The sequence below is a fragment of the Oculina patagonica genome, chromosome 1, assembly GCF_052425735.1.
Source record: "Oculina patagonica isolate OP01 chromosome 1, crgOcupat, whole genome shotgun sequence".
NCBI lineage: Eukaryota > Metazoa > Cnidaria > Anthozoa > Scleractinia > Oculinidae > Oculina > Oculina patagonica.
In genome coordinates, this window is record NC_135758.1 from 21,192,303 (window position 1) to 21,298,987 (window position 106,685).

The 106,685-nt window shown below is 38.6% G+C and overlaps 3 protein-coding genes across 3 annotated transcripts; 1 reads left to right on the forward strand and 2 right to left on the reverse strand.

The window, feature by feature from the left end:
• Nucleotides 1–716: 716 nt before the first annotated feature.
• Nucleotides 717–67,738, reverse strand: LOC144645519 (uncharacterized). Its single transcript, XM_078505101.1, is given in 63 exon segments — nt 717–1,063; nt 1,992–2,171; nt 2,451–2,643; nt 2,979–3,042; nt 3,384–3,555; nt 4,440–4,642; nt 5,986–7,037; nt 7,247–7,318; nt 8,109–8,180; nt 8,324–8,395; nt 8,837–8,908; nt 9,010–9,081; nt 9,207–9,278; nt 9,671–9,742; nt 10,066–10,137; nt 10,487–10,604; nt 11,629–11,667; nt 12,259–12,603; nt 12,749–12,857; nt 13,455–13,717; nt 13,944–14,177; nt 14,637–14,788; nt 15,254–15,488; nt 15,822–15,977; nt 16,623–16,699; nt 16,701–16,759; nt 17,020–17,333; nt 19,106–19,244; nt 20,308–20,642; nt 23,047–23,200; nt 23,438–23,766; nt 24,596–24,737; nt 25,213–25,535; nt 26,030–26,129; nt 26,534–26,808; nt 26,896–26,991; nt 27,365–27,464; nt 27,733–27,983; nt 28,516–28,653; nt 29,229–29,309; nt 29,771–29,884; nt 30,011–30,232; nt 30,981–31,089; nt 31,512–31,768; nt 32,497–32,607; nt 37,811–37,883; nt 38,276–38,451; nt 38,799–38,879; nt 39,658–39,830; nt 40,300–40,469; nt 40,937–41,130; nt 41,567–41,855; nt 42,145–42,254; nt 42,551–42,943; nt 44,051–44,677; nt 45,087–45,515; nt 45,788–46,177; nt 49,330–49,420; nt 50,020–50,279; nt 52,140–52,271; nt 56,998–57,108; nt 59,974–60,055; nt 67,525–67,738. Coding segments are annotated over 61 exon segments (11,616 nt in total). The 5' UTR covers nt 57,086–57,108; nt 59,974–60,055; nt 67,525–67,738; the 3' UTR covers nt 717–940.
• Nucleotides 67,739–71,237: 3,499 nt separating this feature from the next.
• Nucleotides 71,238–72,577, forward strand: LOC144641601 (uncharacterized). The gene is made up of 2 exons (XM_078500650.1): nt 71,238–72,249; nt 72,280–72,577. The coding sequence occupies exon 1, from the start codon at nt 71,430–71,432 to the stop codon at nt 71,988–71,990; it is 561 nt and encodes a 186-aa protein (XP_078356776.1). The 5' UTR covers nt 71,238–71,429; the 3' UTR covers nt 71,991–72,249; nt 72,280–72,577.
• A 3,230-nt stretch (nt 72,578–75,807) lies between these two features.
• On the reverse strand, nt 75,808–102,967 carry LOC144645537 (uncharacterized). The gene is made up of 25 exons (XM_078505120.1): nt 102,808–102,967; nt 102,660–102,711; nt 100,498–100,658; nt 99,876–99,933; nt 99,270–99,378; nt 98,831–98,958; nt 97,734–97,869; nt 95,111–95,185; nt 93,917–94,083; nt 93,208–93,283; nt 92,443–92,796; nt 90,892–91,986; nt 90,028–90,759; nt 88,795–89,795; nt 85,955–86,561; nt 83,985–85,535; nt 83,336–83,401; nt 82,546–82,941; nt 81,713–81,817; nt 81,341–81,403; nt 79,294–79,653; nt 79,087–79,145; nt 78,530–78,863; nt 76,959–77,021; nt 75,808–76,648 (listed from the first exon to the last, which is right to left on the reverse strand). The coding sequence occupies exons 1-25, from the start codon at nt 102,840–102,842 to the stop codon at nt 76,347–76,349; spliced, it is 8,085 nt and encodes a 2,694-aa protein (XP_078361246.1). The 5' UTR covers nt 102,843–102,967; the 3' UTR covers nt 75,808–76,346.
• Between the last annotated feature and the right edge of the window lie 3,718 nt (nt 102,968–106,685).

Here is a 106,685-nt window from a genome sequence, read left to right on the forward strand (position 1 = left end):
GGATACCTTGTTTTGACAGCTGTCAATTGACCATAAAATGGATGTCCAATATCAAAGATCTTAGTCGTTTACCTCAGTCACTTCTGGTTAACCAAGGAGGCAGAAGATTGTCACTCCCCCGCTTGGGTTGCCTTGGGACTCCCCTCCCCCTCCCTGAGAGTCTGTACGCGAGTCGGCGCGCGTACGCACCAAATTTTTTCGGCTTCCTAGGTTTACAAAAATTCTCACGTATCCGCATTACCCATGGTGCTCCGCTGCGCGCGCTGGCGCGCGCTGCGAGCTCCGCTATAAATAACTGTGTAAAATGCAACGGTAAAACAATAAAGTGAGAGGAAAGCAGCTCATTGTATATTAGAATCATTGGGTAAAAGGGGGAAGAAACATTCCGCGTGAGTAAAATGCCAAAGGGTTTGCGACTACAGTTACTGTTCTAAAACAAAGAACGCCAAAATGAAATGTTTTCATTGGATACCGAAATAAATGTTATTGCCCAAACTTGAATGGTTTTAAGCTATCCATTACTATCTGGCTAAATGCAGCGTAATAAGCACCGATAAGGCACAGAACGGAGGAAGACAGGGCAAAACATTGCCCAGGGGAGAGTACTCCTTATAATGGACTATACGGGGATGTTCATTATTTTCAATTTGATTAATTCATTAATTAGTTTATTGCCTTTCAAAGCAATAGTTTAATACATAGTACTTCAAGGCATTGCAATAAAAATCTATATTTTCAGTATAACTTGCTATAAACAAAAAGGGATAAAGTTACAATCAATTAACGGTATCGTAGACAATAGTACAAAATCTATCTTGAGATGCATTTCTTGTAGGAAGGAAAAGGAAAAGAAGAAAAGAGAGTGAACCTTTCTTGATGCACGTAATAGTTACACTAACATTGAGTAATTAAAAAGTGACCGATAGGTCGGAAGTTTTCTTCAAAGGCATGTATCCCAGACTCCCTCGATGCACCAGGCTTCTTCCAGTAGTTCCCGGATGTAGGACGCCTTGGGTCTGTTCTCGTCCATCTCCTCAAAGCACAGGTTCATAATTTCGTGCAGCTAAAGAAAAACGATTTAAAGTGAGTAACTTATAAAATGATGAAATTTGTATTCTTGTTTTGTAAATACCATAAGTTCTGTCATACATGTCATACATTTTGGCGCTCACAGATTTAACGTAAAATTCGTGAGCCCCAAAATTAAACATTACTCTTTTACACAGGATCTTAGTCATATCCTGCGCGTATTTCTAGTGGGTGTTTTGTTGTTCATACCCTTATGGGAACGTGATTTGTCCTACATTAGATAGGTACAAAATAAGTTTCCAATGTAATCTTGTTCAAACTCCCTGACGAAGTCTTTAGTTATCAGACGAAACCGGTAGGAGAATAAAACTTCAGTCAACAATATTTCTTCGTTACTTGTGCTGCTCACTAGTATTTAAAAAAAAAAAAAAAAAAAAATGTTACTGCTCCATTGCTAATACATCCTTTTACCTGCTGAAGTTTTCATTTTAAATATGCAAAAAGGCAGGCTAAATCAGTGCATTTGTGCTCAGATAAGTGAAAAATCAAAAGCTACATTTGTTATTTATTTATGACAGGTATTTGTTATTCCTGAGTTAAACTTGTTCTGTAAAACTGAAATAACTTTATTAAATTTCCTTTTTTTCTTACTGAAAAACAAGTTTTATTTTTATCTTTCCTAAGACATCCCTGACGTCAAATATTCATATCACTAACGTGTGTTTTCCAAAGAGAAAATTTGTCGTAAACTTCGAAATCGCTGAAGTTAACGTTGTCAAAATTAATTATTGAAGTTGATGGTTACGAAAAACGAAAAGAAAATCGTGAATGGACGTTGACTGCGGTATATTTCAAACACGGTTCTAAAGTGTATAGTGATTGATTATGTTATGATGCAAAATGTGACCAAATGCACAGTCATACATTCCTTTGTACTAAAACTACAACTACATTAATTTTACCTTGATGTATTCACAGGAGCCATGACAATTTCCTAATAAGGTAGCTAGCAACTTTCCAAACTGTTGAATGTCGTTGCCACAGTTCCTCCGTCCATCAACCTCCACGTTTTTTAAGGCATTAGAATCATTCAACTTATACGCATGAGAAAATCCACCCAATACTGCTCTTATAGGGGGAAGCTATAGAAAAGGTTGATTAATAAAAAAGCTTAGGTTGAATGAGATACAGACCTATGAAAGGCAAAAATGAAATTACTAAAAAGAGTGTTTATTAATTCTTACTAGCATGATGTCACTTTAAATTATTCTGTATAATCATAGCTTACATTTACTAAAAAAATAACAAAAATAAGAGCACTTTCCACGTACCATGTTTGTGTTTGGTTTTAACTAACAATTAATTAGAACGTCTCTCCTATTCAATGAGGGTTACTCAGCGTAAAGTCGGGTTTCACTTACTCTTGGGCATTGACCAATCAAAATGTTGTTTGTCGTGATGTTGTTATGGAGTATTCCATGATCCTGAAGTCGTTCTATAGCGCTGATGACGTCACAGGCAATGGCGCACACTGCGTCGAAGTTAAGAACAGTTCCATTCTCGCAAAGGAAATCTTCCAAGGTTGAACTCGACACAAAATCATAACAAATCACGCTTCAGAAAAGAAAAGAATCAATTAATTAATAATAATATGATGTTCTTTTTTTCTGTCTATAAAGGCTGGGCAAACGAGAACGAGAGCAGACGAGGGGCGCTTTTCATTTGACCAAAAATCGCAAGAACTGTTGAATTTTTACATGTTAACTGGTCAACCGAAAATTTTGGGAGTAAAACCAATTGAACGGGGAATTTCCGGAAGGAAATTTCCTCAAATTTAAGTCTTCCTCAAGAGGTTGTCCTCTTTCTCGGACATTTCACCCACCACCGACTGAAGACGATTTTAATTTGTCAATTCAACTTTTTGGTAACCTAATGAGATGCCAACTTACAGACTGTTTGAGTCAGTTAAATCACGAATCTTCGCATTTCCATGTTCGATGCATTGGTCACGAGCTGAAAAATAAAGACAAATATTGCAAATAAATACAGGCATATACTCAACCGTATAGGGCAAACATTCCTCCAAATTAGTTTTCAATAATATACATTGCATACACCCTCCCACACCACCCCTGTGCCTCCGAGAATAGCTATCAGTGAGTTCATTATAGATAAGGTTTGCATAGAACTTTAACGAAAAAAAAAAAAAAATAAACCACTGAATGCAATGGTCAAAGATAGGTACTAAGTGAGAAAAAAAAAGTACTATTAGTTGAAAATTGCGCGAAGAACAGGTTCTTACACCTGTTTTCACGCATTGTATCAAATAAACCGTAAATAAGTGAGCTTCTTGCCTTTGGAGTGCCAGCGATAATAAAGTAGATTGGCGTGCAGATCTTCACCACAAGACAGGCCCTGTATTATATCTGCTTCTCGATCCCAGTCCTCTTTCAATTCTTTTCCAAAATATTTCAGTAACGCCATACTTGCAATATTTCCTTCCTCGCACCAAGCTGTAGCATAGCCCTTAAAAGATACCAATTCATCAGAGAAGGCGAAAACTAACACAGCTTCGCTACACTTTAAGACGGATTCCACTGAAAGCTCTAGCAATGAGTGCAACAATGAAGTACCAAAAACCTACTCATCGTAGGGTAACATTTTATATACTATTTGAAACTTCTTACTGAAATTCATTTGTCTTAGTGACACGTGATTAAACTCTTGAGCATTCTCGAGAAAATTAAAGTCAAACCTCTTAAAAATGTTTAAAACGCACACCGTTTTGTTTTTAACTGGCGTGAAACGTCCGTTTTAACTGAAATGTAGATAATTTCAAATTCATTTTTCTCACGTGGGGTCAGCTTGGGGTCAGTTTAGATATGTTTTTGTTAGCTGTACTCAAAACTGTCTCAAACTGCTACCATGCTATGACATCTCTGTGGTAACTTTATTTTTGCCGGTATTGCTCGAATGTTCGGCGGAAACCATCTTAATATTTTATCGGGTTCGCACGTACTGTTTTAGTGAAACACATCCCCACATTCTTGATTGAAACTATGGTGTGACATTAGAAAGAAGGGCGTAGTGGCAATTGACATGACGTATTTACTTTGAGGGCTTGAGTGCGAAACACGCCTACACGCACGATCATTACTGTCGGTTGTTTTTTTCACCTAGCACTGAGGAGCTTGGTCTTCTTTTTCCGGAATCCAACAACACCGCCTTACACGCGCCTTTTAGAATAAACGAATCACGTTTATACTAGCACTGAGACATACCACATGGGATAGTTTGAATTATGTTGGAAATAAATATATTTTTACCATGTTTTGGCTGTAAAGCGTATGTTGTTGTTGTTGCTTATGATGATATTTCGTGCACTGCCTTTTGTTATTTCATTAACTTACTGTTGAACGCTTTCCTTTAGTGTCGTCCTGCAGAATGTTCACTTGTTCAATTAGCCTTAGTTTAACATGTGCTTTTTTAATCTCTGGTTCTGTTATTTCCGATGTTGGCGATAACAACACAGGACTGGAACCAGCGTTGACACTGGAAACTATAGTGTTGTCACCAGATGCTTCTCCCCAATGAAGTCGTTGACGTTTTGTATCTGAAAATTGATAAGAAAAGATAAAGAGTCCAAAAACCTCCCCAAATGGCATACGTTTGGTAAAGTAGAAATGTATAGTCATCTTGTCATTAAAGATGTGAATATTGTTCATCGTGGTGCAAGATAGGTGATGAACGTTTATTCGTTTGTCTCACGATAGAATCGCTTTGAGATGTTGATCGCGACGTTTCGACTGCAATGCTGCTAGTCTTCATCAGGCGATGAGGTCGATTGTTTACGCGTCGCTATTTATGCACGTTGGTTCGCTGTGATTGGTGCATTTCGATCCTCATTATTATTCCGACTTGATTCCATAAATGAATATGCCCCGTTTCGTTTGCGTGCTCCGAAACTGCGGAGGTTTGTGTATGAGCAAGCCTTATGTCTCTGTCGTGTTCTTTTATCCTGTCTTGCATCGCTCTCCCTGTTTCCCCTATTTATACTTTGCCGCATTCACATGGAATTTGTATACGACACCATCTTGTTTGCCTGGTTCTAGGGCGTCTTTCGGTCGTACTAAGTAAGACCGAAGAGTTGTGTCATATTTAAAAGATAAAAGAACACGACAGAGACATAAGGCTTGCCATACACAAACCTCCGCAGTTTCGGAGCACGCAAACGAAACGGGGCATATTCCTTTATGGAATCAAGTCAAGTTTATCGATCGTGACCCTCACCGATACACACGCAGGGTCAAAGAGGCTATCCAAATAAGACTTCATTCTAATAACATCAATAGAGATAGCGGAATTGAAATTCCTGAAGCATGGATATCTACGATCAGAAAGCATAACAGCCGTTCAACTACAAAGCGGACCTATGAGGGAACATCATCTGTTAGTCGGAATAATAATGAGGATCGAAATGCACCAATCACAGCGAACCAACGTGCATGAATAGCGACGCGTAAACAATCGACCTCATCGCCTGATGAAGACTAGCAGTATTGCAGTCGAAACGTCGCGATCAACATCTCAAAGCGAGACAAACGAATAAATGTTCATCACCTATAGTCATCTTGTTATAAGGATCGAAGTGTCAGTAGCTTTTATGCTCAAAAGTTCGTTGTTTGATAGACATTTAATTTTGATGTTCTACAGAGTTACCTGTTTACAATTATAAGTGCTCATCGAGTGTTTTTCAACTCTACCGCGAAAAAATCAGTGTTGCAAAAATGTTTCACAGTGAGACCCGATTACTGTATGTCCAGCAAGAAAACTAACACTTCATCGTCTTCTCAGTTGAAAAGACCGAAATTTAAAGATTTCTTTATTGAATCGCTATCCTTTGCAGTGATAATTAAAAACCATTAAAAGTAGATCGATCTGCATGATTTTACTCACCTGACCCAGAGATTTTCATCGTCTGCATAACCAATCCAGTAGCCTTTTTCCTCTTCCGTGTTAAGCTTCGTTTAGTTCTCTTGGTGGAAAAGGTGTACAAGATTGGATTGAGGGACGAATTGAGCGGAAGAACAAACACTGCTGTCCACACGTAAGCAATCTTGTTCGGATCCTCAAAATTTCCAGTCAAAGACAAAATGTTGATGATAATTATGGGCATCCAACAGCAGAAGTCTGTCATCACAATGAAGACAAGACGCTTGGCCATAGCGGATTCTTTGTTTAGCTTTGTCGATCTTACCGCGCGGGAAACGCGCTTTACCGTCCAGAACATTGCAATGTAAGCGACCAGAATGAACGTGAAAGAAATAAAGTTCAAACCAACGAAAAAAGCGACAGAATATTCCCAACCAGCCGGTGTCCCTTCGGACAGTTGAAGCGGAAGGCAAACAGCGGAGCGGCTGTAGAAACCGAAGTTACCGGCGCTCTCATCGCCGTAGAAGTAGCTTATCCCAGTGATGGGAATCACTGATATGGCTACACCAAATATCCATACTACAGTGCATGCGAAAACGGCGGCTTTGTAAGTGAGGCGTTTGAACTTAAAAGGGAAGACAATAGAGATTAGTCTATCTAAAGTGATGATAGTTAGGATCAGCACGGATGCTTCACTGGAGAGCATCGAAAGAGCTCCAGCAATTTGACAACCCATGCCAGACCTCCACCCGATGTCATGTTTAAAATATTCTCCTTGCCACCTCAAGTCCATGATTGCGATTGTCAACATGTAGACCCCCATAAACATATCGGCCACAGCCAAATTTGTCAGTAAGAAGGAATGAACTCTGTTTTCTTCCTTATCAAAGATCCGCCATATTATTACGAGAAGGTTCTCAGCGAAGGCAAGAATTCCAAGAATCCAAATACAGATCTGAAGAGTTTTGTTCTTCATGAGGTCGTCACAGCTTGAGAATTCATCGACTGGGGATTCACATTGGACTCCAACAATTGTTTTCTTTGCGTAGCAGCAGAGGATGAAGCGGTCAAGTTTCCTGTGCAAATATTTCAAGAAAGATGAATTCAGTTGTTTCCTTTTGGTAATCTGAAAGAGTTAAGTGCCTACACAAACGACCTTTTCCAGGATGCGAGCTCTGACCTCATGGTAAGAGATTTAGCCCACCAAGTAACTTAAAGGCCGCTATGAATTCTATAATGTTCAACTTCAATGTTCAATGGAATGAATTTAATGAAAATCACTCACAGATATTTGAGGCTGGTCAGTTCACTAAATGCATCTGAAGGTATCTTATATAGTTTATTTCTGTCCAGGTACCTGCGTTGAAAAACGACGGTAGAGTTTAAACATTAGGCGATAAAGGCAATATAGTGTTTTCTGTTTGGTGCCGAGTGTTATGCGTTTGGAAGTAGCACTGTCTTAATGCCATTAGAGATTTCGGTTTTGGTACTTCTTAGTCCTATTAAGTTCAGATTCCTCAGGGGCCTTTAAAGACGCTTACATTGAATTTCATTCTGTGCATTGAAATGCTGTCGATTGCATCTACCTGTGAACGCACGCGCTGAAAACATGTTTTCAAATGACGTCAAACGGCAGCGTTTCAGGTGTCAAACTGTGAAGTTTAGCCGACCGAAACGCGAACTTTTGCACTCAAAATACTCACCATAAACACTGAGTACGGGCGAAACTTTACACTTGAAATGATTCAAGTGAACCTGTGTATGCATATCGACACAGATTAGCATCAGTTTCTCAGAAGAAGTTTCTATATCTAATCTTTCCGCCATTTCGAAACCGGAATGTGTTGAATTTTCGGCGCGAAAGTTGCTGTTACGAAACTGCTAAACTTCAAAGTTTGACACCTGAAACGCTGACGTTTGACATTATTTGAAAACATGTTTTTGGCGCGTGCGTTCACAGGTAGATGCAATCGACAGTAGCGGTGTAAAGCAAAGTCCTTCCTTCCATTCCATTCCCCTTTTTAAGAGCAATGTAATCCGACACATTTAACAGATAGGCGTTCCATCCCGCTATCATTTAACTTTATAAGCAGTATGTCACAACTTCAATTGCGGTAGCGGTTTTTGTCACTTCATTACGTACTTACATGTATTCTAATGACTTCAATCCTTGAAACGTTCCCTTTGTAACTGTTCTCAGTTCGTTACTGCTTAAATTCCTGGCGAAACGACAAAATCAAACAAGACAAAAGTAGGAAGTATTTTTCAATTCACTGTAACGAAACGTTTCCCTTGAGAGCGTGCTGAAAAATAAGCTTTAGTAGTCGTCGGTTTACATGGTTTTACATAAACATGTACTTACAATAATTTTAACTGTGAAAGAGCTCCAAACAGGCCATCTGGTAATGTCGTGAGCTTGTTATCCTGAAGGTATCTAAGTAGCAATAAAAAAATAGTTGACAGTCCGGTAGGGTGAAACGCATGCATATATTAGAGGCACTTCGGTGTACAATGACGTTTCCGTATTAACATTTCTAGAGAAAATAAACGGAAAACTTAACTTCAAGATTTTCTTCTTATACACTTGTAAAAGGTGACAACTCTAGCTTTTGTTTAAATTTTCTTCCAAGGGTACGTTAAGTATGTTGGATATGATTTCATGATTTTGATGCCCTTGCAAACTGCTAGCCATCTTTCATTTTTTTTATTGCAACAATGTGTCCCAAATTGGCGCAATGTTTTTACAGCGAGCTAAATCATTTTAGACACATAAAAAAGTCCTCATCAGCATTATTGTTATAATCAGAGTTGAACAACTTCGTCTCTGAATTAAATAGTTAAACAAATAGAAAGCAAAGGATGTATTTGTACTCACAGATATGTCATATTGCTTTGGTTGTCAAAAATACCATGTTCCAACTCCGTCAGTTGGTTTGAACGCATGCTTCTAAATACAAAACCACAAAATCCAAGTTAAAACTTATATCGTAAACCTCATCGAAATAAAAACTGTTTACAGTAACATTGGCATTTAAACTTAGCACTTACAAAACTTCCAAATTTAATAGTCCATCAAACACTCCACTGACTGCTTTGCGAATAAGATTCCTTCCCAAATCTCTGAAAAAAGAAAAAAAAATCAAAATCTCCATTTAATCTCGAATAATATAGGTAGCTATTCGCTTACATACAAAAATATTTGTACATTGCTATTGATTAAAAATACAACTTATGATACTACTTACAGTACGCGTAAATCAGTTAGTCCGGTTAGTGCTCCAACTGGGAGAGTGCGAAGAAAGTTGGAGTTTAGTCTCCTGGAACGAACAAGAAAGAAACGAATCAAAACATGACAATTACGTAAAACGAAACTCATTCTTGTTGTTTGACTTCCGCACGTAACTGACATATCTTTCAATGAGGTGTGTTAGGCTTTACTGTTGATCTTTGCTTTCAAGGATGTTCAACGTACCCCTAAGTTCTGTCACGTCTAAGTTGACGTCTTGTTGTTTCTTCTAATAAGTTCCCTCTTGTCTTGTCAATTGAGTTTTGCCATCAGTGTGAACCGTTTGGAGCATGATTCACAGTCAGGAAAAAATGAAAGTCATTCTGAATCGTCGGATTAGATGGTGATTAATTTTCTCACAACACAATTTTCAGATTACAATAATATTTTATCATTAAATTACCTTCGTTTGTCACTACTTACAGTGTTTTGACAGCAGAAACATTTTGGAAACAGTCTCCATCAAGGTGAAAAAGAATATTGAAACTCATGTCGCTTGAGACAACGAGGAAGAAGAGAAATACAATCACAGTTAATGAGTAATGTTGTGTGTATGTCCGACAATGACCTAACCATAACAGACCAGTGAAATCTCTGTTTCTTATGTTGCAAAGTAATCTGATAATCGAGAGTTTCGAAAAGGAATTCTGGACAACTTACTCAATATGCCGTTTTACTCTAGTGAAGTGAACACGACTTGTACAGAAGTTAAATAAACATGCGCCCTCTCCCCACTCAACCTACACAATGCCAAATCTAAAATAAACTACATATTACAATTCAAAGAAAATGAAATTTAAAAGTGAAATCTTGCTTACATGTATTCCAGTTTTGTGAGATTTGCAAAATCCTTTTCTCGCAAATGGGATATCCGGTTTTGCTGGAAAAATCTGAACAATATCAACATTTTAGATAAACATGCAGGAAATCTTCGGAAACTACACGTATATATGTACATTAAACAATCGTTCTTCGCTTGGAGATAAATTATCGCTGAGATAATAAATTATAAACGCAATATGCAAACAACGTAACCCATTACGATAGCCTTTGGTTATTAATGTTCTTATAAACACAAAGTCAATTTTCAAACCAAGTCGTATTTTACTCAGTGTATTCCATACATAGTTTTTTTTTTATTTTTCGTTAATCGCTCGTTAAAAAGTGCACAAGGCAAAACACAAACAAGGCTTGAAGGTAGCAGGTTTCTATTTGCTATTTTACTGTTTGCTAACATACACTGCTCCAGTGTTTGAAGGAAGGTTGCTCGGCACAGTCAGCAAGTCTTCTCCTGTCACCACAATCTTCTGGTCTGGATCTTCGCCAAACACTTCACACTTGCAACTTGATGGACATCCTTAAAATACATTTCCTCGTTTAGCAAGACGTCCTTACAAATAACCCATTAATCATTAATATTTAATCGAAAACAGAATCTGATTCCAGTGCTGCCTTCTTTCATTACTGCCAAACCCGTTAAAGGAGAAGTTCACTCCAGAATGGCCATTAATTTTCTTTGCGCCAATAAAAGGTTTACACAAAGATATGTTATTCACCAAAATTTCAGCCTCCAACTTTAGCTATAACCCTACGAAATCTTATCCAAAACTCAACAACTGAACGCCGCCATCTTGGAGCTGGTAATGTATGCGTGACGTCAAAGAGCTCAGCCTGAAGTTTGACGGGGAAATTTTAATAGTCGAAACTCCTTGTTTTTTGTATTTCTTGGAGCTCTGTTTGAGCAAAATGGAGCTGCACAAACAGGCATTTTGTCAAACAAAAGCCACTTCGAAGAAACAAGGAGTTTCGAGTATTTTAATTATCCCGCCAAACTTCAGGCTGAGCTCATTGACGTCACGCATACATTACCAGTTCCAAGATGGCGGCGTCTAGTTATCGAGTTTTGGATAAGATTTCGTAGGGTTATAGCGCACGTTGGGGGCTAAAATTTTGGTGAATAACATATCTTTGTATAAACTTTTTACTGGCGTAAAGAAAATAAATGGCAATTCTGAAGTGAACTTCTCCTTTAAGCACTGTACGCTCTTTTCGGAAGAGAAGCCCGTATGGTTAGAAACTGGATGCATATGGTGCACTTAAAATTTCGGTCGACGAGATAACATGAAAAATAGCCCCTGATAATTGATAAACCGTTTCTTTAAAATAACCAAAATTAGCCGTAAGACAAACAAGAAGTATTTAGATGTTGCAGAGCTCTCTATTCAAGACAGTTGTAAACAGTGTTGTCACATTTATGGTAGTAAACTGTAGCCTCTCTAAAACGGATTTTGACATCTTGATTTATATAATTAAACTATCACAACGAAAATTTTGAAACAATTATTATGTTGATTTTTAATTGAGAAAGCGTTTTTGTTTACCTTCTTGATGTGAACAAGACAACCCAGTATCGTCATCAGCTGAAAAATAGGCGAAAGCTTTAACTCAACATCTCAATAAGATTAAGTGAAGGCCATTTTCAAAGTTATCAGAGACAGTTGTACAAATCCTTCATTGCAGGCGTTTGAACGTTTGGAAATTTAAGCGTGTATATATGTAAAATGAACAGGTTATTTTCGAGTTGTCACACTTTTGTCTACGGTTGGAAAATAAAGTCTAGAACAAAATCTATGTCTTATCGTGTCATTAAAACTAATCTCCTGATGGCAGGTTTGCTCCAGGCTCAGGTTTTACACATTTTCAGATCTTCCGACGGACGTCTTGGTGTAAAATAGTTCATACTAAATTATTCCAGTGTTGATTGTAAGCAATTTTACTTGTATAGCTACTATTCTTATCTTTATCTCGAAGTCAAGATCCCCTTATCGTGCGGTTTTTGTTGTTTTTTGGTGTTCTTGATAGTAAAGCCTTCCAGTTTAGGCAAGTATTCAACTTATTTTTTGGTCACGGTGTCTTATCCAGCTCCTTCTATTTTATATTCCTATTACTGTATCTATTTTTCCAGTCGAGATAACGTTAAAGTTAATAGTAAATAAGAAAAAAAGAGATACCTGCAATAGAGTGATAAAAGGCCTTGAATCTTGTTCCATGCAATTTTCCATGACAATAAAGAACAATAGTTAAATGATTTGATGAAGAGATAAAAACTGTAGGATACGTATAACCGCAGTATTTGCCTATCGCGGGCGCAGTCCTATCACGTCCATCGAAAATCTGAAGAAAACAGTCCTCACACGTGGGGTGGTCCTTGAGTCGGAATTCTTGCAACTTCAGGTGAATGGTGTAACGAGATGGGACGGTGATGTGCCACGTGCAGAACATGTCATCAAGATAGTACCCGGGAAATGACGGAGAGAAGAAATATCCTGACGTGTTAAATAAGTTCTCGCTGCAAGCTGGAAACAAAAGCCAAATGCAAATGGATGGTCATGACGAAATTAACTTTTCTTACAGATATCAGCATACCAATTTTCTATTCTGGCTTACATATTGTCAGAATAAGAGGGATGTATTTGGCTATTACCCTCCTTGCAGTTTTACCTTGTTTGACCATCAGCGGCTCGTGTTTGCAATTTTTCTCTTCGTCAATGTACAGTCCCGTCAATGCTATCAAGTCTTCTTTATTCTCTGTTTCACCTTTTATCAATACCTGTTGTGTCAGTGAAATACGTTCGTCGTTAGAAAAAACTCTTTGTTATTGTTTCTTTTTCATGTATTAAGTGTAGCCCATAAATGTTTCCTTGGGGGCGGGTTAAAACCATAAGGAATCACTAAAGACGCAGGGGATCATTTAGCGAAGCTTAATGAGAGCTACTGTTTGTACTGAGGAAGCACATTGGCCAGGTGCCCATTTTTAGTACCTTGGACTCACTGTTTTCTCTCTCACTGTTCCATCCTCTAGATCTCACTTCAGTCAACATTATTTCGACTTACCCGGGGTGTTTAATTGCGCACTAAAGAAGTTTTGGAGGTGACTTAGAATTAAATGCCATTCGATCCAATAGTAAAGGAGAAACGATACTTGTCTAGTTTTTCTAATAAAAAGAAACCCGAGTTAAGATTCTCAATCGTGAGCAACTTAAAATTGGTGAAGGCTTTACCTTTTACTGTCTGTAAAAGGTGGATTGTTGGAGTATATAAGTACGTTGCTCGTTTAAAATACCAGGGAAGGGATTATTCATCGGGAGGCACCATCTACTGGGGTAGGAAAGAAGTGTTAAAGTATATTTCATAAAACAGTGATTACTTGAAACTCCAAAACAGAACTCAGTGGAACTTGTCCGTAACTCCAAGTTGCGCCAGTGTTGCTTCTTGAGATCCAGATAGGTATCTCTCGATAGCTGTTTGTTTTTTGGTAAACTGTAAGTCTTTTCTCCCCTGGCCCTCTCAACATGAAACGAAACCTTAAGCACCTGCTGTGCCAGTCACGTGATCTGTTGTATGGTCGGCTTGCAAGAACAGCGGTTTGGTAAAATTGAATATCGTTGGTATCTACAACGAGCCGGTCGCCTATTAAAAAAATAATGATAACGTTTATGTTTAGGGAATAACTTGAGCATGTATAATTATAAAATGATATATTCTTAGCATGCTCGACAAATATAATTTAATGTAATATAATAATGTTAGTTCGTCCGCCGAAGCTATAAAATGTTATTGTATAGATTTATTTAAAAACAGTCGCTTCAACATAGGCTTACTGAGCATTGATATTACATTTTTCGTGAAGACTTGCCTTTTCTATCATTGCAAGTTCGAAACCATTTCACTGCCACTTCTTTTTGCAACCATTTTCTTACTGTTTCCCAGGCCTTCGCGTCTCCTGCTTCAGTACCACATCCATGTGACATGCGCTGTATTTCCTCCGCTGAGAGTACGTGACTCCATACATTAAAACCACTCAATTTACCAAGAACAACTGAGGCGTTTTTGCTCGGTGTTCTAAAACCAATCGTCATGATTCTACTTCCTTATGAGACACATAATGCTCAAGGTTAGTTAATTGACGTTGAATAAAATTTGCAGCAATTCATTTATAACAGCAATAATAATAACAACAACAGACAACAGTCACTCAAACCATGGTGGTCTACTTATGTCGGACTGTTTTTCTATCCTAAGACCTCTAATTCCACAAAGCTAGCTATCCAAGCCAAAAGGTTACAAGTGTCCCCACATAAAGCCTATCAACTCGTTGGGCTTTTCGAATGTTAAAATGTGTCTGCCTTTACTTGGTGACTTTTTCTAACATAATCACTTGCCAATTTAAATTTCGTTTGTAAAATGAATTTGCAAACTAGCTATTTCTCACGGCGAAAGCAATGTTACTCAAACTCGAGATTGCAAAAGGCAAAGAGCAGTGGCTTCACTTATCCGCAATACATTTAACATTTATAAATGACTTTAAGATCTAAATTGCAATAGTTACCTTCAATCCCCTGATTTCGTGAACTTGACCAATATCCATATGACTCTGATTTTCTTTTCTCATCTTTGAATACCGACAGCAACCCGCTGTCAGCTTCCCACGATAAGCACACGTGGTGCCATGTGTCATCAGCAACACCCATCGCGACTTCACTGCGAATCAATGCAATTGTTTTAATCAATTAAAGCGTCAAGGATTAAATTGATTAATTTATGATAACGCAAGTGTTTAACAATGACTATACTGACATCGCTTGCTAAAATCTGAAGAAGTTTTTTTTACGTTTTGCAATTGTAGGTAGATTAAAATGAGACTACTTGCGGACACTTTATTGGTTTAACTTCGACAACTTATCCCGCATGGCTTTGATGACATAATATACCGAAATAAACAGAAAGATAGTATTTTAATACAAAAGTAAAACGTAGACGTCGTTGTCAATTTAATAATCGGAAAGTCAGCTCGTATTTAAATAAATGTGCAAATGTGCGCATACATATAAGACGGAAACAAAAGAGTAATATAGAGAAAGCGACTAGAAAAAAAACAGCAAGAACTTCGATAACTTTTCATTTTATTTTAAGAACAACAAGAAGAAGAACAAAACTACTTTGTACCTTTTTTGGTTTCCGAGCTGAGTTCTAAAAATGTTGTTATGACAATAAACTCCCAGCAGCAGCGTTTCATTCTGTTTTGTCACAAGTTTGTATTCAACAAAGAAGCCACTGTACGCGGTCTTCAGCCAGAAACACATAGTAAAACCCAGATGAAGGGGTGAAATATCAGAAAATTTCACGTAGCCAAGATCAATGTCGGGAAGGTGGATCTCGTAGTCTCCTGGGTCAAAAAATCCTAAAATGAACAAGCATCAAACATTTTAACATATGTAGTACCAATTGCAATTGTTCTAATGAACTTTAATGGCCTTTTGCGATCTTTAATGATTCTGCAAGGAGTAGGAAGGAATTATTTTCAGGATAAATGCCAGAACGTGTCCTCTTTATTAACTAATTAACTTGTAAAAATTAAAATTTGGTTATGAAAGAAGAGAAAACGTTTTGTTTTCGTATTTTTTGGGAAAAGATTATTGTGAACATAAATATGTTTTTAATTCTTTTTAATTCTTCCCACCCGGACAACTCAGTTCACCATGCTGAATTTATCAGAAGCCACTTGCTTGCTTACCTTGATCATCAGAGCCATCACCACTATCTTTTTCATCTTCTTCGTTGTCACCATTCTCTTGATAGCCCTGGCCAAGCTCTTTGTATTTTATTTGTTTCCAACCATGCATGCTTTCCCATCCACACCAGTCTACTGATATGTCGCAGGGACGGTCATCTACATCGGATTTAATAATTACGCTTCTTACACGGCATTTGGTTTTGTATATGTTTGCGCTAAAAGAACGGTTTCGTGACTAACGTGTGACACTTTGTGTTGTTTTAACGGGGTGTTGATATTTGATTTCTAAGGGTCACAAAAAATGTACATGTGTAGTTATCAGTTTATCCTGTACGTCTTTAGTGTAGATGCCTTACAAGTCCAGGCTCCCTAAATTCGATTAATAAGAAAACTTAATAGCTTAACAATTAAGGTAATGTTATTTTTGACAAAGATGAAATCTTCATTTGTCACTAAGCAACGAGAGACTGTTGGTGAGCTAGGCCAATTACTAGGTTCATAGGTTTTTTGTGAGACAAACTCCCTTTTTTAAAATGAGATCCTTTATGGAGTAGTGCTGATTCTTGTCTTTTGATTTACTTTTTATATTTCATTTGTGTCTGCTACACGAAGGAGATAATTTCCTGAGAATTATTCCTATTTTTTGTCATAATTATTGTGATAACCAATTGTAATTGGTCACCTTTAAAATTCCTTGAAGTATTAGACAAAAAGAATAGTAGTTATGTTGCATTTTTGTATAGCTAAACTCAGAAGGGCCCTGACTGCCTGTAAGGATAAAAACTCCTATTACAATAGTACCTTGGTAACCATACAGTTCCACCCTCATTGATATGTGGTTATGCCAAGCCTTAGGTCGAAAACGGATGTAACGTGCTAATTGGTGGGATTAATTCATGATAAACAACAGTGTTGTTGTCTGTGTTTCCAACAAAATCCTAAATCAGAAAGATGGCAAATTGTTAACATTTCGTTAAAGCGGTATATTTCTTTATTTGTTTTTTTTCTTAAACTCTCAATTGTTACCTCTCTAGCGTCACTTCATCTAGTTCACGAAAATGAAGTACACGAATACATTACAAATTATTATAGCGATAAGAAGTTAAAAAAATGACTGGAAAATAAAAGTGATAATATTACGAACGGACAGAATTCATTCACGAAGATTGAAACGTTTGCTTGGATTAAATAGCTTTACCTTATCCTCAGTTTGCCCTTGTTCCCTGTAGTACTGGAAGTTCACTGCATCGTTACTGTACTGTAGTTTGTACTTGGTTACCCACAGGGCGGCATCACTTCTTCCCTGCGTTGCTACACGTGTTACTTTTGTGTACTGACTACCCAGGTCAACCTGGAGCCATTGATTTACATCATTGCTGCTTGCAGACCAAGATCCTGCTCCACAGTGTAGTCTGCCTTGGACGGCAGAATGATTGGCATCCAGTTGGGAAGAAACACTGATTTGACCATCAGATATTGCGCCATTTTCCATCCCGAGAGCTTCTTGACATTCTATTAAGGTTTGATGAAATCGATAGATAGGTAAAGTCTTTATTTAACGAGGGTAGCACTAAAATAGCATAAAAACGCTAACAAACCAGTGGCCCTCAATAATTACTTACAATAAAATATAAAAATACTCAGAACAATACGAATATTAAAACTATGGATAAACTAAAACTATGAAATATTACGAATAAAAATACAAGAAATACGAGATAAAATATTAAAAAGGTAAAAAGAGTAAAAGTGTAACTAAATTACAGAATAAAATGATTTAAAAACTGCTGTTCTTTAAAAATTCTCTTCCAAAAAGAGTTCCTAAAAGCTTTAATTGTTGACAATTTTCGCATAGATAGGGGTAGGCTGTTCCATTCTTTACAAGCAGTCACGGTAAAAGTTCTGCCACCTTCAGTTAATCGTTTTATAACTGGATGAACAATATTAAAATTGGCATATCTTGTATTTCGTGAATGAGTCTCGCTAGTAAGCTTAAGTAAGCTTTTCAGATAGGTGGGTACATGCCCCTGTAAACGCTTGTATATAATGCAGCACTTACTTAGTTTAGCCTGTTCGGTAAATGGTATCCAGTTAAGTCTATTAAACAGTTTGACAGAGTTCGCTTGGCGATCGGCATCTAGAATTACTCTTGCAGCCCTCTTCTGCAGTTATGCAGCCCTCTTCTGCAGATATTGATAACGTTGTGAAATGTACCTTTAATTCGATAGGCACACATTCTTTGTGATGACCAAATGTTTGGGAAAACGTGATTCCGTTAGTCACGAAGGTGACCAATTTTAAAGGGGTTTTTATAAAGTGCCTACAAAACGGTTTTAATTGGGACAATTTCTTAGCCTTTAAAATTCGAAGCTTTAACCCTATTCAGACCGGGGGGGGGGGGGGGGGGGGGGCTTTTGAGGCCCGCGCTGACTTTGAACTTTTATAACTTTTTTAAGATTTAACTAAACGCTGCCAAACTTTCTAAGTTTTCCTAAAATTTATCTGGCAACAACTCGGTAGGGTTGGATGATGTATCAGGAACTTGACATCACCATGGCAACGACATTTTGACAGGCATATTTTCCCAAATTTGTAATTTTGCGTGTTTCTGTTAATAAAAAACAACTTAAATGGAATTATTTTTACATTTTTACGGGTTTAAAAAACGTTTTTATTTATTTTGAGTACTTTTCAGTGATTTTGGGTGGTTTTCTGGCATTTTTGAAAAAATTTTGAAATCCAAGATGGCGGATCCAAGATGGCGGCTGTTTTGACATCATGATGTAGTTGTCACGTGATGTGACGTCACCATTCCACGTGACGTATATCAAAAGAAAGAGTTTCGGACATACAATACATCCTATAAGTTTCAGGGTGATTGCTTAAATATTCTGGAAGTTACATAGTAGTGCTTCCGAAGCCCCCCCCCCCCCCCCCCCCCGTCTGAGAAGGTCCAAAAAAGCCCGGTCTGAATAGGGTTAACTGATCGCCAAGTCTATGCCACGTTATGCGGTCTACTCTTTACAAGAGCTAAAAATATATGTCAAAAATTTGCATATGATAATGATGGTTAACATGACATGACATGACATGGCATAACCGGCATTAACCTTATAATTATGATACTGCAAATTTCTTTGTCAACAAATCATCCTATTTTTTTACAAAAAATATCTAAGCTAAAGGGTAACATATTTTTTCATGCCTATATAAACAGAACGTCACACTTCAGATACAGAAGATTACGAATGATTTTTGTTGCAAATGTAAAACTTCCCACTAACCTCGGCAACCGTAGAGCTCCACTCTCATCGATATCCAGCGAAACCAAGCTATTGGTCGAAAACGAATGTATCGTGCTCTGATTGGTGGGTTTAGCTCGTGAAAGACAACGGTATCTCGGTCGGTGTTTCCAGCAAACACCTATGTCAGAATGATAGGATACTGTGAGAGATCTATCATTGCTCCACATTTACATTCATTATCTCCTTAAAAAGACGACACTCGCAAGGCCTACTCGCTAGGGGCGGAAAAATTGATTATCATCCCTATTGAACAGATTTTCCTGAACAAACAGTTGGCTTTATTATCGACAAAAATATCATGATTGCAAAAATAGACTATGTAGCACCCTTTTATTACCACTGAAGACAGCATTAACGCATCGGCCGTTTTCACGCACATCGTTTTTTCCCAACAACACGGCCTATCTCATAATTATACTAGTCACTCTCGGCAGCCACTGGAGCCCAAAGGACACTACATGTACAGACTAAAAATAATAAAAACTACTTCCCCAGCAAGAAAAAAAAAACAGTTTATCTCTAAAAGGTAAGAGCATTACATTACTACGGCAAGGAAACATTGGTTGTCATTTTAATGACAATAATAATAATGATAATGTATTTATATAGCGCATTTTTCATATGTATATGTTCAAATGTGCTTTGCACGTACTGTAATTTTTACTAAGGCCAGACCACAACACCGGGAGCTTCGTGTCCTACTCTTTGCGAATAGTGTGTGGGTTCTTTAACGTCCCCTGTTATAAGACTGAAGATACAGGAGATGGGACCTACGGTTTATCGTCCTTTTCCGAGAAGACTAGAATGTCTAACCATTTGCAGATGAAATTACAAAGGCAGCAAATTCTCCTCAGTTATTTTAAGACCCTGAGTGTTGGTCCGGTCTGGGGTTCGAACCCATGACCTCCCGCACAGCAGCCCGGCGCTCTACCAACTGAGCTAACCAGGCGGCGGTTCCCAAGGAAGGTGAATACTGCTGTCAGATAGGATGAGTGCTCGGATGAGCGAACGAGAAAAAGGCAACTGTTGGTCTTTGAAGAAAACATAAAGTTACTTTTAAAGATAAAGCTGCTGCTAAAGATGAATTATCTTTAAAGCTGCTATCCATTACAAGACTATCTAAAACTGAAGAAAGGTAAGACCAAGTCAATCATCATTTCAGTTGTTAGAGTTTGTTTTACCTTATCTGCAGTCTGTCCGTGTTCTCGGTAATACTGAAACTTCACTTCATCGTTACTGAACTGCAGTTTGTATCTGGTTACCCATTCGTACCAGCTGTACGAATTTCGCCCTTGTGTAGCTACACGCGTCACTTTAGTGTACTGGGTACCCAGATCAATTTGGAGCCATGGGCGGGGATCATTTCTAGCAGGTGTCCAAGATCCTGGTTTCCATGGATTGGCTTTGCAGTGCAGTCTGCCCTGGGTGGCAGCATGGCTGGTATCCCATTGCGTAGAACCTCTAATTTGGGCGTCAGAGATTGCACCATTTTGCATACCAAGAGCATCTTCGCACTCTGTTGAATGTAAAAGTGATGATTTGTGACCCTCCACGGGAAAACAGGGAAAAAGGTGAACGCACGGGCACGCCAAAATTGCACGCTAAACAATAGGTAGTGTGCAAAATGACACGCCGGCTTCTGAGCAGCGTGTCAAAAGGCACGCCTAATTAAAAATTTTCTTTTGTTAGTAGCACACGATAAAAACAAAGGCGCGTGTCTTATAAAACAATGATGCGTGTCGAGCACTGTACTGTGCGAAATGGCATGCCAGCGTGTCAAATAGCACGCAATTTAAGTGTGCAAAATGACACGCTAGCCGTGTCTAAGAGAAACGCTCAACTTACCGTTCTCTAGTCTTGTAAAAATGTCACACGTATAAGCTTTGCCCGGTCGGCGCTCAGTAAGCTTAATTGTAGCGGCAGCCTTATAAGCCGACTTTCAAAACAAACAAACGAACATTGAAACAACGAACCGAGCCTTTTAGTTGAGTATCAATTTCAAAGTACGACAGTAAATTTTTCCAGCTACATTCGACGTTCTTTAAAGCGCTAAACGGAGATTAAGCCAGCGAAAGCTTACGTGTCCCAGGTTGCGTAAGCATCCTTCACTTTCGGCAATGTTGTCGATGTATTGAAGATAAACATCAATGATTTCAGATGACACGGGAAGAATTCAAATAAGTGTGTAAAGGTGAAGTCATTAACCCTAATGTTGTTAGAAACTAAAGCCAAACGTCTTGGCACAAACGCGCGTTGTCGCTACGTTTCACCCGCCGACTGACCCGCCATGTTGACAACATAGTTCTTGTCCCAGTTTTTGCGCGGCCGAGCATCGGCTGGTCAGGAAACAGGAAACGGGAAAGTACCATAAGTTTATAATATTTTGGTGGTTAATAACACCCTTATACAGTGACACGACTAAAACTATAAAAAAGCAACGATTGCTACTCCTCCCGCCCAAGGCAGATAATTAGGACGGGATTAATAGACTGCGAGCATTTTCTCTTTTTTCTTTTAAATCCGAGGAACAAACAAATTTTCATTGCGAAATCAACTGATTTCGATGAACTGAATTCTTGCGAGCAATCTATATTTTTAAAGTACAATTAAATATCGTGGTCTCGTGCAATCGAAGTTTTTTCTATTTTTTTTTTCGCCTCATGCATAAGCCTCGTACGATCTGGAATTAGCTTACTGTTATGCACGTTTGTCGGGTAAGTACGTAAGTTATGCGAGCTTGTTTGTCTTCGTATGATAACAAAAAAATGAAAAGCATTTTTTCGTCTAGCATGTTTTTCTTTAGATAGCTTCGACCCGTTCGTGCCATAAGAATGTAAACGGATGTAAAAGCTACAAACGAAGGTTGGTTTGGGGAGCGTGTCTTATTGCACGCGCGCGTGCCATATCGCACGCGTGTCATATCGCACGATAAGCGTGTCAAATAGCACACTACCCTTAGATAAAAGCTTTAGCGTGCGAAACAATATCAACCGTGTCATTCTTTGCTTTACTTATTAAATATGCGCATATCCGTGCGAAGTGTGACACGCTTATAAAGCCTACGTGTTGCCACATATTGAATACTGCTGCCCACTGTTGCTGGGAATATCTAAAACTTTGAAGAACTCCATCGAACGTTGTAATCACTTTGCGATTAATTCGCTGCTGAATCTTAGTAACTCGTCCAGCTATCATCTATGCCTAGACATGGCTGCTATGGATACACTAGAGCAGCGACGTATCGTGCAATCGCTCATTTTATTTTTTTAGTGTTTTAGACTTGATGGCCCAAATTATATTTCCCAGTTTTTTACACCTAGGTTAACTAATTATAATTTACGAGGTAGAGGCTCAAATGTTGTGCAGCCCCCATATAACAGTCTTGTCATGCACAACTCCTTTCTGTATTTAATTGCTCACTTGTGGAACCAGTTGCCAGCTAACGCCAAATCCTCGACCACCTTGGCACATTTTCGAGCTAGTTTAAATGGCATGAAGTTTGCTGGGAGCCAGTGTATGAACTGTATATAGTTTTACCTTGATTTTTTATTTATTATTTTTTTTTTTGTACATATATATATATATATATATATATATATATATATATATATATATATATATATATATATATTATTATTATTATGCTTCTTGTAATTAATTTTATTGTAAATAGTCGTGCGTTTTTTACATGAGTCCCTGGCTCGGGAGATTGGGCAACCACTCCCCACGTGTCGACTTTAAATAAAATACCTTACCTTACCTTACACGCTTAGCGTGCCGTGCCATGACACGCGTGCCCGTGCGTTCACCTTTTTCCCTGTTTTCCTGTGGAGGGTCACATTTTTAAAAGTAACAAAAGAGCTACTGGAAATTAGAATTCTATTTTTCCCCACCAAACAACATTAAGAACTACTACTTACCTTCTACGTAACCTTCCTGACAACCATACAGTTCCACTCTCATTGATATGTGACCATGCCAGATCCCTGGTCGAAAACGAATGAAGCGCGCTCTGATTGTAGAATTTAGTTTATGCCATACAACAGTGTTCTGGTCTGAGTTTCCATTAAATACCTAATCAAACAAATGAAAAATTCGCAATCTATTATAAGAGAACATTAGTGCTTTAAATTCCAAATATCATCCCCCAACTAAGCTGGTGGAGTCTCAATAGAGAAAGAGAAATATAAATAAGTTGAGAATTTTTGACAGTCAAGCTCGTACCGTAGCAAAATTTTATTTTAAAACACTAACACTCACTTGCTGAGATACCAAGTATAACAGCATCTCAGTGGATTTAGTCTCTTTCACCTTATCCGATGTTTGTCCTTGGTCCCTGTAGTACTGGAAGTTCACTCCATCGTTACTGTACTGCAGTTTGTACTTGATTACCCACTGGGGGTAATCATTCCTTCCCTGCGTTGCTACACGAGTGACTTTAGTGTGCTGACTACCAAGATAAATCTGGAGCCATTGCTGGAGGTCATTTCTGGCAGCTGACCAAGACCCCATTCTCTTTGGAATTTCTCGAAAGTCCAGTCTGCCTTGGATGGCGGCATGATTAGCATCGAATTGCGAAGAGGCAGTAATTTGAGCATCAGAGATGGCGCCGTTTTTCATTCCCAAAGCTCCGTGACATTCTAAATGTTTCATAGAAATGATAAAAATAAAAATTCAACTCTGAAAGGAAACGAAAAAAGTTCGAGTAAGCGGGGTTTCGAGTTATCACGGTCGATCGACTATTCAATTTGCCATGTTGATAATTGATATTTAACTGATTTTATAGCTTCAGTATACAGTATATTGCAATGCCAATAAAACTTGACGCGTCAGAAACTCTAAAACGATCTTTCAGGCTTACGATAAGAGTAAAAAATGATTGAAATTGCTGTTGTGTTAGTTTAAGTGTTTAAATCCGATTACATGACAAGGAGATCTAGAGCTAATGGGATATTTTAATGGGCATCCGAAGCGGGTTGCAAGAACCGGAACTGGAGTTATCGGGGTAAATGTGACCTAAATGAAATTTAGTTCGAGTAAGCGGGCAATTTGAGTTATGCGAGTTCGAGTTTTGGGGGTTCTACTATACTTTTACTGTAATAAACATTAATATCTTACCTTTATTATAAAATCCTGTAAGAACTACGTGTTAAATTGCTATATTTAGAGAGGGAGCCACATCAGCACTAGCTGGTTTTCACGTGGGTCCTCCCGCAATCCAAGTCGAATTGGATATTGAAATTTGTATAAAAAAAGGTTGGTCTGTGTTGACGAATCTACTTCGCATAAAAAACACGTAATTGTTTATCCTCCAGAAAAAGACATTCTTAATTGTATATTTTCGTAGCCTTTTGACTGAAATTTTTTGCTCTAATTTCACAATTCATGAGTTACATTATGGATAGTTATAAATACTTAGCCAGCTGACACCAAATCCAATAAACTTCGCTTTTTCGTGTAGACATGTACCTTCTCGGCATCCATACAATTCCACTCTCATTGATATGTGGTTATGCCAAGCTATTGGTCGAAAACGGATGTAACGTGCTCTTATTGGTGGCCTTAGCTCATGATAAACAACAGTATCTTGGTCTGTGTTTCCAGTAAAATCCTACAAATCCAGAGAAAATTGACAGTTTTGCCATGCGTTTTACACACTAGTCTTTGGATTTGACGTGTGAGGACAACCTCGCATCGCATATGGCGTTAATAAATTGATTGATTGACCGTAAAATCTTAAATCTGTAACGCCCCATATTAACCACATAATTATTGTATATATAGTTATTCTTAGATCGGTGTTATTTACATTAACTCATAAATTGCATTTCTTCCTGATTTTTATTGTCCCCAATTATATTTAATTAGCTGAATGCTTACTCTTATTAAAATGTACCATTGTATTTTCACTATCTTTCTTCCTGAAGTAACCTTTACCTTGTTAATAATATATACCCTAAGTCAGAACGTCGTGGGTATCATTTCTTTTGAACTTTACCACGAGTGAATGAAACGGCCTTCAAGAGAAATTTTGAGAAGAAGAGGACTGAAGAAAAAGAAACTAAGTCAACTTGAACCTAGATCACCTTATCCGCAGTTTGTCCTTGTTCCTTGTAGTACAGGAAGTTCATTCCATCCTTGCTGCACTGCAGTTTGTACTTGGTTACCCACTGAGGGTAATCACTTCTTCCTTGCGTTGCTACACGTGTTACTTCAGTGTTCTCACTACCCAGATGAACCTGGAGCCATTGATTTGCATCATTGCCATAAGCTGACCAACATCCTGCTACACGGTGCAGTCTGCCGTGGTAGGCGGCATGCCTGGCACCAAACCAGGAAGAGGCTCTTATTTGTCCATCAGAAATTGCACCATTTTCCATGCCAATAGCTTCCTGGCATTTTAGTTGCTCTATGGAATGTATACAATACAAAGTTTGTTGTCAAAACAAATAATACAACAGACTTTGCTCCCTTACTAATTATTTTAGGAAATGATAGATACACAAGAATAATGGTAAGTTTTCATGATTATGGTCATGATATTGTTGTTTAATCTCCACGGTCGAAACATGCATCTCTTTTACGTCTGGGTATACCACCAAGGCAGATTATAAAGAGACTGATATGTAGGCATGTTGAGCATATACATCTATTAGAATAAGGTAAGGGGATCATAGTTTCTTAATTAGACATTTTATTCATAATTTTGTTAGATAAGATGATTCCACTTGCAATACGAAGATATCTCAAGGTGACAAGTGAAGATAATGTTCCGGCAACTGGGGGATATTGCAAATATTGCATTTCTAATAAAAAACTGTTTGAAGGAGGACTAATTCTTTGAGTTTGAAATCTCGTAAACTACCTTTAACTATGTTTTAAAATTTTGATTTCTAATTTTACCTCCAACTGTTCTCCACGGGATTTGTTGACAAGTTTCTTTGGAGAAGGAAACGTCATCAATAGCTATAAATGGTCCACTACTGAAGCTTTGCTCCAACCAACAAAATTAATCTGTATCATGTAACGAGAAAAAATATAATCAAGCTTTTTAACAAGCTTTTAGCTACTAAAAACTAGCATTAGAAATAAAAATCAGATTTTCTTAAATGGATAATAGGAATTGCGTTAGAGGGGTAATAGCAAGTCAAACTTCGGGAACAAGATTGGTAAAGGAGCGGGCAAGGCACTTTTTCTGTATTGTTCCCAGAGGGAGAGTGTTTAAAGACTAGGGCTCAAGACTTAATTGACGTTGTACTACTTAACAAATCTTAAACGATATATAGTGATGACAAAAAACTATGATACTAACAGTTTTAAGTGAAATAGTGATCTCTGAAAGGGGTATATAGTCCATTCGATATATAGAAGGGATAGTAAGTGTACGAATACAACGTTTGTAAATACCTGTGCATTAGTGTAATTGCTTGGTAACGGTATCTGTGTGTATCGCGCCTTATTTGTAACTTCGTCCACAAAGAAAAGCAGCACAGATTGGTTCGACATTAATTGCCTTACTAGCACCATTAATGAGGCTTTATGCCAGTCATTAGCGTGATTATTGCCAATGAAATACCAGAAACGTAAGCATTTCCATTCGTAAGCATGGATGTTGATGATCGGAGAAGACAGAGAGGAAGGCAATTCAGTTACTCCGGCAGGAAGAGAAGCAACGAATCCATCTGATAAAATAATGCAACTGTTAGAGCTTTTCAAGCGACTGGATAAGATAGAAGTATGTTAAGTACAACACTTAATAAACATCTCACCTGACTTCTCAAATCCCTTCACATGTCTGTCTAGGATCCAACCTTCTCGTGCCTCCCAATCGCACATATCCTCTTCAAAGTCACAGTCTGGGCTTTCTGGCGGTAAAAACGAAAGTGAAACGAAATCCGGAGTCCGACGAATAAATACAGTTTACATCCAGCATTTCTTAAAATAACATTCTTTTTAAGGAAACGGTGTAAGGTAGGGATGTTTCTTATAGCAACGTTATCAAGTTTAAAAAAAAGAAATAATAACCTATGAGGACGTACGCGCTCGGAGAGGAGACAAATTATTTGGACATAAAATTCAACTTCTGAAAGAAGCAGTATTTTGCGCCCAAGCAGGGACAAATTAGCCTTAATTTTTCGTTTAATTTTTCGTCCCCATTTAATTAATGGAAAAAACTGAATTCCGAGGAGACATGCCGCTTGTTGTATTAGAGAGGGAGTTTTTATATTGCTAACTTACCCTGCCTTTTAATCATTTCACAGATTCCATCTAGAATGGTTAGGTCATCCAGCGCAATGTCACCTTTGCTTCCATTACCAACCGTTCCTTCTAGTACAAACTGACAAAAAATTAAAAAAGAATGTAGGTTAATCTAATGAAACGTTATTTCAAAAATCCGGACAGAGAGTAAATATTTCTGTACGTTCTAAAATGGTACTTTTATTATTTGTAGTTTAAAACCGATGGTTTTTTGTTCTTTCTGGTTTGTATGCTTTTTCATAAATCCCAGTCGAAGAGAAAAGTGAATGTACTGTAAGTTTTAAAAAGATGGAACCTTTAGTGTGGGCTTTTACCGAAAGTGATTACATGTAACTGAGACAACTTACTCTATATGAACTCGGACTATTCAGCGCCGTCTGTCCAAATCTCCAGCGGTTTCCTTGATCTCCTAAGAGCCTCCAGACGAGAGTCTCTGATTGGTTACTTTTCAGATAAATGCTCAGGTTGCCAATATCTGACCCGTGCATGTGATACCAAAACTGAACACAAACTGTTTCGCTGGGCTCTTGCCAGCCGCTTAACAACCTCGCCTTTTCTGCAGGGTTTTTGTGAGAAGCTTCAATGAAGATATACAAACCTACGAAATAAGAACTTCATTAAGATATACGTATTATATAAAAGAAGAGTAGACAATTTTGTCACTGTTTGGCAAAGTAGGCTTCTTCTGCTACTGTTATAATACACTGCTTTTAGCAAAAAAAGTAGCACGTTTTGTCATCGACCAAGAATAATGCGAGGGAAGTAGGATCCCAAAGGTCCTTTTAGCACTCAAAAATTAACTGTAAATAGCGCAGAGGAATTTACATTTAACGTTCCCATGTCGACTACCACAATACCCTTTTATTATTTACCATTAATTTCGTGTGCTAGAGAAGTGCTAATCTCAGTTATATAGCTTGCACATACATTTTTAATCAAACAAGGAGCTTAGCAAAAGGAAATCCAAAAGGATAATAAAAAGTGTTTAAAAATTAGATAAAGTCGATCATATTAGTGTTACAAACAACAAAACGTGTGCAAACATACTTCCCATAGTTTGAGAAAATCAATGACGTCGCATTGTAATCACTTTCGAATTCGCATTTCATTTTGTTGACGCATTTTCTTACCATCTTTAGTGAACGACGTGTGATCGTAACTAGGCCCAGTATTTTCTGTTGGTGTCTCGCCTGAACCCACAGTCCAATGGAACGTTGCATTTTTGTCAGTTTTCAGACCACAATTTTCATTTTGGAAACTGCAGTGACCTGTTTAAGAACAACCAAAGGGAAAGAATTGGTAAAAATGAAAGACGAATTATTTCTCTTCTCCCTGGTCACCCTGACGTCCTAATGGGATCCCATCATATTGAGAGTATGATAATCGTCTTTAAATAAATTAATTTGTACCCAAATAAAGATTTTTTTCCTTCGCTCAACAAAATAGACCTTGTTAGAAGTTTTTTCTTTTGACACCGATATATTGCATACTTTAAATGACGAGGTTACGAAATGAAACTGAATAGAATCGTGATGACATAACGAAGTCTTTTTACTAAACTCGATGCTGGAGAACTTGCTGAATTCTGAATTTATACCAAAATCTTGTTGGCTTAGTCACTAGCTATATAGAAAGCGTTTTTGAAAGCTTTTTGAAATCGCCCTAAAGATTGGTTGCGGCACTACTTAAAAAACTGTCTTCTAACAAATCTCTGTAAAAGATAAATAGAAACTAATTATATTCGATAAGAATGGAAAAAGAAAAGGCAATTTTGAAGTAAATAAATGACATCGCTTCATTGAATGTACTTAATAGAAAAACAAATAACTTTATGTCATCTTACCTCGAAAAGATCTGCATCTTCGATGCCCACTGGAATTTTTCGAGAGACACGCTAAATCATTAAGATGACAATTTCCAGATTCTGCAAAATAAAAGAAGAAAAGAAAGAAAGCGTCGAAGGGATGAAATGCTTGTACATGAAATGCTTGTACATGACTTCATTTCGCTAAACAATGCAACCTCAACGCTAGGGTATCTGATATACTGGTTATTCGATGCCCAATCCTAAGGTTAACAACGAGCTCATAAAATCACCAAAGCTGAATCAATAGTTACTAAAGCAACTAAGAAGATGGTAAAATAATCCAAAAATGATACAGTTACTGTAAAAAACGTTAACAATTTTTTAATAATTTTCAGGCCAAATCGTTTGGGGGTCTTTTGCTTAAATATTGCAATCTTTATCTGTGGGAGACACATATTCCTTCCACCAATTCACTCCGTCATCCCCTGTTTCGAATGCATACTAGATCCGAAATGCAAGATTCCAGTCAGATAAGTTTAGAGTCGTACGTTTTAGAAGAAGTTCTGGCTGTTACTTACCACACACAGACGGCGTGTTTGTTCCGTCCCTGCAGAAAGGTGCTGGACTACATGTATTTGACCAGGGAATACAAGATCCATCAAGGCACCGATATCTAGTGGGGCATGGATATCCTGAAAGGAATACGAACATGGGAAGTTTCATCGTGTATAGATCAATGCATGCATAAAGAGACTCGCTAAAGTAACAAGACAAGAAGGCGCGAGTCTCGATGAGTAATAAAGGGTCGGGCAACTCACGGCAGTTTTTTTCGTCATCCCCGTTATAACAGTCATATCTTCCGTCGCACATGGCTGTTGCTGGGATACATCCTCCTTCCTGACACTGAAAAATCGTAGAAGGACATTCACAATCGTCTTCGTCTGAACCATCTTTACACGCTAAGTCGCCATCACACTTCAAATTCCTCTTGACGCATTCGCCATTTTTACATGTAAAATGGTTATCGGCGCAGCTGAAACCTAAAAACCGAACCACATCTCGAGAAGGTATTTATCTGAAAAGCATTACTTCTGTGATTAAACTAGGGCTTTAATAAGTTTTCGTATGGCTCCCAGCGGTTTTTTGGCTTTTATACACACGCTACTGCTCTGAAAGTGTCCCGTAAAGATGGTAAATTTCAACGCCTTTTGACGGCTGAACACACTCAATTTAATCTATTTTCCCGTGAATTTAGTTGCTTGTCGTGGAAATGCTTCTAATCGGGTACGAAGAGTCGATACTTCTGACCTTTCCATGCAGCAAAGAAATGACGCAATTTCAAAGCGAGTTAACACAAAGGCAGTATAACAGTATGTACAAAAACAAAAAAGAGGTATGGGATAACACGAGGCAAGGAATAGCCGTTGGACAATGCCGCCTTAAACTTAACAGTCTGAAGCAAACATTTCATAAGATTCACGAATGAAACAGAATTTCTGGAAATCAAAGGTAGAAGTGGGAGTCATTTGAGGGAATGGAGCATGTTTCTGGGTAAAAACCCATATTAGAGTCGGCAGTTGTCTTGTCTTACGACTTTAGCTGATGTGAACAGGAGCACAATTTAAAGGAGTTTAATGGAGTGTGATGACGTTAACGCCTTATGTGAACACACTGCTTTATATGGTGCCAATCTTACAGAGGCGAAGGGCGCTATGGAGAAATTTTCGCCTGCTATATATTTTAAAGAGAATTAAGTAACATTTAAAAGCAAAAGGAGTAAACATTTGCCTGTTTTAGCAAAGTAAGGCCTCAAGGCGCATTTGTCCGTCGTTAAGATGACGTCATCGACAGCAACACTCATCTCATTTTTAAGAAAACCTTCTCCTTTGATGATAATCTGAAAAAAAGAAAGAAAAGGAGTAATAGATATGTCATGTTTTTTTTTTATGTATCGACCATCTGTTTTAAAAAGTCGCTAAGAAGGATTAAAGAAATATCTGAAATGATACAGTATATAGTGACTTTAATCGCCACATCCTTTTTTTAAGACGATGATAAAAATTTCGAATAACATATAAAATATTCACTCAAAAGACTAAAAATCATTACAATAAAAGAACGCGGATACCCACCACCGCCTGTCTTTGAAACAATAAATCACTTTTATTAATTAACTTAATACTTGTTCATTATTTGCAAAATGTGAGTTGTACTGATTGTCAAGCGTTGAACATCTCCAAAAACTGACCGACAATAACAAAAAAGTTAAAACTCAACCTGCAACTCAACAAATAAATTTTAGTTTCTGTTTGCTCAAACCTGAAATCCCTTGATATCTGGCAAAGCCACCTGAGCATCAGACCATTCTTCACCGTGGTACCCGACCAATCGCCATACTAATAACGGATTTTCTCGGTTTGATTCTCTAAGAAAAACCTTCAAAGTGGACTTTGATTTAGCAGGCATGAGGTACATAAACCGCAAACACAAACCAAGGGATTGATACAATGGTTTCCATGGTAACAAGGGACTTTCCAATTGTGCTATGTAGGAGTCGTCGATATAGGCAAAATGACCTGAAAGAAGGCGATTTGTTATATATGTTGTTATTACCTGACAGAAACATTGACTGTTGATTAGGTGACAATTTAGGCTTACTAATTTTGACACTTGGCTTCAATTGTCGACAAATATATAGACACAACCAACCGCGGCAAAAGCGGGAAATGACGTCATCGATATCCTCACTAGTGAGTATATGGAAAATACACCCCTAAAACCCGGATCTTTTGGGTTAATTTTTGTCTTTTTCCAAAAAAAAACTCGCCGCTATAAAAAAAGTCTCCTATCTTTCATTTCTCCTTTAGTTTGTGAGCCTGCTGGAAATGCCCCTTTCCATGTATTGCAAAAGTAACAAACCAATAGGGCTTAATCTTATTTATCATATGAAGGACCCAAGAAAATTATTTTAGTAGAAATCACCTGTCAATTGTGACGTCATTTCAGGAAAGAATGACGTCACCCTTTTATGAAAGGTTCGTCAATGTGGATCCGCCATCATGTGCTGTTTACGTGAGATAAGTTGCAAATAAGTAAGGGAACTTTTTTTTCTTTTGCCCTCCCCACCCCCCCCCCCCCCACCCCCCATAGCTCAGGCTTTGGGCTAAATAACGTCGATAGGCCTCTACGGCCTATCGCCGCCCTAAGGGGTCTACTGTTTCAACAGAAAGACTGATTTGATATCCTTCCAAAGAATTTTCATGAACACAACTAAACAGGGCTTTGATATGGCTTCCAAACTTACCTGGATATTTTATGAATGCCGTCTCAACTGACAACTTCCACATGTCTTCGTTACCGAGGCTTTTCCATCCACAATAACCGGATTCAAAATGGCATTCTTCTAGTACCAAGGCTGAAAATAAAGTGACCAAAAGAGCATTATACGAAAAGGGAAGAAGCCTCTTTGTTGGAACTGGCTATGAGGCGGGTATCAGTAATCTCTTCTGCGACATGCAGTGCCAAGAGCTTAGTTTTTATCAGTTTGCAAGATTTAGCCTCCTTTTTAGGTTAGCGCGTAACTATCATAACATTACAAATTAACATTTGCTAACAACATTGTGCCTTGTTTTAAAATATTAATTTCCATTCAAAACCGTGCAATAATTCATCTATTAAGAGTGAGTCCACACGAGAGCCATGCAGTCGAGTCTACAGCGTATCTCACCGATTTCCCTCAAATTTGGCACACATGTGTAACATCACTAGTACACTAACCATGTGCAAATTTTGTTAATTGTTTATTTTTTGGAGAAATGTCAATCAAACTGTCAGACAGTGGAATGTACTCAAATTTGACCCAAAAAATTCACCATTTTGATCACCTGCTACATGCTAAATATGAAAGAATGAAAGAAACTTTTACATAACACAGCCAAGCCCCGAACAAAACGTTCAGTAAACTTGTTTATTATCGTTTGCTAAAGCTTTCAATTCTCTTATTCACTTCAAGAAAGTGGGGTCTCAAAAGTCGTTGTTTGTAGACATGCGGCGTTTCTTCAATCAAATTTGAAACTATCAATAGATTGCCAAGAAATTCTCCATTATCAAGTAAAATCTCTTTAAGGTTAAGAGGAATTACAGGTTTACATCAATAAATGTTTTAAATTCTTAATATGCAAATAAGTTAAACGGAACGCGATAAGTTAGATTTTAAAATAATAAAGAACGTTCATCGTAATTTATAATAATCATATTTTACTACTGAAGTGTTGGCTGGTAGTAAGCATATAAACAAAAAGAACAAAAGGTCATACCGACCTCTGGTCGCCCACAATTGAAAATATCCCACAACAACACAAGCATAATCATTCCTTGAAGTTGCCGCCCAGATTATAAGCTTTCTTCCAGCACATAGTAAAGATGTATAAAAAATAGCGCAGAAAAAATAATCCAATCTGTCGCTTTTTTTAAATAAAAAAATTTTCCACTGCAAAGAATCATCAATTCTTTCTCAGTGAGCTGCGGCATTTTGCTTCTGGGTACGTGAGACCGACTTTTCAAAGTATCCAAACTCGAGTAGATATCGAGCTTCGTTCAGAAGGACCGATGAGGAGGAGGAAAAAAGATCCAAACCTCATTCGCCATGTTTACCTTTTTTATTTAAAATTATTCGTATTAGCCTACCGTAAGAATTTATAACGCCAGGGCGTTTTAGGGTAATGAGTTAAAATAAAAAGGCGTTTAGTAAAAAAAGACATCACTTAAACAGTAACAACGTAAACAAGACAAATAGGTGATCGACGCGCAGTCTGCTCCCACTACTGTAATCTTACTTATCATGTACTAATGCAAAGCCTAAAGATGTCTTTAAAGATAGTTCGATATCGCGATCGATGGGGATGTCGAGAAGCATCTAAGCAAATTGCGTGCTTTACCCATGAAACGTTTCCCAATTTAAGGCGAATATTTTTCCTTTTAGGGGGAGGGGGGGGGTGAATAGAGGGTTTATAAACACGGGGCGTTTATTGGTAGGGGCCTCTAATACAAACTTTGCAACTCAGATGGGGGGGGGGGGGGGTCGTTTTTAACATACGCAGCGTTTATTTGAGAGTGGGCGTTTATTAGAATATACAGTATCACTCATTACATTTATTGTAAGAATGGCTACAGGAAAGGTGGGAACACAAAATAAAACAAAAGGATATGATGGTGAAAGTGCCAGTAAAAACAAACTTCAGCAACCAGGTCAAGGCAAAGAATAATACAGTTGTAAAAAGGCACGATGATCTGCACTTATACAAAAATTTAATTCGTTGATACGTCTGTCCGTCATTCCAGCTTCCAGCTTTCAGCTTTCCAGCTTTCAAAATTGTTGCAATTTTTTGGGATCCTTGTTCCTGGGGTTCTTCGTTCTCCTTAATCAGCGGTTGATAAACGAGTTTGAAGATAAACACGTGCATTTTTCGTCAGCTTTGACTGAACTGGGCCGTCCTCTGCTCTCTGGCCATGTATGGATCCGGTTAAATTGTGCGCATGAACCGTAGAATTGAGATGAATGAACCTTTCTCGTCCCCAGAGTCAACGGTTCTTCTGGTCTGCGCCAGGGAGAGACCTCTGCCGTTAATGTCTGTTACGCTACGCAACGAATGAAGGCGGGGTTTGGCTGGGAACACAAAGGGATGGGGGATGAGGGAGTGGCCCCCGAGGCGAAGGGGAAACCAGACGAGAGTAAGTATGGATAGTTGCTATGTGAACGAGACAGGAGGGAGCACAGGGAAGGGAGGACGGAAGAAAAAAAAAGCGGGAATAGTGAGGGTGAAAGCGAAGAAAAAGTGCTTGCAGCGCGGAGCAAGATGAAATGCACGCGTCAATGACGAAGTGACAGAAGAAAGACGTGATCCACGAGGGGAGGCTCACAAGGTGAGGTTTGAGCTGCGCTACACGACAACTTCTTTAATAATAATTGACACCACGTCGATGAACGCATCGTCAGTCAAAAGATTAAGAGTGCGAATTCTCGATCCCTGGTGAGACCAAAAGGACGAGATGGTAGGAGAAGGAAAGTAAAATTTTCGAATAAGTGTTAACGGGAGTAAGCAGAGGTTAGACAAATCACGGAGAAAAACGAAAATCGACCGCGCATGCCCAGATTTTAAGGGCAAAGTAAACGTATTGATGCAACATCCCTCGATAGTCGCTGTTCGTAGTTAGTATATAGGAGCGAACATCGAAGTGAAAGAAAAAAGAAAAAAAGATTCGTAAAAAATTTTACGTGTAGAGTAAAATAAATTTGTTTGACGAGGAGATCGCGACGTTTCCACTGCACACTGTATAAGGCGAAAGAGACCGACAAAAAAAAAAAGGATTGTGCGACAGCGGACCGCCGAGGGAACAACAGTACACCGGGTACAGCGAGGATCGAAATGCACCAATCACAGCTGTTGAAAACTAACCAATCACAGTGCAGCAGCGTGTTTATAAGCTAACGCATAACCAGTCGACCTTATCGCCTGATGAAGGCTAGCATGTGAGTGAAACTCGCGATCCCATCACACGGACTGCGTCGGAGAAAAGAAAAAATACTTTATAATGCATAAGCAGTCACGAGTTTTTAAAATGATCTCCTGCCGCATGACCACTGCCTTTCGACATACATCTTATGAACCAAGTGAAAGGCCGTTTGGGAGTATACAGAAAAGACCGAGGGCGGATTTCTCCATGTATGGTCTCGTCTGGCGTTTATGGTTTAGAGATCCGCGACATGAAAACATATACCCCCTACCCACCCCACCCTTTTGTGTTCGCGCACGCTATAAAGTATAAGTAGAGATTAGGATCAACTGAGAAGTTATTCTGCGTTCTTTGGGGGAGATAATTCTTGAAACAAAGTGAGGACGACATTCATGCCATCACAACCTTGTCCTTAGGCCCATTTCGCGTTCAAAATGTCGGTGCACCGGAGAATTGGAAATAGCATAACACGTAACTCGTTAAGGTTGGATGATACTCATCGCCACTTAAGCGATAAGAAGAATAGAGAGAAGATTGTTTGGTTTCGTATCCGTAAATTTCTATTACAGTTTTAAAATAAGATCACGTGATCTCATATACAAGGCGTCCAATGGAAGAAGTCACATCCACGTAAACAAAATAGGGACGAAAATGAGAAGTGGGAAAAACTGAAAAAATAAAGCAAAAAATAGCCCAAATGAACAAATAAAAAAAAAAATTTTTGCAGGAAGATGCAGTTGAAAAAAGAAATTGTTCGCACAGAAAACGACAGTGAAAAATTTTTTTCTTAATGCTAGTACTGTGCTTCCAGCACTGAAGCAAGTCTTGAGAGACTGGGTACTAGTCTTAAACAACATGGCGCCCGGATGAAAAGCTTACCAGACTTCTGAAAATGTGAAGTACTGAGGCCTTCGTTTACGAGACAAGTGGAATTAAAGCTTTGAAGAATTGTTTGTGAACATTATAACTACCTGCCAGACAGAAGGGAGCGACGTTTTCTCTTTCTGCATCAATCTGTTCGTGAGGAAACGCTTGAAGTCAATCGATGATGAAACATGCATATGGCGAGTGGCTTGTTTACCTTTTTTCACGCCGTAAAGCTATATTTAAGGGCACTATATAGCCGGATAATTAAAATCACGAGCCACTTTAGATATTAAAAGTTGTATTAGGGTCATGTTTCACGTCTTCAGCCGACCTATCAATCATTAAAAATTCGTTTAAAACTTCAGAATTTTTTTTCTGTACTCACGTGTAGCACATTTTTGTACGCTAAAATCGTACATGCCGTAGAACTTAACAGACTTTTTTTGACTTTAATTTATTATTTGCTAAATAATTCACAAAATAATGGCTAATGAAACCATCAGAATACGCCGCATCGGCGATATTCAAACGTAATGTTACCCTAAAATCTCTAGTGTCACACATTGACCAAAAGACCTTATTTTTTAAATAGGTTTACTACTAAACCAGATAGCGATGGAAATTGATGATATCATTAAAATGGTACGGAAATATTAATTACAGTGGTGTTTTGATATGAAAAGCTTCAATGTTGCAGAGACATTTGGTTTTTTGTTCAAAACCGACCATGAACACGTTGACCACGATATCTTCCACACGTTAAAAATTTTGCAATAACATTCTACCTACAGCATTGTCACCTTAATATGTACCCCCATGCAAATATATAAAGGAAATCTGAGAGGGTCGATGTAGACTCAAATGTTAATACTGCATGTATTTCAAATGGACCCTTCCTTAGTTCAATATTTGGGGATTTTTTCTTTTCTTTTTGTAAGCAGGTAGTAGGTAGTTAGTTTTACAGCAAGGCGCCCAAATTGTGACCACTTTTATTTATTCGCATTTTTCGTGAGATTTAATCCAATCAAAAGCCGTGGATAGCTTGCAGTTGACTTCTGATTGGATTAAATCTGCACGAAAAATGTGAATAAATTAAAAGTGGTCACACATTTGGGCGCCTTGCTGTAATGACAGAGATTAGTGATCATTTGGTGCATTTTTTGTAAGAAAATTGCTAAATTTTACCCTACGGTACCTCATGTATATATGTCAGAAAGGAGAAAGAAAAAGGTGTTTACCTTGAAGATGAACATATCCCAACACTCTTTCGTACACAGTTTGCTCTGAGTTGTTGACAAATGAATAACTGATCTGTAAAATGGTTTAAGTCCATGATGAATTAACTGAAAGCCAGCAAAGGTTTCTCCATGTATTCAAAATATGAATTGAAACGTAAATATATCACGCCGTCAATTGATTGGCTGTCTAGCGTCTTATAAATTTAATTAATCACCTTAGATTCGTGTTGAACGTCTTGTTACACTTTTTATCATAAAAAAAAAAGAAAAAACATTCTTTCGACGTTCCGTACGCGATTTACTTTAAATGCTACTTTAAATAAGAACGACAACTGGACATCTATTGTTCGGTGGCTGTTTATTTAAGAACTTAACCTTCTTTAAAAAGAAAGACCTCTTTCCACCAAAATTCTCCGACACCGTTTAATGTACATTTTATCTTAATAACAACTGACGACAACTGACCTTTATTTCAAAATTTCCAGGTTGTCTGTCCGTGTTAAAAGTAGCCGTGAATGATGTGTTCACACAAGACAAGTTAAGTGCGGAATTCACTGATACATTTTGTCCAACAGCCGAAACATTCAGTTCCAACGGGCAATCCGGACAATAAACACCCTCACAACAGAACCGGTAGAAACCTGTTTTGCAAAAAGAGCAAAGGTGTTACTCGTATTTAAATAACGACAAGAAACTTTTATTTCTGGAGGTCATGCGTACAATGTCGTTCAAAGAATCATCAATCATTAATCCTCCTTTTTTAACCTCTTTTTTTATTTTTTTTTTTTTTTTTTTTTTTTAATGCAACGCCATTTGTTACTACTTATTCCTCCTTTTCTATCTCTTTTATGATAGTTGTGTTTTACAATGCTTTTAAACCAATGAAGATCTTGTGGACATATTTAACTATTCTGATCGCTGATCTTCAATGATTGATATTTATTCACGAATTACGCCATTTCCGTATAGAAATATGATCTAAACTAGCCTGAAATATGTAACTGTGAACCAACAATGGTAGATAAAGACGTCTTCTGATCCTGCACTGTCACCTCTAATGTGCGTGTTCCTATGAAAAATAAACAATTGTTATACTAATTGTTAATGGTGCTGCAATATATTTTACAGCTCTGCATATTATCTTTTAAGTAAGTCAGATAAATGGCATTTTGAAAATAAGGATTTATAAATAGCTCTAAATAGAAGGAAAATACAAAACAAAAACTATTTCATGAAACACAAGGCAAGCACTGACTTTGGCAACTAAGATGGCTGAAAATGGTTTTCAGACACCTTATAGTTTGATGGGTCAGTACTACATTTTTTGCCCGTTACTATTAAAATAATGACACGAAACAAATGACTAATCATTGGCCAACAAGAGTGATCATTTTCTTTACATTCGTTGTTACCATAGCAACAGTATAGCCTGTTAAAAAACGCCCTTAATTTTAGCTTTCAGTGCCGATAACTCAAAAATGAGCTAGAGATGGCAAAAAAATATATATTTGAAAGTTTAAGATGGCCCTTACCCCCTCAGAGAGATGTTTAAAATTTTAAACTTTGTCAAAACCTTGCTGTCTCATTGCAGATGTAGCACAATGGGACGTGTTACTAGTATGGGGAAATGTTACGATTTTCTCCTTGCAACATATCGATGTCACATGTTCCCTGCAATATGTCTTTACGTATGTCCGCACCTTTAGATCTGATAATTCATAGAGACACTTATATATTTATATGATGGCGTTTTTTGTTTGTTTTTGTTTTTTTATCCTTTTTTAATTTGTGGTCTATTCTCCTCCATAATAAGATCAAACCAGCATTACCCAGCATAGTGAAGTTACCTGGTTTAGTCCAAAACAGTCTTGTTCCTGGAATAGGTCGTTCGTATTCGCCACTTGGTTTGCGCATGCCCACGGATATGTGGTCGTGGCCTCTTCCTTCCCACATAAAGGCCTCCATTAGATAAACGCGACATTTGTCGAGAAAGATTGATTGGGACATTTGCTCTGGGTACCTTGTGAAGCAAAACATAACAAAAGATCAGAAAAACAAATCAATCAACGCGCATATTTGGTTCTCTACTGTGCAGAGCTGAGAGTTCTGGGAAAATTAACATTAAATAGTCAAAACTCTGGCTATGTTGGCTTCATAAAGTATCACTTAAAATTTTTAAGCAAACGCCTAGCATTGACGCTTAGTTGACAAGATTTATGTCTATCGTCATACTTCATTATGATCCAGCTCCTTTTTTAAAAGGAAAAAAATAGCCAAATAATAAAATTTTCTCACGGACTTAAATGCACATTTCTTTATGTTTTTGACATTTTCAGTTATTTTAGGCTACAACTAAGCAGAGCAGACTCCTTCATCCATGCCTAAAAGGAAATGGTAATTAGAGGAGAGGAAGGAATTCTTTAAAAAATAAGGCATTTAGTTGCAAAAAACAGCAATCTGGTACGTAAGTATGCCATCACGCCACTAACCGGTTCCATTGACGATGGCGAGTATATCTTTTTACGGTAGCAATTGGTTCCTTGGTTACACGCTCCTCAGCTTTTATGTCGTCTTCTTCAACGACACTGTCATCATGCTTCCACAACTCACACAAATCATCACACGACATGTAAAACGTATACTTGCCGCTTTCAGGAACCTATAAAAAAACAATAACTTTGCTGAAAAGCAGACTTTGAGATACGGTCAAAAACATTGTTTCTTTAATTTTCAGTCTTTGTTACAGAAAGTATTATCATTAACTCACCCCAAGGTCAAAAAATGAACGTCCATAATCTAAGCACTAATACTTTTTTTCTTGAACTTGAACGGTTTATGAGTCAACCTCGTTCCCAGGTCTGGGGTACATGAGTATTACTGTATAGCGCATTTCATTGAAACGCTTTAAATGACATTATTTTTGAAATAGGGAACCAAACGCCACAATTTAAGATCACTTTTTTCTGGTTTTGCTATCTAGCATTTATCTTTACTTAAAATAATAAAAAATGTCTCTTCGTATTCCTAAGTTTAACTAGAAGCTGTATGCTAAATTGCGCTGCGACGTTCGTGGTAAATGATGACGTTGAAATGCTGTTTGTTTAAAAACTTTTTATGCCAAAATACCTGCAAGTATCCTGTCAATCGTTGAATGTAATTGCTGTCCACATTGACTGGTGCATCGAAATCCCTCAGAATGATCCGGCTTTCAACTGGTTGCTTAAAGGCAGGATTTTCACGCATTGTGGATGATTTTGTTGAGTCGTAATTTACGCCGTACCAAACTTCACGTAAAACGCCGTGGGCGTCAACGACAGACTCTACAACAGAAAAAGTGAGAAAGAACTCTCATAAATGCCTTTTTTAATTTAAATTATTTCGTTTTATACCTATTCGCTTTTTAATTTTGATTTCATCCCAAAGCAGCCAAGGTAAAAAAAAATGCGTCTATAGCCTCACAACTTCGGTTTGTAATCCCTCAATTTTCTTACAATGAACATTTAAAAGTTCAGCCGGCGAGACTCTGGGGCTAACAGTGAACCAAAGTTGAAACAATTATAACATGCCATCCCAGGGACATGTGGGAATCTCTCACGTTGTTCAAACTACACACTGGATATTGATGAATTTTGGAAATATGCCATCAGTCATGAACTGAGCCTGCCAGCACACCAGTTATCCTAACTTCTTGCTGCACATGCCGCATTGGTTGAGGTGTAACGGCTAGAGGGTAACTACATACTATATGTAACTTACCGATTGTTCTCACGACAACTTGGCAGAGAACTAGCGTGACATTATCTCCAGACAACGTCACTTTGACGTACGTGCCGCGCGCCGGTGGAGAACAATGTACTTTGTAGTCCTGGGCTTTCCCATACTGCAGCGATCCTGTACAAGTAGGGCCTGAACCAGTTTGCCTGGTAGATACCGTGACGTTGATAATGCCACTGTCACGTGGACAGCAATCTTTTTTATCGGTCATTTCTACAGATGTTACATAGAGTGGTTTCTTAAGGGTAACTTGCCACCATGGGTTGGACTCCTAAATGAAAAAAAAAAAAAGAATTAAAAGAGTGAAGACCTAAACAGGGAAATATTTGAAAGAAGGCACACACAAAATAAAACAATGTTAGGTTAATCCCCTAATTAGAAAAAAAAAAAACATTAACTTACTTAACCCTATTCAGACCAAGCTTTTTCTTCGGGGGGGGGGGGGGGGGGGGGGGGGGCCCCCCCCCCCCCCCCCCCCCCCCCCTCAACATTAGCCTAGACTTGGCAAGCCTTATTTAGTTATCAAAACACAAAGCCAGAAAGACCATTTTTGTGGTTACCTTCAATGAACGGAAGCAAGTGGTGTAAGATCTATCAATGGCCAGAGAGGGATGATAACGCAACAGGACACTTGAACTTTGGGTCAAACTCCGGTTTGACAACAAATCTACTGATAGGAAACAAAACAAGGGATAATCAATTCATACTAGCAAACTATTACCTAAATTAAGTTGCAGCAGTAAAATTCCGGTAGGGTTGGACTGGGGTAGTTTTTCAAAGATTTGCTGATCTGAGCTATGTCAGCGACAACAGTTGATGTCAGTTGATAAGGCCGCCAATGTTAAATTACTTCGGGTCTGTTCTCCCTTTAACTGTTAAAACATTTTAGCAACAATTGCCTAGAGACCGAAAACGTCCTAACAAATTGGCTTCAGAATCATTTAAAAGCAGGTCATAGAAACCTACCGGGTTTCTTCTGGCACAAAGGGAAAAACGTTAACCCGCAATTCACGTTCTTTATCCTGGATGAACCAGCCGATAGAACAGCGCAGCTCTGGATTTCCTTGTAAGCGGTAGGATTTCCAGACATCCATAAAGAGCGATTCAACGGGCTACCATCTATCCACACCCAATCATCGCGGGCCAACAAACCAATGTGCAAGTTGTACGGTCTTGGTTTCATTCCTTCTAGCATGTTGGAAAATGCATATCTCAAACCTTCCCGAGATATTTTGGCCAAGGTACCTCCTTCACGATTGCACTGTGCCAACGCCTGCTGCCAGTTTAGGAAATTCCTGGTATTTACAGAGAAGCAACCACCGTGGAAAGGGAAAAAGTTGGGGGTGCACGTCAAAGGTGCTGTGTACTAGGAAAAGGATGTGATCAAATTTATAGTTTGCAATCATAACGGTATTATAAAAATCTATACCGCATCTTGTTATTGCTCTGATCTAGCTCCGTTCTCTGTTTACGGTTTATTTTTCTAATTTTCAGATCTAAATGCCACATCCGGCCACCAAAACCTCAGATCAAAAAGCAAACGTTAGGCCTCTGTTTGTGTATTATATACTCCACCGGACGCTTCAATTGTGAATTTAAACAAAAAGGTAGGTTTGTTTTATTTGTTGTTGTTGTTGTTGTTTCTCGAAATTTCTCTGCTTTTTTTAGAAGATCAAGATATTCTCGTTCAATTAGGGCCTGTTTATATGGAGGAGATCTAGAGTTGTCCCTGGTAGGAGGGTTACCCTCCATACCGAACCACCCCGGGCGAAAGAGCTTTTCGTAGATTTCTTTATAAGTAGCTGCGAACCGTTTACATGAGAAATTGAAAAATTGACTCGGGGGTAGGGTGGCTTTAGGTGCAGGGTCACTCGCTTTGAAGGTAGGGTGACCCTGGGGAGCGAGCCAACTTTTTCTCCATATAATAGTTTGGTTATTTTTGCCTCGCCTACCAGGGACAAGTTGACACATACGGAGCATGCGCAAACGCTACAATCGGCAAACACAAAATTGCAGATAAATTGAAATCGAAGTGGGCAGTAAATTAGTCCAAAAAATGGTCTTGGTCGATGTTTCAGCGTTCCTGACTTTAGAAAAAGCAGCCATAATAAATGTTTCAAAACAACTCTCGCCAGTCTTTTGAACCGAGAGGGCCAAGTTTTGGCTTGGTCAACGGGACAAATTTCTCATATAAACGCTCAGCAAAAGATGGCTCGGGGGAGAGGGTAACCCTCCTACCGGGGACACCTCTCCTCCATTTAAACAGGCCCTTAGTTTTTGTTGTACATGGGACGCGACAAAAAGGGGAGTGCCCATAATTGGATTGTTCTTTCAAATAACTGAGTGATGAACTCAAGCTTTTAAGCCATGACCTATTAATTGAAAGGAATAATATACATTTTTGACCCTAGCAGAACAATCTAGTAGCTGTCCCCTGTGAAAGCACTTTTCAAACAATACACTTACTGGTCTGATTACACCGTGCTTTAACCTTAATAATTTGGTCCACCGAAAGCGCCTGATCATAAAATTGCAAGCACGAGATTTTGCCCCGGAAATGCCTCTTCTGGTCCCTGGAAGCTCCAACTCTAACATTAGACTGAGTTGCTAGTTCCAATTTTGCTCTGATAGAACTCAATAGGACAATGTTGTTGTTCACCCACACAGTTGCAAGACCTGTGTGGTAGTCATACGTTGTTCCAACAAAGTTCCACGTGTTTGCTTTGAGAACGTTGTCCTTACGCAGCTGGTGAATCTGTAAAGTTTTCCTGTCCACGTATCGCACTTCAATTCCTAGGGTGGAATGAGAGACCCACATCGAGCAACCGTACTCGAAAATCGGGCCATAGTTGTTGTCAAGATGTACCCACGCGAAAACACTGATCGAAAACCTAGCATCAAGGTCTCCCGAGTTTTTCAGTTCAATATAACTGCTACTAAATCCGCTAAAGAAGAAAGAGCCATTTGGATTACCAAAAGGACCTGCTGCAAATGTTGTGTTATTAGAAACAGCCTTGGTGGCTCCATTTGAACTCATATCCACAGTTCCATTGGTGCCACTCAGCGAAAAAAGAGCCACGGGCAGAGGAAGAGCTTAAATAGAAAAAAAAAAAACACAGACAGTAATAAATGCAGGAATTGTTTCTATGTTGAATGTTGTAGGAAGATAAGCTTTAAAGGAACCTGAGCCAAACTTAAGCCTCCAGCTTTAGTCTAATCCATTTTAGTTCTTCCCAATATTTAGTCATTTTCACATCCAATGGGTTTTAGTCATACCACAAATTTAACCATTTTTAAATTCTTTATGTTCTCATTTAGATTCTCATTTATGATTTTAACCTTCCTCAGTCATGCCACCTTTACATTGCGAAAATACAACACTCTACCTCTGTAATAAACATTTATAAAATAATTAATAAGTTAAATTGGTGGGATGCATGGCTTCCTTGAAAATGTTTATAATCAAGCTTAGTTTACTAAAGACGTTTCTCACAAAACATACCTAGCGGCTGTTCGCAGATGTATCCTGCTTGTTCCGTACAGCTTCGGTCATTCCAACGCCATCCATACCCAAGCCAGTTCAAGTTCCATCGAACGGCATTTAATAATGAACCGCATTTGCCGTCTCCGCTTGGTTCGGTCGGACCCCACAAATTAAATAAATTTGAAACATTCTTTCCGTCTGACCAGATCCAGCGTAACTTGCTGCTTAACCCAAGAAACAAATCGTGGTCACCAAGCTTCATTGCCTTCCTCTGCTTGGCTAGCAATTTCATTGTTTCCCCATTGTTAACAACGGCAAGATCAGCACCTAGTCTGTGGCATGCATTTCGTGTGTTGCGCCATTTATGAGTTGATTGGAAATGGAACAAATAACACGATTTGGTGGCTTTGTACCAACCGGGATCGCATCCAGATATTAAACTCGCACCTGCAAAAACAAAATAGTTTTAAATGTTATTTTGCCAGGTTTCACTGTCAACCTCTTTAAACAAAACCATCTTGAGTTCAACTTGCCTTATTTCATGATGATACATTTATATATGACATTTATATAGCACATTTTTCATATGTATATGCGCTTTACAAATACTGTAATTTACTGCTTCGTGCCCTACCCTTTGCCCTACTCTTTCATGACAAGGCACAGCCGACAAAGAACATAATTAAAAAACTAAGCAAACTTTATTCTTGACATTTTACCTGATTCAGTAACATTGTGGGCATAAAACGAGAAATTTAATTTTCCCTCGCAACAGTTTACAACATCGTAGTCATCAAGGCTGATCATTGGTCCATTATCACGCCTGTCAATTAAATAAATCTTCCTGGAATTTTGAGGCGTTCCCTTATTACTTAGGACGACAACATCTAAGGGGAAGTTAGTATGGATAGAAAGATCCAACTTTGAAGACACGAACGTTTGCCTGCTGGACGCTCCAGGGTAAACAAAGTACGGTGCCTCTTTCTGATTTCCTCGTGGATGTTTGAGAGTGAATCGAAACTCTTCGGAGTAGAGACTGTGTTCGGCGGGCTGAGTGGATATTCGATAGTCTTTACCCATGTAAGAGGACACGTAGTAGATTGTTTCTTCTGCAAAAATAAATAGAAATAAATTCAGCAAAGACGAAAAAATATACTTTTATCTTGTAAGGAAACTTAGACATCTAAATAAGAAACTTAATTACTAGAAGTAATCAGAGATTAGACCCAAGGTAGGTAGGCAGTGGCAAAAACCCGAGATGTTCGGCCTCCTAGTAGTATGTCTTATACCAAAGTTAGTAACTCTGCTTATTCCTCACTAAACGCAAAGAGGTTAAGTGCGAGAAAGATTGCGTGACGAGCCAAAAGAACATAATTTGTCTCCATAGTGAATTTGACAGGATAAATTGGAATTTCTCTTATTACAAGGGGTTAAGAAACTGAGAAAAAATGTAGGTTGTAGCAGTTCTTGATATGATAAAGCCCCGAGGGGTACTCCCTATAATGCCCTCTACGGGCAGGCTCCGCCTTAAAGGGGTACCTTTTTCAGGCTTCAGGTATATTAAAGAGTATGGATTTCACAAGTTTAGGTAAACGAAAGGGTATGGAAATCTGTCATTTAGATTTTTCAAAGGGCCTTTAATTAAAATATTTTGAATAGATGGAATTCATGGCTGTATTATTTCAATTTATTAAGCGCTGCATGAAAATGACAAGAAAACGTCATGTTCTAAGTCTATACCATGTCTGTCAGGTATATGAAAGGGGTACCTTTTACCATTAAAAAGTATACGAAAGGAGTACAATTAAAAATGGTACATGAAAGGGTAAGGGGTAAGAGCTCGGGGCGGAGCCTCCCAGTACAAAACCTTTTTTGGGGTCCCCCCCGGGAATAAAACAGCATTTTTCTTTGGATGAATGCTATCTTATCAAAGCCATTCAAGCGATCCATCGTGATTTTTTGCCAAAGAAGAAAAAGAACCTGAAAAAAGTACCGGAATGGAAAAAGCTCGTTGACATCAGAATAAAAGCAAAGAAAATTAAAGTCGCTCCTGGCACTCCTGAAACTCACAAGAAACTCACAAAGCAAAAAAAAAAGCCAGAAATGGAAGAGAAATTTAGAGATGAGTGACCATTTCAACCACTCCATAAAAAGAATGAATGAATTATTATGTACACAAAAATAATTATTTATTTCTCTTGACTTGTTCTCGTTTGGCACTAGACGAGTTTTAAACTTCCACAAACTTCTGGAAATCCTTTCACTTCGATTTAAAATTTCACAAAGTATTTAAAAATACAGGCATAATCCATACAGTAATCCACTACACGCTAGCCTTCGTTGCAGGTTGCAGGCGAACAAAACGTTTTTGTTTGTCTGCAGCGCAGACGAACACGCATGTAACACACATGTTACATTCAATATACAACGATTTCCTCGTCAAAACGTCTAGTGTTTCTAGGAATAACGATATATCACAAATTCAAAGAAGTGATAAAACAATTTTGATCCGTATTATACCCACTCTCGTTGCATGTAGTTCTAACAATTTGTAGTTTTGTGCAACATATATTGCAGGGAAACACGCTGGTTTACCTACGAACGAACTCCGTACGAAACTACGCATCGACTTAAGATGGATTTCCACTGACGCGTAAATATTTACGTACGTAAAACGTGCGTAAAAAAGATACGTAAGCAGATTTCCACTGTTGCGTAAAAAATAATAAAAAGCGTTTCTTTTTTACGTGTGTTGAACGTACGTAAATTCCCGCCATCCTTAATTAGCAAGTTGGTGAATAGAGTGTGATATTGGCGGACATATTGGAGGAGTGAAACAATAAATTGTTTTTCCTTTGGGAAAAAAATCATTAACATTTTTATGCAAATATCTTGTTGTTTGACTCTTCCAACATGGCTGCCATGAAAACACATTGTACCACAGGCCAGTAAAAGAAATGCGTGAATATGACCAAGAGGCATTTTATAAATACTTCCGAAAGACACCATCAGGTAAAAAAAACATCTGAGGCGACCTTGCCGGATTGCCGGTTCAAAGCCTACGTGACCTGACGCCAGGCGTTTTCTTTCACTACTGCGTTCGTGTAATTTGGTTCTGTAGTCAGTTATATAGATTATTGCTGGAAATGTTCGGACTTTCTCGATGAGAAGTACTTCTACATCTGAAAGTTTTCCCATGTAAATCGACGGCGATTAAAACAAAATGGTTTTTCACATGGTAAGTGGTGTCAAATGACAAAATCCAAAAGTATGATTGGGTAAATCACTGCAAAACCGCAGACAGCCGCGAAAAAAGTTGAACTCAGTTCAACTTTTTTGAAAACACTCGCGATCGTTACGTGCGTATACGTGCGTGTAACGTACGTAAAATCCAAGAAAAAAGCGTGGCATTGGAAATTGGACGACGTAAATTCGACGCACGTAATCGCGCGCGTAAAATTTTATTTTTACGTACGTTTACAATTTTTACGTACGTTAACCTGCGTCAACAAAAACGCGACAGTGGAAATCCACGTTTTCTCGATTTCCACTCTTTTTATGACATTCGGTGGCTTACGACAACTCTGCTACGCAATCTTGTTTTGCATGAAATCGAGGCCATCTGTGGCTACCAGTTTCCCGGCGAGACTTGCCCCTGCAAAAATTTAGCGGGTGGGGGGGAGGGCATTTTGGTGCCTTACATCTGGCTCGATTCATTCCACATAACAGTACATAGGCATACCAACTCAAAAGACACAGGACGCAAAAACAAAATTAGGCTTGCGCTCTCCTTCGTCGAACGAAGAGCGGAGAGTTCATCTTTAGTCTGTATGAAAAAGATCATTAATGAAGACTTGTGCTTTCAATTTCTTAACAAAAGTGACTGAAGACGTTTGTCCCCTTATTTAAACGGGTAGTATAGTGGAAACTTTAATAAAATCGATCACTGGGGAGCTATAATGATTTAAACTATGACGCAAAAAACGATATTTTCTGAATAAATGAAACGTCTTGACACCGTTAAATCCTTGAGATTAAAAAAGGGTCGACGTTTCACTAATTGTTAATTTAATCAGGGAGGGAAGGGGGGTGGCAAGACTGGGGACTGCGAACTGAGGACTTGCTGTCATGAAGAGAAAATGCAGGCGAAGCTACCCTTAAACGGGATCATTGCGAGGACCCTTTTCCCACTACTGAAGAGTGTCCGCTACACTGTATGTACTCTGTACACTGTACACTGTACTACTCTGTTAGTAAGTACCTGTTTGTTGACAAGTTCCTCTTTGAAACGAAAAGTCGTCCAATGCTGCATCTCCAAAATAACTGCTCCCTCTTATGCCTTCGATAATTATCTAGGTGCATGAAGGACAAAGCGTAGCAAAAACATGATCACGAAACATAACAGCAATATCCTACGGGCACAAGACAATCAATCAATCAAATCAAATAATAGTTTTTCAACTAATAAATTTGTGGCCCTCTTAAATGTATTAAAAGTTTAAAATCTACGGTAAACAATAATCTAAGTAAGTAATTTAAGTAAAAAAATTAAAAGCTAAGCTACAGTGTTAATCTAAAAATTATTACTTAAAGATCTTAATCCAAAAATTATTATAAAAAAGGAGTAAAAATCTTATTCTTGAGCTGACTTAATTTAAAAAAAATATATATCTACAAAGCATTCTTAAGGATATTTACAGATGAACAGGCGCGCAACTAAAGGGGGACGTGATTCCAACATAACATGTACAGTTAATAGTCGTTGAAGAAAACGTGCAACCTCCCTCTTTTTCTTTATTAAATCTTGTCGGTAAAATGGTAAAATAAGCGCCCCATGTATTTTGAGGTCAATTCGACGTAAGTACTTATATCCTTTTTGCTTGAATTGACCGTGTTTATCGTGACCGTGTAATAGAAATTATTTTTTACGAAACTAGTATTCACAACTTACTTGATAATTTGAAGTCTCGTTGATGCTTACTCGCCCTTGTATCCAGCGGTTGCCGCGATTCTCGGACTTCAGCCAAATCGGTTTAAACGTGTTTGTAACCTGCATCTTTATGTATATTATAACACAGCTCATGGTGGCGCCAAACATGTGGTAGAAGAACGTCATGCATTGCGGTCCCTGCATCAATGTACTTTCAAGTCGCGCAGTGTCTCCTGGGTTTCGTGGACGGGAAGTCTCGATATAAATGTACATACCCTTCCCTAGGTTACAAAGAAATAGTGTATTGCCGTAAGACAGCGCATAGTTTGAATTTTATGTGAAATGGTTTCAACAGTGACTTTGAACATTTATTCAATTTTAATTCGGTTAATCTGCTATTTGTTAATTTCGAGGTATTTCCGGTCATCGTTCGTGACTGTATTTTAAGTTCATAGTTGCCTAGTCTCTCTCTGTCTCTCTCAACAAGACAACCATCTTGTAACGCTTTCCAACCGAAGTGTAATATAGTTGAGTTCAAATCTTTGTTGTATTTACTGCTTCCCCACATTTTAGCTGAGAGTAATATCTCCGCAAGTAAACGTAGTGAACGCGCAAGAGATATTTGTACGTACATAAAGATAAATTCATATATCCAATCGTCCATCCAATGTTTACGGATGAACTTTTTTGTCCTTTTTTGCCTTGTTGTATTCGTTAACCCTATTCAGACCGGGGGGTGGGTTTTGAGGCCCGCGCTTACTTTGAACGCTTATAACTTTTTCAATATTCAATCAAACCCTGCCAAACTTTGTGAGTTTATCTAAAATTGGTAGGATGAATGTTGTGTCAGAAAATTGATATAACCATGGTACGGCATTTTGATAGGCATGTTTTCCCAAATTTGTAGTTTTCGTGTTTCTATTAATGAAAATTGACTTAAATGCAATTAATTTTTACCTTTTTACGGTTTTTTAAAGCACTTTTTTATTGATTTTGTGTACATTGCAGTGATTTTGGGTGGTTTTCTGGCATTTTGGAAAAATGTTGATATCCAAGATGGCGGATCCAAGATGGCGGCTGTTTTGACATCATGATATAATTGTCACATGATGTGACGTCATCACCCCGCGTGACGTATACCAAAAGAAAGATGTTCGGGATACCATACATCCTATAAGTTTCATTGTGATTGCTTAAGGTCGCGCAGGACCCTTGCAGTCATTATGTATGTATTTATTGAAAGAGTATGCACGAACTGCGACGACTGAATATTCATGATATTATTTTCTTACAGTTCTTTGTACAAGTAATTACGCGCTATTGTTCTTAGCTTTGTGTCTCGTGCGCTGGGACAAAGCGAATTATCATAATTATATTCACAGCTTTGAATATAGCACACGTTGTTGTAAACATTTGAGTCGGAAGGTCTTCGGAAGCCTAAAAACCTGCAATTTTTTGTGTCCAAGTTTTCTCCGCCGATATAGACTTTCAGGAGTTGATCTTCGAGGAACACAAACTTGGAGTATTCTTTTGTGTTCTGACAAGAGCGAATTTTGAAATTTCCTTCTCAAAATGAAGGTAGCTCGTTTCAAAGTTTAGATTTCACATTTCTACTCTCTTTAAAGCCATAAACTCCAAGCAGTTTATAAAATCGAAAATTTCGTTCTTGTCAGAACACAAAAGAGGTTATGATTTATCACTAGGTTATATAATCATTTAATCCGGTGCGCTGTTCTAGCTGAAAACTTGGACACAAAATCGCATTATCTGCAGTAAAACTTTTAAGAGCTTGTAACATCACAGTCAACGGTCATCTCTCAGTAAAAAGACAATCATGATGTAATTCCATCATCCCCTAAAATCGTTGATAAATTTTAGAGGAATCGATGTTCAAAATAGCGAATTTAACTTTTCAAGATAGCACCCCGTCAGGAAATTTGGCTAATGAATTTATTAATGAGCAAGGGTCCTGCGCGACCTTAAATATTCTGTAAGTTACATAGGGTTGATTCCGAAGCCCTCTTCCCCCCCCCCCCCCCACCCCGGTCAGAGAAGGTCGAAAAAAGCCCGGTCTGAATAACGTTATGGCTTGAGTTTACAAATTACTTTACTTATTATGGATTTAAGTTGTGTTTTTATACCTGAATGATCGCTGGTCGGTCCTGTATTGTCATTGCTTGGAGTAGGTCCTTGCCAAAGCAGCCAATCAAATTTGTCAGTATATTTGTCATTGGACCAATTACAGAACGTGTTCTGATCAAAGGTACAGTTCCCTAAAATAAACAAAACAACATGAATTATAAGCATGTGACTCATTATAAGCAAAAGTGTTGTCTTCAAAGTAAATATCGTTATTGGTACTTTTTTGATAAATAAGGAAAGTTATAAAATTTGAAAAGTTTGTCCGCTGTTGGTGTTTTATTTTGGCACTCTCAACGAGGTTTGAACCTTTCTTGCTTCGCTTTTCTAAAGCAGGGATCTAACATTGCTAACATATTGTATAATTTCCCGAAATTAGAAAATGTTTAGGAGAATTTTTGTAAATTGTTTACCTCAGAAAGTATGCAGCTTATCAGCTGACTGACGGGAAAATTATTTTTAACGTCAACACGCTGATCGAATCGGAATCATGTCGAGCTTAAGTGGCAGTTTCTCTTAAAGCGGTCCATCGCATTTCGGGTCGGAAAATAGTTTTCCCTCAAACTTTGCCCAGTGAACTATCTTAGGTTGTAAGTAAATGCAACGACTTTAGTTTTTGGAAATACGTTAAAATATATTTTTTAGAGCTCTCAACAGTAAAGGCTGCAAAAGGCCTAATTTTGAGCTTGGCCAGAACGAGAAATTTCATAAGTTGACGAGCTCGCCGCTCAAAAAGAACCAAACGCACCAAATTATTATTATTATTCCTAAGTTAAGTGGTTCTTCAAAGGTTGGAAACGCATGTTAATTTTGATATATTTTGATTTACGGGTCCGTGAAAATTTAAATAACAGCAACCGTTAGATCGCTTTTTGTAAACATGCAAAAGTATGGTGTCTTCGCCGGCCTTTATTTCACGAGTCCAGACCAGACCATTCTAAATTCGTACTGAATCCTACTAAACAGATGTTAGGAAGCACAGAAATATAAAAATACCTTGCACTTTTTATCTTCCTTTGCCACAGCGACTTGGAACATTTCGTGCTTATGCGAGTAAGTAAGCTCATTTGCATAATGTGTATGACATACTCCCTTTGAAGAACCATTATCCCAATACGGCCCTGGCGCATGGTTAAAGAGGCTTAGTGTCACTGACTTAAAAAGATTTTTGAACAGTCAAAATTTTTATTTGTGTCGTAGGAAACCTTCAAATAATTGTCCATTTATATCTTTTCCCCCTAGATTAGATGCCATGCATTTAAACAAGTATGTATGTGTTGCTTTGGCAAAGATCTGTTTGCTGGGATAATAAGAGACAAGAATACCATTTGGCAGATTTTGGCAACGGGTGCGGCCGTTTGTTTTTTTTTATATCAAGGATAGAAAGCTTAAAATATGTAAACCTTAAAGTATTATCTCAGCAAAGGTGGGGAAGAGCCCGCCAACCCAGAACGGAGGAGGCGGAGGTAGGGGAAAATTTACTTCACTTGATGACAGCCATTAGCGAAAGAGCGATGTAACCGCGCTTTCTCACCTAAGAGCCCGCGAAAATGTAGCCGGAAGTAATATTTGGAGGAAAGTTCAACGGAAGCTGGAAAAGACTTACGTAACAAGTTACAAAAATCCATTTATTTTTATACCTTAACCGAGATAATTCTCGCGCGCTGATTGTTCCAAAGTTATGGTCGATGAAAGTATAGACCATGAAAGTGACGTCAGATCACGCCACGCACACGCGCGGGATAAAAGATGTGTAAGTTTAGTCTCCATGAATTAAAGCGAATTTCATTTTGTTTTGTTTGGAATCAAGTACGCATTTGTTTTCGGAATTCAGGATGGACTTCTGCTCAGGTGATCTGTGGTCGATGAAAGTATAGACCATGAAAGTGACGTCAGATCACGCCACGCACACGCGCGGGATAAAAGATGTGTAAGTTTGGTCTCCATGAATTAAAGCGAATTTCATTTTGTTTTGTTTGGAATCAAGTACGCATTTGTTTTCGGAATTCAGGATGGACTTCTGCTCAGGTGATCTGTCAACAGAACATTAACCAGGCTTTTGAATTGTTTGTCTAACTGAGAAGAACAGTGCTAGCGAACCGGCAGGGACTCAGCGAACTGTCGACATTCAGTGAACGAGCGCTTCTTCAGAGAGAAAAATAATCTTGCTCGCTTATAGCAACAGGAACAGACTCAAAGCGAGAATAAAAGGTAATTAAAATTGTTATTCTTTGAATTCTTGTTCATCTTCTTTTGTATCATTGTCGTTTTAACGTGTTGGGAATTTCTACGTCCGCCGGCAAAGTTTCTTCACGGTCAGGCATCGCTTTTGATAAATACTTGTTTGAGTATAAAACAAATCGACCACATTTTTTCATGATCTACACTCTTATAGACCATAGAAATGACGCCATAAAATGTTCAAAACTTTGCAGTGAAACCACTCGCCTTCGGCTCGTGGTTCCACTTGAGTTTTGAACATTTTCTGACGTCATTTCTATGGTCTATTTACCTACTAGAAGATGGTTTTCCATGTTCTTTAAGAAAATAATGCACGCTTGAGGTCTATAAAAGCTGCTAGTGGATGCCCGAGCCGTAAGGCGAGGGCATTCAGCTGCTTTTCTAGACCTCAAAAGTGCATTATTTTCTTATAGGACATAGGAAAACCATCTTCTAGTGGGTTTAGAATATAGCATTAAAAAGAGCACAGAACGTACAAGACTCGCGGCCGCTCACGGCGGCTCACGGCATTAACAAACGCACATAACATCGGTAAAAGTGAAAGTTTAGTTTATTCTTTTCTTTGCATTTGGCGGCTTCTTTATAAATAAACCAAGATACCATCTCATTCATATTTCCTATTTATAGTCCTTTCTCCGACTACCAAAAGATTCTCACAAAGCCGACAAATCTAGTTGAAATATTTACGCATTTAAGCCTACTTCAATTTCATTAAAAAGAAAAATTTCCATGCGTTCGTTTCGCAGCAAGTTTTTCAAATGCCTCTAATTTCGATTTAAAAAGAACAAAAGTAGAGTGTTCCGTCTTCAGATTGTGGCTAAAAAGGTTTCTTACCTCAAAGAGAGGTAAGAAGTTTCTAGAGTCCGGCTTGTTTTGCTAAATAATTTCCAATCAATTTCGGCAGTTCACGGCAAAATAGTGGCGTACACAACTCCAAAGAAAAACAACAAATTTCAACGAGTTTTTCTTCATATGTCGCTTCCTTTGGCACTGTCTTACTTCCATTTAAGCGGGTAAAACGTTTCTGATAAAAACTTGCTGCTTTAAAGCAACATTTAAACAACAAAACAAGAGAATAGAGGCGAAGTCGACGAAGACGCGATCGTGCGTTCAGCGAAATTCGACAAACAATTCGCACATTCGGGGTACCGGGCTTCTATAGTTTTCAGCTATGTTCTATAAAAATTAATGCCCGCTAGAATTCCATCGCGCGTATACAGCGGCTATATTTTAAAACAGTGTAGACCATGAAAAAATGTGGTCGATTTGTTAATTGGAAAATATATCCTTTTTATTAAAAAAAATAACATATTAGAGTACTGGACTGCTTTTAAGCATCCTTGGCTGCAGATGGCTTGGGTGCTAATGAATTGCAACTTGAATAATTGGGGCTAAACTTTTCAAGTTGTTTCCTCGCGTCTCCAAAAAAAAACGATATTCTTAGCCAAAGTTTCATTTCTATCCACAAATTAAGGTTATAACTTCCTTTAGATGCTTACAGATTATGTTTTTTCATGGATAAGTTCCCTACCGCTAATTTCAGTAGAGTTTAGACCAAGAAATCTGCGAAATCCCCTGTTACATAGCTTTTGAATGATAAATGTATTGAACTAGTCTTGCACTCAAGTTATTTTGAAAAAAAAAATACTGGCCTTTGAGTATTCTTCTGCCTATATACATATTTACGAGCAACTGACAAGAACTAAATAACAGCTGCGTCGAAGAAGCTACCTCTTGTGAGCTTGTAACAAAAGAAAGTTTAGCAAAATATCTTCTTAAATTTGGTAATGTTTTCAAATACGCTTTGAAAGTTCACTACAATTATTACAATATATCTGCTAGGGTGACCAGGATATTTAACCAGCTTATTAAGCATGGATCTCCCATTTGCAAATGCGAAACTTCTTTCTATTGGCTTAGCTGCCGTTTGACAGTTTTGACAGAAAACTAAAGCAATTAAAGTTATAGTAATATATTGAAAGCAAGAAATTTGTTACTGTAAGTAAAATGTTGTAGTTTAAAGAAAAAAATATCGTAAGCGAGAAATAAATATTTTTAAAAGGACTAATATACTAAGATATCATCGCAGAAATAATATTAATATTATATTTTATAAGAAATAACATTTAAAATCAATAAAACAGACTCTGAAGTGAAAATAATTTGTACAAGCAGATGCCGAAGGAAATGATTTTTTCTTCTCTTTAATTAGTTGTTGTTTTATAACAATTGATTGCAAATTTATGAAATAATGCAGCTAGGGATAAATTGCTTTTACTCATCAATGCAAATACTTAATAATTGTTTTGTTTTGTTGCACGCCAAAAAGTGAAAACTGTTTACAAATTAAACCTGTATATTCGTTTAAGATCCAGATGAATATTTTAAATAAATACCCTGGTTTATCCGTTACCGTTTCATTTGTATCTGAACATGCAAATGTTGTAAGTACAAAGGACAAGAATATGGTAAACAATATTGAAAAATTGACACAATCCATTAATAACACAATAAAAACTTGAATTGTTTTCCAACTATTAACTTTCCCGTGTGAAAAATTAAATGAATTTCACACAAAAAATTGTTCATTAACTTACCAATCTCGAAGGGAGAACTTACCTGTTAGATCTTGCGAGAATTCACCACTTATTCCAAACAATGCATACGTTACAAGTACCAAGTATGTTTTATGGAAAAATATCATCATACAATTCTTGTATTGTGCGCGATCTGAGAAGATAAGAGTAAATATAATGGTATTTAAGTTTCGTGCTGTCAATTGCCGATAAGTATTCCAGAACCCAGGTCAATTTTCCTTGAAGTGTTAAATGTTAATCTTTTTTCCATACCAAAGTAGGATGAAGAAGATATTATCAAGCAAGACAACAGTTCACATCGGTGCAAGAAATGGTCTAAAAGCAACAACCGAACATTAACAGAAGACAGGTTATTAACAACACAGGGTCACCTGTGTTGTATGTCACACGCATGCTTGTCACAAAATTAATATTTAACAATAACAAAGAAAAAATAAAATTATAACTGAGGTACAGCTTGGGTTTGTTTTAATGTAGCCAAGTTTTTTTCTTTTGAAATCTCACATAATTTTTTGCTGGACTGTTATCTTTAAAATGGAAAGTTGAAGGGACTCGAGAATTGAAATCAAGACGAGGTGAATGATAGGCGTGGGAGCAATGGCATAGACCTTGCAAGTAAGGTTGAGGATATAAAAGTGATGAATGAAAACATAAAATAACAGGTCCGCAACAGATACGTAAGGCTTCACTGTACGCAAAATTCCGCAGTTTCGAGCACGGCACGCCAGCCGAGAGCGGGCACCTTCCGATTTCAAACGAGTTTTTAGTTTTCTATCAGACGCTTTACCCGTTACTTGTGGCGTCCCTCAAGGCAGCGTACTCGGGGCTCTGCTGTTTAGTATCTATGTAAATGACCTTCCAGCAACCAGCGAAAGTTGTTCAACCGAATGCTACGTGGATGACACCAAACTTCTTTTGTCTTTCAAAGTTGGTGATGCTGACGAAGCAAAGGACACTATCCAAAAAGATTTACATCTAATCCGTAACTGGTGTTTTGATAATTGTCTTCTGCTTAACCCTGAAAAGACAAAGCTCATGATCTTTGGCAGCCGCCCGATGATCCGTAGACTATCTGATTTCAAGCTTTCGCTGCTCGGAAAGGAACTCTTGCCGTCAGAGTCCATCAAAGATCTTGGTGTAACATTCGACCCCACTCTGTCATTTGAAAACCACATTTTAGCGACAGTTTCATCCTGTATGAGTAAATTAGCTCAGATTAATCGGGCAAAGCACGCATTTAACTCCGACCTATTAGTGACTATCATCAACGCGCTCGTTTTCAGTAAGTTGTACTATTGTTCTACTGTATGGTCCAGCACCACTGCCTGTAATGTGCAAAAACTTCAACTCGTTCAGAATTTCGCTGCTCGGATAATTAGTGGTACATTCAAATTTGAGCATATAACTCCATCACTCAAGAATTTGAGGTGGCTTCCCGTGAAAAAGCAGCTTTACCTCCGAGACGCTGTTTTTGCATTTAAGTGCATGATGGGCTGTGCCCCGACCTATCTGACTTCGCAATTTGTCAAAAGGCAACAAATATCAAGCAGAACCACAAGAAATTCACAACAACTGAATATTCCCCTGTGCAAAACCACTGCTGGCCAGAAGTCATTTTATTACAGAATAGTAAAGCTATGGAACTCTTTAGACAAAGACTTAAAACTATGCAAGAGTCATACAATTTTTAAGAAAGCTCTGAAGACAAAGCTTCTCAGCGAGTTTTTAAATTATTTTTTTTTTTTCTTATTTCTTTCATTTTTCTTTCTATTTCTTTTTATTTTGTTTTTATAATATATAACTAGTGTACACATTTAAAAATTTTACATTTTATGCAACTTCATGTATTGTTCACTGAAAAACCTCTTTAGGAGTGTTCAATAAAATTTTATCTTATCTTATCTTATTTTATCTTTCTGAACGTGTTTCTTTCACATGAGACTTCATCTTAGTAATATCCAAGTATATAAGATTCCATAGTCGAGCGATAACGATAGCAATTGAAGCGGACCTATGAGGGAACAACATCGTTAAAATAAAATGACGATCACCTTATCGTCTGAAGACGCGTACCAAAGCCGGCCAATAGAAGTTTTCTTTACTCTCAGAAACGAAATAGCATCTTCAACCTTCATCATTACTGATTACAACGGGAAGACTCAAACTCGGTGTTTTTAATCGGGATTCGTTTCAATCTACGCGACTGACAACCATGCATCAGTGTCCAGTCATTTATGACTAATTCCCACTCTCTGAGGGTTTCTCTACCTTGCTAAAATATTATTCCAACCTGATGAATAAAACTTCAAATCTTGTCAAATGAATTGGAGAATCAATTTGCAGATGGTATAAAAAAGCACAAGCTGTTTTCGTTTCGATACTTCTTTTGAAATTCAGTGAATGGCAAAATTACTCAGTTATAACGAAATTTATAACGACACCCGTGTTCAAAAGCGTCATTTAATAATATTATGTCTTTATCTGTTCCTCTTCTCATCTCAATTTTGACTCCCAGAAATATGCCTTCAAAGAATAATTTATTTCTGAGAATGACAGCAGTAAAATAGAAAGCAAAGGGGCGAACGGTTTGTCTATTAAACCCCTGATGTCAAGTTCCTAGTATCGTTCACAATACTGCATTTTGGCGAGCGTTCCAGTTATTTTTGTGTCGGTTGTGAATTATAATTAGGACAGACCATGACTGCGACACTGAATCGTTTTATAACTAAAACATCTATCTTTTACTACCCTTTCCTACAGCTTTTGTCTTGTAAATTCGGTACAAAATAATTACATATGATACCGAAAACTGAGAACCAAACCGTCAAAAACTAATACAATTCGTGTTGTTCATTGTAGCAAAAGCGTACAATTCAAATTCTCATTTTTAATTTTGACAAGTTTGCACTTGCAGCATTAAACTAAGTCAATTGGTAGAAGAATGACTACGATACTTCATAGCTGAATCAAAAACTGAAAAATATATCATTTTAAATACCTGAAAGATGATTTTCAGTTCAGCACGGTCGTCGTGAACTCTTTTAACTATGGGTGTATTTTGCCATCGCTCACAAATGAAACTGCAAGCAACACATGTAGGCTACTAATTTATTCAAGACAACATCAATTCACAAACAAAGCCAAGTTAAACACCTCACAGCTGTATATTGGTTACCTTAGACCCGGGCCAAACGTCGAATTTCACATGAGTCGAACCCTGTGAAGTTCGGCGTTTGGCCCGGGACTAAACCTCATCAATGTGAAAAATGCACGCAGTTACAAATTTAACGTCGGTTTTCAGCTCAAAACACTAATAATACCAGTAGAATTACGAATTTATATTGTGTCTAAAAAAAACCAAACATTTTATTTGATATGTTAATAACTCATATCGTTATAAAGCGAGGTGGTGGTATTCACAAGTTAACCATGAAAACCTGGCAAATTCTACTGTTTTGAACATATCTTTTTTTGTAACAGATTACCAAATTTACAAACTTTGACAATTTAACAATTTTGTCAGAAATTATTGCTTTGCGAAACCAATTAATTTAGAACAAACAGTAACAAGGTATAATAATTGCTTTTAGCTTTGCGGAGGTTTTAGTTTCATTTGCTCCTTTGTAATGGAAATTACCACATACTGCGAAAGCGGGAAAGTAAAACTGTCAACATTTGCAGCAATTCACTCCAAATTTTACTTGTATCATTGTTGTCCACAATAGATACTTCCGACTTTTAATATGGTTAACTACGAATCATTTCACGATTTTCATGAAACAATTTCCTCTGAATTCAACATATGTACATCATGAGGACCCGCATAGGACATTTTTCTGTTCGCTGTTGGAAGCCAACGTTGCTACAGACGCCATATGTAATTATATAGCAGAATCGCAAAAATGTGTGAATCCTCGCAGTTGGAGGTGAATCTCATCTTGATTGACAATTTCAGCGTAATCACAGCTTGCATTCTATTTGGTTTTTATTTTATTTTTTAACAGAGAAAGATAACAGTTGTACCAGTAAGCGGGATAGCTAAATTATAACGGATTATACTGATCAGTGTACAGTTCTAAAAATCATTTAAAACAATGTTTAAATCTGTTTATCGTTCACTTTGGTTCATTTCACGCAGCGAAGTTACTGCGACACGGCGTGAAGCCGCGATTGGAAGTTTTTCTGGAAAACAACGCGTGAAAAATTTAGTTTGAGGATTGATTCGATAGTAGTTATATCAATTGCTCGCTTTGTCAGTTTTCATTCTGTGTTTGCTTCAGTGACAACTGATTTCGTTTTTCTTCAATGCGAGATGCACACGTATTTAATTCAGTTTCAGTTTCTTTGTCTTCATCGTAGTCACAACCTTTTATGTTGACTGATAACAGACCTATCACGTTAATAACCGCAAGCAGAGCGCCCGCTAACGTAAACATTATCTGAAAACACAAACTGCACAGTATACTAGTAAGCGATCAAAGATATCGCAATGTTTTTGTTTGCTATTTATAAGCGCGTATCAAAAACTGTCCATGTCGCTAAGGTGTCCATCCATTATTAAATGCAGACACTCTTTCAGCTTGTCGTGAGCTGGTGTGTACAAGAATAGCGAGTATTGTGTTATGAATTTTCACGCCTCGAATAAGTTAGCTGTGCGCCAGAAAATTACCCAGCAAGTTATGGAATAACGAATAAAAAGACGCGAAAAACGTAACACGACACACTGAACCCAAAGGGGCTTTTGATCCTTTACAGCCTTTATTGGTATGAATGTAAAAACATGTTTCATGCGATCAATTTTTAAATGTCTTCGCACGAAAAACACGGAAAGAAAAAAAAAAGGTGCATTCTTAACAAGCACAATATAAAATCATGGCACTATCCAACCTCTTCAAACTCGAACTACCAAATTATATGCCGATTTCACTTAGAAGTTTTGTAGAAAATCATGGCATTAGCAAATATCCCCACATTCGGACAGCCCCAATTCCCCCTGCCCCTTAAAAACAACACCTCTTAGAGTTGGATAAAATCGGGAAATATTTCATAATTCCATAACGTTCTATAAACTCACAGAATCACGGGCGTGCCACCTAGTGTTTCTGTTGCAGTTCTTGCACTTAGGAGTTTAGTAGAAAATCATGGCATTATCAAATATCCCCACATTCGGACAACCCTAATTTCCCCTGCCCCGTGAAAAAACCCCTTCGTGGAGTTGAATAGAATCGGGAAAAAATGCAGGAAGTTTCATAATCCCATAACGTTCTATAAACTCACAGAATCACGGGCGTGCCACCTAGTGTTTCTGTTGCAGTTCTTGCACTTAGGAGTTTAGTAGAAAATCATGGCATTATGAAATATCCCCACATTCGGACAACCCTAATCCCCCCTGCCCCGTAAAAAACCCCTTCGTGGAGTTGAATAAAATCGGGAAAAAATGCAGGAAGTTTCATAATCCCATAACGTTCTATAAACTCACAGAATCACGGGCGTGCCACCTAGTGTTTCTGTTGCAGTTCTTGCACTTAGGAGTTTTGTAGAAAATCATGGCATTATGAAATATCCCCACATTCGGACAACCCTAATCCTCCCTGCCCCGTAAAAAACCCCTTCGTGGAGTTGAATAAAATCGGGAAAAAATGCAGGAAGTTTCATAATCCCATAACGTTCTATAAACTCACAGAATCACGGGCGTGCCACCTAGTGTATCTGTTGCAGTTCTTGCACTTAGGAGTTTTGTAGAAAATCATGGCATTATGAAATATCCCCACATTCGGACAACCCTAATCCCCCCTGCCCCGTAAAAAACCACTTCGTGGAGTTGAATAAAATCGGGAAAAAATGCAGGAAGTTTCATAATTCCATAACGTTCTAAAAACTCACAGAATCACGGGCGTGCCACCTAGTGTTTCTGTTGCAGTTCTTGCACTTAGGAGTTTTGTAGAAAATCATGGCATTATGAAATATCCCCACATTTGGACAACCCTAATTTCCCCTGCCCCGTGAAAAACCCCTTCGTGGAATTGAATAGAATCGGGAAAAAAATGCAGGAAGTTTCATAATTCCAGAACGTTCTATAAACTCACAGAATCACGGGCGTGCCACCTAGTGTTTCTGTTGCAGTTCTTGCACTTAGGAGTTTAGTAGAAAATCATGGCATTATGAAATATCCCCACATTCGGACAACCCTAATCCCCCCTGCCCCGTAAAAAACCACTTCGTGGAGTTGAATAAAATCGGGAAAAAATGCAGGAAGTTTCATAATTCCATAACGTTCTAAAAACTCACAGAATCACGGGCGTGCCACCTAGTGTTTCTGTTGCAGTTCTTGCACTTAGGAGTTTAGCAGAAAATCATGGCATTATCAAATATCCCCACATTCGGACAACCCTAATTCCCCCTGCCCCGGGAAAACCCCTTCGTGGAGTTGAATGGAATCGGGAAAAAATGCAGTAAGTTTCATAATTCCATAACGTTCTATAAACTCACAGAACCACGGGCGTGCCACCTAGTGTTTCTGTTGCAGTTCTTGCACTTAGGAGTTTTGTAGAAAATCATGGCATTATGAAATATCCCCACATTCGGACAACCCTAATTTCCCCTGCCCCGTGAAAAACTCCTTCGTGGAGTTGAATAGAATTGGGAAAAAAATGCAGTAAGTTTCATAATTCCAGAACGTTCTATAAACTCACAGAATCACGGGCGTGCCACCTAGTGTTTCTGTTGCAGTTCTTGCACTTAGGAGTTTTGTAGAAAATCATGGCATTATGAAATATCCCCACATTCGGACAACCCTAATTTCCCCTGCCCCGTAAAAAACCACTTCGTGGAGTTGAATAAAATCGGGAAAAAATGCAGGAAGTTTCATAATTCCATAACGTTCTACAAACTCACAGAATCACGGGCGTGCCACCTAGTGTTTCTGTTGCAGTTCTTGCACTTAGGAGTTTTGTAGAAAATCATGGCATTATGAAATATCCCCACATTCGGACAACCCTAATCCCCCCTGCCCCGTAAAAAACCACTTCGTGGAGTTGAATAAAATCGGGAAAAAATGCAGGAAGTTTCATAATTCCATAACGTTCTACAAACTCACAGAATCACGGGCGTGCCACCTAGTGTTTCTGTTGCAGTTCTTGCACTTAGGAGTTTTGTAGAAAATCATGGCATTATGAAATATCCCCACATTCGGACAACCCTAATTTCCCCTGCCCCGTGAAAAACCCCTTCGTGGAATTGAATGGAATCGGGAAAAAATGCAGGAAGTTTCACAATTCCATAACGTTCTATAAACTCACAGAATCACGGGCGTGCCATCTAGTGTTTCTGTTGCAGTTCTTGCACTTAGGAGTTTAGTAGAAAATCATGGCATTATCAAATATCCCCACATTCGGACAACCCTAATTCCCCCTGCCCCGGGAAAACCCCTTCGTGGAGTTGAGTGGAATCGGGAAAAAATGCAGGAAGTTTCATAATTCCATAACGTTCTATAAACTCACAGAATCACGGGCGTGCCACCTAGTGTTTCTGTTGCAGTTCTTGCACTTAGGAGTTTTGTAGAAAATCATGGCATTATGAAATATCCCCACATTCGGACAACCCTAATTTCCCCTGCCCCGTGAAAAACTCCTTCGTGGAGTTGAATAGAATCGGGAAAAAAATGCAGTAAGTTTCATAATTCCAGAACGTTCTATAAACTCACAGAATCACGGGCGTGCCACCTAGTGTTTCTGTTGCAGTTCTTGCACTTAGGAGTTTAGTAGAAAATCATGGCATTATCAAATATCCCCACATTCTGACAACCAAATTGTTTGTTCGCCCAATTCCCCCTGCCCCTTTTAGAGTTGGATACAACCTGGAAAATTATGCAGGAAGTTTCATAATGGCATAACGTTCTTACTAACAGAATCACGGGCGTGCCACCTAGTGTTTCTGTTGCAGTTGTTAAATATTTGCACTTAGGAGTTGTAGAACAGTATGGCATTATCAAATATCCCCACATTCTGACTACCAAATTGTGTGTTCCCCAATAAATGTAATGAAATAGTTTAGTAACAGTAAAATAATTGAATTTCTCGCAATCATCGATATTTTCGATTTTGACTTTTCGCATCACTCGGTTTGACCATGTTGTAAACAAAGCACGGAACAGACTTACCTGGACACAGTGCATTCAATTCGGTCCATCGATGTGAAAATTCTATCTGATCGAAACATAAAATTAAGAAAATCCGCAGGCAAGCTTATACAGGTGCTTTTGCATATCAGACACAACAAACCTTTTCTACTACCGACAGAACAATTCTCTTTTCGTGCGCCAGTAACATGAACGATTTGGCATATTATGTGAAGTATCTTCCTGGCGCCTGGTCCAGGCCGCTTCATGCAACTTCGTTAGAATGATGACCGATTCAGTTGACCAATGTCGATATGACCATCGTGCTATTGAAGCATACAATTCTCAAATCAAAATATGTTTGTAGTAACATACATGTACCTGACTTTTTTTCCGCCAAGCGAGTTCGCGCGCCGCTTAACATAATTTATTCTACCGCCAGACACGAAAATTGATCCACGTAACGTATAAGTGTTGACAACATCATCTTACGAGACCGCGCGCAGCTTCAGTCCAAGAAAATCTGGAGCTTTTCGTCTTCTCGTTCTGCGATACAGTGCTCAAGAGCATAATTTTAAAGCGACGAAAACGAAGCTGTGGCCCAGATTTGCGGACTACATTCTTGAAAGCAGGGGAATTAATTTTAAATTTATTTTTCCCCTACAAATGTTTGATGTTATATACAAATGCTTTCTGGTGCTTTGTTTTGTTTTTTGTTCGTCAATTATTATAACTTTAGATCCTTGTTATTCATATTTAATATTGACTTTGCTTGCATAGCGCGGCTAATAAAAAAAAAATACGATCTCCCCACATCACTTTAATTGCCGAATCCTGCAGATTCATAAAGTTATTTATAGCGAAAGTCTTGGCGAACATCTCATTACATCTGTCAAGTGATGAGTTGTTACTGATGTTTTGCACTCCTCCTGTGAGCTTTACCGAGCTTCAAATTGCAAGATCTGTCAACACGCCTATTGTTTACTATTGCGAAATCGGTGCACTGAATGTACCCATGGCCGACACTATCGCAGGTTGCTAAGGCGTGCGGGTCCTCATGAACGTGGGAAATATGCGGTCCTTGATTAGTTGTTTTATTTCAATGGAAAAATGTGTCAGATTCGTCTCTTGAATATAAGCACAAGGATAATCATAAGCAGATAGAGAACGACAACAAAATGTTGTTTTATTCGTGCCTATGCTTGTAGTCCTTGCATGAGAAGACAACATAAGATGAATGAGTGTGGTCGTTCTTCTATGCTTGTGCTTTTGCTTATGCTCAGTGAAAACCAACCTTACTGAACAGCACATTGCTTTCAATTAAGCCGTCGACGTGTGGTTTTTGTAATTTTCGAAAATTTAAACCCCCGACGTATTTTTTTTAAAAATTTACCAAAAGTTGTATCTTAACATGCTGATCATCATTCCATTATAAGAGTGGAGGTCTGCGAGCTCGTTTTTGAGTTGTAAACACTTAAAGCGAAAATTAAGGGTGTTTTAGCAGATTGTACTGTTGCTATGGTTACCAGTGACGTAATGAAAATGACCACAACTTCTTCAGCAATGCTTTAAAATTTGTTTGATATTATAATTGCAACATCAACTGATAAGTAATTGTAGTACTGACCCATCAAAGTGTAAAAGCTGGAAAGTGCTGGAAACCGTTATAAGCCTCCTTAATACGAACGGAATAGTTGTTATTTTGCAGGATCAAAGCGTTTATTGCGGGCATGCTTGCAAACCTGTCAAACGTCTTTAAAATTAAATAATACTTTTAATTACCGTTGTCGATAAAACTCGAGTCGCACAGAGCACATTTTTTTTTTGGGGGGGGGGAGGGGGGTTTTCGTCTAGAGAAATGTTCTTAAGTGTCGAAAAATGCAAATTTGAGTCTTTTGGTAAATTTCGATGTAAACCCGTAAAGTTCCCAATGCAAAGTGACAACCCTCCAATGGTCAAAACTTCGGGAGGTCGCTTTCGGGTAGCTGAAACGTCTGTCATATGTGTCTGATACTTCTTAGTAAAATAAAAATATTTTCAATAAATTGAGGATGAAAAGTTTAAATCTTATCGGAACGAGTTCATGTTATATCAAAACAAAGTAATATATTGCTTTTGGAATAAGAATCGCCTAAAACACATATTTTTATAATTGGTCATATTGTTAAGATTCAGCTGGCGCTTGTTGTATCCCTTATGTGTTGTCATACACAGGTCGTATTTGAGGTCGGTACTTTTTGTCCCAGGCCAGAGGCTCGTTACTATCGGAGAATCTATAATTTCCTTTGTGATTTTCTAACAACGGTAAAGTGTTCTTCGTTACTTTCGGAGGAAAAGGGGAAGGGGGAGACGTTACCGTTGGACTTTATAACAGTCTACCGTTTTATCCTATGGAGAACAAATTATCAGTATTAACAATGAATTGACACTTACCGAAAGTCTTGTGCTTGCAGCCAGTTGTTTGATAATCTTCCGTTTACAGGTGTTCGGTAAAGTTCGCCAAAAAAGTAAGGCGCTTGCGACATGTATTCAAATGATCAAATATGGGTTCAACAATCATCAACCAAGTTAGTTTTACCAACATTAAAGCGTCAAAAGATAATTTTAGTATCGTCCTTGTAGTTTGCACTGCAAGTTCTTTGGTTCATTTGAGTAACTGCACTATACTTTAAAAGTTATGTATCGCGAAGTTGACAGCAAGGCGTTTTCTAGCCGTCTACGCAAATATTTCACAAATATTCCAGATGTTTACCATATTAAAATTCAAACAGATGGTTCATGTCTGATTTTAATGACACATGTAAATAACATGAGTAAACATCATTTTTTCGGTTAACGTTTTGACGTAAGTCATCGTGATCTAAAATATGAAAGCAATTGTGTTCAATAGATTGCTTTCATATTTTAGATCACACCTCTACCAGCTTTTAGCTGAAGATAAAGGAGGCTATTCCTATCCAAAAAGAATTTCCTTGCCTCAATCATCAATTACACCATGTAAATATAAAATTATCCTTTTAATTCTCACATTTTAACCCTTTCACTCCTAAACGCGCATTCAGGCGCTATTTGGAGGTGCAGTCATTGATTCACTTGTGACGTCATTAATTAGCACGTCAGTGGAATTTCGTGATAAGAATCTGATAGAGCTTGAATTGACCTTTCTACAGGACTGTTCATTTTGAATATCAGTTGCATTCTGACAGAGCTAATCAAAGAAAAACAAAATCCATTTTTGGTGCAAAATCGTTGTTAAAGAGGCCAGTACACCTGTAATTGGTCAAGGTCCCCTTTTCAGGGTTTTCCATTGATAATGTCAAAACTTTTTTGGCCAAAAGATAGGATATGAAGAGTAGAAAGTAACGAGAATAAGAAAGCGAGAAAAAAAGGAAGCAAAAGGGGCAAAAAAAAATTTGGAACGGTTCAGCAAAAAAAAAAAAAAAAAAAAAAAAACAAGTCCAAATTTCGGCTTATGCGCATGCACCAAAGTAAAATATTCTACATTTTTACACAGAATCTTTATGAAAATGTTGCTGAAGTGTGAAAAAGTGCTTCTTTAGCAACGTTGAGGTAAATTCCAGACCATAGCACCAAAATTTCAGTTTAGCGGCTAAAAAAACGCGTTTTTTGAGGAAAATGTGGGGGTCAAAGGGTTAACATTCTTTTCTCACTATTTGTCGTAATTAGCATTTTGCAGTCTACTTGTATTATTCAACTTTCAACGCCTTGCATATCATTCAACTGAAGATTACAGAGGTTTTTGTTGCAACATGTTTTGCAAACTCAAAAAGTTTGTAGTTTTCTTTAATAATAATAATAATAATAATAATAATAATAATAATAATAATAATAATAATAATAATAATAATAATAATAAAGCAATGAAAAATGATATAATGAGAAAGTGGGAAACAGTCAAATACCAGGAAATGACTGAGAGACCACTACTGCCAAAGATAAAGAAAGACCGCCGTGCCCGTGATGCAATTGACATAGCCGACAAAGCCATTAAAGAAATCAAAGAAGGCATCGATGGACCACTCACTATAACTGACATAAACCAAATTGTATACGCCACTGCCTCGATAATAACAGAGAAAATGGGCCTAAAACCAAGACAACACAGCCGCATAGGAAATAAAACAAAAGAGCCTGCTTGGAAAGCAAAAATTAAGAAAGAGATCCAAAAGAAGCGAAGTGACCTTTCGATTCTGACAGAAATACAGAACGGTTCAAACATCAGGGAGAGAAAAAGAAAAGAGATCGAGAAACGCTACGGCATCAAAAAACCTGGAGATGTACCAACTATCAAAGAAACATTGAAACAACAAATACAAGCTAAAGCGCAAAGGATAAAGAGATTTGAAAAAAGAAACAAACATTTCAGGCAAAATAAGATCTTCAAAGAAGACACCAAAAAGTTCTACCGTGAACTGGGAAAGAAAAAGATTGGTGTGGATAAACCACCGCAGCCTGAAGAAGTTGTTGATTTTTGGAGTAACATCTGGGAGAAAGAAAAATCACACAACAAAGATGCTGCATGGATAAAAGGGCAGGAACCTGCACAAAGACCTTACGGCCCAAGCATGGACAGCAATAAATGTTGAAGAGACCACCTGTGCTATCAACAAAAGCAGTAACTGGAAATCACCTGGAAAGGATAAAGTCTCCGATTTCTGGCTTAAACATCTTGTCAGCCTACATGAAGACCTAGCAAAAGCCTACACAAAGGTTGTTGAACACCCCGAAGAAACACCAGAATGGCTTACTGAAGGTGTTACATATCTGCTACCAAAAACAGAAGAAACAAAAAAACCAAAGAACTATAGACCAATTACTTGTCTTCGCACGATGTATAAGATTCTGACATTCATCATAGCAGAACGAACATACACTTTCTTGAGTGAACACCAGCTCCTACCATCAGAGCAGAAGGGCTGCAAGAGAGGGAGCTACGGATGCAAAGACCAACTCCTGATAAACAAGATGATTCTGGAGGACTGTAAGACCAAGAAAAAGAACCTATCCACAGCCTGGATAGACTACAAGAAAGCTTTTGATAGTGTGCCTCACACGTGGATAATAAAGTGCATGGAAATCTATAAGATCTTCCCTGTGACTGTCAACTTTATCACAGAAAGCATGAAATGTTGGAAGACAACTTTACACCTCAACCATGCTGAAGGGTCAATAACATCAAGGCCTATCAATATCAAAAGTGAAATCTTTCAAGGAGACTCTCTCTCTCTCCACTCCTATTCTGTCTTGCCCTCGCTCCACTGAGGTCATTACTAAAGCCATCCACTTATGGTTATGAAGTCCAAGGTAAAACAATCAGTCACCTTTTCTACATGGACGACCTAAAAACCTATGCAAAAAGTGACAGCCAGCAAACCGGCCTACTCAATATTGTAAAGACATTCAGCGATGACATCAAGATGGAATTCGGGCTGGAAAAATGTGCTAAAGCTGCATTCAAAGGAGGAAAGCTGACAGAAACTTTCGACCTGCAACTTGACACTGACACCTGTATCAAGGAACTAGACCAAGAGAACATATACAAATACCTTGGTGTGGATGAAAGTGATGGTATACAGCATGCCAAGATGAAAGAAAAAGTGAGGAAGGAATACTACCGCAGAGTAAGGATGGTCCTAAAAACGGAGCTCAATGCTGCCAATAGATTTGAGGCAATCAACACCTTAGCCATCCCAGTGGTGAATTACAGTTTTAACATAATCGACTGGAAGATGAGTGAAATCAAGAGGTTAGACACAAAAACAAGAAAACTACTCACCCTATCAAAGATGCATAACACCAAAGCAGATGTAGACAGGCTCTACCTCCCAAGAAATGCTGGTGGTAGGGGTCTTATCCAATTAGAAGCCTCTTACAAAACAACCACGATAGGGCTCGATACATACCTAAAGAACACAGATGATGCCCTAATCAAACTAGTGCAAGAACATGATGGCAGAAAGAAATTGTACCTTATACAAAAGCAAGCAGAGCAATTCAAACAAGAACTAGACCTACAAATCCCAAACAAACAAGCAGATGAAACAACCACCATATATGCAAAGAGAACCAAACAAATGGCACGAAATAAGACCCAAGAAAAATTAAAAAAGCAGTGGGAGGACAAAGCTCTCCATGGGAGATACCCAAAGAGGATAAAGGAAGCAGATGTCGACCACCACAAAACCAACCAGTGGCTAAAAAGCAGTGGACTGAAGGCAGAAACAGAAGGATTCATAATCGCAGCCCAAGACCAAAGCCTAGCTACCAGATCATACCACGCCAGAATTATCAAAGACGGTACTAGCCCCCTATGCAGGATGTGTAACAAATACGACGAAACAATCGACCATATAGTGTCTGGGTGCCCTGAACTTGCGAAAACAGAATATATCCACCGACACGATAAAGCAGCCGCGTATATACACTGGAAAGTCTGTCACAACTATAATATAGAGACGTCAGAAAAGTGGTATGACCATGAACCGGAAACAGTTACAGAAAATGAGGATGTCACAATATTATGGGACATGCTCATACACACAGACAGGAAAATAACAGCCAACAGACCAGATATAGTGATTAAAGACCACAAAACGAAAACCTGTAAATTTATTGACATGGCAGTACCATCAGACAGAAACACATCCGTGAAAGTCACTGAAAAACTATCTAAATATAAGGACTTGGAAATCGAAACAAGCCGAATGTGGGGCATGAGAACGGAAACGATACCAGTTATCATTGGAGCACTTGGAGCTATCAAAAAGGGACTAGAGAGTTATATTGGAAGAATCCCCGTCCAAATAAGCATCAGTGAACTACAGAAGATAACCTTGCTGGGTACTGCGCCTATTTTGAGGAGGGTGTTGTCAAGCTAAAAACTGGCTACCCTTTAGTGCCCCAGGACCATGGTTTGGTCTCGGCGCTAAGGAATTTAAGCAAACATTACGTAAGGAACATAATAATAATAATAATAATAATAATAATAATAATAATAATAATAATAATAATAATAATAATAATAATAATAATAATAATAATAAAGATATTTTAGCAGGGAGCCCACGTCACAAAAAGGTGGTTTTCAGTGGGGCCCTGCATAAAATAAATAACAAATACGATAAAAATGGTTAAAAAGTGAAAGTTAAAAATAGAAGATGTAAAAAGTTAAATTTTAAAAAATTGAATATAAGAAATTAAAAAAACTTATCAAATACTTCTAATATGTCTTTTAAAAGTTAAAATGTCAAATGCGCTTTTTGCTTTGTCGGGTAAAATGTTCCATTCGTGAGCAGCTTGATTAATAAAACGGTTCTGGCCCCAGGAGCAACATGACTTGGGCCTACAAATGTTATTTCTTCCTCGAGTATTATAATTATGAATGTCTTTAAAGCTATAAAAATTAAAATCCCAGTCAATCAAGCCATTTAATGCCTTAAAAAACAAAATTAATCTATGAAGTCTTCTTCTTTCCATTAAATTATCCCAGCCAAGCTGTTGGAGCGCCTCGGTGGCGGATGAATGCCTTGGCATATCGAGCACAATTTTGGCAGCTAAATTTTGCAGAACTTGGACTTTCTTCATAAGAGTCAAATTAGCTTTGTCTCCCCATGTGACATCCGCATAGTCTAACAGAGGTATTATAGTTGATTTAACGAAAAGTTCTCTGATATCTCTTGGCAGAAAACACTTAATTCTTCGTAGTAAGCCCAACCTTTGCAAAACCTTACTACGGAGGTTTTCTATATGATCTGTCCAAGTCAGATTCTCGTTGATGATCACACCCAGACACTTAAAAGAATTTACTCGATCCAGCCTTCTGTCATTGATTGACAAGGCCACTTCGCTGAAATAAGTAAGCTTCTTCGGACCACCGATGAGGATAAATTTAGATTTCGAAACATTTAATGTGAGTTTGTGTTCGTGAAGCCACTGTGCTAGTATGACAAGGTCTTTATTTAGCATGGTCTGCAAACTAAAAGCTGATTCTGAAGAGCAGTGAAGGGCCGTATCATCAGCGAATAATGTAACAGTACTGTTCCGAAGGACGGTAGGTAGATCATTGTAGTAGATGGTAAACAATAGCGGCCCTAAAATTGACCCTTGAGGAACACCAACAGACACCTTTCTAGTAGAAGACGAGGCCTGACCAATAACTGTTTTCTGACATCGAGAAGAAAGGTAAGAGTCGAACCAGGCCAGATGAGTGCTGGTTACTCCTATGTTCTTGAACTTTCCTAACATAATGCCATGATCAACAGTGTCAAAAGCTTTCTTTAGATCAATAAATACTACGCCATTTGCTAATCCATTATCCATGTTCCCTAGTACCTCGTCCGTAAACTGAGTTAGAGCTAGACTGGTAGATCTCCCACGCCAAAAAACCAAATTGATTAACGGCGAGCAGGTTATTTAGAGCAAGGTAGTCATAAAGTTGGGAATGCACAGCTCTTTCAATTACTTTGCTAACGGTGGGGAGGGTGGAAATCGGACGATAGTTATCTTTATCAGTTCTGTCACCTTGCTTAAAAAGAGAAGTTACTTTGGCGCACTTTCACGAAGATGGAAATCTACCACTTTCCAGAGATAAGTTTATGATGTATCGCAGAGAAGGAGCAAGTACATCTGCTGCATCTCTAAGTAAGCGAGCGCTGATGTTATCCAAGCCAATGGCTTTATTGATCTTCAACTGGCTCAGCTGCTTTTCGACGAAAGATAGTAGGGACTTTAAGATACCTGGACGGCTGACCTCGAGGACGGTGCGAGGACGGTAGAATTTTGCGAGGATGACTGGGCCGATGTCGACGTTCTTGGCTGGAAATTCCAACGTTAAGAGCCGGCGTGTGTGAATGGAGGACGGCTTCGTTAGTGGATCAATAATTCCTTAGCCCAAAACATGCGAAGAAAAACATTTGGCGCTTTTAGCCCAAAGTCTGTGACCAGAAAGCACTATTTTCATTCACAGAGTACAAATTCCAAGCGAAACTTTTGTAGAAACACAAGCAAAAAAGTTCATAATTTCACGCACGTGGCTTCGCCATCAGTGGTTATGCAAAGCACAGCAAATAAATAATATTCGCAACCGCGGCAAATAAAACTTGACTTCTTAATTTTTTATCAATACCAAACCAAGAATACCATAAAGGAACACCTAACAAAGTAACAGAATTAAACAAACAATGAGATTTTTAAACGAAATCATACAAAAAGCACTTCCGTTCACTGGTGGACGGCAAAACTCTACTTCTCACGTCCTCGACAACAGCTGGACGGAGCTGGACGGCAATGTGCGTGGAGCGGGCATGCGCAATATAGGCTACACGCGAAAAATTACTTCCGGTCAGCCGTCCTCGAGGTCAGCCGTCCAGGTATCTTTAAGTCCCTAGTGTGACAGATTGGAGGGAAAATCTTGCACTGCACGTAAAACATTGACTTGGCACGACACCTCTAAAGGCTTTGGCAAGCTTCTTGCCGATACTTGAAAAATGATCGTTAAGAGTCTCAGCAATATTTGTAGGATCAGTTTGCAATTTTCCATCGGCAAAGATTGCGTTAATTTCATTGTGTTTAGAGGGTAGTGTTTCTTTAATCGCTTTCCACATTCTGGAACTATCACCTCTAGCGTCCTCTATAAGACGGCAGTAATAGTCCGATTTAAGCCTTTTCTCTTCTCGGTTAGTAAAATTCCTCAACTTACGGTACATTTGCCAGTGGTACTTGGAGTTGGAAAATCGTGCCTTTCTTCTATGGTAATCGCGATCACGCTGCAGTTCTAAAAGCTTGTTCGTTAGCCAAGGTGACTGTTTACCTTTTACTCGTTTTGTTTTCATCGGGGCATGATCGTCGGCAACGCCATTTAAAAGACTCTCCCAAAAAGATAGTGCATCATCAACGTCATTTGTGCTTTCAATTGCAGACCATGGTACGTTATTTAGGTCTTTCAAAAATGCTCCTTTGTCATAGTTTTTAAAACAACGATACTCAAACACCTTTGGTGGGAGTTTTTTGACACCCCCTTTGATGGTACAGAAAACAACGTTGTGATCACTAATGCTTGAATCCAGGACACCTGACTACACGATCCTAAGTGAGTTGTTGACGAAAATTAAGTCTATCGTGGTGCTAGGATTCTCGGTAGCACGTGTAGGTTTGTCAATGATCTGTGAAAGGCCTTGATTAGATGCAAATTCTTCTAGCTTATGGCGTAAATGATTTTTCTTAGCAGAATAATCAACATTTAAGTCGCCCGCTAAAACAAAGTCAGAGTGATCCGTATCTATTTTGTTGAGAGCATCGTTCAGATACGAAGCAAGATTTGTTTAGATATGAGCAGGAAGCGGGGAGAATGAAAAACGGAACTCTGACCAAAGACCCATTAGCTGTTTCGGTCAGGGAAGAGTTCCCAAGGCTTAAAAGTACTTCAACTTCGTTTGTAAGCCATTAAAATGCACAAATTCAGACGGGATCATCCGGGGCAATACTCGTCTAATAGTTAGAAAATATAGTGCCGGCAATAACAGAAAATGATTGGTTGATTTTAGTTTTTGATCTTCTGACTTCTTAGTCGTGTAATAATGTCGTGTAATAATGTATGCTCTGGCCCATATCATGCATGCCACCAGGAGGGAAAAATGATTGGAAGAAAACACTGAAGAAAGTCTGGTATACTTTTTAAAATGGAACAACAATAACAGCAACAGTGAACCTTTTATAGTTTATTACAAATTGTACATTAGGTAGATTCCAGGATCTTTCATCTTATGCATACCACTTGTTATCGAGTTCGAGGTCCATATTGTCCAAGTTATTGCCCTGGCGTTTTGTAGCCGGGTGAAGAGTGCGAAGCATAAATTTATCAACAAGGAAAATAAAAAGGACCCGTGATTTACAGTTTGGAATGTGCAAATGATTTCAAGAAAATGCTATAGAAAACAGAACTTAAAGGCGCAGGGATCGGGGTGTCTTGTAGAATACGGCCTTGAAATGAACCAATTACAGAACGTGTACACTCTGGGGAAAGATTGCCTAATCATTATGTTGGAATGAAACCTCATGAAACAAGATATTTTTCTCAAGATAGTTATACCATAAGCTTTGTTGCCTAGGGATGCTTCAGCATATAACAAGCACACTTACAAACAATCAGTTTAGGGGGGAAAGGGGGGGTGAATAAAGCTCCCCACCTATCCACGTGCACGACTGTGCCAGTCTTTATGTCAATATAAGATTTTTTTTTACTTTTCACAAATGATTGATTCAAGTCCCGCCTCCATTCTTGATTTCCAAATCCAAACATACGGCCTAGCAGGAATCAACAGCCGAACATCAGTAATGGAGATTTTTTCAACTGTTCCCATGATTACATACTGTTCTCGGAGTTCCAGTTTCGGACACTGACAATGATCGTTTACCACGAAAATGTCTTGCCGAACCTTGAGGTCCACAGCACTTTTAAACTCTTTGATAATCCTCACTCGGTATTTACTTTCTTGAAGAGTATCATTAAACGATGCCTCCAATATTCTTGCTCGAATAACTGGAGAATGGAATAAAGACAACGTAAGAAATAAAATCTTTGGATAATGGACCATTTACCAGGACGCTGGCGATGTTTACTTGTTATCCAAATGTTCATTATGAAAAAGCAATACAGCATTCATTTGTATTGTGATTAGGCCAATAAATCATAGAAAACTGTGTTTAATTCTTAATACATTATCCACTGGGAAACAAATGTTGGATGGTGATTAACTGTGCGAAAAGCATTGTCCATCCCTTGAACAACAGAGAGAAGGAGACTAAATAAACTTTTATTTGTGGAAACAAAAAAGTCGTTAGTTACTTACCAAAATCACTTTCGCAGAAGCTTTTGTTCCGTTTCTTTGTTATGCGGCAGGGGCGGCATTTCACTGAAAAAAAAGGAAAACGTCTATGAGTAAAGCAATGGGCAAAATAGTTACTAAACTAAAACAGCAAACGAATGCATAACATTCAAATGCTAAGCGGTTTGTAGTACAGTTGAATCCCGATAACTCGAACCCTCGGTAACTCGAACCTTCCGCTATCTCGTTTTGATTCTCCTCCAAGTAAATAAATAAAATAAATAAGTTACCTTTATTTAGGCACGGTAGGGTTTAAAGCTAGAAGCTTTTGGGGCCGTGTATTCCCGATCGAATTGGAATTTGGAAGTGTTGGTTTTTGTGGAGGGAGGAAAACCGGAGACCCGGAGAAAAACCCTCGGAGCAAAGACGAGAACCAACAACAAACTCAACCCACATATGACGCCGGGTCCGGGAATCGAACCCGGGCCACATTGGTGGGAGGCGAGTGCTCTCATCACTGCCCCCGCCATCCCTGCGACCCTCCAGGTCGTTTTCTTACTAATTTTACCTTCGATAACTCGAACTCCCGATATCTCGAACCTTTTTCTATTTTCCTTGAAGGTTCGAGTTATCGGGATTCTAATGTGTGGTGAGAGGCCATCGCTCAAGTTATCAACGGTGGCGTCTAAAGTCGAATACTATTACCTGCTTACTCAGACACCAAGCCTCCACCATGGGAGATGGGGGATGGGTTGACTTAGACTTTTAGTAGGTTTTTTGGGGGGGGGACATTTCCTGAACTTTTGCGCCTTGAATTCAGAAATTTTTAGTTACATAGAATGAGAAACGTATCTAAATGCCCTCTGGAATATCAAACCTATCATGTGCCACTCGTAGGTGCAGCTTTAGTAAAACACATGGCATGTTCTTGGTTTTGCAGTCTTCTTTTACGATTCCCTTACATAAAGCTTTTGTGCAGCCATATTTGACTTGTAGAAGTGCGAGATAACTTAAACTTGAAAGTATCCATAGTGATCAATGTGTAGCTTCCCTCTATAATATTATGTACTGACTAACAGAGAAGCGAAAAGAATAAAGAAAATAAAGAACATAATCTGCTAGTAAAGCCAAATTCTCGTAACTTACATTTAACAAAATATATGGCAATAGCAACTGATATTAAGTATTCTAACCTAGGACTAGAGGTCTAAAACCGGGTTTAATCGAGCTTTTTTTATGTGACAACTTGTATTTGCTCGTGTAGATGAGAAAAAAATGGTCAATTCTTATGTGACGAATATATTTGCTGACAAGCTGGCGAGTTAGCTTTTATGTGACAAATGAAAGTTGTCACGTATAGACGACTCGTGGCACAAAATGTGGCAAATATTGCGTCAACATATGTTGTCCCCAATCTCCCAAACTCCCACTGACCACTATGTGCGCGTATCTCTGTGCGTATCTCTGTTGTCCAGGGTCATATCTAGCGCACTAAACTTTGGACTGCTAACAACAAATTGTTGTGTCATCCACACGATCAAATATATTTGCAACAAAAAATGCCCGTGTAAACCCGGCACAACGTTTTACATTACCTAGTGGTTTTGAAGTTGGTGGTGAGGTGGGCGGTTGACTTGAGGTCTTCTCTGTTGTTATTCTTTTTTCAGTTGTAGGCGGAGCTGTGGCTACATCAGTCAGATCCACCGAGCGAAAGCAACAAAGAAAAAGCGATGAATGAGCTTCAAATCGTCTATCTATATTTGTATTCTTTAATCTACAATCCACGCCATAATTCCTTGGGATACTCTTAATTTTACTACAGTAACGTGACCCCCTCCCCTCCCCCATAGAAATGTTGCGTAACAGACCGCAACGGGAGGCATTGTTTTTAAGATAAACAACATTGTAACGAAGCAGGGGAGGCAATTGCTAATTTATTTCCTTGTTTGGAATGTAAAACACGCAAATGTCCCAAGAATGGCCTCATGAATTGTAGCTTAAACATTGAATCTTTGCTAGAGGGAAAAGATTGAATGAGTGTACAAAAATTTCCAGGTGAACCTGAAATCTAAGGTAATACCAATCCTATGCGTGGTTGATTTTTAATTTCGCTTATAATTTAATATATTTTAAGAAAACTATACTGCTATACTGCTTGGTAATATTTGAAGGGGTTTGTGCCTTTTGAATGCCCTTGATAAGTTAAACTTGCTAATGATTTAATTATACCATAAAAAGTTTTAGAAACTAAAAGTTATGCTAGAAAAACTGGTCAAATGAGTGAAACAAGAAAAAAAAAACAAGTCTAAATCATCATAGTTTATAACGAGGTAATACAAAAAAAAACATATTAAAGTACCTGTAGTACTTTCAATATTGTTTGTGATAATTGTTGACATCTGAGTTGTATTCAAAGGACATCGTTTCTTTAAGTCCGGCAATCGACGGATCATTGATCCTCTCCATTCCTCGACGTAACTTTGTCGACTTATCTCAGCTATGGGGTCGGTTGAGCCTGCGTGCATTCCTAGCCGACCCATCAGGAGATACTGTTTCCCAGGGAGAATTAGGGGACAGCGGCATTGATTGCCTAGTATCCAGACACTTCGTACTGTTTTCATTGCACTGATCATCTTGAATGTGTGAATTAAGCGAACGCGATAGTTTGTGTCGTGATTAAACTCGTTTATAGCTTCAGACAGTATCTTGACGTGAATCACTACAAAAGGAAAAAACAGAGATCAATTCAAAAAAAAAAATAGGTCACCAAGGGTGACATGAGTCTAATGCCGTATGGCATAGTGATACAGATTGCGCGGTTTTCGTAAGCCGGTTAAAATTGTTAGAGGTTTTGTTCGGGAGTTTAATTTAAATGCTTTAGAACTAGGGGCACGTGGATGATATGGATGAAAACGAAACAGTCATAAATGTTATATGCTTCACAAATTAAAGTTGAACAGAGTTGATGTTACTTTTTCCGTATTGTCCGTAAAAGCAGAAACGATTAAACATTTGGACAAGATTCGTGACGATTTACAAAAAGCATGTTCATTACAACAAGGGTTGAAGAACTTCACATCGTTTTCTTTCAGATTTTTCACCATTTTGATGATGACTCTGAAACAGATTTTGCAATAAAAGCACTTGAAATAGTGACTGTTACTCCATTGTACTGTAAGCATTAGTGACAGATTTTCCTAAAAACGGGTGTAAATGCTCACGTCAATATAATGATGACCTTTTGAACGCTGGAAACTAGGCATCGAGCTACCAACACAGGAGTTATATGTACAATTCGCGAATCATCACCCATATCAATGTAACCATTTTATATTTTTAGCTGTAAGAAGAATTAAGACCTGAGAGTCGTAAAATCGATCAGTGTATGGAAAGGCCGGGAGTGTACTGCAAGCGGCCAAACAACGCATTTTATTTAGTCGCGTAACTTGATTTACATTTATCCATGTACATTTTTTTTTTGAAGGGTTTTTTTGCACTGTAAAGAAAAAATTGTCAAAATGATGACTTAAATACAAAAACCGAGGTAAAGTTTTCTATTTTTTAAAACAAAATAAATATTTGGTCGCATTGTGTAAATAAACGCGAGTCGCCGTCGAAATATTTTTTCTCAAAGACGTCTTGCTTTTTAAGCAAGACGAAAACACAAGTGCTTAACTGAATGAAAACGAAGATTTATTTTCACAAAAAGCTTACAAATGTCTTAACTGGAAAATTATTTCGTCCTGTTCAAGTGTTGAATAATCGTGACTTGAGAAAGAACTTTTAATTATGCGTGGGAACACGTGTCGCTGATTGGCTGTTTTTAATTGAAACTAATCGTGCGTGTCCGTACGGAGTCCGTTCTTGCAGCTTATCATTGTTTTCTACATTACAGCGAACGATGATCGATCCCGAACCATTCCCTTGGGATTGCTAACAGCTTTTTTCATATAGCAAAGAGTCTAATGCGCATGCGCAAAGCGCACGCAAGCATTAGACTCAAAAAAGATCGACATCAACACTTTACTGGTTTATATAGAAAAAACTTGTTGAGATAAAAAAAAGTATATCCTTTTCCTTTCTGAGAGATGACACCTGGGAGCGAAGTCCTATTACAGATTTCAATTTGAACTGTAATTAGTATTAAACTCTGGCTTACAACACTACCATAACCACCACCTCTTCATACTCCTACTCCTTCCTCTCGAGCTCCTTTTCCTCCCTTCTTCCCCCTCCACTCCCCCTCCCCCTTCCACCTTCCCTCCTACTTCCCTTCCTCCTTCCTCCTCCCCAACTGTTTCCCATTTACACGGGCACTCCTAGCCCCGTTATTCTCGAGCATCTTTTTATTGATAAATCAGCTTTAGCAGTAGCCTAGTTGCAATAATTCTATAACATTGACTCACCAAAATCGCTTGTGCAGTAACCTCTGGTTCTTTTTATAAGATTCTCGCATGGACTGCATTTTTCTGTGTATATACGAACAAGAATCAGTTATTATTTGAAGTAAATGACCATAAGTACACATTCTAAAACATAGATTTATTAGACTGGCGAGTTTCGATTACTTAGAGCGAAATTAATAACGTACGACTACATCATTTAAGAATTAGGATCGAGATTTATATCGGTTGCAAATTGGCAAATTGATTGTCCGCGCAGATACCCTATTTGGCGAGCGACAGTCCACAAGAGCCCTCGAAGCCGAAAAAATTAGGGAGCCAATACTTTAATAATCAGCGAGTTAAAGAATGGAAAACAAATTTCCACCCACAAACCTTCATCTGTACTTGTTGTTGGTGATGGTTCTGTTGTAGAAGCTTCGGTCGTGTCACGCGACGTTGGTGTTTCGAGTTGTATGCTACTGCGAGTTGATGGTGAAACTGCGATTCAAATTAAAAAAGAGATTCTGTTATTATTTCCTTGCGTTGATTAATCTTCATCATTATCATCATCATCATCATAATCATAAACATCATCATTATCATAATTGCCGTTGTTCCTTTGACATGGGGAATTTGATTACTTGCCCACCATCCCAAGCTGCCCAGGCCGCAGCTACAGCTGCCATATCTGTCTAGGATTATAAACTTACCTCCAGCATATCAAATTGATCAATTCCTCTTTGTAAGTGAATTTAGACAAAACCCTACATAAAATTAGTTAACAGTAACTTATAGTTCTGCAGTGACAACGGAAAAATACAACTGTGTCATTCATTACTTCCCATAAATGGGCGGTTTTAATGTATGACTAAACATATTTTTGTCTTCATTCATGTTTGGCCACTATTTTTTTTTTTTTTCAACCTCCGGTTAAATGTTGTTATCTATAAGTAGACTGAAGCGCGATTTTCGTCAGGGTTGCTAAGCAGCATAACATGCCTCCATGGTAACAGCTGACATGACAACTGTTGGAGCGCTCGTGTTGTTTTGTTGTTTGCATAAGGGAAATCAGAAGTTCTTTAGGTAGTACTAGTGCTTTTGCTTTTCCTGCTTGTCTATAGTCTCAGTCACTCCAAAAAACTGACCTTCTTATTTATTCATTTTTATTGGTGATAAAAGAAAAAAGTGCTTTTTTAAAGACAAATTCTCCTTAAAAGACAACATACCCGCTGTGGTTTCTTTTTTCACGAACTGCAAAGACGAGCTCCTGCTAAAAGTGGCTGTCAGGGGAATGAGTGGAGTAGGAATCAAGGACCTTCGTGAGCAGTATCCTTCCAACTGCTCTATTTCTTTTTCTAATGTATCCTTCCATTCAGTCACAAAGCTGTCTCTGTTAACCTCAAGAATTTCTATCGTCCCGTTCAAGGAGACGTGTTTGCCGAACACAAAATAATCTTCCTTCATGAAGAGGTTAGTTCTGCAAGTACAGCCCTCATTGTTAAATCTTATTTCAGGTTTTTTCTTCATCGGATTATTTGTCTTGAATAATTTCCTGACTTTGGTAGCATGGGAGGTTTGGCTTCCATTTTCGACTGATTCAGATCGGATCCTGACAAGTACAGCTGTAGATAAGAAAGGAAGTCAAGAGCTAACTGGGAATTTGTTGTATTTATCCTGTTTAGAACGAAAACCAAGTGAATGTGCCTTAACTCCTAGACTTCTTTTTCTGTATTTTGTAGTCAGAATTTAGTCTTTTAGGCTTTTTAAAATACTTGATGTTTTGCCGTCAGATTTTTTTTCAATTAAGTGCTGTCTAACCATTTCATCAATGAGAGGTTTTGGATTTCATTAAAGGGTACTTACATACAAAAAATACATTGAAAACGTGTTATGCCATATATTTAGGGTCAGAAAGATTCGCGTCACTCATAAATGAAACTAAAAGCAATTCCAGAATTGAAGTGTGAAAGAAAGAGCCATTTAAAACATCTTATAAAGTGGAACCCTTGAACATACCATAGTCACTGTAACAATACTTCTCTTTCAATCTCAGAGACAAATCGCACGAAGGACACTGCGTTGCTGTGAAGGAAAACAAAATTCAAAGATGTCTTTGTTATTTCTCATCTCACTTCTTGAATGGCTGTTTTAGGTCTGTGCACCTCTATCCTAGCTCCCCTAGTTCAAGATTAAATATTTTTTAACCTCAGACAATGACCAAACTGAATAGTTTGTACCTGGTTTAAAACACTTCCAGAACAAACTTTTAGATGGCATATAAACTTTCGATTTTTTTTCTTACAAGGTATTTCAGAGTGTTCGATCGAATACTTACGAGCTTTATTAAATAAATTATATAGAATAAATCTTCCATTCCTAAATAAAAAACTCTCGTGGAAAGATAAGCAAATTATGGAACAATGAAAAATATTTTTCACGTTAGAATATCTTGTCAGTTGTAACTAATTAAACGCTATACAGTTGGCCCTCAAAGTGCGTGGCTGACAAATGATTTTAGCCACTGCCATACATTAATACGATATAACGTTAGCATCACGCAGTAGTCATTTACGTAAAAAGCAATCTTAAACAAGAAATGATCACAGGGCCTGAAAGTGGATTATTAAGAGCAAAACTTAACCCCACCCCCTATATGGCCACTTACTTTTTTCTTCCTGAATGGTTGTGGGAGTGAGAGTTGATTCAAAAGCCATTTCCACTGACGCTTGTTGCAAACTAGATTTGACCATTTTCGATGTCCGCGATTCTAAGGCCGACGAAGGATTTTTTGAAGAGTCAACTGACGCACTAATTGCTTGGTTCTTTTTCTCACTTGAAAGTGGGGTTGAAAATAAGTTTGATAAGGAGCTGGCGGTTTGTCTATCAGAACTAACTGATAGACTGGCGGTTGATTGTTTTGACAATTCGCGAACATGTGAAGAGCTTGAAGAGACTAAAAATGTTGCCGACGGTTCCATTGTCAGTGTTGACCTTAGCTTTGAAGACGTCGATGTCTTGAAAAATTTATAGCCCTCTTGATCAAAGACTGATGGCTTAAACTTTCTTGAGACAGGAAACGATGAGGTGACTTTATCGGATAAAGGTGGTGATGGCAGTTTTGAGGTATTGACTGTTGATGCCGATAATAGCATGTGCTGTTTTGTCAAAGAAGTTGTAAAAGAATCCAAATAACCCATAAGGCTTGACGTGACTCTTCCTTTCATGGCTGAATTCAGTTGAGGAGATATTGATGGCAGCGTGCGTTTCCTTGACAATATAGATTCCATGTGACTTGTCATGGCTTCTACTTTCAGTGCTGTGGTAAATTGTGGAGATACTGATGATAATATGAGTTGTTTTGATGATGATTTTCTCAGAGAGTCTATTAGGCCTGAAGTCGATTTTACTTCTACTGACGGGCTAAACTGCGGAGACGGTGATGATAGCATTCTTTGCCTCGATACTATGCGTTTCTTTGACGAAGGAACTATTAAAGAATGCGATAGACCTTTCGTGGCTTCTCCTTTCACTAAAGAGCTATATTTTGGAAATATTGATGATATCACGTGTTGCCTTGATGGCGAAATTGAAATGAAATCCTTCGGGCTTGCAGATGCTACTTCCACTGTTGGGTGGTGAAGCGATGATGATCTTGCTAAGGAATCATCCGTGACTTCGGAACTATCCTGTAAAGGCGACAAGGATGGCATGTTTTGTTTTGAAGAAGAAGGTCTTATTGAAGCTTTAAAGCTTGTTGCAATTTCTAGTTTAGGTGTTGCGCTTACCTGTGAATACGGCAATGATAGCATTTCGTGCTTTGTCGAGGAAGTTCTTAATGATTCCATAAGGCTTGTCTTCATTCGTAGTTTTGACGATAAGGTAACCTGTAAGGATGGCAATGATGTTATTCCATATTTTGAAAAGGAAGTTCTGTGGCTTGTCGTGACTTTTACCTTAGCTGAGCTAGCCTGTGAAGTCGGCAATAACTGCATTTCATGCTTTGACGAGGACGTTGTTAGTAAATCTATCAGACTTTTGATTTCTTTATCAGGTGCTGCGCTACCCTGTGTAGGCGACAGTGATGACATTTCATACTTTGGCGAGGAGGTTGCTATTGAATCCATAAGGCTTGTCGCGATTTGAACGTCAGGTGTAGAGCTAACCTGTGAATGTGGCAATAATGAGATTTCATCCTTTGATACAGAAGTTCTTAAGGCTTTTCGTTGTTTTTACCTTTGGCGCTGTTTTTTCTGTTGGGGTGTTTTTTTTTGGGGTGGTTAGTAAATTTTTTTTTTTTTTGTTCGTATTTGGGGTTAATTTTTTGGGGGGGGGGGGGTGAGTCAATAAGACTTGTCTTCATTCGTACTTTTTATGTTGAGCTAACCTGTAAAGACGGCAATGCTGCCATTCCATATTTTGATAAGGGAGTTCTAAGGCTCTTCGTGGCTTTTACCTTAGGCGCTGAGCTTGCCTGTAAAAACGACAATGACAGCATTTCCTGATTTGACGTAGAAGTTGTTAATAAATCGATAAGGTTCGCCGTGATTTGTACTTCAGATGCTAAGCGGAGCTGTGTAGCGGAATATGAAGGCATTTCATGCTTTGACGAAGAAGTTTTTAACGAAACCATAAGACTTGTGATCTGTACTTTAGATGTTGCGCTTATCTTTGGAGACGGCAATAATTGCAGTTCCTGCTTTAACGGAGAAGTTCTTATTGAATCCGTAACACTCTTCTTGGTTTCTACTTCGGGTGCAGAACGCAGTTGTATAGATGACAATGATTTCATTTTATGCATTGACGAGAAAGTTGCTGATGAATCCACAAGTCCTATCTTTTTTTCAACTTTTGATGTTGAGTTAACCTGTGCAGATGACAACGATGTAATTATATGCTTAGACGGAGAGGGACCTGTTGAATCCAGTGACGACAACGACGCCATTTTATGTTTTGATAGGGAAGAAGTAAATGAATCCATCAGACGTGTCTTTAGTTCTACTTTCGGTGCTGAGCTAACCTCTGAAGACGACATGAATTGCGGTTCAAGCTTTGGCGAAGAAGTTCTTATTGAATCCATAAAAATACTTGTGATTTCAAGTGCTGAGCTTAGCTGTGAAGAAAGGAATAACTGCGATTCATGCTTCGACGAGGAAGTTGTTAATGAATCCGTCATGCTTGTCTTGATGTTTTCTTTAGGTGCTGAGCTACTCTTAAGAGACTCCAATGATGGAATGGATGGAAGCTTTGAATAAAAAGCTGTTGTTGAGTCTGTAAGGCTTGTAATGATCTGTACTTCAGGTGCTGAGCTCAGCTTTAGAGACGGTAATGATTGCAGTTGATGCTTTGATGAAGCAGCTCTTATTTTATCCTTAGGGCTTGTCGTTATTTGCACTGACGATTCTGAACTTAAGTGTAGAGACGCCGATGTTGGCATTTCGTGCTTTGACCGAAGACGTTCTTGTTGAACCCATATGGCTTGTGTTTACTTCTACTTGGGACGTTGACCTAATCTGTGAAGACGACGGTAATGGAATATCGCCCTTTGCAGATAAAGGTCTTGATGAATTGACAACGATTGTCGTGGATATTACTTTTAATGCTGAAGTTAAGTGTGGAGAGACTCGTGACAACATTCTTTGTTTTGACGACGAATTGTTAGATTCTAAAACGCTTGTCCTGGCTGTTCCTTTGTGCTGAACTAGACGATAATGTTAGCATGTAGTTGCCCTGACGACGAACTTGGTAAATAATCCACTGAAGTTTTTATGGCTTCTACCTTTAGTGGTGAATTAAATTGTCTAGACATCGATGATACCATGTATTGTCTTGATGGAGATATGTTCAAATAATCGATAAGCCGTGTCTTGTTTTTCTCTATAAATTTTGGAGAAGTTGATTTCAGTATGTTTTGCCTCAAAGAAGGGCTCGCTAAAGAATTCACTAGGCTTGTCATGGTCTCTAGTCTCTGTGTTGCACTAAACTTTATAAGTTTACTTGGCAAGGAACTTGTTTCAGACTCAACGACGCTTCCGGCGACTTCTACGTTTAGTAAAGACGTTGATGAAGACGTTAATGACGATCGTCGAACATAATCTATGCTACTTTCCTTGCTTTCTTTTTGCAGTGCTGAGCTAAACCAGGAAGAGGGCGATGACTGCACACGTTGCATTGGCATGCTCGTCAGAGAATACATATGGCTTTTTGTGGGTGTTTCATTCTGTGCTGAACTAGATTGTAAAGATTCTGATAGCAGCATGCGTTGCATCGACGATGAGCTTGACAAAGAATCCATAAGACTTATCGTGGGGCCTTCTTTCGTTGTTAAGCTAATATGGAGAGACTGGAGAGATGGGGGTAATAAAACGTTATTCTTTGACCACGAAATTCCCAAAAACAACAGGCTTCTCCTTGTTTCTACTTTTAGTGGTGAGCTGGAGTGCGGAGGCGTTGATGATAAAACTTCATGTCTTGACGATGACGATTTTAAAGAAGGCATAAAGCCTTCCGTGGCTTCTACTTTGATTATTGAGGTCAATCGCTAGGGCGATGATGATAACACTTTAGGTACCGACGACGAAGATATTAAAGAATCCATAATGGCTGTCGTGGATTGTGAATGCAGTGTTGAGCTTATCTCTGGTGGCATTGATGAAATCGTGTATTTTCGTGACAAAGAACTTGTTCTTGAATCCATTAGGCTTTCCGTAGCCTTTATCTGCCAAACGGAACTGAAATTTGAAGATACCGATGCCATCCTGTGTTTCATTGACGACATACTTGTTGAAGAATTCAAAAGCCTTTTTGTTGCTTTTACGTTCGCTGAACCGAACTGTGGAGACACTACAAGGTTGGGAGTGGCTTCCAAGTTTTTGGTCATTGAAGATGGCGCGCCTTGTCGCGATGACAAAATTGGCAAAGAATCGTTATTCTTTCGGGAGACTGCCACATGGAGTGCTGAGCTAAAACTCCGGGACGGCAGTGAATACAACTGATGCGTTGAATCTTTAGATGTAAAAGAATAAATTTGGCCTGTGGAAGGTTTTGCATTTAATATAGAGGTAGACTGAAGAGATATTGATGATGGCATACTTTGTCTTGACAGCAAACTTTTCGAATGATCTATACCGCTTGTGGTGCCTTTCCTTTGCAATGCTGAACTAGAACGCCAAGACGGCAATGAATTTACTTGCTGCATTGATAAGAAACTTGCTTCAGGATAAATATGTCTTGCCGAGGGATCCACTTTTAACGTGGAGGTAAACTGGGGAGGCATTGGTGACAGCAAGAGCTGCCTTGTCGAAAAACGTGTCGAAGAATCCAGATGGGTTGTCGTGGCTTCTACTTTTAGTGTTGACCTCACCTGTGTAGATATTGAGACTGATATTTGCTGCCTTGAAAATGAACTCGTTAAAGAGTCTTTAAAGTTTTTCTTGTCTGTTACTTTCGGTGCTGAACTAAATTGAAGAGGTGGTGACGTTGTAAGCAAGCGATGGTACACTGGAAGATCTGAAAATACTGGACAGAGGTAGTGATGAATACATCTCAACGTAGAAATGTGTTTTTGGACGCTTAGAAGCCTCGAACGTCGACATTGACAAAAGCATTCGTTTCCTTGACGACAAAGCTGTTAATGAATATATATGATTAGTCATGGCTTCTCCCGATGGGCTAGACTGCGGAAATGATGACGTTAAGGTACTAGGGACAGATAATGATGAGTATCTCTCAAAGACTATAGGAGTTAATTGCAGTTTTGACGTCCTTAATGTTGACTTCGTTGATAGCATGCTTGGCCTTGGCGACAGAATAGTTAAAGAATGCATATCCGTGGTAATTGCTTCCTCTTTCAATATTGACCTAATTGAGAGAGATGTTTCTGTTGGGAGAGAATGCCGTCCTCCCTGAGTGGCAATGGAAGACTTCATGATACTGGAAGCGGATGGTATTTTTGACAGTTTTGAAGTTTCGGCTGTCAACGACATTGAATGTTTGCGTTGCTTTGACGGTGACTGTGTCATTGCCTTCCTTTTCAGTGGCGAGCTTAACTGTGGATGCGATGATGTTGTTAAATAAACATATCCCTCTTCAGTGACGAAAGGAGCCTTAACGATACTGGACACAGGCAGTGATGATTTTATCTTGGTGGATAAAGGCGCTGACAACAGTTTTGACGTCTTCAAAGTCGATAGCGATGATTGCACATGTAGCGTTGACGACAAGTTCATTGAATATTTCACATGCTTGGTAACAGTTTCACCTTTCAATTCTGAGCTTAACACCTGAGACGGCGATGTCGTCAAATAAAGATAGCCTCTTTCAGTAACAGTAGAAAATTTGATGATGCTGGAGGAGAGCAAAGATGCGTTTATTTGGGCAACTAAAATTGGGCGTTGTTGGCGATTTTGACGTATGCAGTGTTGACAGTGACGAAAGAATACTTCGCCTCGATGACGAACTTCTGAAAGACATGTAGTTGGTTAAGGATTCTCTTGACACTTCAGGGGACAAGGTCGACGATGCAGTCGATACTGACATCATCCTATCTTGACTCCGTGTAAAACTAACACTTGCTGACAATCTCTGTCCAATAATTTGATTGGATTCAGAACGTTTGAAAAATACCGACGATATGTTCGTTATTGATGAAAAAACTCGTCCAATTGGCGTGATTTCTAGAGAAATAGTAACCTTTGTAGCACTCGTTTCACCTGTTGTGGCAGTTGTCGTCTTAAAACTTTCATTACGAGTGCCATTTGATTCCACTTCAGAAAACATCTGGGCTGGTTTAATCCTTGTCAGGTGTATATGCTTTGTACTTTTTAAACTTGTAAATGCAACTTCATCTCTTTTATTTGACACTGAAGTTATTAGTTCATCGGTTCCGTTTATTAGTCCTGTTGTTTTTGACGTAGTAGTGGATAGGACGTCAGTTGTTTTGATGTATTCATTTACCGACGTTATAGACGGAGACACTTTAGAAGATTCTGTCGTATTTTCAAAGATAGAACTTCCCAACTCTGCCACAATCAGTTCCGAAGAGGCCTGAGATTCAAATAAAGGAGGCCCAAGGGATTTTACAGTTGTTTGATTCCAAGGCAGAAAGGTAGGTGTTTTTCTCACTAACATCGTGGAATCCGGTTCGATCCATGCCGACGATTTGTAAATAGATGTTGGAATTCCCTCTACACTCTTTTCTATTAACATTTCTATACGCAAAGTTACCTTCGCTGTGCCAGATTCAATGCTTGGCCTTGAAGTTTCATGTCTAGAAAGAGTTCTTGTTTCCTCTGTCTTTGTACCACGCAAAGTTCGGCTGGAAGGTACCAAAGGATAGTCGGAACTAATCAAAGGTTTCAAAGAACTGCTTTCCGTGTGTTCTAAAATCGACGTGTGATCAACAGTTGAAAGCACAGAACTATTCAAAGCAACTGCTCTTTCGCCTAATGAAAATGTTGTCGGAAATACATCCGTAACAATATAACGCGTTTTATGAAATGATGTCGAAGGATGCGATACCGTGCTGGATGTGTTTATTGCCCCCCGTGTTTGTGACGTAAAAGTAACGTCTTTCTATATTGTTGACATCCTATCAAGGACTAACTCTTGCGAAGTGGAAGGTGCAACTAAAGTTTTGTGACGAATTAAATCGCCAGTTAATGATGGAGTGGCAGTAACTTTATTGGTTGACACATGTTGCACGCCACTGTCTTTGCCATTTGTAGGAGGAACTGTATACTCAGCTGATATCTGCCCTTCAAAGGGACTCACAGTTGAACTACCTGCCACTTGCGGTCGTTTCTGTGTTGTAATATTCTCAGGAGCAAGAGAAGAACTAACAAAAGCCGCACCCTTGCTGAATAACACTACAGCAGGCTTGCTGTCCCTCACAGTTGATCCTCTCTCAGATTCATAACCAAAGACAGTCTCTACACTAACGACATCGAAACGAATTTTGACACTGGTTTCAAAAACAGTTGCTGATGGTATTGAATTCGTTGGTGATTTGAATTGTCTTGCAGTAGCAAAAGATTCCATGGCTACCGGGGATGGCCTTACATTTGTTGTGATAGTTTGCGTGACATAGTTGTACGTGCTATGGGCAATTCTAGGTAATTCTGACGAGATGCTAGACACTCGAACTGGAGAAACTGTACTTTGTTCCACATGTGAAGCAAGCAAATTCACGTTTTCCCTCACAGAGGATTCAGATAGTTTCTGTTGGTGATGCGAAGCTTCAGTAACGTCTATACCCACTTTGTGGGTTGTTTTAGAAATATCACTTCTATAAGTAGTTGTCGCTTGCATTGTAGAAGACTCGAGGAGTGATAACTTCGAAAACCGTGACACGCTCAATGTAGATGACAGGGAATACCCCTCTTCTTCTACTCTCGAAAGTGTCTTCTGCTTTAGACCTTGTAAACTGATTTCCGTAGCAGTATTAGGATATTGAATTGAATGCAACTTAAAAGAAGAAGGTATTTCTGGACTTTTGGAATGCGTAGAAACAGTTTGCGACAGTTTTATAGATTCTGAAGATGTCTCTGACTCAGACGTCATAGCAGTAACAAGTATTGAACTGTTTCTCGTCACAAACTCCTGTGTGCGAAATGCCTGAGATAAAGCTGTTGTTGTGACTCCCTCTATTTCCGATGTCGTTGGTCTTGTTTCTGTTCCGAGATAAACGAAACATGTTGAAATCAACTTGCGTAACTAATTCTGTTTAGTTGCATAGGTATTTTCATACAAAGATGGAAACTTTTAAGAACGCTGGCTCGTTTATATAAAAACAGAGAATATAAAGCAGCATTGCAAATGGTTTTCAAAACTGCAATTGCCCCAAAGCACACTTTATGTTATTAGTTTACAAGTCTAGATTTACAGGTGTTTATCAACCACAAAATATGCAAAGAGAAAAGTTTTAGCTTGGTCATTTTCGCTGAATGGAACAATAAGCAACCTGCCTCTATAAGTGCATTGACTTTTTGATTAGGTTAATGATTGCTACCTAATCACAACGTCCAATCAGTCACCTGATGTTACCGAAAATAATTTTGAAACCCTTTGCCAAACCTACTGTCATGTTACACTATACACCGATCTCGTTCAAGGAAGCCTAAACCCACCTTCTTCGGGACATTTCTCTATGTTGCACTGTTCCACGGCATATCGTTTACCAGGGCACCCAGATCTTACCGAAGAGCTGGGTTTCTTGCAGTACCGAAATCTAATCCTGGCTCCTCCTCCACACGTTACACTACATTCACCCCATGGCCCCCACTCTGACCATGCAGCTTCCATTTTATTACACGGTTTAATGTTGCACTTCTTGACTTCTGACTCCTTTCCTCGGAACGACGAAAAGGAGGTGACGTCTCGGTATCGGGAACGTACCTTGATTCCTCCGCCACAGGAAGCGGAACACGCCGTCCAGCTTCCCCAGCCCATCTGCAGTGGGGAGAGGATGTCTTTTGGTGTATCTGAAATGCGTTTGACAGAAAGTTTAGAAAGAAGTAAGTTAGTACGAGAGTCGCGGGATTTGGATGAGGGGCGAATCCTCGAATGGAAAGCATAAACTTTGGCTTTACAGTTGAGTCATTACGGGTTTTCTGGCATAAAAACACTTATTCCACTCATGCAGTGACAAATAGTTCACCTGATGGTTAAAACAACATCGTCGGCTTGAAATGCGTTTATACATGTGACTTATTAATTGTGGGTAATACATGACAACAAAGCTGATAACTAGTCGCATAATAATTATAGGAACTGCATTCTGTATTCATTGCTTTCCTTTCTGGCAACCTTTAGTGCTAAAAAAGGCACCATAAATCATTTACCATTTTATGTAATTATTTTTTATACACCTCTAAACAGAATCTAGAACACACCTCCTGCAACTTTTTCTACTCCAGCTGGTTTCCAGTATTCAAAGGTTGTATTCAACTCGCCTGTGATTAAAAGCGACTATTGATTTGAGATAAAAAAAAATAAATGGAAATTAATCATGTGGTTCAAGTCTTAACAACAAGTCTGGAAAATTAATTTTGATAATACAACAACAAAGTCTTAGATTAATAAAAAAGAAAAAAAATATTCTGTGATAAATCATAACAGACCCTTTAGCTTTCCATCATATATTAATTTAGAGAACATTTCTTTCTTGATATACATGTATAATAGTTTTGTGCAAAACACGTTATGAAAATACCCCTATTTTTTATAACAACCCACAAAAGAAAAACGTTTCTGTTGTTATGATATGCGTTAAAGGTTTCTTCTTTTTGTTGGAAATCGTGTCAGAAATGTTGGTTTGAATCCAAAAGATAATTCCTTATCGCGATTGAGGTAGACGGTCTTGTAAACTAGATCCGCGAGAAAGCCTAAAAGCATTGCATTAAATCCTCTGGTGCAGCTTTTGAAAAGGGAAGATGGAAAGAAGGGAAGAAGAAAGAGGACTCGCAAATTGCAATTTCAAGGACCTGCTTTAAATCCGCTGACTAAGCAGGCCCTGAACCCCTTACAGATTGCTTAAGTTAATGGACAAACACAAGATAAGGCGAACAAAAGTAGCGAAAAACAAGATTCTATGAGGCTCACCGTAACAAATAAATCTTCCTTTGTGGGACCAAATATCTGTATAGTCTCTTTGATGTTGTTTGAGAGTCTTTTGTATTGTACCTCCATGTCACCGACTTTGAACATGCCAGACCAGTTGACGATCCGATTACCGTTGACAACATATTCGCCATTTTGTCTTCTTAGAGCTGATATTGTAAAAAGTGTATATTATGTTTTTTATTTCAGAAGTAAAAAAAAATTCTTCCTAAGAAACTAATTTAGTAATTTCAACAGCTAACAAGACATCCCAAAAAAATCATTCAGCCATGGAGTCAGTCGGTTAGTCAGTCAGTCATGTACGTATGTAGGGAGGTAGGGGGGAAGAGAGGTAGGTAGGTAGGTAGGTAGGTAGGTAGGTAGGTAGGTAGGTAGGTAGGTAGGTAGGTAGGTAGGTAGGTAGGTAGGTAGGTAGGTAAGTAGGTAGGTAGGTAGGTAGGTAAGTAGGAGGTAGGTAGGTAGGTAGGTAGGTAGGTAGGTAGGTAGGTAGGTAGGTAGGTAGGTAGGTAAGTAGGCAGGTAGGTAGGTAGGTAGGTAGGTAGGTAGGTAGGTAGGTAGGTAGGTAGGTAGGTAGGTAGGTAGGTAGGTAGGTAGGTAGGTAGGTAGGTAGGTAGGTAGGTAGGTAGGTAGGTAGGTAGGTAAGTAGGTAGGTAGGTAGATAAGTAGGTAGGTAGGTAAGTAGGTAGGTAAGTAGGTAGATAGGTAGGTAGGTAGAAGGAGGGTAGGAGGAGGAAGGTAGGTAGGTAGGGGGGGAGGGGAGGAGGTAGGTAGGTAGGTAGGTAGGTAGGAGGGAGGTAGGTAGGTAGGTAGGTAGGAGGGAGGTAGGTAGGTAGGTAGGTAGGTAGTAGGTAGGTAAGTAGGTAGGTAGGTAGGTAGGAGGGAGGTAGGTAGGTAGGTAGGTAGGTAGGTAGGTAGGTAGGTAGGTAGGTAGGTAGGTAGGTAGGTAGGTAGGTAGGTAGGTAGGTAGGTAGGTAGGTTGGTAGGTAGGTAGGAAGGTAGATAGGTAGGTAGTAGGTAGGTAGGTAGGTTGGTATCGGTCATCAGCATCGGTTGGTCATTTAGTTGGCTTGTCAGTCATTTCTGTTTGATTGTTTGATAACTTTCTCGACTCAGTCGTTTGGTTCTAATTACTAAACCTTGTCAAATAAAGTAAAGAAAAGGATAACTAATATTTACCTAAATAATTCCACGTAGTATCTGTCAGAAACACACTCGTTGATCCTTTTGGTATGACCATCAATTTTGCATAACCTGTTTAAATCATTTAGTAAATGAGAAAAAAAGGTGTAAGCTTCGTTCAAAAATCTTGCATTTGTGTTATTGGTTTTGTTTACTCAGAATTTTACCTGACAGCTGCGTAATGTGAAAAAGGTTTCAGCCTTGCAGTACTATATATGACCCACGACGGAAAAACAGGGACAAGATGAACGCACGCATACGGCACGGAAGCCACGCGTTCTCACGGTCTTAACACGACACGCTAATCGTGCGATTATGTGAATCAAAACAATTGATTTCCAGCAACGTGATTGTGGTCTTTCTTTGCATTTGGCTAACACGGTAGAGCTTTGTTTTATAACATGGTAGATTAATTGACACGGTATTTTTTTTTACACGAACGAAAGACTTCTTAACACGGTCGTTTGCTTAACACGGTAGATTTCTTAACACACTATTCTTGTTAAGTTAACACGGCAAATTTGCATGCAACTTACCAGTTAACACCGCTGGAAGAATCGTTGTTTTGCTCTTTTTCTCACCAAAATATTCACTAGCTTAACGGTAAGTGTAAGAATTGTAATTATTGTATTGGAGTGTGTTGTAATGTTTGCAACAAAAAATCGCGAAAAAAGTCCCACTGTTTTAGTTCTTGTTTAGCTGTAGGAAAAAAAAAACTTTATTCTTCGAAAATCAACGCGCCCGCACAGGCAAAAACTTTTTATCACATTCAATCGCTTGTGAAGTCCTATCGTTTTAGTCTTTGAAAGCCGTAGGTGAAAAAAGTTTTGTTCTTCAAAAATCAACGTACCGTGCAGGCTAAAAAACTACATTCAAGCGCGAGCGAAGACCTATTGTTTTAGCTCTTGTTAGCTTTAAGTTGCAGCACCATGTCGCACAAAGTAGAACCGAGTTCTACTTTTTGCAACAATTTTTTTCAACTTGCAACACCGAAATTTGTTCCGAGACAAGTTGAGCGCGCGGTAGTAATATGGGCAACAACTCGTTCAACTTGAAATGCAACAATGTTGCGAGACAAGTTGAACAGAAATGTTGCCCGTATTACCGGGCCTAAGGGAAAAAAATCTTTGTTCTTCTAAAATTAACGTGCCCGCGCAGGCTTAACCCTATTCAGACCGGGCTTTTTTGGCCCCCCTATGTCACTTCCAAAATATTATGCAACACGAATTATAGATATTTATGTCCGAAACTCTTCTTTGGTATACGTCACGTTAGATGGTGACGTCACATCACGTGACAATTACATCATGATGTCAAAACAGCCGCCACTTGGATCCGCCATCTTGGATTTCAAAATTTTTCCAAAATGCCAGAAAACCACCCAAAATCACTGCAAAGTACTCAAAATAAAAAAAAATGTGCTTTAAACCCGTAAAAATGTAAAAATAATCCATTTAAGTAGATTTTTATTAACAGAAACACGCAAAATTACAAATTTGGAAAAACATGCCTGTCAAAATGCCATTGCCATGTAATGTCAAGTTCCTGACACACATCCAACCCTACCAAATTGTGCCAGATAATTTTAGGCAAACTCAGAAAGGGAAAAAGAAAAAGAAGCAGCGCGGGCCCAAAAGCCTGCCCCCCCCCCCCCCCTCGGTCTGAATAGGGTTAAAAACTTTTTTTTGCACATTCAAGCGCGAGCGTAGACCTGTTGTTTTAGCTCTTGTTAGCTGCAGGAAAAAAGTTTTGATCTTCGAAACTCAACGCGCACGCCCATGAAATCGGTTGTTTTACTCGATAAGCACCTTGGATAAGTAACGCGCAAATATGAAACAATGGCTTTGCCTTTATCATTCAAGCCCTATTTAATATCATTATGTGATTCGATCCTTTTTATAGCAAAGCATTACAAAAACAATGGAAGTATTACTTGAAGAACTGTGTGTTTAACAAAGTTTGTAGACTGCAAGCATTCCCTCTTTCGCTTAGTCCGGCAAAAAGCTCCAAAAAAATCGCAATAAACAAAAGACCGCTAGTTTTTTGCTCGCAATTTTCATCTTGCTCGTTAGACTGAGTGAAAGAGGAACTGCTCGAGGTCAATAAAGTTTTACCCGTAACGGCACTGCGAACGCTTAGGTTTGGCGGCAAGATGTGATTAAATTATACGTGGCCGAATTGGCGAAGCATGAAAATGACAAGGGGCTTTGTCCGACAGAGGGATCCCAGGGTCGAAAAATGGTTTCGTGTTGTAAGTTTCATGCTGGAAAAAGCGCTCGGAGCAAATGAGTGATTCCCTTGTGTCACCAAAACACGATGACCGTGTCTTCAACACGCTACTTTGTTTTTAGCGTGCAAAGAAAAACAAATAGCTTTGCTACTAACGAGGAAAGTGATTTACACGGAGTACCCTGTTAAGACACGCATCTTTTGAAACGTGCGAACGTGCCGTGCGCGTGCCACTGCGTTCACCTTTCCCCCTGTTTTCCAATCGAGGATCACGCACTATGAAGTTTCCTACCACATGAAGTTGAAAACCTTTACTTTATATAATGAAAGAAGAAATCAAATCATCATTTAACACATTAAACACATTTAAACAGTCACATTTCATTCCCACCTGTAAGCCGTTCAAACTGAGTTGGTAACCTTTCAACCCTTCCTCTGATTGGCTGACATGTTGTAGAATTCCCGCCACACACGCGGCACTTGTCCATGGAGATACCTGACTCGAGTTTGTTGTCGCATCCTACAGGCTAAAGAGGAAACAAGATTAAAAAAAGGATTAGACTTGACATAAGGAAGTCAATTATAAAATTAAAACTATTTGTTTCACGCTTAATACGCAATTAAAAAAAAAAACGTTTGGAGTTGTTCTTCAGTGGCGGCATCTCGCGTATTTTGATATTAAAAAAAAGCGTTTTTGCATCACTTCTTCAAGCTTGAAGATTTAAACAGGGACTGAAGCTCATAATTGACGATATTCCACAAGTCGTATGCATACACTTTTTCCCGCCAAAATGTTCCACTAATGTTGTCATGACCAATGGTTATGGAAAAATAATTTGATATACTTGCTTTTCTTTAAGAAAGTTATGTAGTAATCAACTTTCATATGCTAAGTTTAATTTTCAAGCCAACCAACCTTTCAAGTATGAAAAAAAAAAACAAATATTGTAAATATTTTATTTTGTAAATATTGTACTAGTATTGCTCTTGACTAGTGGGAGGCGCGGTGGCCTAATGGTTAGCGCGCTCGGCTCCGAGTCGAACGGCCCGGGTTCGAGACCTGGCCGGGGCGCTGCGTTGTGTTCTTGGGCAAGACACTTTACTCTCACAGTGCCTCTCTCCACCCAGGTGTATAAATGGGTACCGGCGAACTTACTGCTGGGGGGTAACCCTGCGATGGACTAGCATCCCATCTAGGGGGGAGTAGCAATACTCCTAGTCGCTTAATGCTACAGAAACCGGGATAAGCTCCGGCTGTATGGGCCACTTAGGCTCGGACACAGGCTTTACCTTTACCATTGCTCTTGACTAAAAATCGTATTGTTATTCACGGTATGCAGTCAGCTCTCTAAAGCGGACACTCTCGGGACCATCTCCAGCCAGCCAGTCAATCATGTCCCCTTAGAGAGGTGACGCCTTTCAGTGGTGTCTGCTTAGATAGAGTTGACTTTACAACTAAAATGTTATTATGGAGTTTTAGATGGTTACCTTGCATCTTCCGAACACACAAACACCGTAAGGTTCTTTGGAGCACTGAGTCCCATCTTTCGCTCTTCCAAAGTAATAAAACAAGTCTTCTCCATAAGGATAGCAGAACAACAGGCACTGATTTTCACCTAGCGTGGTTAAATAAATCTAACATTACTTGAGTTATTTAATGCGTGCCATATCACACACTGTGTACAAAAAATGTTAAAACATATTCCTAGCTGTGGTTTTCAGACTCTCCGTTGTTTATTAAAACAAGATAGTACCGCATCAGAATGACTTTGTTGCAGGCATGCAACAGCAAAATGAAACATGTGCGTACGGGATCGCACGAGAATTGCGCGAAACTTTGTTCAAGTAGGTTATAAACAGTACTTTTAGTAGTTATTGGAAATAATTTTGAGTACAGTTTTTTCCCCTAATAATGTGTCTTTTATACCTCGAACATATGACATCCACTTCGCTCTACCGCCATTGATGAAAATATCTCTGCCATTATACTGTCCACATTGTACATCTCGGAAATTCGCGCTTCCTTGAGGACATGGCTGCAGGAATATAATAGCACAACAATAAGTAAAGTCAATAGTATCATTGGTTATCATCCGATCTAAAAACGTTTTAAAAATGAATTTAGAGTTTTATTCTGCAGATTGGAGACATTCTTGCCTGCTTGCCTGCCTGCCTGCCTGCCTGCCTGCCTGCCTGGGATAACGCTCAGAAGGTTTTTTAAGCACTTAAAATTACGTTAGAGTTAATTATCTACTTCCCAGCTTCTAATATCAGTGATGTGGGGAGCAACCTTGCATTTCGCAACTGTACCCTTAACTGCCAGTCTGCCCGGCTTCCTAATTGCCTGACACCTTCACATACTTAATATTCACAGACAGAATATTCTCAGATTGAATATTTGACTTGGATGAAAACCTGTCAAATAATAAAACAGAGATATCCACTTATCTCGATCACAGGAAATCAACATACTTTTTTTAGCATACAGAACCATTAAATGGCATGTGATAGAAGGTTGCATGCAGCTCCTTACCTGTGTGTTACATGTTTCATATATCCTGGATGTCTTCTCGCACAATGCTTTGTTTTCCCTGCTCAATATAAAAGAAAAGTTTAACATGGCAGCCCATTCTAATTTAAGAGCTGAACAAAGCATGTCTATAGAATAACACTCACACAGATATCCAATGCATAACGGTGTTTCAACCCACCATACATTTCATCTTTGCTTCCTTGGGAATTCGTTCATGATACATATTTGCCAGACTTGGGGGTAAAATGAGCTACCATAACTTAAAAATTAATTACGCTTATTAAGAAATCCAGCAATTTGCTTAATACGCTAAGTCTGCGTGCTTTTTCTTAATTATTATCAAGAACAGATAAAAGATCTCTAGTCCAAACATTTGTAACAGGTTCAAACGCCCAGAAAAAATACCATGAAAATTCCGCTTCGCACAATTCAGACGAGTTTTCAATGGGGGGGGGGGGGGGGGGGGGGGGGGGATGACGAGGACGAGGTATATATATCTCAAAAGAGGGCGGGTGGCCCGGCTAACTGACATTATAACAAGGTAAAAATAACTCAATGTGCTATCAATGCCCAAACCCCTCTGGTTCTATTGTGCTGGGTACCATGTGCTAATACTACTTACCTGAGACATAACTGTCCTTTGAATTTTATCCCAATGCCACACGTTCTCGAGCAGGGACTCCAGACCGACCATTCGTAAAATTGCTCGTAAAATTCTTCTTCATTTGTGGAATTCTTGCCAGATTCCTGGCGTCCATTTTCACTGTCTACGACTTCAGCCTGCTAAATTAATAAAACAAAAACACACGCTTTTGAAACTTAAATTTTAATAATAATTTTGTTTTGTTTTCTCAAAGACAGGGCTCTAGACTCTGGACCCGGGGCTTTGGGCTTTTGTCTCTGTAGCAAGACGGTTCAGGGCTCGCCACTCTGCAGCAAAGTAATAAAAATGCTTCAAGCAGTAGAATTATAGATCTTCGGGCTCCGGGGCGAAATGTTTAGGGCTCCTAAGTTTGGGTCACCCACCTTCTACCACCCCCACTCCCCCCCCCCCCCCCCCGCCCCTTTTTTTCACCCTGTTCAGTAGCTGCAAGCTAGTGTTATGCTTCGTGCTGTTACCATCGTTGTGTTTTTTTTTTTTCTGTTTGCACCTTTAGTGACGCCTACTACGTGTACATATAGTGTTTCTACAGCAAGAGATGTAGGCTGCGAAGGAGATCCAGTCAACAAAGAGTTTTCTACGAAACGTTCTATTGCCTCGTCACGCAACTTTTTTTCCTCAACATTGCATGTATGTCGGGCCTGAAGAATGTCTGCGTAGGAGGCAAGCAAATAGACAGCGCCAAAGTTTAACCTGGCTTGTGTTTAACCTGGCTTGTGTGGTAATAGTTGCGACTGATTGCGTGGGTCGATAACAATAAAGGATGAGTTGAAGAAAATGTTACATGTAAGCCCGGGGATGTAAGCTAAAACAATCAAAACCAATCTAAGCAGACATTCATTTTAAAGATATACTGGTCCTTACATGGGCCAATTCGGTCAAATTCATCCATTATTTGAATGCATCAATTTATTTGTAACAGATGTAGCGTGATGCCGGTCTGGAGCCCATTTCTACAGATCCTGCCAAGCAGCCGTCTCTCGTTCTTGTTGAAATTTCTCAGCAGGGTGTTAATAGCCTAATCCAATTTAGTTTGGTAATAATCGCGTGCCACACATGCTTAGCGTGGCAGGCAATTAAAGGCGGTAGTAATTAAGTATCGCTAATCTGGTTTATAACCCACAAATTGTTATTTCTGCTTCGTTTATTCGATAAGAAAACAAAGACTTGATCTGAAAAGTGGCCCTTGTTCCATTTTGCGCATGCGTAATACACATGTACGTGAAAAATACATTGACCACGTGCATTCGTTAACCTACATCTCCGTTTCCTTGGATTTAATTGTCGTTATTTTATGGCAAGTCACGGCAGATTTTCTCAGCGTGATTCAAATAACGCGACGTTCTAAAGGGGGATAATATTTTGAGACATTCTTTCTGTCTGAGAGTTATGAAATAAATTTAAATCGTGTGCTTCTTTGAACACAACAGCCATCATCGAGAAATTAATGTAAGGCATATTGTATTGTTAAAAAACACGAAATAGCTAAAAGCGGAAATCCCATAAATTATTTTTGATAGTATTACGATTTAATTTATATTTCTTGCGAAAAAAAAAAATAATCTGAGAAGCTGGAATTTTTGGCTTGCTACAGATAAAGGAATTACGGAATATACACCGGTAAAACAAAACATGACCACGCAAATGACCTTGAGAACAGTTCACAAACATGCTTCTCTTTGTTGTATTCTCTTGGTTTTAGTTTTCAATGCCACCAGCCGAAATTTCAGTATGAAAATTCACGGACGGTTATGGAAAACAAAACTTGCTCGGTTGCAAAGAACTGATGACAAACATCCTTTCTGAACCAAACTAAACTGCCTATTTTTCGGGCCACTTCATCGGGTCGAACAAAAACTTCTGCCGGAATAAAAGGCATGTGTGGTATTTGGCATCAACCTAACGATTATTCGCTAATCCCTTGCAAAGCTAATTTGTCTTTTACTTGAGTCTTCTAAATAAACATGGATAAAATATATTTATTTTGTTTTTAAATATATTTGGATGAAAAGGAAATCACCAGATAATTCCATTTTAAAATTGTTTCTGGGTGCCATTTTGATAAAATATTAGTTGTAATATTATTTCACGTACACCGGAAGAATAAAAGGGTTGTTACTCACCGTGATTATTATTTTTGGCCATTGCACGAGCAAAATGAAAGCAAGAAAAAACCTGTAAAAGAAACATAAATATTATTAACTATGTTATGATATAAGACTCAAAGCACAGAACTAAGTAGCACAGACTTGAGCACTGTGTATTTCCTACCTCTTTGGAGCGCTTACAGTTAGTACGTCTTTCATATTTGGCGAACTTACAAGACCTTGCGTGCGGGAGATACAACTACATATTAAACGGGCCTTTGAGAGTTATTCCAGTTGCATTATATCTTATATCCAATGATGAAACATTGCGGCGATGAAAACATTTGGAGAGGTATATAGATAGTAAACTCTGCAATCGATATATGATATGGCCGATGATAGATATCACATGATAAAACTACAACATTCTGATCTGAGGGATAATGGGAGGGGAAGATTACTATTATAAACACGCCCAAAGATAAAATCCTCTGAGTGTTCTCAGATTATGTTGCGCAGTTTGTAACGGCCACAAAAATGTCCTGGGAATAGGTTGGTTTGTTTAGTACGTTCCGACACGAAAGACGACAGCCTCCGGCTGGGCGACAAAATCAGCCTGAATTGAGTTTATAATGGCGGGAAAGGTACTTGGGGACCGTAGTACCCCCTTAAGTAAGCTGAAGGGCATGTGCCGCTGGGTTGGATCAGATATTGACCCTTATGTCTGAGATGTGATCACCTTTCAACTCTATTGTCTGAAACCTATGAGGTATTCATTTGGATCGCCTAATCTGGATGTAAGGTTTCTATCATTTACGACATAGCGAGTGGCTAAATAAAATGACTTGTCAGCTCATTATCTGCTTGAGCATTAGTTATGTCAGACTTTCTATGTAGACTGAGAGGAAAAGACCCTGGGTGACTCCTCGAAACAGAAGTATGCAATTTGCCCCTTGGGAGGGTAAAGCTTCGGTGTGAAAGGGGCGGGGATGCTCGTCGTGTCGCATTGGGGTTTAGATTTCGGATTTTGGCCCCATTAGGGGTCCCATTCAAGTATCAGACGAGAATACCCGTCCCTTTTAATATTGGAGCCCCCTGGGGATTCTTCCTACCCTATTTCCACACAGCGGTAAAACGTCGCGCGTGTGCACAGTTCCCGCTAAAACTTCTCCAAACTGCTCCAAAAAACCTAAATGTTTGAAACTTTTTTGTTGAGTTACGTAGCTGTGTATAGCATGCTTTTCGGGTGGGAGGGGGGGGGGGGGGGGAGTAGGGTTCGTGAACGACCATACTTAATTACGCATGCATTTTTTTTATACTATACTTCACAGACGGAGGACATACATAAGCAGACAGAACTTTAAAAAAAATATAAACGTAATCAAGGCTCTCCTGTTTGGGATATCCCGCTAGGGGGTTTCGCTGTGGTTAGCGCTTTCGCGCGAGCGAGTTATATTACCAACCGGCAAGCCAAAGCGACAAAAGAGAGAGCCTGCTTGCATGTTATTGAACCTATTCATTTTTGATTGCCATGCTACTTCAAAGTAATTTATGTGTGTTTGAGAACCCGTTATCATACCTTGATTTCATGTATTTAAAGTCCCTCCCTTAACCGTGTCGCCATAAATGCCATAGTTTTTGTCCTCGAAGTCAGTTGTTCCCTTCCTACCGTTATCAGGTAAATTTAATGGCTGCATGTCAAAACTCTTCAGCTGACGTGGTCTCCGTTTCCAAAATCGACTTCTTCGAAAGATTCGTCGGCTTAACCCTATTCAGACCGGGGGGGGGGGGGGCTTTTGAGGCCCGCGCTGACTTTGAACTTTTATAACTTTTTTACGATTTAACGAAACGCTGCCAAACTTTCTGAGTTTTCCTAAAATTTATCTGGCAACAATTTGGTAGGGTTGGATCATGTGTCAGGAACTTGACATCACCATGGCAACGGAATTTTGACAGGAATGTTTTCTCAAATTTGTAATTTTGCGTGTTTCTGTTAATAAAAATCAACTTAAATGGGATTATTTTTACATTTTTACGGGTGTAAAGCACATTTTTATTTATTTTGAGTACTTTCCAGTGATTTTGGGCGGTTTTCTGGCATTTTGGAAAAATTTTGAAATCCAAGATGGCGGATCCAAGATGGCGGCTGTTTTGACATCATGATGTAATTGTCACGTGATGTGACGTCACCATCCCACGTGACGTATACCAAAAGAAAGAGATCTGGACATACAATACATCCTATAAGTTTCATGGTGATTGCTTAAATATTCTGGAAGTTACATAGGGGGGGCTTCCGAAGCCCCCCCGGTCTGAGAAGGTCCAAAAAAGCCCGGTCTGTGACTGAAAGTGACTGCGAAAATGTAAATAAACAGCCATCAAATGCATAAGTTTTTGACCCAATCTCACGGCAAGTGCGAATCGGAATTTTGTATTCTTCTCATGATTTACATAACTTAAAGCACTTGTGCTACGACAAACAAACTCATGGGAGATATTTATTCAGCTCATTGAACGCTGCGGAGCAAACACAGATGGTGTCAATATTGTTTTTTCTTTGTTTGTGTGTTATTCTGTTAGGCATCGAGCATGATAAAAAAGTATTCTGTAGAAGACAGTTTTTGCAGTGCCTCAGCGTCCTCACTCCACAGTGAAGAATTATTAGAGCATCCTGGCAAAATTCTTGGGATTGTAATTTGCCATTGCATAATTCTTTGGCGAACAAATTATTGCAAATATAGTTATTCGAGTTGTTTAACGCTGAAGAGCAAGCAAAGATCGTCTCAAGATTGTTTTTGTTGTTGTTGTGTTGCTTTTGTTGTTTGTGATAGGACATTAAGCTGATGATAAAACAAGGTTTCCGTGATGGACGACCCCTCTTTCACTTCATCCATTTTTTGAGCAAGTTGATAAAATGCTCATGATTGATCGAATGCAAACTACTTGTTTTATCCCGTTGTGGGTAACCTCAATACTCGTCGTCGATTCATGACACAGAAACGTCGGCGCGGCTTCCGGGTTCTCTGATCGCCGGGTTGGGAGGTTACCCATTATAGCAGACTTTACAGGGAGGCTCTGCCCGAAATGGGTGTCTTTTTTTGGCGGCAGGAAAATCAAAGGGAAGGGCTGTTGTATAGAAAGGGTAGGCTTAACTGCCATTTAGTATTAAAATGAATTTTATTAAATATCACATAATATCTCTTACGGACCCACCGAACGGTCGATTCATCTGAATATTATAAAGGATGTTTGAAGTGAAAAATCAAGAAAAAAGATGCAGTATTCCTTCTGTAAGTATATGGAAGGGGTACAAATGGTATAAAAAAGTAGAAGGGTTTGGACCTAATGACACGCGCATTTATCTGATTCTTTTACATTAATTCGCAAAACAATGTTTCTGGTATTTCCGGAAGGGCAAGAAAATGGGGAGAAATAAAGTGTTTGTAAGAGAAACGAATTGAAGCCGATATCACGACGCAAAAATCCTTCCGAAAATAACCCTTCACGAATAAACACTGGAAAAACTGAACCATTTACAGACTTACAAAATGTTATTAAAATCTTTGTAAATTTTATAAAATCTTTGTACTTTACTTGTAAATTTCAATGTCTGTAAACGTGCACACTTACAGACATTTTGTAAATCTCATAAAAAGTATGTAAATTTTGTCTAATTCTGTAGACATAATATCTGTAAAAACTTGGTATTTTTCTTGTAAATTTGTTAACTATTTTACAGAGATTTTATCACATGTCTGTAAAATCTCTGTAAAAGTTTTACAGAGATTTTCTGAACTATGTAAAATGTTTATAAAATGTATATATTTATACTGTAAATTCCAAAGTCTGTAAATGTGCACACTTACAGAGATTTTGTAACATCTGTAAAATCTCTGTGAATTTTACGGATTCTCTGCATAATATCTGTAAAATGTCTATATAATGTCTATATAATGTTGGTGTTTTCTTTGTAAATTATGCCAATAATGTTCAAATTTAAGAAGAATGTACGTAAAATCTCTGTTAAATCTCTGTACTTATTTTACATAGATTTCAAGCAGA

What these genes read in the sequence shown, in the direction of transcription:
- LOC144641601 (XM_078500650.1), top strand. Translation starts at nt 71,430, where the DNA reads ATGTGTAACAAATACGACGAAACAATCGACCATATAGTGTCTGGGTGC.
- LOC144645537 (XM_078505120.1), bottom strand. Translation starts at nt 102,842, where the DNA reads ATGAAAGACGTACTAACTGTAAGCGCTCCAAAGAG. An exon ending in GAAAAAAGAAACCACAGCGG is followed by an intron (nt 81,818 to 82,545) that starts GTATGTTGTCTT and finishes TTTGAATCGCAG; the next exon opens with TTTCACCATCAACTCGCAGT. An exon ending in AACAACAAGTACAGATGAAG is followed by an intron (nt 81,404 to 81,712) that starts GTTTGTGGGTGG and finishes GTATATACACAG; the next exon opens with AAAAATGCAGTCCATGCGAG.